The sequence below is a fragment of the Somniosus microcephalus genome, chromosome 3, assembly GCF_052327205.1.
Source record: "Somniosus microcephalus isolate GS21.2 chromosome 3, FLI_Smic_1.0, whole genome shotgun sequence".
NCBI lineage: Eukaryota > Metazoa > Chordata > Chondrichthyes > Squaliformes > Somniosidae > Somniosus > Somniosus microcephalus.
In genome coordinates this window covers 236785841-236930019 of record NC_140989.1, presented here as the reverse complement: position 1 = coordinate 236930019, position 144179 = coordinate 236785841, and the positions used below count along the sequence as shown (strand labels likewise).

The following is a 144179-nucleotide window of genomic DNA, read 5'->3' as shown; positions in this document are numbered from 1 at the left end:
TGGCTAACGAGGGAAATTAGGGATAGCACAAGATCCAAGGAGAGGACATATAAATTGGCCAGAAAAAGCAGCAAACCTGAGGATTGGGAGCAGTTTAGGATTCAGCAAAGGAGGACAAAGGGATTAATTAAGAGGGGGAAAATAGAGTATGAGAGTAAGCTTGCAAGGAACATAAAAACTGACTGTAAAAGCTTCTATATATATGTGAAGAGAAAAAGATTGGTGAAGTCAAGCGTAGGTCCCTTGCAGTCAGAATCAGGGGGATTTATAATGGGGAACAAAGAAATGGCAGACCAATTAAATGCATATTTTGGTTCTGTCTTCACAAAGGAGGACAGCATTGATGACATCATCGGAAGTGACTTTCTGTATGAAAAGGCTCATTGGGCCAGGGGTTTCCACACGCTGGAAATCAAGTGCCCAATTAGGGCAAAATCGTACTTTTGTCTCACTTCACATCAGAGTTGGGATCCTGACACGACGACCACCAACCCGCTCCCAATGGCAAAAATCAAGCCTAAAGTATCTATTCAGTATCCCTGCCATTTGAATATAATCTCCTGTGGGTTTATCTTGCTCACCCCTTAAACAGCCTATCTTAATTCTCCTTTTGTTACTTATATGTCTGTGGAATACATTACTATTTCCTTTTATATTCTTTGATAATTTCATATCATATATCCTCAGCTTTCCCAGTTTTTTTTTCACTTCTTCCCTAAAGTTATCATATTCCCTTTATTCATCCTCTTCTATATTGTTTATATATTTTGCATCTGCCTTTTTTCTTGAGATGCAATTTTATTCTCACCTCTTTAATTTATCCTTGCATCTCATTCCTGGCTAGTTTGTTCTTAATTTTTAGTGGAACGTATTTCTAATGAAATTTATCAAACACCCTGTTAAATACCTCTAGGTCTATATTTTTCTTTAGTCTACTTCCCTTAGCTCCAAACTCATTCCCACATAGTTGTCTTTATTCCAATCTTGGTTTTGTACTATCTATATTTCTCTCATGCAATCATCATCTTAATCCTTATAATATGGTGATCACTATTTCCTAGATGTTCTCCCCTGCTTACTTCTCTTATCTGCACTGAATCATTTCCCATTAATATGTCTAACAGTGCTTCTTCCCTTGTTGGCTTTCTTACATATTACATCAGTTAGGAGTCTTGTACACACTATAAAAACTCCAGCCCCCTCTCCCCTTTTACCCTTTATCCTTGCTGGTCAAAATTCCCTGACTATGATTCCATGTTTTTATTCATTACATAGATTTTCCTACATATTTCTCCCTGCACTTCCTTTCCATTATATGTTGTTTAATAAAGTACACGGACTAATTCTAATATCTCGCCTCTTCGAGTTCCTTGTTTCACTACCTGGATTTATCACATTTGGCGAAGAGGTAAAAGGACACTGAATAAAGAAAAGTCTGCCAGGATTTTTAAAAAACAAACTCACGAGCTAAAGTTAGCTACCAATTGGACGAGAGCATGGCTGCCATGGTAGGAATGGTCTCCGCTTTTGATATTCAAGCACAAACCTGGGAGGAATACTGTGAAGTGTTGGGTTATTTCTTCAAAGCAAATGAAATAAATGATGCCGGAAAAAGGAAAGCCATTCTGCTTAGTTCAGTGGGAAGCCAAACCTACAGTTTGATGAAGAATCTGCTCAGTCCTGAAAAGCCTGGAGACAAATCAATTGTTGAATTAGTGGCCTTGTTAAAAGAACATTTCAACCCTAAGCCTAGTGAGATTGTACAGCGGTTCAAGTTTAATTCAAGGAACAGAAAAGAGGAAGAGAGTGTAATGGACTATGTTGCGGTGTTGCATAAATTAGCACAAGATTGCAATTATGGGAACAACCTGAAGGAAATGCTGAGAGATAGGCTAGTTTGCGGAATAATGGACAACCGAATCCAGCTTAGATTATTATCCGAGACTGGGCTTACTTAAGAAAAAGCATTGGAACTTGCTCAAGCCATAGAGACAGTGAACCGAGATGTAAAAGAAATACAGGGTTCAGACAGGGCTAATACTAAGCAAGTTGCAGGTCAGGTTATTGTGCACAAGTTAAACATGCATCAGAAACCACAACGTGCGCATGTGAAGGCATGTTATAGATGCAAGGGCAATCACCTGGTGAGTGAAAGCCGGTTTCTGGAGGAAAAGTGCCACAAGTGTGGGAAACAAGCAACTCGAAGAGGCGAGATATTAGAATTTGTCCGTGTACTTTATTAAACAACTGCGTAACAAACATACAGGCCTAAGTCAGTCCCTTCCAGATAGTGTGGCCATCCCCTCACCACATATTCTCGAACTCTAGACAGTATTGGATCTTTACCTGTCCATGTTCTTACTTGCTCTGCAGTCACAAGTGCTGTGTCAGGACACATAAAACGAGCATGCAGGGCAAAATCACCTGTGGAGGAATCCAAACCAAAAGCAGGAGGAAAGCAAAACCAAGGAAGAGAAGTGAAAAAACATGGAGCACACCACATCAGTGGGGAAGCTGAGGAAGAAGAGGACATGTTCATAATGTATAGCATGTTAGAGAACATTCCAAAAGTGGCTCCTATCACATTGCAACTGACAGTAAATGACTCTAAGGTGAACATTGAAGTTGATACAGGGTGTGGTGTAACCATAATGAACAGGGCAGAGTACTCAAAATTGTGGAACAATGCGAAAGTTCCAGAGTTAAAGTCTTGCTCTCTTCATCTTAAAACATATACAGGTGAATGAGTAGCGACATTAGGTACAGCTGATGTAACTGTGCAACACAGTGGAACAGCTACCTGTAGTTATAGTATCGGGTACCGGACTAAACCTGTTCGGTTGGGGCTGGATAAAAGGACTTACATTAGACTGGGGAGCAGTAAATAAAATAGATGAGGGCAAACAGTTGAATTTGCAAGAAGTGTTGAGTGAACATGAGAATGTGTTCAAGGAGGAACTTGGCATGTTTAATGGGCCCCCAGCTAAGATTTATGTAGACAAGGAGGCACCACCAAGGTTTTTTAAACAACGACCTGTGCCTTATGCTATGAAACCAAAGGTAGAGGCTGAGCTTGACCATATATTGAGAGAGAACATACTGGAGCCAGTGAAATGTTCAGAATGGGCAGCTCCCATAGTACCTGTTTTAAAACCAGACAATTCGGTAAGACTCTGTGGCGATTATAAATTGACAGTCAATCGGGTGTCCAAACTAGAGCAGTATCCTATTCCCAAAACAGAGGATCTCTTTGCAAACCTGGCTGAAGGAAAGAAATTCACAAACTTGGATATGAGTCATGCATACTTGCAGATTACACTGGATGATGAATCAAAGAAGTATGTTACCATAAATACACACAAGAGCTTGTTTACATATAGCCGCTTACCGTTTGGTGTCTCATCTAGTCCAACTATCTTCCAGAGGACAATCAAAGGTGTGCTGCAAGGGATTCCACATGTTTCCATCTATCTGGATGACATTCTGGTGACGGGAAGAACCGACCAGGAGCATCTGAGCACTCAGAGAGGTACTACAGAGATTGCAGAGGACAGGGTTATGGCTCAAGAGGATTAAGTGCACTTTCCTGGGGAATGAGGCAGTGTTCCTGGGACACAGAGTGGATGCCACCGGGCTCCATCCAATCAAGGAGAAGGTACAAGCACTGCAGGACGCCCCTGCTCCTACCAATGTGGCTGAGTTAAAAGCTTACCTGGGACTGCTGAACTATTATAACAGGCTTTTACCAAACTTGTCAACAGTATTAGCACCTCTTCACAAACTACTGCACAAGGAGACACAGTGGCAGTGGGAAGAGGAGCAGGGGGTTTCATTTGAACAATCCAAGAAACTGATGCTGTCGTCAGATGTGCTGGCTCACTACATTGAAGAGAAAGACATCATTCTCTCTTGTGACGCTTCACCTTACAGGGTGGGGGCAGTTCTTTCACACCGCATGAAAGATGGAACTGAAAGACCAATAGGGTTTATGTCCCGATCTCTAACACCAGCAGAACAAAACTATTCCCAGTTAGACAAAGAGGGGTTCGCAGTAATGTTTGGGTTACAGAGGTTCCACAAGTACATATATGGCAGGAAGTTCACCATATGCACCGATCATAAACCTCTTCTCTCTTTTTTCAATGAAATGAAAGCAGTTCCACAGATGGTGTCACCCCAGATCCAGAGGTGGGCAGTGACATTGAGGGCATATGAGTATGTCATCGTCTACAAGGCAGGCAAGTACCATGGGAATGCAAATGCCTTGAGCCGTCTTCCACTGCCAGGTACACCTATCCGTGCAGCTCCAGAGGACAGAGATTTGATGATGGAGGGCACTGGCATTGCACTTGTGACTGCAGAGCAAGTAAGAACATGGACAGGTAAAGATCCAGTACTGTCTAGAGTTCGAGAATATGTGGTGAGGGGATGGCCACAGCATCTGGAAGGGACTGACTTCACACCCTACAGTGCCACGAAAACAGAGCTGAGTGTGCAGGATGGTTGTGTGTTGTGGGGAGCACGAGCGATTATTCCACAGCCAGCACGACATCTATCCTAGAGCAACTACATGAGTGTCATCCTGGGGTCTCGCATATGAAAGCCTTGGCTAGGAGTTACTTGTGGTGGCCAAAGCTAGATGAGGAGATAGAAAATCTAGTCAAGACATGCAGCACTTGTCAGGTACACAGGAAGGCACCAGCAGCAGCTCCTCTCCACCCCTGGGAGTGGCCGGATAAACCATGGAGAAGATTGCACTTAGATTATGCGGGTCCATTCATGGGGAAGATGTTCCTCATAATCATTGATGCACATTCCAAATGGATGGATGTTTATCCTGTTAATTCTGCTTCCTCCACTACTACTATAGACTGCCTGCATCAGAACTTCAGTAATCAAAGGCTACGGGAGATCATGGTAAGTGACAATGCCACTTGTTTTGTGAGTACAGAGACAAAAGAGTTCATGAGACACAATGGCATAGTGCAGGTGACCTCAGCTCCATATCATCCGTCCACAAATGGACTTGCGGAGAGAGCCATACAAACATTTAAAGGGATGAAAAGAAAAGTGCAGAAGGGAGTTTAGCAGCCAAAGTGTCACGGGTTCTGTTCAGCTACAGAATAACACCTCAATCCACCACAGGACTCTCTCCTGCTGAGATGTTATTAGGTCGTAGACTATGCTCCACTCTTGACATTGTCCACCCAGACCTAAAAAGGAAAATGGAAAACAGACAAAACAAACAAAAAGAGAACCATGACAAAAGAACAAAGAGCCGAAGTTTTGGAGAAGGAGATGCGGTCCTTACCAGAAATTTCAGTTATGGACCAAAGTGGATTCCTGGCTTCATAGACTCAATGACAGGTCCAGTATCATACAAGGCCATGTTGGGTGATGGTCGGGTAGTACGCAGACATGTAGATCAGATACTTACCAGACATGGGGAAATTGAAATTGAGGTTCCAGATGCAATGGCTGAGGACAGGTTGGCCCCCAGTTATCCAAGTGCATCTGTGGTGCCACCACCATGGACAGAGACAATTCCACAGAAACCCATTCATCAAGAGGAAACCATCGTTGCAGAGTCGGATACTCTGAGCACTGCTCAGGAGCAGCTGGTGGCTTCACCACAAACAAGCAGGGACTTTACTGTTAGACGTTCTCAAAGGACTCGCAAGCCACCAGAGAGGTTGTTACTGACCTGTTAGATTCATCAAGTATTGAACATAGTGAATGGCGACTTCTTATGTGACCCTTAGGAATGGTTGTTTGTTAAGAAATTCATACTGAAATCTTAAGGGGGTAGGAATATAGTAATCTGGGATGTTATGATTAAGGTTATCCACCAGGTGCTACTGTAGCTAGTGCTGCTGCTAGTTAAGGTCAGCGGAGGTGGAATGGGAGGATGCAGGCCTGTATGTTTGTTACGCAGTTGTTTAATAAAGTACACGGACTAATTCTAATATCTCGCCTCTTCGAGTTCCTTGTTTCACTACCTGGATTTATCACAGGTAGCCTATAATATACCACAACTAGTGTGACTAATCCCTTCCTATCCTTTATTCAATGCATATGGAGTCTGTTTCTATCTCTTTGTCCTTTCTTAATATTGATTAACACAACTACCCCATCACCCCTTCTTCTTTTTGAAATACATTGGCCTAGAAATTCCATTCCCTACGGGTGTGTACGGGTGTGTACGTGCATGGTTTTACGCATGCACTGCACATGCGCTTGAAACCAGAACTTCCGTTCTTTGAAGGAAGGGCTTCACAGGTCAAACACCTGCACTGGATAGGCAGCGCGTACGGCTGAAACTTCCATTTTTTTCAGCAGTTGTTTCAGTCCAGGTAAGTCTGAAACAGCTGCGCCTGGAAAGGCTGGCGCAAGGCCTGCTTTTACCAGGCTAAGAGGAGAAGAAAGTAAAAAAAAAAAAATTCCACTGATTTATCATTTTAAAATAGTGTAAAGAAAGGTAAGTTTATCTTTAGCCCCGTTAAAAACTTTAATTACTTTTTTCAAAAATTTAATATTTGTTTAAAATAGTTAATTTATGTAATTTATAGTCATTTTAAAAATGTGATTAAAAAAAAATTATTTGAAGTTTTACTTATGTTTTGGGGCTGATCTCTATTCATAGATTTGACAGGTCTTCCCCTGGGATACGCATGCCCTGCACACCGGCAGTTTGAAGAGGCACAGCAACGGAATTCTGCGCCTCCTGGGAGCCCTCCGGTCCAGGCGGAGATTTTTCCAAATCACAGCCCTCCACCCGCGGGAGGGCTGCGAACAGAATTTCTGGGCCATTATAGCCTGCAGTATTTATCTGCCAATCCTGTCCTGTCTGCAGACATGTTTCCAGTATCCCTATTACATCCATTTCCTCATTTCTAATTACTGTCTCCTATTCAACCATATTGTTGTGTAGACAATTTAATATGAGCTTATATTTCATTGCTCCTGCTTTACTTTTAACAGGTATTTTTTTATTACTTGCTATAACATTATCTGTTGCCTGAATATTTAGGTTATCCTCATCTCTTTTTGTACTCTGACGTTTACACTCATCCTTTCTTTCATTTATCTTTAGGTTCTCCCCTTTTATTGGTTTAAAATCCTTTCCACAGTCTTAATTATCCTTTCTTTTAGGACCTTGGTCCCACTCTTTTCTAACAGTACAGTTCCTTCCTGTCCCAGTACTGGTGCCATTGCCCCATGAAATGGAACCCCTCCTTACACAGCAGTCTTTCAGCCATGCAGTCACTTCCCTGATTCGTCTCTCCCTCTGCCAATTAGCATGTGGCCTGTGTAGTATTCCTGAGATTTTCTAATTTAGCTCCTAGTTCCTGATACACCTATAGCAGGCCTTCTCCCTGTTCTTTCATATGATGCTGGTTCTGAAATTGAAAATGACAACTGGTTCTTCCCCCCCGCCCTTCCAAGTTCCTTCCGAGCTGCTTTGAGATATCCCTTACCCCTGGCACAAGATAGGTAACACATCCTATGTCTATCCCCCTAATTATTGAATTCCCCCGCACCTCCCCCCCCACCCCCGTCCAAGACAAAAAATGTTCTATTCTGTTCCCTTCTTGAATTGTCTCCTGCTCCATGGTGCCTTGGTTAGCATTCTGGCCATCCTCCCTGCAGCCGCCTTCCTTATCTCCACAGGTAGTGAGTACATTGTACCTGTTAGACAGGACCAGTTTCTGCAGTTCCTTTATCCCCCCCACCCTGCTGACTGTCAGTCATGCACTCCCCTTCCTATCCCTGTATGTGGTGTGACTGTTCTGGAGTAAACTATCCAAACATTGCTCCCCCTCCCTTAAGTCTCTATCTCGTGCTCCAGCTCAGTGACCCTGAGCTGGAGTGAACAAAGGTAGAGGCATTTCCCAAAGGTGTGGTCATCTGGAACTGTCTCACTGTCCTCAAATTCCCACGTTCTGCAGTCCTGACACACTACATGTGCTGCCATTATCCACTTTATGTGTTTATTTATTATACAGCAGTTATTTATTTATCTATTTCTAGCATGAACTGAATCACTTTAATACTACATTATGATCAGAGATTTAATTTGATTTGTTATACTTCTTTTGCACTGTTTAGTTTATTTAGCCTATTACATCTACAATGGTGGCATCAATTTTTAATGTAATTATTTTACTTACAGCTGATAGAAAAACAATAGGATTAAAAAGTAAAAGGCAAGGGCAAAAAAACATTGTTTTTTCATTACGTAGCCTTTTAATCTACTGCATAGTTAAATATTAAAATGTGAATAAATAATTCAACACTTGGCTCTTATTCTTCACCCTGTGGATCAGCTATGGCATCACTCAAATCCTTCCCTCCATTTGTTTCTACCATACTTTCTAAAGTGGTTGGGAAAAACAATCCAACTGTGGATTTGTAGGAATTATTAGCGGGGTTGGGGTTATTGTCTCTGGCCAGTCAGAAGCCTCTGAGCTGCTCCAGGGACCCCCGTGCAGTTTTGAATCGCTCCCCTATTCCTGGTTCTGACCGCCGGACTTATTCGGTAGCGATGTAGACAGAAAAACGTGACTCGTGGTTGGGTGCAAAACAGACCAGTATTTATTGAAACAAAAAGAAAGAAACATCTTAAAAATAATCGATACAACACACTTATGCCTGGTACAGCACTTTTGCTTAACACAACACTGTTACTTCAACACAGCACTTTTAATACAGCACACTTGGTGTCCTCTACAGCACTTTTCTGCTTAGTGCAACACCGTTACTTAAATACAGCACTTTTAATACAGCACATTTAGTGTCCACTACAGCACTTTCCTGCTTAGTGCAACACTGTTACTTAAATACAGCACTTTTAATACAGCACATTTAGTGTCCGCTACAGCACTTTCCTGCTTAGTGCAACACTGTTACTTAAATACAGCACTTTTAATAAAGCACACTTAGTGTCTACTACAGCACTTTTCTGCTTAGTGCAACGCTGTTACTTAAATAGGGGAGGAGAAAACGGACACAACGAGGGAAAATTGACTAAAATTACAGTTTTAACAAAATTCACCTTAATTCCCACCCCTATACCTATTCTAAGTTGCTTTGTAATGGGCCAGAAAATGTATGCTCACCAATGAACGCCTGCCCCGTGCCCTTGTGGTCTTAGATTCTTCACCACCCCGAAAATGGAAATACCCCAGTGTTTAAAATTAACTGCTGGTATTCCACTCCCTTGGGCAGGCTCCCGAGTTGTAGATGGAGCATGGAGGTGAGGCAGCAGAGAGAGAGCGAGATGGCTTCTTGAGAAGCTATCTTATACCCCATTTGGGGTCGAAATCTTCCCGCCCAAATCCGGATGCATCTGGGCTAAACAGAAGGGATCCGATGTCCCGATTGACTGTGATGGGGTTTGGATGAATTACCCATTTCCCTTGTGGTGGGTTTTTGAATATATGATGGGTTTTTGAATGTAACCCCATTCATTGTGATGGGTTTGAATAGAGCAGTCTAGGTTTGAAAAAAGCATGTCTATTTCCTTAATTGCTGAGTAAACAGCCCTTGGATGTTAGTGTAAACAATCTGATTGTCCTGTGGTCATGCCCAACTGCAATTGATTGGCAGTCTCAAGTGGTTTATCCTTTGTGTCAATATTGTAGACTCTCTATAAACAAACATCGATTGTTCTGCAGGGAAACTCCCCAAACTGCCTTTGATTGACAGTTTAAATACTCCATTGCTTCAGAGCTGGGGGGTTTTCTAAATCCTTTGTCAGCCATCTTTGATTTTCCGTTTTCATATGCACACAGACTGTGTGATGTCTTCTGCCACGAGGTCGGACAGCCATCTTTGATTATCCTTTTTCACAGACACACACAGGCTGCCTTTCAAGTCCTTTTTGTCAGCCCGTGCTTTGAACAGAGACTGTCTTTTGTCTTCTGCCACGAGGTCTGACGGCCATTTTGATCCCTGGATTTTTAAAAGTATATTCTACCCAGGTATTCTTTAATCAAAAATCAATCTTCGGAACAGTAGAAAATTTCAAAATTATTGCGAAATCTTACAATCCCCCATCGGATACTAAAACTTGCTGGTAGTATCCTGTCCAAAGGTGAGCAATAATTTCTGACCCCCCACAAACAACCTTCCCTTAATACTTATCGAAATCTATCTTCGATCCCCCGACACCTCCATCTCCCCTACCCAGAGAGAATTGCAGTACACGGTAGGCATCTATTGACAGAAAAACAAGATTAATTAAATAATCAATACACAGAGGGGGTCCAATGCCCCTGCACCACTTGTATTCACAATAATTCAAGCATCGAGGGGTCCAATGCCCCTGCACCACTTGTGACATAGTTTTTAACATGATACAACATCTTTAATGGGATTATCACCAAGCCAACATATCTGCTAAAATACAAAATGGAAGAAAACGAGCTTCCTTTTTTTTTATAAAATGCAATTGCCTGGCACTTTATTAAATGGCACTATCTATTCTTCAGCCATAAATGTATTTTAAATTTTCACCATGCAAACATAACAATTCATAGGCATATGCAATTTGTTGCCTTAACTCCAAACAATAATTAACAAGCTTTGTAAATTCTTAATCTTAATGTGGTTATCAATAATAGTTTAAATGTTGTGGGCATCTGCTTCCTGCAGACCCCTTCGTTCGTGGACTAGGGGTGCTTCCTCTCTCGAATCACCCGAAACACGATGGGCCTCTGTATCTTCCGGAACTCTGGAAAAGACAAAAAAAAAACATCTAGCCAGATCCCCTGGCTCGGGGGTGTGTGATCAGGTCCCGCGACCTTGATTCACAATACAATTCTGGAATGGTACCATACTTAAAACTTATACACTAATAATAATTGCAATATGAAATCTAAAATTAACACGCACTACCTTAATCCTTTATTGCACATTACTTGCACAAAGCTATATACAAGCACCGCCCGTCTCCGGGTGGCCAGCCTAATGCCTGTTTGGGCTGCCACAGGCTGCTCCCTGTGGTGTGGCTGGGCTGAATCCAACTTCTAATCACTCACAGCTTATGGCTGCTGGTTGGGGACTTCTGCCTTTTGGCTTCTCCCTGACTTGGGAGACCGCCCTACTCCACTGGAAAGTGGGTGACCATACTTTCTTGGGCTGGGGTACCCGAAGAGACCTCCTAGGGAGTGTCGCTGGTGGGGCTACCCCAGTGAGCAGACCCTTAGCTCGGGTCACACTCCCTGCTGGCTGGGGATCTCCTCCTTCGGGTCCCTCCCTCCCCAAAGCTGGGCTGGGGACAGGCTGCCGGTGGCTGAGAGCCTTCCCCTTCAGGTCCAAAACCTGGTTCAAGCTCCTCCACGGAGTCCCACAAGAGAGGGGGAATCGCTCGGGCCAAGTGCTGGGGGACCTCTACACTCATACACGCGACTGCGCCTGCGTGAGCAGTCTATGTGTGTGTACGCACTGCAGGCTGTGGATTTCTAATCTCAGGCACAATCCCAGCTGCCTGTTTCCCTGCCCCCTGCTTAAACAACCTGTATTGTTTGATATAACTGGCTGCCTGCCAGTAATCCTGTTCAAAATCCTTTTCCCTCACCAGGGCGGCTTTAAAGGTGGAGTCTGGACCTGCTTTTGGTCCGGGGCCAAAGCTATCCCCTGTGTGCCCCCCTTATCCCGGATTGTTGCTTCCGGACCTGCTCTACAGGGGTCCCAGAACTCTCCTTTCCTGTTCCCCTGCTTAAACAGCTAGCACTGGTCATGAATGGCTCATCCCCTAACGCAAGCCACAGCGCCTGCCTGTGCAGCCTGTGAGCTTGTACCCGCTGCGGGCTGGGGATTTTTGTCCTCAGGTTCACTCCCAGCTGCCTGTTTCCCTGTGGGTCCCATTAAGCTAGATGGGACCTCATTAGACCGGGGTGAATTGGTCAGGTCTTCCAAGTGGACCACTATGCTGGAGGCTCCAGTGTCCACTGAATATCTCCCCTGCACCATCTTCACCCCCATCTCAGCATAGGGCCTGTTCCCCTCAGCATTTTCACGGGGGCACAGGTCAACAGGCTGCACTGGCTCTAGTCATTGCTGGGAGAGAGGTGGGGCAGATGGGGTCAAAGCACCGGTGGTGGTTGCTACTCTCCCCTGGCCAGTCAGAAGAGACCGTAGGGACTGTAAAAATGACTCGATTGCTGCGGGAGGGAGGTCTGGCCCTACCTTTTGGGCTGGGGCTGTGGGATCCTTTCCCTTGTCCTTCCAAGGATTTTTACAGTCTTTTCTCCTGTGACCGTCTTTCCCACACCCGTAGCAATTTAACCTAGCCTGAGAGGGATGGTTCCCCTCCTGGTGCCACTCTTTCTTACCCTGGCTCCCAGGCTTAACCTCATGGACTTTTCCCTTGGGTTGGGGCGTCTCGATACCCCTCATGTTTCTTGGAGCTGTGGGTGGCGGTCGTGGGACCTCTGATTCCCTGACCAACCTTTCCCTGGGTGTTGCCTGTGGGATGGTTTTAATTCGGTTGCCAGTAAAATCCGACTGATCTGCCTTCGGGCTGATCAGACATATCATCCCCTTTGCCCTCTTTAAATCCATATTCAAGCTTTCTATCTCTGCCCTACAGGGGCCATGATCTGCTACCTCAAACCCTTGCTCACAGGCCAGCTTATATGCTGCCCTTACCTCCCTAACCTTTTCCTCCTGCTCTTTTATTTCTTGTATGAGGCGAGCGTTCTCCTCCCGCACCCTCATCTCATTGCTCTTGGCCTCTGCAACAAGGCACTTCAGGTACTCTGACTCCTGCCTTGTGTGGCTTTTGCCCTCACTAAACTGAACCACCAGGCGCTCTATCTTGGCCTGGTATTCTTCAACCTCCCTTTCCCTATCCCAACTCTCTGCTCTAGATTCCCCAAGCCTGCAGGTGACTTCCCCAAGCCTGTGGGCACCTAAATATAAACAGATCAGTGGGATAAAAAGAAAACCAATAACAGCTGCTCCCTCAAGACCCAAACCACCATCTGCCACATTGCACGCCGTTGCTGATGGTCCTGCCACGGTCGCCATTTTGTAGGAATTATTAGCGGAGTTGGGGTTATTGTCTCTGGCCAGTCAGAAGCCTCTGAGCTGCTCCAGGGGCCCCCGTGCAGTTTCAAATCGCTCCCCTATTCCTGAGTTCTGACCACCGGACTTATTCGGTAGCAATGTAGACAGAAAAATGTGGTTGGGTGCAAAACAGACCAGTATTTATTGAAACAAAAAGAAAGAAACAACTTAAAAATAATCGATACAACACACTTATGCCTGGTACAGCACTTTTGCTTAACACAACACTGTTACTTCAATACAGCACTTTTAATACAGCACACTTGGCGCCCACTACAGCACTTTTCTGCTTAGTGCAACACTGTTACTTAAATACAGCACTTTTAATACAGCACACTTAGTGTCCAAGTGTCCACTACAGCACTTTCCTGCTTAGTGCAACACTGTTACTTAAATACAGCACTTTTAATACAGCAAGATTAGTGTCCACTACAGCACTTTTCTGCTTAGTGCAACACTGTTACTTAAATAGGGGAGGAGAAAACGGACACAACGAGGGAAAACTGACTAAAATTACAGTTTTAACAAAATTCACCTTAATTCCCACCCCTATACCTATTCTAAGTTGCCTTGTAATGGGCCAGAAAATGTATGCTCACGAATGAATGCCTGCGGTCTCAGATTCTTCACCACCCCGAAAATGGAAATACCCCAGTGTTTAAAAGTAACTGCTGGTATTCCACTCCCTTGGGCAGGCTCCTGAGTTGTAGATGGGGCACGGAGGTGAGGCTGCAGAGAGGGAGCGAGATGGCTTCTTGAGAAGCTATCTTATACCCCATTTGGGGCTGAAATCTTCCCGCCCAAATCCGGATGCATCTGGGCTAAACAGAAGGGATCTGATGCCCCCATTGACTGTGACAGGGTTTGGATGAATTACCCATTTCCCTTGTGATGGGTTTTTGAATGTATGATGGGTTTTTGAATGTAACCCCATTCATCGTGATGGGTTTGAATAGAGCTGTCTTGGTTTGAAAAAGCATGTCTATTTCCTTAATTGCTGAGTAAACAGCCCTTGGATGTTAGTGTAAACAATCTGATTGTCCTGTGGTCATGCCCAACCGCAACTGATTGGCAGTCTCAAGTGGTTAATCCTTTGTGTCAACATTGTAGACTCTCTATAAACAAACATCGATTGTCCTGCAGGGAAACTCCCCAAACTGCCTTTGATTGACAGTTTAAATACTCCATTGCTTCAGGGCTGGGGTTTTTTCTAAATCCTTTGTCAGCCATCTTTGATTTTCCATTTTCATATGCACACAGTCTGTGAGGTGTCTTCTGCCACGAGGTCAGACAGCCATCTTTGGTTACCCTTTTTCACAGACACACACAGGCTGCCTTTCAAGTCCTTTTTGTCAGCCCGTGCTTTGAACAGAGTTTGTCTTTTGTCTTCTGCCACGAGGTCTGACAGCCATTTTGATCCCTGGATTTTTAAAGGTATATTCTACCCAGGTATTCTTAAATCAAAAATCAATCTTCAGAACTGTAGAAGATTTCAAAATTACAGTGAAATCTTACAGATTTTTGAAGCTTTACTAGGATAAAGAACAGGACAGGCTTACCAGCTAACTCTTCTAATTTGTGGTGCCCACTGCATGCAAATTCATGGCCTTGGATGCGCCAAATCTCACTGTATGCATATTTGTAAGAAGTCACACAACACCAGGTTATAGTCCAACAACTTTATTTGAAATCACAAGCTTTCGGAGCGCTGCTCCTTCTTCAGGTGAAGTGGAGAAATGCATAAAGACACAGCTTATATAGTCAGAGAATCATGTCAGATGTTTACAGGTAACCTTTCCAACTGCCATTTATCACACCTCGGCAGAGAGATAATCACAGCAGTCAAAGGTGTGAATGGTGTCCAAACAGGTCAGTCAGGGAAACATTACATCAAAGAACAATGAGGTGGGGTCACAAGGGGTCAAATATTGCAGATGCTGGGGTCTGTATGAAAAACAAAAAAACAGACAAAAAACATTTTTTTTGGCTGGAAATCACAGCAGGTCCGGCCGCATCTGTGTAGAGAGAACAAGCCAATGTCGACTCGAGTCTGGATGACCCTGCGTCAGGTGGGGTTACATGTAGCGTGACATGAACCCAAGATCTCGGTTGAGGCCGTCCTCATGGGTGCGGAACTTGGCTATCAGTTTCTGCTCGACGATTTTGCGTTGTCGTGTGTCTCGAAGGCCGCCTTGGAGAATGCTTACCCGAAGATCGGAGGCTGAATGTCCTTGACTGCTGAAGTGTTCCCCGACTGGGAGGGAACACTCCTGCCTGGTGATTGTTGCGCGGTGTCCGTTCATCCGTTGTCGCAGTGTCTGCATGGTCTCGCCGATGTACCATGCTCCGGGGCATCCTTTCCTGCAACGTATGAGGTAGACAACGTTGGCCGAGTCACATGAGTATGTACCATGTGCCTGGTGGGTGGTGTCCTCACGTGTGATGATGGTATCTGTTGATGATCTGGCATGTCTTGCAGAGGTTGCTGTGGCAGGGTTGTGTGGTGTCGTGGTCGCTGTTCTCCTGAAAGCTGGGTAATTTGCTGCGAACGATGGTCTGTTTGAGGTTAGGCTGCTGTGTGAAAGCGAGTAGTGGAGGCGTGGGGATGGCCTTAGCGAGGTGTTCATCGTCATCGATGACATGTTGAAGGCTGCGAAGAACATGGCATAGTTTCTCCGCTCCGGGGAAGTACTGGACGACGAAGGGTACTCTGTTGGTTGTGTCCCGTGTTTGTCTTCTGAGGAGGTCTATGCGATTTTTCGCTGTGGCCCGTCGGAACTGTCGATCGACGAGTCGAGCGTCATATCCCGTTCTTACAAGGGCGTCTTTCGGTGTCTGTAGGTGTCCATCACGCTCCTCCTCATCTGAGCAGATCCTGTGTATTCGCAGGGCTTGTCCATAGGGGATGGCTTCTTTAATGTGGTTAGGGTGGAAGCTGGAGAAGTGAAGCATCGTGAGGTTGTCCGTGGGCTTGCGGTAGAGTGAAGTGCTGAGGTGTCCGTCTTTGATGGAGATTCGTGTGTCCAGGAATGAGACTGATTCTGAGGAGTAGTCCATGGTGAGTTTGATGGTGGGATGGAACTTGTTGATGTTATCATGTAGTCTTTTCAGTGATTCTTCGCCGTGGGTCCATAGGAAGAAAATGTCGTCGATGTATCTGGTGTATAGCGTTGGTTGGAGATCCTGTGCAGCGAAGAAGTCTTGCTCGAACTTGTGCATGAAGATGTTTGCGTATTGGGGTGCGAATTTGGTCCCCATGGCTGTTCCGTGTGTTTGGGTAAAGAACTGGTTGTCGAAGGTGAAGACGTGGTCAAGGATGAAGTGGATGAGTTGTAGGATGGCGTCCGGAGATTGGCTGTTGTTGGTGTTGAGTACTGAGGCTGTCGCAGCGATGCCGTCATCGTGGGGGATACTGGTGTAGAGTGCCGAGACGTCCATCGTGGCGAGGAGTGTTCCTGGTTCAACTGGTCCGTGGGTGCTGAGTTTCTGTAAGAAGTCTGTAGTGTCGCGACAGAAGCTGGGGGTTCCCTGTACGATGGGTTTCAGGATGCCCTCGACATATCCAGAGAGGTTCTCACACAGGGTTCCGTTGCCTGATGCGATAGGACGTCCAGGTGTGTTGGCTTTGTCTATCATCGTTCGCAGCAAATTACCCAGCTTTCAGGAGAACAGCGACCACGACACCACACAACCCTGCCACAGCAACCTCTGCAAGACATGCCAGATCATCAACACAGATACCATCATCACACGTGAGGACACCACCCACCAGGTACATGGTACATACTCATGTGACTCGGCCAACGTTGTCTACCTCATACGTTGCAGGAAAGGGTGCCCCGGAGCATGGTACATCGGCGAGACCATGCAGACACTGCGACAACGGATGAACGGACACCGCGCAACAATCACCAGGCAGGAGTGTTCCCTCCCAGTCGGGGAACACTTCAGCAGTCAAGGACATTCAGCCTCCGATCTTCGGGTAAGCATTCTCCAAGGCGGCCTTCGAGACACACATGACAACGCAAAATCGTCGAGCAGAAACTGATAGCCAAGTTCCGCACCCATGAGGACGGCCTCAACCGAGATCTTGGGTTCATGTCACGCTACATGTAACCCCACCTGACGCAGGGTCATCCAGACTCGAGTCGACATTGGCTTGTTCTCTCTACACAGATGCGGCCGGACCTGCTGTGATTTCCAGCCAAAAAAAATGTTTTTTGTCTTTTTTTGTTTTTCATACAGACCCCAGCATCTGCAATATTTGACCCCTTGTGACCCCACCTCATTGTTCTTTGATGTAATGTTTCCCTGACTGACCTGTTTGGACACCATTCACACCTTTGACTGCTGTGATTATCTCTCTGCCGAGGTGTGATAAATGGCAGTTGGAAAGGTTACCTGTAAACATCTGACATGATTCTCTGACTGTATAAGCTGTGTCTTTATGCATTTCTCCACTTCACCTGAAGAAGGAGCAGCGCTCCGAAAGCTTGTGATTTCAAATAAAGTTGTTGGACTATAACCTGGTGTTGTGTGACTTCTTACATTTGTCCACCCCAGTCCAGCTCCGGCATCTCCACACCATGTATGCATATTAGCAAACTCAAGTACTAGCAAATGAAATTCCAGCATTCATCCATCCCAAATGCATTTATCCTGAAACGTACTCTCAGGAATAAAAAAGGCCACTGACTTACCTGCTAGCACTTCTAACTGGTAGTGACACCATATGCAAATTCATGGCTAATGATCCTGTTTCACTCCCAGAGGTAGAAAAGTCACTTGCTCCTTCAGGTGGTGGGGATTCCCAACAGCTATAAATTACTTCTATGCGGGAATTTTAACAGGCAAGAATGGGTGTGTTGGAGTCGGTGCATAGTTAAGTATGGAAATAAAAGAATCATGACCGCAACCCTGCTCCAACGCACCAAGTTCCAGGTTTCACTGAGATGCGTTTCGCTGCTCACGAGTAACCTGCTCACTGGAGTTGGTGTGATTATTAGCACAGGCGGGTGGGCAATGAAGACATCATTTATGGTGATAGTTGGATGCAACTGAGGGTTTTTTGACACAAACTTTCCTTTGGATTTAAAGCCTCCAATACAGGTTTCCCAGGGCTTGGGAAACTGCAGAGTAAAAGGGAAGCGAGTTTCAGGTGCACTTCATGACCATCTATCAACTTCAGATTGCCAGAACTCAATAAATGCTCAGTTCTTACAACTGCTTTGTCAGTTGCCCCCTCTGGCAAACGTTTAGCAGAGAGTCCTTGTCACCCTACAGTTTTTGGAGCAGTTTGGAGGCTTTCAAGTGGAAGGTGCCTCGAAGGTTTTTGACAGTAAATCAGAAGAGGAAGACCATCACCATCCACGGAAAAACAATGTGCTGTGGTGGGATTAGCAGATGCACAGGAGAGAGGAGAGTAACAGAGGGGCTGAGGTTGCAGGAGAAACTACCCAAGTAGCAGGGTGTACAGACAGAGGCTCAGCTTCCTTGACCTCTTGGAAGAGCAGTGCTTCCATTGGCCAAAGTTGTCATGTCACATGGTCGCAGACACCTGCAGCCTCCTAGAAGAAGACCTGCTACCTGCTCTACATGGCGGCTATGCATTACCAGTGGCTGTGAAAGTCACCACAGTCTTCAATTTTTTTTTTGCTTCTGTTTCCCTCCAGGGCACTACCGGAGACATAGAGGGTCTCGCAGTCCACTGCACATAAATATGTAAGGTAGATGACGAATGGATTGTTTGCCATTGCTGGGAGTTATGTAAACTTCCTCTGTGATGACAATGAATGAGCAGGCACTCTCATTTGCTTCTCTGGCTGGCTTCCCACAGGTACGGGGTGCCATCGATTGCACATACGTGGCAATCTGAGCACCACCACAGCAAAGCGGAGTTATTCCATCAATGTGCAGCTGGTGTGCAACCACAAGAAGAGGTTCATGCAGGTGTGTGCCAGATTTCTTGGGCGCTATCATAATGCTTTCATACTGCGGCAGTGGGTATTCCAGGCTTTTTCATTCCAGGAAGCAGGCTCAAGGGCTGGCTCATAGGAGACAAGGGATACCCTATTCAAAATTGGCTCATGAGACCAGTGAGGAACCCCACCAATGAGGCATAGGAGTGCTACAAGGAGAGCCACATGACCAACAGTTGTGCCTTCGAGCAAGCCATCAGAATGTTAATATCAGGACCTCTGTGTGAGAGAGATACATCATTGCAGTTGCAGTTTTCACTGTTCCTCTTGACATAGAGAATACTACACAACCCATATTACCATGACAATCAGGTAGAAAATGACTGGGGAGCTATAGCTCCTGTTGACAAACTCTGTGTGAGAAAGATGCATCATGGGAGTTGTAGTTATCATCCTGCTGCTGTGGAATGACAATACCCAGACTATGTCTTGACAATCCTGGGCATATGATGAACCTGTTACAAAATTTACAAATAATTGAGAGGTACAAGTGCCAAATAAAATCAAAAGTAAAAAGCGTTTTATATAAAAAAAAATTAAAACATGGAAAAAAAATTGAGTTTAAGAAGAGATTTTTCATCTCATTCAGGAGGGTTCATGTTACTGTTGGTGGACTTGAGCATTTTTCTGGTGTTTTTTGGACCGCGCTCTGTCATTATGACATGAACCTGTGGGCCAGTTAATCCAAGAGAATGGACGCTGACCACTTGTTCAAAGCCCTGGTGAGTAAAGACGTGATGGCGGAATTTAAAAAATCTCTCTGGTGCAGTACTGTTCTCGTGAAAGCTTCAATAAGTACTGCAAATCCACTGTGGAATGGGAGAGAAAAGATACATTTTCAAATTCTGCAAATAACTGAGGTTTTTTTGGGAAGGGAAGAATAAATAAGTTAGAATTTCCATCTTAAACAACTACTGCAAATTGGCTTGGGGAGTAGAGCAAAACATGTGTATGCTTTCTTAATTGTTGCTGTGCGTCAGCATGTCTCAAGCAGGTATCTCCAATCAAGCCATGAACATAGGAACAGGAGTAGGCTATTCAGCCCTCGCTGCTCTGCCATTCAATTAAATCATGTCTGACCTATATCTTAACTCCATCTACCCACCTTTTTTCCATAACCCTTAACACCTTTGCCTAACAAAAATCTATCAATCTCAGTTTCAAAATTTTTAATTGAACCCCAGCCTCAACAGCTTTTTGGGGAAGATAGTTCCAGATTTCCACTACCATTTGTGTGAAGAAGTGCTTCCTGACATCACCCCTGAATGGCCTAGCTCTAAATTTAAGGTTATACCCCCTTGTTCTGGACTTCCCCCACCAGAGGAAATAGTTTCTCTCTATTTACCCTATCAAATCCTTTAATCATCTTAAACACCTCAATTAGATCACCTCTTAATCTTCGATACTCGCCTAGCCTAGTCTATGCAACCTGTCCTCATAATTTAACCCTTTTAGCCCCGGTATCATTCTGGTGACAAGCTTCGGCTGAGAGTGAACGTTGTGCAATCAGCCAATTAGAAGGCCACATTTCTGAAGAGTGTGACTGAATACTGCCGCACTCAAGGCAGCACCAGATATTGAGCAAAGGGTTGATATCAACATTCAATGGACAGTAGGGCATGCCACATTTGACCCAAGAACCTGCAGAGTTCCCAAGAGCACAGAACCTGTTTCTTATTGTAGCGATCCCCTGACCTGCTGTAACCCAGAACAGAGTCAGTGTGAAAGCAAAGTGAAAATTAGGAGACTCCAGGTGAAGTATTTTGCTGCAAAAATGTCAAGCCTTTGGTATAAACCGATGCCCCGGGACTCTCTCTTGTTCCGCACTGAAGCCCTGGGAGGATGCTTTATTGCTGATGTGAGGGGGGAAGGAATCTCGGATCATTTGATTATAGCGTTGGGTAAAACCCATTACTGTCAGCTGGGTTAATGTCAATCCTCGGGCCAGAGATGCAGCGTCAGTCAGCAGCAGGGAGGAACGGTTTGAATGCCGAATACCATTCCACAATTGCACAGCAGGCTGTGGTAAAGAGAATTTGATGTGTCTCCATTACATTGGCAACTACAAAAGGACAACACTGAGAATCAGAAATAAATACCAGTCAAGTAAAAACTACTTTTGAAGGCATCAAAGATAAAGATTATTGTCCCCACTGATCACACAGGACAGTTCTTCCCTCTGGTTATTACTATCTGTCACTCCTGCAAGCCTCACAATGTTTTGCCCGACATTTGTCAACTGCTGGTGTATGTATTTAAATATGGATGTCAGCGAAATGAATGGCTTTTGATGGCTTCAATATTGCAAGCCATCACGCCATAATGATAGAAACCTAGAGCAAAGGCTGAGGATCATCAGGAGAAAGCTCAGTGAGGAAGGAGGAGGAGGAGGAGGAGAAAGAGAGGACAGGTTCAATCCCTAGGCTGTGCTGAGCTTTCTGATCTCATCGGAGGTGCCGTAATTGGCCTCTCTGATCCCCATCACTAATCGACGACCTCTGCTGGCCAGCTGTGGTCGTTTGGCGAGGGCAGGATTGGGCTTGGCTGCGATGCTTCCTACAGTTGAATAATATACTGACAGTCACTGTCTCAGCTGGTCAGGTGAGGGATGGCCTGGGCAGGGGTGACTGGAGGACAGTCAGCTCCATCAAGACGTACATCAGCAGGAGTTCGCAAACTTCAGAAGAGCAGTGAAGATGGTGAAATAAAGAGAACATTGAACAAAGCTCAGAGGCATTCAGTAGAGCAGCGGCAAGATGGACTCATAAATAAATGACAGGAATAAATGTTTTCTCTGCTATTTCCAAGTGTAGTGAGCAAGGGTTGACAAACAAAACTTTTCCTGTGGGTGTGATCATGTGCTCAAATAATGAAGTAACAATGAATGGTTCATCACCCTTGCGAGGATCCCATTACGACACACTGACAGTGAGTAGGCTGATAGATTTCAGCTGCCTGGGCCCTTATTGAATGATGTCTTTGCAAATGTATTTACATAGCCTTTAAAGGGTGATATTCAGAGCCTGCCACACTCATGCTCATGCTTCTTATCAGGGGCTCCACCTGTCTATGTATCATCTCTGATATTACATGACATCCATTCTCCAAGGGAAAGCAATCCGATAGGCTGCTTGGCGATAAGTGGCCTACAAAGCAGCAGACAGACAGCAGTGAACTACCGACAAAACAGCAGACAGACAGCAGTGAACTACCGACAAAACAGCAGACAGACAGTAGACAGATGCCAGTGAATTATCAACAAATAATAGACAGATGGCAGTGAGTTGTACTGTATCTATATAAATGAAATATATTGTATGTTACACATTAAATGTGTAGGCTGGCACAACACAACAACTTACATTTATATAGCTCTACTCGCATAAACAAAGATATCTTGGAGCAGAGGTAGTCAGTGGCCAAAGAGCACATGGAAAGGGGGAAAATGGAGAGTGTAGGTTGAGAACTGAAGCAATATACAATAGGAAGTGATCACTGAGGTAGGGTGGGGCAAGGCGCTGGAGAAATTTGAAAATCAATATGCTTGGCTGTGGGGATTCAGTGTTGATGGGAGTGTGGGATTTAATGTGGGAGAGGATCCAGGCAACAGCGTTTTGGGTGAGTTATAGCTTGTGGCGGGTAAGTACATACAGGAATCTAGAAAGGCATTAGATAAGTCAAGTCTCAAAGAGATAAAGCCATATATTAGCGTTTTTGTGGCAGGAGAGAGTTGGAGCAGAGCTGAGCAAAGTGTGGAGGGTGGGGGTGGGGGGGAAGGAAGCAGTTTTTGGTACCGGAACTAATGTAGGGGAGGAAATCTGGACTGGGGGCCAATGAGGATGTTAAAGTTCTCCACTGCCTGACTCAGAATAATGTGATTCCTATATTTAAAAAGGGAGATAGAACAAGTCCAGGGAACTATAGACCAGTTAGCTTAATGTTGGTGGTAGGAAAGATAATGGAATCCTTACCAGTAAAACACCCAGAAACTGAAAATATAATTTAAAAAGTCAGCACGGATTCCAAAATGGAAGTTCATGCTTGACCAACTTTATTGAATTTTTTGAAGAAGTAACAGAAAGAGTAGACAAGGGGAATGTAGATGATGTAATATATTTTGATTTTCAAAAGGCCTTTGATAAGGTACCGCACAGTAGACTTCTGACTAAGGTCAGAGCATGTGGGGTCAGCACAAGTAGCAGGATGAATAACAAGCTGGCTACAAAACAGAAAATGGGGAGAACATAAGAAATAGGAGCAGGAGTAGGCCATTCGGCCCTTCAAGCCTGCTCTGCCAGTCAGTGAGATCATGGCTGATCTTCTGCCTCAACTCCATTCACCGGCCCTATCACCATGTCGTTTGATGCCCTTACTAGTCAGAAATCTATCGATTCTGTTTTGAATTTACCCAATGACTGAGCCTCCATAGCTCTCTGGGGTAGAGAATTCCAAAGAATCACCACCCTCTGTGTGAAGAAATTTCTTCTCATCTCAGTCCTGAATGGCCTACCCTTTATCCTGAGGCTGTGGCCCCTGGTTCTAGACTCCCCAGCCAATGGAAACATTCTCCCAGCATCCACCCTATCAAGCCCTGTAATCATTTTGTATGTTTCAATGAGATCCCCTCTCATTCTTCTGAATTCAAGAGAATACAGGCCTAGTTTACTCAATCTCTTCTCATATGACAGACACGCCATCCCAGGAATCAATCTCATGAACCTTCAATGTACTCCCTCTATGGCAAGTATATCCTTCCTTCGGTAAGGAGACCAAAATTGTACACAGTACTCCAGGTGTGGTCTCACCAAGGCCCTATATAATTGGAGTAAGATTTCTTTACTCCTGTACTGAAATCCTCTTGTAAAGAAGGTCAGCATACCATTTGCCTTCCTAATGGCTTGCTGCACCTACACATTCACTTTCAGTGACTCATGTACAAGGTCACCCAGGTTCCTTTCAGCATCTGCATTCCCCAATCTTTCACCATTTAGGAAATACTCTGCCTTTCTGTTTTCTCTACCAAAGTGGATAACTTCACATTCATCCACATTATACAGGTACACCGTCTCTTATCCGAAAGCCTTGGAACCAGCTGAGTTTCGGTTTTCGGAATTTTTCGGATTTCAGAAGGTATTATTATAAGACTGGGAAATTTGTATTTAACATAAATTTTAAAAGTTCAGGCTACCTCTTGCGACTGTTCCATGTCTCATTCCCCTTCCTGCTTCTCTGGAAAGCCAGATATTGGCTGACTCCTACTAAGCTGGCCCGCAAATCAGGTTGGGGGTCGGGTGGGGGGGGGAGAAAAGAATATCGGACGGGCCGCGGTTCAGGTCGGGGGGTTCGGGGGTCGGGGGTCGGGGTGGAGAAGAATATCGGACGGGCCGTGGTTCGGGTCGGGGGTCGGTCGGGTGGGGGAGAAAAGAATATCTGACGGGTCGGGGGTCGGGTCGGGTGAAAAGAATATCGGACGGGCCGCGGTTCAGTTCGGGTTGGGTCGGGGGGAGAAAAGAATATCGGACGGGCCGTGGTTCGGGTCGGGTCGGGTGGGGGAGAAAAGAATATCTGACGGGTCGGGGGTCGGGTTAGGTGGGGGGGGGGAGAAAAGAATATCAGATGGGCCGCGATTCGGGTCGGGTCGGAGGGAGAAAAGAATATCGGACGGGCCGCTGTATTGTTGGGTTCACTCTCCCGGTACCTCCTTCACACTGCCCGGCTCGGCCTGCAATCTCCTACCCAGGAGGGAACTCTGTGACCCTCTGCCCTGCTCAGCGTAAGTCGTGCGCCACTCTGGTCATGTCGTGCGCACGACTTGCGCTGAACGAAAAAACTTTCGGTTTTTAGAGGTTTTTGGTTTTCGGAAGTTCAGATAAAGGATAGTCTACCTGTATTCCATCTGCCAGAGAGTAGGGGTTAAAGGTGGTTACTCAGACTGGTAATAGGTGGGAAGTGGTGTTCCACAGGGATCGGTGCCGGGACCACTGTTGTTCACCACTTACAGAAACTATTTCGAGTTGGAAATCGGAAGTACAATTTCAAAATTTGCAGTTGACACCCAATTGGGGATATAGTTAATACAGAGGAAGACTGTGACAAAATAAAAGAAGACATTAATAAAATTGCAGAATGGGTTTTTAAATGCCAAATTAATTTTAATATAGATAAGTGTGAGGTGATGCATTTTGGCCGGTGGAAAAAGGAGGCCACATACTCCTTGGAAAATAAGAGTCTAAATGGGGTAGAGGAAATGGTTCTAGGGGTTCTGATTCACAAATCATTAAAAGTAGCGACACAGGTTAACAAGACCATAAAAATGCAAACAAAGCACTATGGTTCATTTCTAGAGAGATAGAATTGAAAAGCAGAGAAGGCATGTTAAACTTGTATAGAACCTTGGTTAGACCACACTTGGAGTACTGCGCACAGTTCGGGCCTCCATATTACAAAAAGGATATAGAGGCACTGGTGCAGCTGGAAAAATGATTTAGAAGGATGATACAAGAACCGAGAGGTTATAACTATTAGGAAAGACTGAACAGCCTGGGGCTCTTTTCTCTATAAAAGAGAAGGCTGAAGGGTGACTTGATAGAGGTCTTTAAAATTATGAAAGGGTTTGATAGCGTAGACGTAGAGAAGATGTTTCCACCTGTTGGGGGAGTCCAAAACTAGAGGCCATAAATATAAGATAGTCACTAATAAATCCAATAAGGAATTCAGAAGAAACCTCTTTACCCAGGGAGTGCTTAGAATGTGGAATTTGCTAACACCTCATATCGTAGATGAGGTGAATCATGGATACATTTAAGGGGAAGCTAGATAATTACATGAGAGAGAATGGAATAGAAAAATATGCTGATAGGGTGTGATGAAGTGTGAGGATGCTCATGTGGAGTATAAACACCAGCAGTGAGCATTTGGGCTAAATGGCCTGTTACTGTGCTGTAAATTCTGTTAGATCCGCGTGTTAAATGGAGACACGGAATGCAGGAGTTGATTTAACAAGTGTTTACTGAACAAAGTCTGGAGGTGAACTAACAACACAAGACGCTACACAGGCTTATATACCCGAGTGGTCACTACTGGTACTACAGTATACAGGGGCTTCAAAAACATAGTTCCTCTTAAAGGTACATACACTACAATTCCTCCCCTTTTAGATAAATAGTACATAACATTTTAAGTAATCATTAAATAACATTTTTACAAGAACAATAATATACACATTTGCTTAAGTTAATCAATTACAAATTCAGTCTCTCTGGAGGCTTCCTGACTCGGTCCGGATAACGCCTCCGTGGTGTAGTAGGTTCTTTTGACAAGGTCGATTCGGCTTCAATGCTAGTGTCGGGTTTATCTGATTCCAGTATCCCCGGATCAGAGGTAGATACTATGGGTATCTCTGCTTCATCACTAGGCGTATAGAGTTGTGGTGTAGGTTGTCCTTTTTCAGATGACTCTATGATCTGGTCAGCATGGCGCCTTATTATGCTTTCTCCAATGTCCACGGTATACATCAGCGGTCCTAGTCGTGTGCAAATAGTTCCAGGCTGCCATTTCTCGGTACGGTAGTCCTGGGCCAAAACTGGTTGACCTATCTGGAAGGTTCTAGTTGGCCTTTCATTCATGCTTTGAAATTGCCGGTTCTCTACGTCCCTTCTGACGTTTGGCTTGACCAAATCCAGCCGGCATCTTAGTCTTCTATTGAAAAACATCATGGCGGGGGTTTGGTTTGTAACCACATGTGTTGCATTCCTGTATGCAAACAAGAAGTTATCTACCTTATGTTGTAGATTTATGTCTTCATTACCCATGGCCTTTATGGCCTTCTTGAAGGTTTGGACAAACCTTTCAGCCAATCCATTGGTGGCGGGATGGTATGGGGCGGACATGTAGTGCTTAACCCCATTGTTTTTTAAGAACTTCCTGAATTCTTCGGATACAAATTGCGGTCCATTATCAGAACAGATCTGTTCAGGCAGCCCATTCCTGGTGAATATGGTCCTTAATACTGTGGTGGTTTTTTCCATGGTGGTGGAGGACATCTTTATTACCTCCAGCCACTTGGAGTGTGCATCCACCGCGATTAAGAACATTGAGTCCATAAATGGACCAGCAAAGTCGATATGTACCCTTTGCCATGGATATGAGGGCCACTCGCATGGATGTAGAGGGGCTTGTGGTGGGGCGTTTAGGACCTTCTGGCATCCTAGACAGCTCTTGGTCATTTCTTCGATGTCTCCATCGATACCTGGCCACCACACAAACGCTCTGGCTAAGTTCTTCATTTTCACTCCACCCAGATGCCCCTCGTGAAGCTCCTTTAGCACTCTATCCTTGAGTTTGGGTGGAATCACCACTCTGGATCCACACATCAAGGTATCTCGGCACACTGACAGCTGTTCTCTTCTTTGCGAGAATGCTGGCAACAGTGGTTCGCCATGTGCTGACCATCCCTTCACCATTAAATCATAGACTTGTGAGAGAGTCAGGTCATTTCGCGTTTCCTTTTCAATGGTAGAATTTGTCACCGGTAGACATTCCACTATGGTCGAGTGGAATATCTCCACTGGGTCCACTGTAGGCGCCTCTTCCACCGTTGGCAACGGTAGGCGCGATAACCCATCAGCATTCCCATGCTGTTTTGTTCCTTTGTACTCTATGTCATATTGGTGTGCCCCTAGGAAAAGGGACCACCTGTGACGGGGTTGGGGAGCCACGGGGCCGTGTAGACATGGGGCCGTGCTCTCCGGGTAATGTAGGTTCTGGACCCAAGTGCAGAAACGAGGAGAGAGGCAATTATACAGTACTTTGTTTGAACTTTACTAGATTCACACATAACTAGATTCATACAAGGGACACAACAACAAACATAAGAACTCGAGACAAGTTTCGAAATGGCTAGTCAAGATAGGAACTCAGGACAGCTTCCATGAGGCAACCCACTTGTCCAAACAGAGCCTGAGACAAGCCACCACAAGGGCAACAGGCTTGCCGAGACGAGACTCGAGACAAGCTACCACAGGGGTAAAGGCTTATCAATACAGAGCTCAAGACAAGTGCCCACATGGCAACATGCTAGTCCAGCCCAGCACCTTATCAAGACTAAGAACAACAAGAACACAGACTTAGATACATCTTAAATACAGAGCTAGAGAACCATGGCAGCCAGCTAGTCAAAGCCAGCAGCCACAGAGCGAAGGCTAGTCCCCGGTTAGGACTGAGCACAGAGTGAAGAAACCACAGAACTTATATACCAAGAAAACCAGGTGAAACCCATGAGCAGCTAACAGGCCGTTAAGAATTAACACAGGAGGCTAGGAACAATTAACAAAGGGCTAGAAACAATTAACAAACAAGTGAAGGTGCCATCTAGAGGTTACCGAAGGAACTGACTGGCACCCTCACACCACCTCTGTAGCCTTTGCGCTGTCATAATGGGAACGCCCTTTTTAGGGTTGAATATGGAGACGAGGGGTTGATGGTCAGTCAACAAGGTAAACTTTTATCCGTGTAGGTAATGGTTGAATTTCTTCACCCCCCACACCAGGCTGAGTGCCTCCCTGTCGATCTGGGCATAGCTACGCTCAGCTGAGTTCAATGAGCGTGACGCAAAAGCTATCGGCCGCTCCGAGCCATCAGGGAATCTATGCGATAATACCACTCCCACGCTGTAAGGGGATGCATCGCACGCCAGTCTGATTGGCAGTGATGGGTTATAATGAGCCAACACTTCCCTGGACGTGATCAAGCCTTTGCATTTATGGAAGGCACGTTTACAGTCTTCGCTCCATTTCCAAACTATTCCCGTTTGTAGCAGTGTGTTAAGCGGGTGCAGAACCGTCGACAAGTTTGGTAAAAATTTATGATAGTAATTTACTAATCCCAGGAACAACCTTAATTGTGAGACATTTTCAGGCGCTGGGGCTTTTACGACCGCTTCAATTTTTCAGGTGACTTATGCAACCCTTCTTCGTTAATGACATGGCCACAATATGATATTTGTTTCTGGAAAAATTCGCATTTGGGGCAATTTGCTCGTAGGCCCCGTTCTCTCAGCCTCGTGAGCACCTGCTCCAAGTTGGCAAGGTGCTCGTTGTCGTTTTCTCCTGTTACAAGGATGTCATCTAGGTAGTATTGAATCCCCGGAATCCCTTGCAGGACTTGCTCCATAGCTCTTTGCCAGATAGCCAGAGCTGATGCCACTCCAAAAACCAGTCGATTGTACTGGTACAGGCCTTTGTGTGTGTTTATCGTGAGATACTTTTTAGAGGCCTCCTCAACCTCCATCTGTAGATATGCCTGTGCTAAGTCAATTTTGGTGAAACGTTTCCCTCCGGATAGTGAGGCGAAAATATCTTCTATCCTCGGAAGAGGATACTGTACCATGTGAAGAACCGGGTTTACAGTCACCTTGAAGTCCCCACAGATGCAAACTTTTCTCTGTTCTTCAGATTTATCATTATTCAACGTTTTCTTCATGACCGGGACGATGGGTGTTGCCCACTCGCTCCAATCTACCTTGGATAACACGCTTGCTTTTTCCAAATTCTCCAGCTCTGCCTCGACGGCTGGATGAATTGCGTAAGACACCGGCCTTGCCTTAAAAAACTTGGGAATTGCCGCATCTTCCACTTTTATTGAGGCGGTGGCGCCTTTCAGAGTTCCTAGTTCCTGTTGAAACACTTCTTTGGCGTTAGCCAAGATTTCTTTTAATCGTCCAGGTATGATATCATCATCGTTTTTTTTCTTACTGGTCACCGTCAGTGCCTGAATGGAGTGCCAGTCTAAACGTATCTTTCTGATCCATTCACGTCCCAACAACGGTGGACCACCATCTTGCAGAATGTATAAATACAACTTCTGTATTTCCTTGCCGTTGTATACAACAGGCACCCTTATTTTCCCTCTGGGGTATACTTTCTGCCCCGTATATGTCTTCAAGACAATGGATGTGTCTTTCAAAGGTATATGAGGAAATAGCCGCTCGTAATCCCGTTGACTCATGACAGTCAGAGCTCATCCTGTATGTAGCTCCATTTTGACTGGGGACCCCGCTATCGTGAGGGTAACCCAAATGGTCTGGTAATCTTCTTTGGCAATTACATTATGTAATTTGAGACAGCTTAGTCTCTTGTTTCCGGAGTCGCTATCGCTCTTCTGGTTTTCGGAGCTACTGTCCGTCATCATTTGTACCTTTCTGTACTTTTCCTTATTGACCTTTTTACTGTCAGCGGATTTTTTTCCAGATCTGCATACACGTGCAATGTGTCCCATCTTTCCGCATTGCCTGCACGCTTTGTCCTTGAACCAGCAGTCCTTCTGGTCATGGGTGGATCTGCCGCAGCGATAACATCTCTCGAAACCCCGTGTCATTTCATGAGTGCTTTTGCTGTATCTCTGCAGCTCCTCTTGCTGCTGCTTCGTATGATACAGCCACACTGAAAACCTTGTCCAGTGTCAAATCTTTCTCAGAAAGTAGTCTTTTCTGTGTTCCTTCACTTAGGAGACCACAGACGAATTTGTCTCGTAGAGAATCTGCCAGTCCTGCCCCGAATTGGCAGTGCTTTGACAGCTTTCATAATTCGGTGAGGTAATCAGCGTTACTTTCATTCTTGTGCTGATTCCTCCTGAAGAATTTGAATCGTTCCGCTGTCAGCAGCGGTGTTGGGTTTAAGTGCTCCTGTAAGGTATCAACAATCTCCTTAAAATTCTTGTCCATCGGTTTAGCTGGAGTGATCAAGTTTCGTAACAGCCCGTATGTCCTTGCGCCCATCAGGTTTAGAAGTACCGATGCCTTTTTATCATCCGCTACTTCATTCGCCTTGCAATATACCTCCACTCTTTCCACGTATGTGGTTCAATCTTCTATATCACTATCGAAAGCAATAATATTGCCAGTCTTCGGCATCTTGAAAATCTAAAATGGCGCTTCCCGCGCTTTTCTTTCTTCCCCGCCGAGTTAAGATGGCGCCTCCCGCGCTTTCCCGCCGCTGCCGCTGCTACCAACGCTGTTCTCCGCGGTTCCTGTTGCGACCTGCAGCTTTTCGCGGTATTTCTATTTTTTTTTTATATATCGCTTCAATAGTTTCTCCGTTACTTGGAGAACTGTTCCCGTCGTGGAGCGGACCCTCTGGGACTTTCCCCTCCCTCTGCTCAGTCCGAACGCCGACCTGCTTTGCAGCACCGGCCGCGCCCTGAGTGCTCCACCCTCTCTCTCTCTCTTTGATTCTGCTTCCCAACTTGCTGCCCGGCCCAGTTGCAGAGCACCCAATCGAGCTCTATCCCGCCGCAGCCCAGGAAGGATCAGTGCACTACCTGCCACCAGCCCGTTTAGCTGGGGAAACCACAGACTGGAGACCAAGCCTGGCCCTCGTTTTCGAGTTATTTATTTATTTATTTTTTTCCTTGCTTCTGGCTTCGACCTTCGTCTGAGGAATCGATCCCCTTGAGGTGCTGCCGAATTGCAGGTAAGTTCGTTTCTAACTCGTCGCCACTGTTAGATCCATGTGTTAAATGGGGACATGGAATGCAGGAGTTGATTTAACAAGTGTTTACTGAACAAAGTCTGGAGGTGAACTAACAACACAAGACGCTACACAGGCTTATATACCCGAGTGGTCACTACTGGTACTACAGTATACAGGGGCTTCAAAAACATAGTTCCTCTTAAAGGTACATACACTACAAATTCTATGTAAAGATGGCAGTCAAGTGGTTTGTGAATTAAAGCCCAGAGGCCAGAAGGTGTAGACAGGCACCAAAGAAGAATGCTTAGGCCTTGCTGGCATTCAGCTGGAGGAAGTTTTGGCTCTTCCCGTTTTTAAAAAAATCAAACAATTTGAGAGTGCACATAGCAACTCTTAGGTTGGGGGAAGAGGCAGCAAAAATAGAATTGGTTGTAACTGGGATATTTGTGGAAGTGGGCACCGTGCTTCGTATAATGTTGGCCAGAGGTGACATGTAGATAATGAAGAGGAGAAGGTCAGGGATGGACCCCTGAAGAACATCCTCTGCCTCTCCACTATCAAGAACCTGTCAGCTTGTGGCCAACTGAGAGATCACAAATTGCTTACGTGAGTCCAACTAAAAATAGATTAGGAATTAAAATATATTCTTCACCCAAAATAGAATCAGTAAAATGAAAGAAAATCGGACCAAGAGATGCAGGGGCACTGCCGCCCAGAGGGACCTGGGAATGTACGGGGAGAATCAGTAAAAAAAAACAATTTTAATGATGCCAACTTATAATTGTACAAATAATGGAGAAAAGGTTTTGGGGAGAAGGGAACAATAAACAAATAAATAAGCATACCGGCATCCGAAGAGAAAAAGGCAAATCCCCATTGGTGAGGTAGAAAAATATATAATGTAAATAACTGTGAATAAGAGGTTTTGGGGAGGAAATAACAAAGTTATTTGATTCTTAAATAAACCTTGTAAAGCAGTAGGAAAATGGTATTACAAATATTGTATCTCTGTGACAAATATTGTGTTTGTGAAGCATAGATCTTTCCAGGTCAGTAAGGAATGTAATATATTTACCTTGTGTCAGTCATGTGATATATTGCTTCAATAAATTTGCAGTAGCAATAGCTGTAGCCAGACCATAGTAAACGTCAGAAACCACCCTCTAGGCCCTGGACTATCCATAAGAAATGCGACAAGAAAGCGACCGATAATGTTCAATATTAGATACTGTATATTGCACAATGTAGCATACAATACATTGCTTGGTTGAAGTCATATGTGTAAATTTGGTCACCATGCCACAGAAAGTACATACAGGCATTGGGAATGATAGGGAGAAGGGCAACAGAATTGATCCTAACTGTAATGGGGAGCAAGGTAAAAGGGGGACTTCACTGAGGTATAATAAATATTCAATAGCACAGATAAGGTAAATCCAGAATATTACTTCAAAGCAAGTTGAGCTAGATGGACTGGTGACAGGAATTTAAGTTAGCACGTAGTAAATTTAAACAGACAGCAAGAAGAATTTCTTTCCCAAAGGGTAATAAATGTTTGGAATAATCTACCAGGTAGGGTAGCAGACAAACAGCATTGGGATCATGTAAAATGCAGTTAGATGTTGTAAAATACCCTATTCATGTATATCTAGGATTAGGATTAAGTTTAATCTCGAACCATTAAGGTTTTTGTTTTCTTTTGACTTGTGGATTTGCACTGTAACTAGAAATAATGAAATGGTTGCATTGTGCATTCCCAGGATGCTTTAGGATTTGATGCACCAGTGTACACTTTAGCTGGCAGTGCTGTTGCGATGCAGGATGTGTGATTCGTGCCTGTTTGACTAAAACTTTGCCAATACGCTTTGAAACAATGGGCCCGAGATGATAAACAAATTGGCGACCATGGCAGGACCTGATTAGCAACACTCCTGCTTGTCTGATACCAAATATCTAAGGTGATTGGGACTTGTAAAAAATTGAAATCCTCCAGTAGTCTTAGTAACCATGGCAACTGTCAGGGAAGCACTTCAAAAGAAGCTAATTGACTGAGCCGGTAGTGAGGTGCTGTTCACAGTAATGACCAAAACAGATGAGCCACATGTGTCGGCAATGACCCACATAGAAGGGATGGTGAATGAGAAAAAGATGAAACTAAAAGCAGTGAGGCGTTTATTAGGATATACGTGACTCACTTTTGCATGCAGATAAGCGAAAATAGAGTAAGTGAAGCGGTAAAAGAGAAAGTGCCAATTACGGTGACACTTCAACAATGATTGGATGATCTATTGATCTGGCCAGCTCAGTCACAACTGGCAGCTACCACTGCAACAGCCCAAGGGTTAGGGGTCAGCAGACAATCCAGGAATGGGATATTTTACAGAGAACAGGAGATTGATTCAGGAGTTAGCAAAAGTTAAAGGAGCCTTGTGTGCACTTATGACCCAGACAATAAGATCAGTGGATCACACAAAATGTAAATTATAAATTGATGAATTTAAGGGAATTGAGGAGCTCTTGCCTTTGATGGAGGGAGAGGAGCTGTTTAAAACAGCAAGAGACCGTATGGGTGGTCTGGTAGAAAATAGAGAGTTTTTTGTAGAGAAAGGGCAGAAGCTGTAGTGCTAGGCTGCTCACTTCAGTGTGGAGAGAACTGCAAATGATGGGCTAGATTTTCGTGGAGCCGTCAGGCGGGGTTTCAGGTGTGTGGGGAGGGAAAATCACGAATTTGGGGGTCCTGACACCATCCTCCCCAAAACCCCGCCCCACGTAAGTTTCAGGGGCGGCGGGTACCCGCCCCGCATTGGGACCCGCCGAAACCAGGCAGGAAGGGATTAGTGTCAATTAACTGCCTGTTAACAGGTAGTTAACAGGCAGTTTTTAGCCTAATCCCTATTTTGAGGGGTTTCATGTGGGTTTCCCGACAGCTCCAAACCACGCCAGGTTAGAGCAGGCGGGCCGTCGGGTTCAAGGAGTTGGAGGGGTCACGATGTTGGCGCTCAGGTGAGTGATGGGTGCATGAGTGTAAAGGTAAGTGTGTTTGGTGTGTCTAAAGTGTGTAAAGAACTTTTACTTACCTGTACTTACCTTCACAGCCTTTCTTCCTGTAGCCATTGGGAGCGCATCACTCAGCCGGAACTTAAAGCTGAACGGCTACGATCTGTGAAAAGTGACAGCCTTCAGCTTTGAGTGCCAGTAAGAGTTCTAACTGAGTCTGTGCAGAATGACTCATGTCAGAACTCAAACTGTCAGTGTTTGACAGCTTCAAACAGCTGTGAAACACTGATATTTCATCTGTCAAGAACTATTGACAGATGAAATTGCAGTGTGTGACGTCACCTGTTGCCGGGTGGCCCTTAATTGGCCTGTTGAGCCCGCTGGGCGGGCTCAACAAGGTCAATCAAGGGAAAATCGCGCGGATTAGCCAGACGTCGAAGTAGGCGGGTCAAAAACCCGAAAGGGGAGGTCCCGCCTTCTTCCCGACAGGTTCGGGAAAATCTACCCCGATGTGTCTAAGGCATGGGAAAATACTCACTGGAAAATAAGATAGCCTGGAATCAGGTAAAATCTAGTTGGAACGAGGCAGGTCAGATGCAGTCAATAGCTGCTACTGTCTATGACAATTTTAAAACAGAGAATGAGCAGGAACAGTTAGAAATAGAAGCACGGGAAAAGGAAATTCACAAATTTAAAACCAAGAATGTTGACCAAAAGGAAATAATGTAATGGTTAAATTGTTCATTCCCATAATGATTTAGAGTTTGATGTGTGATTCATGTGTGTTTGACTAAAGTTTTGCAAATACATTTTGAAACAATGGGCCTGAGATGATAAGCAAGTTAGCATCTGGTGTTTTGACACAAACTCTTTCATTTCTGGGGATCTTGTTCACAATAACTGTTATCTGGACAGATTCATCCAGGGCAGTATGCATGAATAGAGGCCTATAAAGGTCTTGAGGTTTTTGTAGTGTATGTAACTTTAAGAGAGAACTACTTTTACAGCTCCTGTATACTGTAGGACCGGCAGTGACCACACCTGTATATAAGCCTTGAGCATGCCTCTGTACCCCAGTCTTGAGACTACCCTACTCCAGTAAATACCTGTTGATTGTTAAGTTACAGCATCCGTGTGGTTATTGAAAAACATCATACTCTCAGAATCACGGATCTAACAGTGGCGACGAGTTTCGATTCGAATCTACCTGCAACTCTGCATTTCCCTTCGAGGATTTGCTCCGGGAGGGCGGTGGAAGAAAGTCGATGCCAGAAACACGGGCGTCGACCAGGAGCAACTGCCCAGTCGTCCGGCAGAGCGTGAACATCGCAGGGGAGGCTGTGGAGAGCCGGGCTTAGTTCCCCAGCCACGATGATCAGCAATAGATTGACGACAGGTACAGTGCAGACCTTTCCCGGACAGCGGCGGCTGGAGCCGACCGACGGCGGAGAGAAAGCCGAGCAGCGTCGACGGGGTAAGACAGAGGGTGAAGCGCACAGGATGCAGCCGGGGGTTGAAAACCGAGCGGCGTCGAGGAACAACAAAATGGAGAGAGAGAGGGTAAAGCAACAGCCGGGTTCAGGACGGAGCGGCGGAAACAGGAAAGGCGCACAAAAAAAAAACGCGCAGAGCGCAGCCAGGGCTCAAGGGCTGAACAGTGTCCGCGGGGAGAAGAAGGGAGAGCGCGGGAGATGCCATTGAGCCGCGGAGAAGAAGGAAGAGTGCGGGAGACGCCATTTTTAGAAGCCGCAGCGGAGAAGAAGGGCGAGCGCGGGAAGGAAGGGAAGCACGGGAGACGCCATTTTGTGCCAGCGGAGAAGAAGGGGAAGCGCGGGAGACAACATTTTTGACAGTTAAATCACACCCAGGGATGCAGAAGAGTGGCAGTATCTCTACGTTCGACAATGAAGTCAAAGATTGGGCGACATATGTGGAACGTATTGAGGTGTACTGCAGGGCGAATGAAGTGCCAGATGCTAGGAAAGCACTGGTTTTGTTAAATTCCATGGGTGCAAAAACTTATGGGTTACTGCGAAACCTAATAACCCCAGAGAAGCCTGTGAACAAGAATTTCAAAAGCATAGTAGAAATCCTACAGGACCACTTCAACCCCACACTGCTGCTGATAGCAGAACGATTTAAGTTCCATAAAAGGAACCAACACAAAGACGAAAGCAATGCTGAGTACCTAACGGAACAGCGCAAGCTATCGAAACACTGCCAGTTTGGAGCGGGACTAGCAGATACGTTAAGGGACAAGTTTGTGTGTGGGCTGCAAAGTGAAGGAACCCAGAAACGGCTTCTATCAGAAAAGGATCTTACGCTGGACAAGGCTTTCAGTATGGCAGTATCACACGAAACAGCCGCAAGGGGCGCTGCAGAGATACAACGGAGACCGCAAGAATATGGCACCAATGAAATGTCCTATGGAACAGGGAAGTGCTATCGCTGTGGCAGAACAACACATGACCAGAAGGATTGTTGGTTCAAGGACCAAGTGTGCAGACAGTGTGGAAAAGCAGGACACATAGCAAGAGTCTGCAGGTCTGGGAAGAAAACCAACAGTAAGAAATCTCCACAGGAGAAGTACAAAAAAGTACACCAGGTGATGGACAGTAGTTCAGACGAACAGAAAAGTGACACAGACTCCGGAAGCAACGAGCTGGGTTATCTGAAACTACATAAGGTAACCAAAATGGAGGATCACCAGACTATCTGGGTTACACTCAAGATAGACGGAGTCCAAGTGAAAATGGAATTGGGCACAGGATCAGCCCTAACAATTATAAACCAAAGGGACTACAAGCGGCTATTTTCACACTTACCCTTGAAAGCTACAGAGATTGTCTTGAAGACGTACACGGGGCAAAAAAATCTACCCCAAAGGAAAAATAAGGGTGAAAGTGATATATAAAGGCCAGGAAATACCTAAAATGGATATATATGTATTGCCAGATGGAGGACCACCACTGCTAGGACGTGAATGGATCCGGAAGATACAATTAGATTGGCATTCCATACAGGCACTGAAGGTTGAGGCCAAAAAAGGATGACGACGTCACACCTGGACGACTGTCAAAAATGCTAACTGAGGCAAAAGAAGTGTTCCAGGAGGGACTCGGAACACTAAAAGGCATAAAAGCAACGATTAAAATAGAGGAAAATGCAAGCCCAAAGTTTCTTAAGGCCAGACCAGTGCCTTATGCGATCAGACCAGCTGTCGAAGCAGAGCTGGAAGGGTTGGAACATTTAGGAGTACTGTCCAAAGTAGACTGGAGCGAGTGGGCTACACCCATCGTTCCTGTAATGAAAAGGTCGTTGAGTAATACGCCTGGGGAACCAAAGAAGGTCCGCATCTGTGGGGATTTTAAGGTGACAGTGAACCCAGTCCTTCACACGGTACAATATCCGCTTCCACGAATTGAGGATATTTTCGCCTCGCTATCTGGAGGTAAACGCTTCACCAAAATTGATCTAGCCCAGGCGTACTTGCAAATGGAGGTAGAAGAAGCCTCGAAACAATACCTTACGATTAACACTCATAAAGGTCTTTATCAATACAACCGGCTGGTGTTCGGGGTAGCATCGGCTCCGGCTATTTGGCAAAGGGCGATGGATCAAGTCCTGCAAGGGATTCCAGGGACCCAGTGTTATTTGGACGACATCCTGGTCACGGGCGAAAATGACAGTGATCACCTCGCCAACTTGGAGAAGGTGCTCACCAGATTAAAGGAATATGGGCTACGAGCTAATCGCCACAAGTGCGAGTTTTTCCAGAAGCAGATCTCGTATTGTGGCCACGTCATCGATGAAGAGGGGTTACATAAGTCCCCTGAAAAGATTGAGGCAGTAGTCAAGGCTCCAGCACCGGAAAATGTGTCACAACTGAGGTAGTTCCTCGAGCTGGTAAACTACTACCATAAGTTCTTACCAAATTTGTCCACGGTATTACACCCACTGAACACCCTACTGCAAACAGGGGTACCATGGAAGTGGAATGACGAACATAGCCGAGCTTTCCAGAAGTGTAAAGAATTGATCACATCAAAAGAGGTGTTGGCCCATTTCAACCCAGCACTACCAATTCGTTTGGCATGTGATGCATCACCCTATGGTATTGGAGCGGTGCTGTCGCACAAATTCCCAGACGGGTTGGAGAGGCCAGTAGCCTTTGTGTCTCGGTCACTAACCTCAGCCGAGCGCAACTACACCCAGATTGACAGGGAGGCCCTCAGCCTAGTATGGGGAGTAAAAAAGTTCAACCACTATCTGCATAGGCAGAAGTTCACCTTGCTGACTGACCACCAACCACTTGTCTCCATCTTTAATCCAAAGAAGGGCGTTCCAGTAATGACGGCACAACGGTTACAAAGATGGTCCCTGTTTCTAGGGGCGAATCAATATGAAATAGAATATAAAGGCACGAAACAGCATGGAAACGCTGATGGGCTATCGCGCCTGACACTGCCTACTGTGGAGGAAGCACCAGCAGTGGACCCTATCGAGGTATTTTATTCGTCAATAATTGAACGATTGCCAGTAACTAACGCGGATATAGAGAAGGAGACCCGCAATGATCCGACGCTGTCTCGGGTATATGATTTGACGGTGAGGGGATGGCCAACACATGGCGACTCACTGTTGCCAGCATTCTCATCCAGAAGAGAACAGCTGACAGTATGCCAGGGGACAGTGATGTGTGGATCCAGAGTGGTGATTCCACCCAAGTTAAGGGAGAGAGTGCTAAATGAGCTACATGAAGGTCATCTGGGGGGAGTGAAAATGAAAAGCCTTGCTAGGGCTTATGTGTGGTGGCCGGGAATCGATCAACAAATCGAAGACCTAACCAAGAGCTGCTCAGGATGCCAGAAGGTCCAAAATGCACCACCACATGCCCCTCTAAACCCATGGGAGTGGCCCTCCTCTCCATGGCAATGGGTGCATATTGATTTTGCTGGTCCATTCATGGACTCAATGTTTTTAATAGCAGTGGATGCTCATTCGAAGTGGTCTGAGGTGATAAAAATGTCCTCAACCACTACAGAGAAAACGATTGCAGTCCTACGGACCATATTTGCCAGAAACGGCTTGCCAGAGCAGATTTGCTCTGATAATGGACCACAGTTTGTGCCCGAAGAGTTTTGAAAATTTATGAGAAGGAATGGGTAAGGCATTATACATCTGCCCCATATCATCCAGCCACAAATGGATTGGCTGAGCGGTTCGTACAAACCTTTAAGAAGGCGATAAAGGCCATGTGCGACAATGAAATTCCACTGCAGCATTATGTCGACAATTTCTTATTAGCCTACCGAAACGCGACACATGCAGTTACCAACCAGACCCTGGCCATGATGTTCTTTAACCGAAGGTTGCGATCTCGTCTGGACTTGCTTAGACCAAATGTGCGAAGAAATGTTGAGGAAAAACAATTCCAGCACATCAATGAGAAGCCGACAAGGAGCTTCAATGTAGGACAACCAGTCTTGGCCCGTGACTACCGAACAGAGAAATGGCAACCCGGAACGATATGCACACGGCAGGGGCCATTAATGTACACAGTGGTTGTCAGGGAGAACATTGTGAGACGCCATGTTGATCAGATCTTAGTGTCACAGGAACGAGTCAACCCCATGTCTTGCGTACCTGGGGATGAACCCGACATACCGGTAGCATCTACCTCAGAACCAGTAGCAGTGGAACCCGATGAACTATCCGATGAAAAGGGGCCAGAATCGCCTCCGCACCAAGAACAAGAACCTCAGGAAAGGCGCTATCCCGAAAGGATCAGGAAGCCGCCCCAAAGACTGAATCTATAAATGGACTATTGTTGTTTAATGTACATGTTAAAGTGTTAATTGTTATTTGAATATTATGGGTACTACTAATCTAAAAGGGGAGGAATTGTTGTGTATGTACCTTTAAGAGAGAACTACTTTTACAGCTCCTGTATACTGTAGTACCGGCAGTGACCACACCTGTATATAAGCCTTGAGCATGCCTCTGTACCCCAGTCTTGAGACTACCCTACTCCAGTAAATACCTGTTGATTGTTAAGTTACAGCATCCGTGTGGTTTTTGAAAAACATCATACTCTCAGAATCACGGATCTAACAGTTTTCTTCACAATTTGTGGAGTCAGGGTCGAAAGGATTGACAAAGGTTATGGGCACAATTTTGCCAGGCCCGAGGAGGCGGGATTGGAGGCATGTGAGGTGGTAAAATCGCAAAAGATGGCGGACGGGCCAGATGCCACCTCCATCGCGCCTCCGAGCAATTTTCCCAAATGCGTGTTTTCTGACCCCATTTCCATCCTGCCTCCAAGAGGCGGGATAGGCCCTTAAGGCCCTTAACAACCAGTTAAGTGCCTCTATAATCCCATTTTGAGAGGCCTTTATGATTTTACCACTTTTCCCACGTCCTGCACGTCACCTCTGGAACACGCCAGTAAATCCTGGCGGCCTCACAAGTGGACTGCTTATTAACAGCTGCAGCTCACTCTCTCACACACACACTGACACTCTCTCACACACACTGACACACTCTCTCACCCACACTGACACACTCTCTTTCACACACACACTGACACACTCTCTTTCTCACACACACTGACACACACTCTCTCTCTCACACACACGGACACACTCTCTCACACACTGACACACTCTGTCTCTTACACACTGAGTTTTCAGCAATCATCATTTGCAGGTGGCAGATCTTTGTTGTCTCAGGTCTGAGGGAATTTTTAGCAGGCATACCCATTGTTGTGGAAGTTTGGAGCCTGACACCCATCTCCAGTGTGACCTCCTGGGAAACCCCTCTCGCCACCTTGAATGAGCGCTTCCTCAACTGAGGCATATAGCAGAAGCATGGGAACCATTTATTTCCTTTCCTCCTGGACATCAGATTCAGACGAAGACCAGCCACGGCAGCAGCAGAACCATGAACAACAGCAGCACCAACAGCAGCAGCAACAACAGGAGCGCCAAGCTGCTGCTCACCCACCTGAAGCTGCACAGGCCAGAAGGCACCAGCGCGCGACCACATTGCTGCCCGGGATGCAAGGGACGCACTCATCTTGGCCAGATTTGCTTAGCCTGCACAATCAAACATTTTGCCTTGCACCTTTTTATCAGACCATCAACAATGGCCAAGAACCTGCGGATTCCTATCACTCTGACCACCATACTGACAATTGCAAGTCGCCCTAAGCCCTCAATGTCCCATTAGCAAAATGACACAACTGCAAAAGTTTGCCATCAGAATTTTTTATGACATTAAGCAACTGATGGCTTTTCAAAATTAAACACAACATTACACCTAAGTGACTACCCTTGTGACTACTTGTGCATTATCTTCCTCTTACGCATGCTCCTACGTGGTGCTTCCCCTGTGGCTTCAGCAGATGTGGTGACACCTTGCTCACTTTCTTGCTGCTCCTGTCTCAACACCTTTGGCGGGCGTCCTCTGGGGTTGCGAACCTGTGAGGGCTCGGCAACAGTCTGCTGCTCCTCTGGCTGTGCAGGAGTTGAGACGCCAATTTCAGTTGGGTGGGGACTCTGGTGGGGCTCTGACCGAGGGCTTTGCAGTGGCATGGTTGTGTGAGTGCTTGGAGAGGAGTCCCCACTTCCTTGTTGTATGCCACCAACACCCCTCTCATGGGTCAGCCCCACTTCAGAGCTAGCAAGTGGCTTAACAGCATCTTACTGCACTTCAGGCAGGCCATGAGGACCCGTTTCTGCACTGGAAGTCCTACTCCAGAGGACTTGCATGAAGGTCTGGTTTCTTTGCTCAATAGCTGACCATCGCTCCTCAAGAGATGTCAGTCTATTCTGAACAATTACCATTGAAATGAAATCTGTTTGTCTTGATCCTGTATTCGTTTTGCACTCATGTATATTACCCTCCCCCACTGTGTATAGTTTCACTTCCTCTTTCCCGACTAACCTGGGAGGTTTCAGGTCTTGGCTCTTGGCTCTGCCCCTGACTTCTCTTACATAAAGTCCCAGGATCTGTATGACTCATTCCTGTGAACCAGTCGGTATGTTGAGATGTTAGCTCTGATCTTAGTGATTAAAAGCCAACGGCCTAGAAATTCAGTTGCGTTCGCCAGCCGTTAACGCCATAAGAGGGGTAGATTTCCAGCGCTAGGCACTTAGCGCCCGGGCGCAGAACGAACTGCGCCTACGCCCAACTTCAGTTGTCATTTAGCGCCAGCGCAAAGTGTTTGCGCCCGCTCAGCTGCGCGCGCAGCTTATGACGTCATTTTGTTGTGCAACGCTGTTTGTGCGCCCCAAACCAGAAATTCAGTGGCGCCCGCCCAATGTGGGCGTGGCGCTGTTACGAACTGTGAAGTGGAACACAACAGAGGCCCTGCGGGCCTCGGGGAGTGCTAATTAAAGGGCACTTACACTGACCTATAAAGCCCAGCCATTTTGCTGCAATGACTTTAGTGCTTTGGATTTCTGGACAGAGACCAAGGAACAGAGCTTACTGATTTGGGACAACATAGGAGAGGTATTTTTGGCTTCTGGCCAGAGCTTGGAAATTTGATTCATTGTGATTTCCCTGTTTGCAAGTTTATTATGGGGGCTGTATGGGGTGGCAACCCTCAGTTGCAGCATTATGTGCGAAGGGCTCGCAGACGCTGTGTGAGAGGGCCAGCCATGCCTAGGCGCAGAGGGGCCATCAGGCGTCGGCAACGTAGGCCTTACCCACTCAGGGAATACCAGCAGCAGGTGTCCTATCTCACCATGACTGCCGCGCAGTGTGTTAAGAGGCTGCGCTTCAGAAGGGAGGTGGTTGCAGAGATCTGCCAGCTGCTTCACCGAGATCTGCGTCCGCAGCTGATGTGCAGGACGTCTCTCTCGGTGGAAGTGAAGGTCACGGTGGCTCTGAACTTTTATGCAAGCGGCTCCTTCCAAGCCGCTGCTGGGGACATAGCGAACATCTCCCAGTTCGCCGCGCATCGCTGCATCCGGCAGGTCACCGATGCCCTTTTCGCAAGGAGACACCAATTCATCTCCTTCCCCATGACCCTAGAGAGGCAGGAGCAGCGTGCAGTCGGATTTGGCAGGATCGCGGACTTCCCCATGGTGCAGGGCGCCATTGGCTGCACGCATGTGGCTATGCGGGCACCTATCGACAATGCTGAGGATTACCGCAACCGGAAGGGCTACCATTCCCTCAATGTACAGCTGGTGTGTGACCACAGGCAGCGCATCCTAGCTGTCAATGCCCGCTTTCCAGGAAGCAGCCACGATGCATTTATCCTGCGCCAGACTACTGTGGCTGACATGTTCGAGGCACAGCCTCCACCAAGGGGATGGCTTATTGGGGACAAGGGCTACCCTTTGTGTACATGGCTCATGACCCCGCTCCGCGTGCCCAGGACCCCTGCGGAGGAGGCATACAACGAAAGCCATCAAGCCACAAGGAACATCATAGAGCAAACGATTGGCGTCCTCAAGCAACGGTTCCGCTGCCTGGATCGCTCCGGCAGATCTCTACAGTATTCGCCGGATAGAGTCTCCCAGTTCGTCGTCGTTTGCTGCATGCTGCACAACCTGGCTATCCGCAGGACTCAGGCACTGCCACCTGACGTAGCACCACCACCTCAGGAGGACGAGCAGGAGGACCATGAGGAGGAGGAGGAGGAGGAGGAGGAGGAGTACCAGGCCAGGAGGGAGCCACAAGGTCCAAGGGCCGTCCGCCGGCGGCTTATTGAACGACACTTCTAGGCCCCCTGTCAGGGAATGGCTTGTGGCAATGAACGCACCTGAATGCAGCCGCTCCGCAAGCCCTCAGCCGCTTAACGCAACAACCACTGGAAACATGACACCTGGACAAGCTGAATAAATAAAAAGCTTTATTTAACAAACTCAGGGCCCTTCCCACATGAAACAGAAAAACAGACAACACCCCCCAAAAAACTGAAACGAATATCTCACTCCCACAACCTGGGGAGGAATAACAAAACTTGCCCATCCAATTGGCCTTCATCCTCGACCTTACCAAAAGAAGCCCCCCCACAACAGAACACAAACACCCCCATATAAAAAACCATTGGCCTTCATCCTCGGCCTTACCAAAAGAAGGCCCCCCCACAACACAAACACCCCCATATAAAAAACGCCGTTGCCACCATACTCTACTGGGTGTGCCGAGAGGGCGAGTCCTTGTGCAGCCTTGTGCGGCCCCTGCCCGACCTGTTGCTCCACCTCAACCTGGGCCCTGTGGGTGTTGCAAGGCTGGGGGAAGGCTCCTGAGGGGCAGAATGCGTGACGGCAGATGCCCTTGGGGGTCGGCCTAGACGAGGTCCGGCCCTGGAGGGGCCGGCTGCTGACTGCTGCAGCTGTGGCTGCGCAGCATCAGTCTCTGCAGCAGCTCGTCGCACCTTGGCTGGGGGAGTTGCAGTGGCGGCTGCAGCAATGGGGGCAAGCTGGCTGATGGCACGCGCTCGCTGTTCGCCAGAGACACTGGCACTCGGCCAGGCTGGCAGTGCAGCAAGCGCAGCAATCTGGTGGAGGCCAGACCGCTGTGCTGCAGCAGGGCGGCGGGTGCCCTGGCGATGCTTCCGCGACACAGCGAGTGTGGCAGAAGTGAGTGCCCGAACTGCCCTGGTCTGTGCCCGCATCAGATCAGTGAGTGTCTGCACGGCACACTCATGAACTCGCGACTCGCGTCCCGCGCTGCCGCGAGTTGGTGGACACCCCTGTCCTGCGCTGCCGCGAGTTGGTGGACACCCCTGTCCTGTGCTGCCGCGAGTTGCTCGACAACCCTGTCCTGTGCTGCCGCGAGTTGGTCAACACCCCTGGCGTGTGCTGCCGCAAGTTGCTCAACACCCCTGGCCTGTGATTCCCCGAAAGCGGCCACACTATGAGCCAGGGACTCAATGGCCTGAGGCAACTGTCCCACAACCCCCATGAACTCCTTGTGGCGCCGCTCCGAATCCGCCGACATTTGATCAAGGAGGCGCACCTCCTGGGCGAGGTCCGTCTCCGGACTGGAGGCCGGACTCTCCATCTGGGGAGAAGGCCGCCGAGCTGGCCGACCCTTCCCGCGTGCCTGGACGCCACTGGGCCCAGCAACTGCCCTCCCCTGCAACACTTCCCCCCTCTGGGGAGAAGGCCACCGTTCTGCCCGACCCTTCCCGCGTGCCTGGACGGCACTGGGCCCAGGAGCTACACCCCCCTGCAACACTTCCCCCTGGCTCTCCTCCAGGCAAGACGTGTCCCCTCCATTGCCATCCCCTGGCGCAGATGATGCTTCCCCCGATGTGCCGCCTTCCTGTTGGTCCTCGTCGTGCTCCTCTTCCGAGGGTCTGGCACTCTCTGCTTCAGGGACCTCCTCCTCACCAGCTGAAAGCAGGAAGGCACAAGAGTAGCTTTACAGTGAGGACAGGGCGTCAGCGAGGGAGGCATGAGTGGTGGCATTCAGCGCATTGGTCGGACAGTGGCAAAGGATGCAGATCTGATGCGCTAGGGGAACAAGAGAGGTCCAAACGGTCATGTCCTTACCATTGGGTCGCAGCACAGGGTCGGCATCTCCAATGGCAACAGGGCCAACCACCCGGCCACGCATGAGTCGAGCCACGCTCTCCTCCAGCTCACTGAGCTCCTGGAACTGGGCACAGCCTCCCCCGGTGACATTCTGGCTCTTCAAATTCCGGGCCATCTTGGCCTGCAAGAGAAAGGACGGCCTCTAAGTACATTGTGGTGGCCTGTTGTTGTGTGCACTGCCTCCCATGGTGGAATAGCTTGGCCAGTGTGGTGGCCTGTTGTTGTGTGCACTGCCTCCCATGGTGGAATAGCTTGGCCAGTGTGGTGGCCTGTTGTTGTGTGCACTGCCTCCCATGATCGAATAGCTTGGCCAGTGTGGTGCCCTGTTGTTGTGTGCACTGCCTCCCATGGTCGAATAGCTTGGCCAGTGTGGTGCCCTGTTGTTGTGTGCACTGCCTCCCATGGTCGAATAGCTTGGCCAGTGTGTTAAGTGCAGAAAGTGCTATTGAGGATCATGCCAGTGCCATAGCTGCGGGAGGAGGGCTGGCCATTAGGCCTTTGAGGTCCCTTTGCCCATAATGTGAGGTGCACACGCAAGGATGAGGAGGACACTGGAAAGGGTACTCACCTTGACCATCCGAGTGAGGTCGTTGTACTTCTTGCGGCATTGGTCACCAGTCCTGGGGACATCGCTGTTGACTGACACCCTGTGGGCGATTTTTCTCCAGGCTGTCCTGTACTGCCTCCTGGGAGCCTTCTTGCCACTGTCCGGGCACAAGATCTCTTTGTACCTTTCCAACCCCCTAACCAGCACCCTCAAAGCATGCTGGGAGAAGCGCTGCGCTCGTTCACGGGCCTTCTCCATGGCTTCAGGCGCTATTTGGGTCCACCAGCAGTGTTCAGGCCTAGCTGCAGGGCTCCACTATCCAGGGCGTGGCTGCAGACAAAGTCGACCCTTCCCCCTTTAAGAGCTGGCCGGCGTCAGGGTGTCTGCTGTCAATCAAAACATGACCGCACCTGCGCTGCGCCCGGCCTCGGCGTTATCAGTCCGCACCACCGGCTTAGCGCCTGAAGATAGGAGTGCAACGCCAGTTTCAGCGCTCGCCCAAACTCTTGGCCAGATCTACTGAATTTCGGCGAAGTGACCTGCAGTTTCCGGCGGGCGCTAACTTTAGCGACCGCCCAACTTTACCGCCCCAAAAGTGGCTATACTGAATTTCTAAGCCAACTTGTTTAATCACAGAATCACAGAAACCCCACAGTGCAGATAGAGGCCATTTCGGCCCATCGAGCCTGCACCGACACATATTCCACCCGATCCCCGTAACCCCTACACCAACACATATCCCACCCTATCCCCGTAACCCCACGTATTTAATCCCCCTAACACTAAGGGTCAATTTATCATAGCCAATCAACCTAACCCGCAAATCTTTGGACTGTGGGAGGAAACCGGAGCACCCGGAGGAAACCCACGCAAACACGGGGAGAATGTGCAAACTCCACACAGACAGTCGCCCGAGGCCGGATTCGAACCCGGGTCCCTGGCGCTGTGAGGCAACAGTGCTAACCACTATGCCACCGTGCTGCCCTATAACTTCTAGTTTTGTCGTTATTGAAGGCCCATCAATTTTAATCACTAAAGAATACTAGGATGGATCGACTCCTAAAACCAGAGTGTCTGGACTTGGATCCACATTCTGCTGAAGCATCAAATCAATTTGGACACTGGCTCAAATGCTTCGAACTCTTCGCAGGGGCCTCATCCGCCAGCGAGGTAGATAAACTGAGTCTACTGACTACTCGCGTAAGTCATCGGATTTATTCATTCATCCGGGATGCCACCTCTTACACGGAGGCCATCGCTATCCTGAAGGCCCAATACCAGAGGCCGGTAAACGAACATCTGCTGGCTACACGCAGGCAGCGACCAGAGGAATCAATGGACGATTTCTTACAGGGCCTAAAGGACCTGGTCCGGGACTGTAACTGCAAGGCCGTGACGGCCAACGCGTACTCTGACGAATTGGTCCGCGATTCCTTCATCACGGGCCTCAAATCGAATTATATCCGGCAGAGACTGCTGGAGAAGGAGGTCCTGGACTTAAAAAAGGCAGTGGCCACTGCGCGATCGCTGGACATGGCCCAGAGAAACTCTGACTCTTATTCTTCCGGCCATGCGGCCCTCACCGCCTCGTGCGCACCGAGGGGGCCGCCATCTTGGAATCAGCCATCTTCCCCATCCAGGTCTCAGACCAGCTCTAGGCCGCCGGAGTCCCCACACAAAAGTTCACCCAGGAGTCCTACTACAGCGGCAATGTCTCGAGGCCCGAAATGCTACTTCTGCGGCCAGGCCAAGCACCCCAGACAACGATGCCCAGCGAAGGACGCTACATGCTTCAAATGTAAGAAAAAGTGGCATTTTAGCAAAGTCTGCAGGGGGAATCTGATTTCCAACTCCGTCACCGCCTCGTGCGTGCTGTGCGGGCCGCCATCTTGGGATCCGCCATCTATTCCCGACTCAACGGCTGCCCAGGGCCCAACAGTGGCTTCGATCACGGTGGATCAATCCAGGCCACACCCGTTGACAAAATCCATGATGGACATACAGGTAAACGGGAATTTAACGAAATGTTTAATTGACTGTGGGAGTACCGAGAGTTTTATCCACCCTAGCCTGGTACGGCGGCATTCATTAACGGTAACCCCTACACGGAGCAGAATTGCTATGGCTGCTAAGCCCCACACTTCGGACATTTTGGGCTACTGTGTGGTAACACTGACTGTAAAAGGCACGGACTAGAAGGATTTTAAACTCCTCGTGATGCCAGAACTCTGTGTTAATGTAATCTTGGGCCTGGACTTCCAGTGCCACCACGAAAGTGTCACGCTAGCATATGGCGGGTCCCAGCCGCCACTCACAGTCTGTGGCCTATCAACCTTAAAAATCAGCCCGCCCTCTTTATTCGCTAATCTCGCTCCGAACTGTAGGCCCATAGCGACCAAAAGTAGATGGTACAGTCTGGAAGACAGACACTTTATCAAGGCGGAAGTGAACAGACTCCTGCGGGAAGGCATTATTGAATGCAGTACCAGCCCGTGGCGTGCCCAAGCAGTCATAGTTAAAAATAGCGAAAAGAAACGGATGGTAATTGACTACAGCCAGACTGTTAATATTTATACCCAGCTGGACGCCTACCCTTTACCCCGCATATCAGAAATGGTCAACCAGATTGCGCAATACCGAGTCTTCTCGACTATCGACCTCAAATCCGCGTACCACCAGCTCCCCATTAGAACGGAGGACCGCCCATACACCGCCTTCGAGGCGAACGGGCGCCTCTACCATTTTCTCAGAGTGCCCTTCGGGGTAACAAATGGGGTCTCGGTCTTCCAACGTGAGATGGACCGCATGGTTGACGAGAATAAACTACAAGCTACCTACCCCTACCTGGACAATGTCCACTATCTGCGGGCACAACCAGCAAGACCACGATCTAAATCTTGCGAGATTTTTAAAAACTGCCCTAAAGCTGAATCTAACCTACAACGAAGACAAATGTGTCTTCAACACAACCCGTCTCTGTATCCTCGGCTGTGTAGTGGAAGATGGGGAAATTTGGACCGGACCCTGACCGATTACGCCCCCTAAAGGAACTGCCCCTGCCACACAATCCCAAAGCCTTAAAAAGGTGCCTGGGATTTTTTTCGTATTATGCCCAATGGGTGCCCAATTACTCTGATAAGGCCCGACCCCTCATTAAATCGACGTCCTTCCCACTATCAGCTGAAGCTCGGGAGGCTTTCACCAGTATTAAACAGGACATTGAAAGGGCTGCAGTGTGTGCAGTGGACGAATGCATTCCCTTTCAAGTCGAAAGCGATGCATCAGACTTTGCCTTAGCTGCGACCCTCAATCAGGCTGGGAGACCTGTGGCCTTCTTCTCCCGAACCCTTCAGGGACCTGAAAGCAGGCACTCTTCTGTCGAGAAGGAGGCACAGGCTATAGTGGAGGCAGTGCGGCACTGGAGACACTACCTAGCCGGCAAACGTTTCACCCTGCTCACCGACCAGCGGTCGGTGGCTTTCATGTTCAATAACAAAGGGGGAAAATCAAGAATGACAAAATACTCAGGTGGAGGATCGAACTATCCACGTTCGACTATGATATTATGTACAGACCAGGAGCCCTTAATGAACCCCCAGATGCCCTATCACGGGGAATGTGTGCCAGCATTCATACGGACAAATTAAAGGGTCTCCACAACGACCTCTTGTCACCCAGGGGTCACACGACTATACCATTTTATAAAGTCCCGCAATCTGCCCCACTCCATCGAGGAGGTCAGGGCAATGACCAGAGCCTGCCGCATCTGTGCGGAATGCAAGCCTCGTTTCTACAGGCCTGACCGTGCACACCTTATCAAAGCCACACGGCCATTCGAGCGCCTAAGTCTGGACTTCAAGGGACCCCTTCCCTCTGCCGACCGTAACGTATACTTCCTCAATATCATTGATGAATATTCCCGCTTCCCCTTCGCCATTCCCTGCCCAGACATGACCAGTGCCACGGTCATCAAGTGTCTCTGTAATCTATTCTGCATGTTTGGCATGCCGAACTACATACACAGCGATAGGGGGACGTCATTCATGAGTGACGAGCTGCGCCAGTTCTTGCTCTCGAAGGGGATAGCCACTAGCAGAACCACTAGCTACAACCCCCAGGGTAATGGGCAAGTGGAAAGGGAGAATGCTACTGTTTGGAAGGCTGTCACGTTAGCCTTAAAGTCAAAAGGCCTTCCGACCTCCCGCTGGCAGGAAGTCCTCCCAGACGTGCTCCACTCCATAAGGTCTTTGTTATGTACTGCCACTAACGTTACCCCTCACGAAAAGATGTTTGTTTTCCCCCGGAAATCCACCTCGGGCATATCTCTACCCGCGTGGCTGACGTCTGCGGGGACAGTACTATTGCGGAAGCACGTGAGAGGCCATAAAACAGACCCCCTTGTGGAAAAGGTACAGCTCCTCCATGCAAACCCTCAGTACGCCTATATCGAATACTCTGACGGGCGAGAGGACACTGTTTCCATAAAAGACCTCGCTCCCTCGGGGAGCGGAGAGAACGATGGGAGACTACCCGATGAAGACCTACACTACAAAGAGACAGGACGCCCAGAGGTATCAATACCCAACTTTAACCTGGAGGACACTGCAGATAACCTGGAAGACACCGCGGAGGCCCGGACAGCAGAGGAACCAGAATCCACTCCCCTAGAGGCACCCCAACCAGCTTTGCGCCGATCACTGAGAACTGCAAAACCTCCTGACAGACTCACTTATACCAACTTTTAAGAAACATCACCCCGATGGACTAAATCTATAGAAGGGGTGAATGTAATGAAATCTGTTTGTCTTGATCCTGTATTCATTTTGCACTCATGTATATTACCCTCCCCCACTGTGTATAGTTTCACTTCCTCTTTCCCGACTAATGTGGGAGGTTCCAGGTCTTGGCTCTTGGCTCCGCCCCTGACTTCTCTTACATAAAGATCCCAGGATCTGTATGACTCATTCCTGTGAACCAGTCGGCGTGTTGAGATGTTAGCTCTGATCTTAGTGATTAAAAGCCAACTTGTTTAAGTCTATAACTTCTAGTTTTGTGGTTATTGAAGGCCCATCAACCATGTTTTCCATACCCTGGCGACTGAGATCCTCCATGGATGAAGCCACACTCCTCTATCATAGCCATCCTCTCCTCTGCGGTAGACAGTCTTACCATGGAGTTACCCATCATTTCCAAGGAGGTTGCCATCCTTTCCGTGGTGATGGTTCATGCGCCAGCGCCTCCACAAAGGCTCTGCTCATGTTAGCAATGGACTCCTCCATTCGCGCCACACTCACAGCGACCCTGGAGACAAAACCTGCGAGAGACTCCTGCATCTGTTCCTGGAGTTCGAGCACCACTTACCTTCTGGAGGGACCCGGAGGCACAGGGTCGACATGCAGTGGAGGCAAGCTGGGAGCATCCTCTCCACTGCGATGAGGACTCTCCACTGCTGTCCCTGTCTCCACCATCTGCTGATGCTCACTTGTGAGCTGTGATACACCAGGTGACAACTCTACTCTATGCCCAGAAGGTCCCACTAAGGTGTGAGTGTCTGCGTTGGTGCAGGGTGCACTTAATTCTGCTGACGGAGCGCCATCAGAGGTTGCAGCTTCCTCTAAGGAGTCAGGAAGCTCAGGCTCTCCCTCCTGGACAGTGGGGACGGGGGCTCTCGATGGTCCTTTGGGGGAGTAAAGGAAAGTTAGAGATGTGAGGTAAAGGTTGCATGCACATTGAATTGTGCAGATGATCATAAGTCAATCTGTTAGAGCATCAGAATCATTTTCAGTCACTCATGCAATGTCAATGAGAGAGATGTCAAACTATTCTGTCACCAGCTTGCTGTGATGCGCCCACCTGTCCATCCCCCACTTGGGAATCCTCCTCGATCCTGGCAATTTCCAGGGCTGCCTCCTCCGAGGTGGTGAGCTGGGCTACTGAGGGTGGCCCTCCTTCTATCTTCACTCTTTCCCTCTTATTGTGGGCTCTCTTTTCCTGCAATGAGGGACACAAGTGAAGTTTGAGTGAGAATGAAGGAGTGAGTGTAGAGAATCCATAGCATAGATGCTTAGAAGGAGACAAAGGGCTCTCCCTGTGTGATGTAAGTTGTTGTCATTGCGTCACAGTGATAGCGAGTGTGAGGGCTGCATGGTCGAATAATTAAGTGAATGTGACCATAGAGAGAGAGGGAATGGGTAAGGGTGCAGGAATGTCAGTGACAAGTGGGATGTGGAGGAAGAGGTTGGCAAAGCAGAGTGCTGGTGAGGAGAGGCGATGGGGATGAGATTGAGGGTGATGAGAAAGTCATACTCACTTTTCCTGTGCGGAGAAGGTCATGAAACCTCTTCCTGCACTGCAGCCAGGTTCTGCAGCATATAGAGATGGCATTGACCTCCTGGGGCACTTGCAGCCACACAGCTTTAATCTGCTGGGGTAGCTTTTTTCTCCCTGAGGAAGGGAAGAGCACCTCCTTATTAGATCTTGCTCCCTGCACCAGAGCTTGGAGGGAGGGCTCATCAAAGCGAGGTGCACACTTTTGCTTGCTGGTGGACATGGTCGGTAAATGAATTCCTTCATACAATGTCCAAAGCGTTTCCAGTCTCCAGAAGAAGCAAGGCTGCTTGCAGGCCTTAAATCCAACAGCACTGATGATGTCATCAGAGGCGACTTTCAGGATGGAAAGACTAATTGGGCCAGGGATTCCCACACGCTGGAAATCAAGTGACCAATTAGGGGAAAATCGCACTTTTTTCCCACTTCACATCGGAGTCGGTGTCCTGACACGAAAACCATCTGACACGCCCCAACCCGACCCCAGTGGCAAAATCGAGCCCTATGTCTCTACCCAGAAGGGAAATGGAGACATTTTTTCTCTGTATTACTACTGCCTAGAGACATGGGGCTGGATTTTCATTCAGAAGTTGGGAAGGAAGCGGGACTACAACTTTCGGGCCGTAGTCCCGCCTCCATCGAGATGCAGCCAATCCACGCGATTTTAACTTGATTGACCTTGTTGAGCCTGCCCAGCGGGCTCAGCAGGCCAATTAAGGGCCACCCAGCAACAGGTGATGTCACAGACTGAAATTTCATCTGTCAAGACGTGTTGACAGATGAAATATCAGTGTTTCGCAGCTGTTTGAAGCTGTCAAACACTAACAGTCTTACTTCTAACCTGAGTCCTTCTACGCAGACTCAGTTAGAAATCTCGCCGGCACTGAAAGCTGCAGGCTATCACTTTTGACAGATCGCAGCCATTCTGCTGAATGATGGACTCCCGAAGCCTAGAGGAAGGAAGGCTGTAAAGGTAAGTACAGGTAATTTAAACTTCTTTACACACTTTAGACACACCAAACACACTTACCTTTGCACTCATGCACACATCACTCACCTGAACACTGACATCTTGACCCCACCAAGTCCTTCAACCCGACGGCCCAACTCCTCTAACCTGGCATGGTTTGGAGCCATCGGGAATCCCACACGACACCCTTCAAAATAGGGATTAGGCTAAAAACTGCCTGTTAACTACCTGTTAACAGGCAGTTAATTGGCACTAATCCCTTCCCGCCTCGGGTCGCCGGGTCCCAGTGCGGGGCAGGTACCCGCCTCCTTTGAAACTTACATGGAGGCGGGTTTTGGGCGGGATGGTGTCAGGACCCCCGAATTCGGGATTTTAGCCCCCCGCACGCCTAAAAGCCCGCCTCACAGCACACTGAAAATCAACCCCATGGAGTGTGTCAAAGGCTTGGTTGAACGCAATAAAAGTTTTAAGTTGTAAACCATATTTGGTGTCAGATTCAAATGTTCTTACAATGTGGGCGAGGAGAGTTATGGGAGAGAGGGATGAGCTTCAAAGGAGGAGCGGGAGAGAGAAATGAGCTTCATTGTGCGAGAGGGGATGAGAGGGACGATCTTTGATGGGTGCGTTAGGATACTAGAGGGATGAGTCTTGATGGGAGAGTTAGAGGACTAGAGTACGTTCAGGGTTAAAATAGGTCCTCAAAAAACCCTCCAATTAAGGTTTGTGCATCATTAAATCAATACATTGGTCCCAATAGACAAGCTGGTTATAAGATAGTGCAATGAGGTAAAGTGTCGTTAAAATACAAAGACTTATAATTGCAAAGTAATTAGAATTGTTGCTTCACTAGAAACACTTCCTGATAACTAGTTATCAGTCCACTGAATCTGGCTGACTGACTGCTTGTCACCTTGTTTGACTGGAGACCAATTCTATGAGCCTAGCCCTCTGTCTCTGAACCCTACCATGAGCGACAGTTGTATTTGTGCAGAAATACCTTTTCAATCATCTGTCCCAGTCTGATCTTCACAAAGGGAATAAAAAGGGGAGGGCTGGAGTACTTGAGACAGATGCCTGAGGGGAGAGGGCATGGAGATCTTTTAAATAACGGGCTGCAGCCAGGTGTAGCCTGCTCTGACCATAAGTTGACGGCATCTCCAGTTTTTCTGGCTCCATCGATGTAAAGGCAAACATTTGAGGATGTGGCAGTAAACTGCATCTGACATATATTTGTGTAATGGATGCTAGACCAGGTTCGATATTTGGGGATTAGTGAAGTCGTCCATTTTGTTATTATTTGTATCTGAGGAGGTGCAATTTAAAAGTTTTGTAATCTAGTGAAACCTACTACATAGAATCTACAGCACAGAAACACGTAATTTGTCCCAACTGGTCTATGGGTGTTTATGCACCACACGAGCCTTCTCCCACTTTAATTACCTCATCCCACCCTGCCCTCGTATCGCTCAATTCCATTCTCCATCCTGTATGTATTGATTTTCTGCTAATATTTAATTTTCAGCTGCCCTGTGGTTTATGGCCCAAGTAACATGGTCTGTCAGAACATTGAGAGAACAGACAAGTTAAAGTTTCAGGTGTAACCCTTCTTCAGAATAGGAACAGAGCAAGGGAAGGAATAGATAAAAAAGATTCATGTACAAGCATGAGGGGAACTTTAGGTGAAATGACCTGTCATGTGCTTCCAAGTAAAACAGGAGGTGGCAGAAATGACATTTACAAAAGGACAGTGGGAAAATGCATAATTAAGGAATCAAAAACATAATGGAGACAAAGAAAATGTGAGTGGCTGAAGTGATGCCGATGATGGGGTGGGCTGGGAGGGAGGAGCGGGGCGGAGGGCAAATCAGGCCAGTAATAGAAACAGGAGAAGGTGGCAAAAGAGAGCAGAGTCTAGCAGGCCAAAGTGAAGGAAAGCTGACTGACACCCAGGACGCCGATTCCCACACTGGCACAGTGCTTCAATAGAGGAACTCCACTCCAAGCACCAAACTACCTCCCCTGGTGGACAGGAAGAGTGAACCAAGCTGTTGTGGGCGAGAGAGTGGGGGATAATTGGACCAGATAAAATTCAGTCTCCATTTTAGTCATATTTTACTTTCTTGTGCAATAATTTGAGTTACTGTATTATTATTTCCAGATAAATAGCAAAGGTTATATTAATTCAGGAAGCAAAAAAAGCTGAGTTGGCTAGAATGTAGGAGTGTCTCTACTGTGCAAACTGAGAACTTGGAGACACACAACTGAGGTACTACAGCATCACCACTGGCAGGAGGGTGTAATTAGTGTGACAGGTTTACATAGGCAGTTTCCATTATAAATGTGGACATAGAAATTTATAATGGGAAAGGTGAACACAAAACTGTGACAAAAACATGAAAAAAAGAAGCTTTTATAGACAAGAAGTGCACAGAGATGCAGAATTTTTAATGTATTATTGTTATCGGTTAGATGAGCCAGAATGTTCTGTTATGGGTAATTATAACAGAAAAACTGCATGTTGCTCATGAGATGTGGTTGGCCACTCCACTTCTGTTCTGTATTGTACACTTCACAAATATACTAAGATTTTCTGTACCACTATAGGGCTACATTATACTGCATACTATAGGGATAAACTACACTTCGGGCTTTAAGGATACATTACACCATACCCTACAAGGACATGGCAAGGCACAAAAATAAAGTCAGTTGCATTACTGAGAGTATGGGGGCGATTTTCCCATTGGAGATGGGTTGGAGGCGGGTTTTGGTTTGGGTCAGGTGGGAAAAATTTGCGATTTTCCCCTAATTGGCCAGTTAATTTCAGAGGTGTGGGTTCCCCTGGGCCAATTAGTCTTTTGGGACTGAAACTCGTCTCTGCTTACGTCACTTATCCAGCTTCATTTAAGGGCTGCTCGCTGCCTTGGCTCATTCCACTGGTTTTTGGTCGATGCTGCAACACCTCCAAACTTTTATCTCGTTGAAGAATGGCCAGCTCCAAGGCAAGGGCCTCCCCGAGGTTCTCGGATGAGGCGCTGGGTATGCTGGTTGAGGGGGTGAGAGCTAGCAGGGAGGTGCTCTTCCCCTCATCTGGGAGGAAGAGGCCTCCCAAAGAAACCAAGGCTGTGTGAGTCCAGCTGGCAAGGGATATAACCTCCAGATCTGTGTGCAGATTGGGTGATTGTTACTGTTTATTGATGAAATGCCATCCCTGTGTGAATGTATTAAAATTAGGTGATGGCAAACTGTTGGTGTGATGGCATCTGTTATTTCGGCTTAGGCAGCTCCACATTGCGGGCTCCATGACACTTGCATGATCAGGTTGGTGGTCAGAGTGAAAGGAGGCCAGAGAGTCATGTCCATTGTCTATCATGTGTTAAGAAGGAGCCAAGCGCATGTGCCACAATGGGCAACCTATGCAAATCTGGCCAGGATTAGTGTATCCCTTGCATCACAGCCAGCAATATGCTTGTGTGCTGCCGATGCTGCTGGCAGATACCTCCGCTGGGGAAGCATTCAGTCCAAGCGGGGAGAGGGTTTTCCAAGGAGGTCCCACAGTTGAGAGATAGAAGCTGCAGCACCTCCGACTTCGGTAGGCCTGCTAAAAGTGCTGAAAGACCTGTGCAACAAAAGTTCTGCCACCCGCAACTGATCCCTGATGAAAGCTCCGTTTTAATGGTGGAGCTGCAGTAGTGAGGAGGCCACCCACTTGTCAACCCACCAGGATTAGCTGGTGTGGTTTAGGAGGGCTGTGCAACATGCTGAAAATGTGATAAAATAACAAAGGCCTGGCAAAATAGGATTATAGAAGCCCTTAACCACTATTTAAGGGTCTTAACTACCTCTCCCGACTGATGGAGGCAGGACCATGAAACCCACCTCCGGCAAAATTGTGTGGAGGCGGGTTGGAGGCGGGTTCCGAACCCACCCTCACTCTTTGCGATTTTCCCAACTGTCCCTCCTCCAAACCCGCCTCCTCATGGCTGGGAAAATTGCCCCCTTAATGATAGATTGCTGAATGGTGGAAGGGAAATTGAAGATGAAATTTGGAGGCAACTCAGAGAGTTGTGTATTAACAATAGTGCCATAATGGCAGGACATCTTAATTATCCAAAAATAGATGTGACATAGATAAGTTGTGTGGTGAGAACAGGAAGGTTTTAAGTTCGTAGTGTGTTAAAGACAATTTTCTTAGTTAATCTGTTGCTACTTCGACAAGGAACTGAGCACAACTTTTCCTGGTTCTGGATAACATAGTGGAAAAATGAGAGAATATAATAAAAGAACATTTGTGAAATAACAGCCACAATAATAATTAAACTCAACAGAAACAGGAGGAAGAAAAGGGCATTGGTACATAAGTGGAAAGAGCAGATTATAGCGAGATAAAAAAGGGACTTTTCCCAGACTAAAGAGAAAAGAAAATTGTCAAATAGACCTGTAAATCAGGAAAAAGAATCATGTAAAGAGATTGGAAACAATGGGCTGGATTTTACCAACCTCGACGGGTCCATGGCGGGCAACGTCAGTGGAGGGTCCCGGCCTCGCGGCTAGCTCCAGCCCGCTGTCCAAAGTGATTTTCCCCTGATTGGGGTTGTTAAACCCGCCCAGCGTATTTGCGGGCCAATTGAATGAAGCGGGTCTGATGACGTCATTCAATGACGCGTCATCAGGCGGTTTCCTTAAAGGGACCATGCGCAAATTTATTTTGACATTTGTGCTGTCAGTGTTCTACAGCATTGAGGTGCTGCAAACACTGACAATGACTGTACAGAGGTGCAGGGCTGCACCCAGGCTCTCCCATGACTCCCTCCATATGCTTATGGAGGGAGTCACAGCACACAGGGAGGTTCTCTTCCCTTCCAATGGGCGGAAGAGACCGCCCCAGGAGATCAACGCAGCCTGGTTGCACATTGCACAGGAGGACACAAGCAGGGGTGTTGCCAGGAAGACCAGGCTGCAGTGGTGAAAACCTTTCAATGATCTCAGTAGCTCACGAAACGTTACTACAAAGCCACACCTAACCTCATCCTGCTGTGCCACTCATCACACCCCCATCACTCTGCCTTCCCTACCCTACTCCAGCACATTCTTACTCACACCAACTTACCTTGCACCTCCACCCATCCCTCTCTATCTACATTATCACTTCCCTATCTCACTAGCCACTCCTCACACTCACGCTAGTCCAATCCTACCAACTAACAACATGCAAAGCTAGGCACTTGTGTGTTTTAGCCAATGTTCATGTGAAGTTTCTGTTAATTTACTGTCAAACTTTGAAATCTTTATTTTCAATGCTTTGCATTCTTGGACAGATTTGTGTGAACCTTTGATCATGGCTTAGTGAGTTGCAGTGAATGGTGAGACATAACGGTATCCCCGCAATGGTGATGAGTGTGAAAGGAATGGCTTGGGCATTGTAGGGATGCTTTATGGTGTTGGTGTGGGGTGGTGCCAACCTGGCGCATCATGTGGCAGCCAGGGTGTACAGCATCAAGTGAAGTAAATCTGACCATAGTGAGGCTATCTCTGACCTCCCGGGCAACAATGTGGTCAGGTGCTGATGCCCTGTGTCCTGTGTAGCATCAGTTGATTGTGGAGAAGGTTGATGATGTCGTTGGTGCTGCTGGTGTGCCTGGTGCTGCTGGTGTTGGGGCTGATCGTGGTGGGATTCTGAGGACCAAGGTGTGTCAGTATAAACCGTACCCGTCCTGAAGTAATAGATGGCAGGTGAACTTGAGATGACAGAAGCGATCTGTCAATGGTGAGAGAAGTTGTTCCAATGAGGTGATGCTGGATAAAGAGTTTGCTTCAAACACTGGCAACCTGCATAAAGCTCAATCTGTCTTCCAAATGCAGTAAGCAACAGCTTCTGAGCTTCGAAAGTGAACAGCTGTGAGATGGGAGCTTTTATAGCACATTTACAGCTGTCAAGTAATGAGATAATTTCATGGCCATTCAGCTCCCGTCCTGCTTACCTGACATGATCCCCGAGCAGCGTAGACCCTGTGGATGACCTGGTAAACTCTGAAGGTGAGCTCAAAATAGTTCTTAATCCTCTGTTAACAAGGTCATAATGATCTGAATTGCCTCCCCCTCTGCTGTGCGTCAGGTCTGTTCAGCGCTGACAGACCCGATATTTGGGAAAGGCGCATGGTGGCGGGTTGACAACGGGGTCCTGACCCGTTGTCAAAAAACAACATTTTCCCACCTGACCCACCATTGATCGCGCCCGCTGATCCCCTGCAAAATTCCCCCCAGTAGAAATCAAGTATATTCCAATAAGGGAAAAAAAAGATAGTACATCAAATGCTCGGGGTCCATAGATAACTAGGGAGATTTGATCAAAATTGAAACTAAAAAAGCATTTATTGCTTATAGGGCAGAAAATAAAAAAGAAATTCAAATACAAGGACCAATGGTAGGCTGCTCAAGACTGGTCTCTTCCAAATCTCTCCGCTCTGAACTTTCACACAGCCCAACTATCACAAGGAAAAACAAGGCAATCTGCTAAACAACTTAATCAATTAATTAACCTATTGCCAGCTCAAACCAGACCAGGTAAGACATCAAATAAACAAGTTAACCAATTCCTTGTATCTGAGCAACTGCGATTAAATAAAGTAAAAATACAATGCAATACTTGCCCCAATCACTTCTAAACTCCACACTCTACTTGCCCTTCATACTCTATTGGTCGCTTGGTGGTCAAGCAAATTACTATTCCAAGGGAAATGGTACCAAAAATGTCACTCTAACATAAGGTAGACAAAGTTATGTTTTCATCAGAGGATACTGAAGGAATAAGGAGAATAGGAACAGGAGTAGGCCATTCAGATCCTCAAGCCCGTTCCGCCATTCAATTACATCATGGCCGATCTGTATCAAAACTCCATCTACCCGCCTTGGTTCCATAACCCTTAGTACCCTTGTCGAACAAAAATCTATCAAACTCAGTTTTGAAATTTACAATTGATCCCTAGCCTCAACAGCTTTTTGGGGGAGAGAGTTCCAGATTTCGAGAACACTTAGGGCGCAATCTTGTCAGCCCTGGGGAGGTGGGTATGGAGGCGGGACTGCTGGGAAAATAGCAGAAACATAGAAACATAGAAGATAGGATCAGGAGTAGTCCATTTGGCCCCTTGACACTGTTCCGCCATTTAATGAGATCATGGCTGATCATCCAAATTCAGTACCCTGTCCCTGCTTTCTCCCCATATCCCTTGATCCCCTTAGCCTTAAGAAATATATCTAACGCCTTCTTGAATATATTTAATGAATTGGCCTCAACTGCCTTGTGTGGTAGAGAATTCCACAGGTTCACCACTCTCTGGGTGAAGAAATTCATCCTCATCTCTGCCCTAAATGGCTTACCCCTTATCCTTAGACTGACCCCTGGTCCTGGACTCCCCCGCCATCGGGAACATCCTTCCTGCATCTAGTCTGTCTAGTCCTGTTAGAATTTTATAAGTTTCAATGAGATCCCCTCTCATTCTTCTAAACTCTAGCGAATATAAGCCTAATCGACCCAATCTCTCCTCATACGTCATTCCTGCCATCCCAGGGATCATTCTGGTGAATCTTCGCTGCACTCTCTCCATGGCAAGAACATCCATCCTCAGATAAGGTGACCAAAACTGCACACAATACGCAAGCTGTGGTCTCACCAAGGCCCTGTACAACTGCAGCAAGACATCCTTGCTCCTGTACTCGAATCCTCTCGCTATGAAAGCCAACATACCATTTGCCTTCTTAACCGCCTGCTGCACCGGCATGCTTACCTTCAGCGACTGGTGCACAAGGACACCCAGGTCTCGTTGCACGTCCCCTTTTCCCAATCTGTTGCCGTTCAGATAATAATCTGTCTTCCTGTTTTTGCCACCGAAGTGGATAACCTCGCATTTATCCACATTATACTGCATTTGCCATGCATCTGCCCAATCACCCAACCTGTCCAAATCATACTGGAGTTTCTCTGCATCCTTCTCACAGCACACACGCCCACCCAGCTTTGTGTCATACCTTCATGCCAAGAGGCGGGTAGCTGACCCGCGCTGGGTCCCGTCTCCTTGGAGGCGGGAAGGGGATTAGTGCCACAGGTAGTTAACAGGCAGATAAGAGGATTATCCCCATTTTCCCCACACAAGTGAGGGCTTCCCGAAGGCTCCAAAACTTGCCAGGGTCACTGAGGCGAGCAGTGGGTCTGCGGGGGTCGGAGGGGTTGTGGATGCATTGGTAATAATTTTCCAAAACTCCCTGGACTTAGCAAAGGTCCCGGCAGACTGGAAAACTGCTAATGTAACACCCTTATTTAAAAAGGGCAGTAGACAGAAGGCTGGAAACTATAGACTGGTTAGCCTAACATCTGTGGTAGGTAACATTTTGGAGTCCATTATTAAGGAGACAGTAACAGGACATTTGGATAATCATAATTTAATAGGACAAAGTCAGCATGGTTTTATGAAGGGGAAGTCATGTTTGACAAATTTGCTGGAGTTCTTTGAGGAAGTAACATATAGGGTGGATAAAGGGGAACCAGTGGACGTAGTGTATTTAGACTTCCAAAAGGCATTTGACAAGGTGCCACACAAAAGATTATTGCTTAAGATAAAAAATCACGGGATTGGGGGTGATATTCTGGCATGGATAGAGGATTGGCTATCTAACAGAAGGCAGAGAGTTGGGATAAATGGTTCATTCTCAGACTGGCAATCAGTAACTAGTGGTGTTCCGCAGGGGTCAGTGCTGGGTCCCCAACTCTTTACAATCTATATTAACGATTTGGAGGAGGGGACCGAGTGTAACATATCAAAGTTTGCAGATGATACTAAGATGGGAGGGAAAGTAGTGAGTGAGGAGGACATAAAAAACCTGCAAGGGGACATAGACAGGCTAATAAGTGGGCAGAGATTTGGCAGATGGAATACAATACTGGAAAGTGTGAGGTTATGCACTTTGGCAGGAAAAATCGTAGAGCAAGTTATTATCTTAATGGCAAGAAACTGGAAAGTACTGAAGTACAAAGGGATCTGGGGGTCCTGGTGCACGAAACTCAAAAGGTTAGTATGCAGGTGCAGAAAGTGATTAAGAAGGCCAATGGAATGTTGGCTTTCATTGCTAGGGGGATAGAACATAAAAATAGGGAGGTATTGCTTCAGTTGTACAAGGTATTGGTAAGACTGCACCTAGAATACTGCATACAGTTTTGGTGTCCATACTTAAGAAAAGACATACTTGCTCTCGAGTCAGTACAAAGAAGGTTCACTCGGTTAATCCCGGGGATGAGAGGATGGACATATGAGGAGAAGTTGAGTAGATTGGGACTCTACTCATTGGAGTTCAGAAGAATGAGAGGCGATCTTATTGAAACATATAAGATTGTGAAGGGGTTGGATCGGGTGGATGCGGGGAGGATGTTCCCGATGATGGGTGAAACTAGAACTAGGGGGCATAGTCTTAGAATAAGGGGCTGCTCTTTCAAAACTGAGATGAGGAGGAACTACTTCACTCAGAGGGTGGTAGGTCCATGGAATATGCTGCCCCAAAAAGCTGTAGAAGCTACATCATTACATAAATTTAAAACAGAAATAGACAGTTTCCTAGAAGTAAAGGGAATTAAGGGTTACGGGGAGCGGGCAGGAATTTGGACATGAGTCTAGGTTCGGATCGGACATGGCCCTGTGGGTAGCGGAGCGGGTCCAGGGGCCGTGTAGCCTAATCCTGCTCCTATTTTATGTGTCTAATTCTGTTAGATTCAGGAGATGGTTCTGTGATAGTAGATTGGCGGTTAGGATCAGATCAGCCATGATCTTATTGAATGGCGGAGCAGGCTCGAGGGGCCGATTGGCCTGCTCCTACTCCTATTTCTTATGTTCTTATGTTCTTAAAAGTGTGCTGTGGAGGCAAGTGATGGTTGCAAGTGTGGAGAGGTGAGGATGTGAGGTAAGTGGAAAGTGTGAGTAAAAGTTTACTTACCTTCGTTTCTTCCTGCAGGCTTCAAGTGTTGGGTATGTGGAGAGTCTCGCACCTCCATGGCAGAGATGACAGATAGCCACTGCATTCTCCAATGCAGCAACCATGTAATTTCTGCTAAATAAAGAGGTTTGATCAGTCTTGAATTCAAGAACTCATCAAACTACAGAGAATGTCAGCGTTTGACAGCTTCACAAAGCTGTCAAGCGTTGACAATTCATCTGCCAAAACTTTTTGACAGATGAAACGTCATACGTTGACATTCTCTGTCACCAACTCTCCCTTAATTGGCCTGCTAAGCCCACTGGGCAGGCTTAATAAGGTCAATCAATGGAAAATAGTGTGGGTTGGCCAGAAGTTGATGGAGGTGGGACTGAAACCTGACAAAGCTCCCCATTGGCAAAATCCAGCCCTTAGTGTGAAGAAGTGCTTCCTGACATCACCCCTGAATGGCCTAGCTCTAATTTTAAGGTTATGCTCCCTTGTTCTGGACTCCCCCTGACCAGAGGAAACAGTTTCTTTCTATCTCCCCTATTAATCAACCCCTTAATCTTCTATACTAAATGGAATACAAGCTTAGTCTATGCAAACAGTCCTCATAACTTAACCCTTTTAGCCATTGTATCATTCTGGTGAATCTGTGCTGCACCCCTTCCAAGGTCACTATATCCTACATGAGGGCCAGTGCCCAGAGCTGAACGTAATATTCCAGATACAGTGAAGAAAGCTAGGGTAGAAATAGCAGTGATGCTGAGTATCATTTTTCAAAACTCTATTAAAAAGAAAATTGTGCAGTTAATTGTAGATGACTCTTGAAAAATGGAGATTGGAATAAATCAGGAAGTTATAGGTCAGTTTATCTTACACCAGTTGTTTGTAAATTACTACAGTCTATTATGGGATGAAATTACTAAGTACTTGAAGTTTAATCAGGGCAGATCAGCACACATATCTGAATGGCAAATTACAGTTGATCAATATTATAGAATTCTTTATAGAGAGGATGGATAAAGGAACTATACTGTATGTGGTTTATACTGACTTTCAAAAATCTTCTGGCAAAATTAATGGCATGTAGAATTAAAGGGAACATGGTTGTATGGACAGAGAGGTTTTTGGAGAGCAGAGAGAAAAGATTGGGGGTAAAAGGAGTTTTCTCAATATTATTTACTATATAACTAAATCATTTCAACTTGGGAATTGAGGCAACAATATCAAATTTTGCTGATGACATCAAATTGGGAGGTGTGACAAATTGTCACAAAAAGAATTAAAATGGTTAAAAAAATTCTTTACACGGATGATGATTAAAATTAAAATCTGCCACAGACTATTGTTGATGCTGAGTCCATAAGTTATTTTACAAGGGATATACTTTACTGCACAATATAGATACACTATATTCTGCACTATTAGGATACATTATACTGCACACTACAGAGATACGCTATACTATACACTGTGAAATTATACCATCTAATATTAGGATATACTACACTGCATGCAACAGAGATACAATATACTGCAAACTGCAAATACATTGCTTGAACTAGTTTTGGGAAATGAAGTGGGAAAATAACTGCTATGAAACATGGAAAAGAGTTGGGAAATCATGACGATGACATAGTTAGGTTCAATGTAATAGAAAAGGATAATAAAGAGTGGAAGTTAAGAGTACTGGACTGCAAAACAACAACAACTTGTATTTTTATAACACCTTTAACATAGTAAAACATCCCAAGGCGCTTCACAAGAGCGTTATAAAACAAAATTTGACACCAAGCCACATAAGGAGATATTAGGGCAGATGACCAAAAGCTTGGTCAAAGAGGTAGGTTTTAAGGAATGTCTTAAAGGAGGAAAGAGAGGTAGCGAGGTGGAGAGGTTTAGGGAGAGAATTCCAGAGCTTTGGACCTTGGCAGCTGAAGGAACGCGCACCAACGGCTGAGCGATTGAAACCGGGGATGCTCAAGAGACCAGAATTACAGGAGCGAAGATATCTCGGTGGGGGGTTGTGGGGCTGGACCAGATTACAGAGATAAGGAGGGGCAAGGTCATGGAGGGATTTGAAAACAAGGATGAAAATTTTAAAATCGAGGCTTTGCTTAACCGGGAGCCAATGTAGGTCAGCGAGGACAGGTGTGATGGGTGAACAGGACTTCATAGAATCATAGAATTATAGAATGGTTACAGCACAGAAGGAGGCCATTAGGCCTGTCGAGCCTGTGCCGCCTCGCTGCAAGATCACTTCAGCTAGTCCCACTCCTCCGCCCTTTCCCCATAGCCCTGCAAATTCTTTTCCTTCAGGTACTTATCCAATTCCCTTTTGAAAGCCTTGATTGAATGTGCCTCCACCACCTCTCAGGCAGTGCATTCCAGATCCTAACCACTCGCTGAGTTAAAAGTATTTCCTCATGTTGCCTTTGGTTCTTCTGCTAAATCACCTTAAATCTGTGCCCGCTGGTTCTCGATCCTTCTGCCAATGAATTTCTCTCTATCTACTCTGTCTAGAACCCTCATGATTTTGAGCACCTCTATCAAATCACCTCTCAACCTTCTCTGCTCTAAGGAGAACAACCCAAGCTTCTCCAGTCTATCCACGTAACGGAAGTCCCTCATCCCTGGAACCATTTTTGTAACTCTCTAAGGCCTTCACATCCTTCCTAAAGTACGGTGCGTAGAATTGGACACAATTCTCCGTTTGAGGTCGCACCAATGTTTTATAAAGGTTCATCATAACTTCCTTGCCTTTGTACCCTATGCCTCTATTTATGAAGCCCAGGGTCCCATATGCCTTTTTAACTGCTTTCTCAACCTGCCCTGCCACCTTCAATGATTTGTGCACATATACCCCCAGGTCTCTCTGTTTATGCACCCCCTTTGGAATTGTACCTATTTAATTTATATTGCCTCTCCTCGTTCTTCCTACCAAAAATTATCACTTCGCACTTTTCTGTGTTAAATTTCATCTGCCACGTGTCCGCCCATTCCACCAGCCTATTTATGCCCTTTTGAAGTCTATCACTATCCTCCTCAATGTTCACTATACTTCCAAGTTTTGTGTCATCTGCAGATTTTGAAATTGTGCCCTGTACACCATTAATATATATCAAGAAAAGCAGTGGTCCTTAAACCAACCCCTGGGGAGCACTACTGTATACCTTCCCCCAGTCCAAAAAACAATGGTTCACCACTACTCTCTGTTTCCTGTCACTTAGCCAATTTCACATCCATGCTGCCACTGTCCCTTTTATTCCATGGGCTTCAACTTTGCTGGCAATCCTATTATGTGGCACTATATCAAACGCTTTTTGGAAGTCCATGTACACCACATCAGTGGCATTGCCCTCATCAACCCTCTCCGTTACCTCTTCAAAAAACGCAATCAAGTTAGTTAAACACGATTTGCCTTTAACACATCCGTGTGGCTTTCCTTAATTAATCCACATTTGTTCAAGTGACTGTTAATTTTGTCCTGGATTATCATTTCTAAAAGCTTCTCCACGACTGAGGTTAAACTGACTGCCCTGTAGTTGCTGGGTTTATCCTTACACCCTTTTTTGAACATGTGTTTAACATTTGCAATTCTCCGGTCCTCTGGTACCACCCTTGTATTTAAGAAGGATTTGAAGATTATGGCCAGTACCTCTGCAATTTCCACCTTTACTTCCCTCAGCATCCTAGAATGCATTCCATCCGGTCCTGGTGACTTATCTACTTTAATACAGCTAGCTTTTCTAGTACCTCCCCTTTATCAATTGTTATCCCTTCCAGTATCTCCTCTACCTCTTCCTTCACTATGTCTATGGCAGCATCTTCTTCCTTGGTGAAGACAGATGCAAAGTACTCATTTAGTACCTCAGCCATGCCCTCTGCCTCCATGCATAGGTCTCCTTTTTGGTCCCCAATCAGCCCCATCCCTCCTCTTACTACTCATTTACTATTTATATGGCAATAGAAGACTTTTGGATTCCCTTTTATGTTAGCTGCCAATCTATTCTCATACTCTCTCTTTGCCCCTCTTATTTCCTTTTTTATTTTGTCTCTGAACTTTCTATATTCAGCCTGGTTCTCACTAGTATTCTCAATCTGACATCTGTCATATGCCCCCTTTTTCTGCTTCATCTTACTCTCTATCTCTTTTGTCATCTAGGGAGCTCTGACTTTAGTTGCCCTACCTTTCCCCTCGTGGGAATGTACCTCGACTGTACCTGAACCATCTCCTCTTTAAAGGCAGCCTATTGTTTGATTGCAGTTTTGCCTGCCAGTCTTTGATTCTAATTTACCTGGGCCAGGTCCATTCTCAACCCATTTAAATTGGCCTTCCTCCAATTAAGTATTTTTACTCTAGATTGCGCACTATCCTTTTCCATAGCTAATCTAAACCTTATGATACTGTGATCACTGTTCCCCTAATGTCACTTGCTCCACTTGATCCACCTCATTTCCCAGAACCAGAGCCAGCAATGCCTCCTTCCTCGTTGGGCCGGAAACGTACTGATCAAGAAAGTTCTCCTGTACACACTTCAGAAATTCTTCCCCCTCTCTGCCCTTTACACTATTACTATCCCAGTCTATATTAGGATAGTTGAAATCCCCCATAATCACCACTCTATAGGTCTTGCACCTCTCTGTAATTTCCCTGCAAATTTGCTCCTCTATATCTTTCCCACTAGTTGGTGGCCTATAGAATACACCTAGTAGTGCAATGGAACCTCTATTGTTTCTTAACTCTAACCAAATAGATTCTGTCCTTGACCCCTCCAGAGCATCCTCTCTTTCCAGCACTGTAATATTCTCCTTAATCAATACTGCCACCCCACCTGCTTTCTTTCCTTCCCTATCTTTCCAGAACACCTTATACCTAGGAATATTGAATACCCAATCCTGCCCTTTTTTGAGCCAAGTCTCAGTTATCGCCACGCCATCATATTCCCATGTGGCTATTTGCGCCTACAGCTCACCAACATTATTTGCCACGCTTCGTGCATTTACACACATGCACTGTATACCTAACTTAGACCTTCTTGTATTTGCTCTTAGTCTGACCCCACTTCATACTGTACTATTTCATATTCTAGTCCTATCTGTCTCTCTCAATCCTTTGTGCACCTTGATTTTCCTTTCTAATGCTACATCCTGGTGCCCATTCCCCTGCCAACTTAGTTTAAACTCTCCCCAACAGCATTAGCAACCACCACCCCCTCCCCCCCCACGAGGACATTGGTCCCAGTTCTGTTGAGGTGCAACCCATCTGGCCTGTACAGGTCCCACCTCCCCCAGAACCAGTCCCAATATCCCAGGAATCTAAAGCCCTCCCTCCTGCACCATCTCTCCAGCCACGCATTCATCTGCTCTATCCTCCTATTTCTATACTCATTAGCTCGTGGCACCGGGATTAATGCGGAGATTACTACCTTTGAGGTCCTGCTTTTTAATCTCTTTTGTAGCTGCCTAAAATCTGCTTGCAGGACCTCAACCCTCTTTCTATCTGAGGCATTGATACTGATACGGACCAGAACCTTTGGCTTTTCACTCTCTCCCCTCAGAATATTCTGCAGCCGCTCAGTGACCTCCTTGATCCTGGCACCAGGGAGGCAACATACCATCCTGGAATCATGTCTGCGGCCACAGAAACGCCTGTCTTCCCCTAACTATTGAATCGCCTATCACTATTGCTTTCCCAATCTTCCTCCTCCCCCCGCCCCCCCCCCCGCCGTATAGCTTGGTGCGAGTTAGTACGCGGGCAGCAGAGTTTTGGATGACCTTAAGTTTACAGAGGGTAGAACATGGGAGGCCAGCCAGGAATGCTTTGTAATAGTCAAGTCTAGAGGTAACAAAGGCATGGATGAGGGTTTCAGCAGCAGATGAGCTGAGGCAGGGATGGTGTTAGGCGATGTTCCGGAGGTGGAAATAGACAGTCTTAGTGATGACCTGGATATGTGGTCAGAAACTCATCTCGGGGTCAAGTATGTCACCAAGTTTGCGAAGAGTCTTGTTCGGCCTCAGACAGTTGCCAGGGAGAGGGATGGAGTTGGTGGCTTGGGAACGGAGTTTGTGGTGGGGACCGAAGTTAATGGCTTCCCAATATTTAGTTGGAGGAAATTTCTGCTCATCTAGTACTAAATGTTGGACATGCAGTCTGACAATTTAGATACACTGGCGGGGTCGAGAGAAGTGGTGGTGAGATAGAGCTGGGTGTCATCAGCGTACATATGGAAACTGACAGCATGTTTTCAGATGATTTCGCCGAGGAGCAGCATGTAGATAGAATGATTACAGCATGGAAGAAGGCCATTCAGCCCGTTCCAGTTCTCTGCAAGAGCACTTCAGCTAATCCCACTTCCCCGCCTTTTCCCCGTAGCCCTGCAATTGTTTTTCCTTCAGGTACTTATCCAACTGCCTTTTAAAAGCTGTGATAGAGTCTGCCTCCACCACCAACTGAGTTAAAAGTATTTCCTCATGTCGCCTTTGGTTATTCTGCCAATCACCTTAAATCTGTGTCCTCTGGTTCTTGACCCTTCTGCCAATGGATACGGTTGCTCTCTATCTACTCTGTCCAGACCCCGCATGATTTTGAACACCTCGATCACATCTCCTCTCAACCTTCTCTCCTCGTAGGAGAACAACCCCAGCTTCTCCAGTCTACCCACGTAACTGAAGTCCCTCATCCCTGGGATCATTCTCGTAAATCTTTTCTGCACCCTCGCTAAGGCCTTCACGTCCTTCTTAAAGTGTGGTGCCCAGAATTGGACACAATACTCCAGTTGAGACCAAACCAATGTTTTATAAAGGTTCATCATAATTTCCATGCTTTTGTACTCTATTCCTCTATTCATGAAGCCCAGGATCCCGTAAGCTTTTTTAACTGCTTTCTCATCCTTACCTGCCACCTTCAATGATTTGTGCACTTATACCCCCAGCTCTCTCTGTTCATGCACCCCCTTTAGGATTGTACCCTTTAGTTTATATTTCCTCTCTTCATTCTTTCTTCCAAAATGTATCACTTCACACTTTTCTGCGTTAAATTTTTACCTTAGTTTTACCCTCTCTCTTTACCCACAGATGTCTATTTTTTGATGCATCCCCATTTTGTCTGATAGGAATATATATTTATCTTGTTCATCTCATATTTGAAGATTTCCCATTGCTGATCTGTCAACCCGTTTCCTGATTTTTCTTCCCAGTTAATTTGGACCAGATCCCATCTTATCTCACTGAACTTTGCCTCTTCCAGAGAAATAGGAGGGGGCCAAGGATAGATCCTTGGGGGACACCAGAGGTAACGATGCGGGAGTGAAGAGGCGAAGTTCAGTGAGATAAGACGGGATCTGGCCCAAATTAACTGGGAAGAAAAATCAGGAAACGGGTTGACAGATCAGCAGTGGGAAATCTTCAAATATGAGATGAACAAGATAAATATATATTCCTATCAGACAAAATGGGAATGCATCAAAAAATAGAGCTCTGTGGGTAACGAAAGAGGGTAAAACTAAAGTGAAACTTGAAAGGGAATTGTATGATTAAGTTAGTGCTAACAATACTGCAGAAAATTAGAAATATAAAAAGAAATATAGGCGGTGTAAAAGGAGATTACAAGGGCCAAAAGAAAAAATGACAGAAAAATAGCGGCTAATATAAAAGGAAATCGTAAGGGCTTTTCTAAGCATAAGAGGGTAGCACCACTCCGGGTTAAAGCAGGGAGTCTAATTATGGAGGATGAAGGTATGACAGAGATATCAAAGTAATACTTTGTATGTACATTACAAAGGATAGCTGAAGTGAGAATATAGGATTACTGGGAGGATGATATGGAAAAACTGTTAGCGATAAATGTACAGAAGGAATTGGTTCTGAAAAAAATTAGCAGTGCTCCAGATAAGTGACTGGGCCCTTTTGGCTGTACTCAAAGCAGAGGAAAGATGTCAGAGCAGGGAAAGCAGCAACTCTGGCCACAATTTTTCAATCCTCCTCAAATGTGCAAATTTGTGTAATTGGACAGGAGAGTAGCCTGCCAATGTCAAACCTTTGTTCATCCAGGTAGAGAAGGATCAACCAGATAATGGTAGACTAATAAGCTTCATTTCAGTTGGAGGCAACCGCTTATGGGGGGAATCGTATCCCCCAAAATGGGTGGGTTTGGGTTGCATTCTCCATTGAAATATTATAACGAGGCTGCCTGCCTCACATTTAACCACCATTTTAAATTTAACCCTGGCTGGGCCTCAGGAAACCCGGCAGCTAAAGGGAGGCGCGGACTGCCGAATCCAGGAGGTAAGTGCTTTTCCTGCTGGATCTAGCTTACCTGCTTCACAAAGCCCCTCCCCCCGCAATCCCTACAGATCTCCACCTGACCGTTCCGATCTTCCCTTTAGCCTCCGATCTCCTCTCTGGCCTCTGAACTCCCCCCTGTTCCAGCCTCTGATCTCCCCTGCTGTTAAACTCGGCAGGACCTGAGCAATACCTGTTCTTCTGGATTTCCTGACTTCAAAACTGCACCCACCTCCCACCGCTCCCTCTCCGCCTCTGAGATAAGATTGGGGCCAAATCCATAATTTGAGATAAAATTAGTGAGTATTGAGTAATTTATTTGTCAAGTATAGCCATCATGGATTTGTTAGAGGGAGATTGTGTGTGACAAATTAATACCGTTTTTCAAAGTGACTGATTGGATTTATAATGGGAATGCAGTAGCTTCAGGGAATATACATTTTCAGAAGGCATTTGATAAGATGTCTCACAGAAGACTTGTTAGGAAAATTCAGGCATAAGTAATGTAGCAGCCTGGTTAGAAAGTTGGTTGACAGACAGGAAACAGAGTTGGTGTTAAATGGGTGTTGCTCAGGTTGAAGGATGATTGGAGGTGGTGACCCCAGTGCTGGGTGACTGGGTCCATTGTTGTTCTCGGTATATACGGATGATTTGCACATCTAAAGAAAGACTTGCATTTATATAGTGCCTTTCATGACCTCAGGATGTCCCAAAGCACTTTACAGCCAATGAAGTATTTTTGGTGTAGTCACGTTGTAATGTAGGAAACACAGCAGCCAATTTGCACACATCAAAGTCACACAAACAGCAATGTCATAATAACCAGGTAATGTTTTTTAGTGATGTTGGTTGAGGGATAAATATTAGCCAGGACACTGGGGAGAACTCTCCAGCTCTTCTTCGAATAGTGCCATGGGACCTTTTGCATCTACCTGAGAATGCAGATGGGGCCACAATATCACCCAAAATACAGCACCCCCCAACAGTACAGCGCTCTCTCAGTATCGCACTGAATGAAGTGTCAGCCTAGATTTTGTGCTCAAGTCTCTGGCGTGGGACCTGAACCCACAACCTTCTGACTTAAAGGCAAGAGTGCTACCCACTGAGCCACCACTGGCACCATATGTAATCTCAAAATTGGCAGGTGACATAAAAGTAGTACAGTGAAAAAGACTGTAAAAGACTTCAGGAAGACAGACAGGTTAGTGGAATAAGCACACGGGTGGCAGTTGCAACTTAACGTGGATAAGTGTGAGGTATTACAGTCAATGGAAAGAGGCTGAATGGAGTGGATAAATAGAAAGGCATCAGGTTCCAATACATAATTCCCTGAAAGTGAGAGTGCAGGCAGATAAATCCATAAAAAGTTCCAAAAGCATTTTGGGTTTTAAAATGGGAGTATCGGTTACAAGAGTAAAGAAGTAAATTTGTAAAAAAATATTGGTTAGGCCACAGGCTGAGTGCTGTATGTGGTTTTCGGTATCCCATAACTAACAGGAAAGTAAAACCAAAGAGCACATACAGTATAGATTCACTAGGATGATGCCAGAGATTGGAAAATATAACTTGAGGAGAGACAAGATACTTCAACTGTATCCACTGGAGCAAAGTAGGATAAGAGATTAGAGATGTTTAAAATTATGAAGTGTTATGATGGGCTGAGTGGGGAAAGATTATTTCTTGTGGTTGGGGAGTCAGTGACAAGGAGTTATCAATTTAAAATTGCTACTATAAAAGTGAGGAGCGAGATTAGGAAAAAATTCTCCTGTTAGAGCATGTAATGCTTTGCCACAGGGAACGGTTGAGGCAGAGACCATTGCATCTGTTAAGGCAAAAATGGAAAAAAATTGAAGCAGAGGAGAATACAGGGCTATGGGAAGCGAGAAGGGCAGTGGGATTAGTGCTGCATTGTAAAGAGCCAGCATAGACAGAGTAGGCTGAACGGCCTCCTTCTGTGCTGTTATCTTTTATGGCTCGATAAACACCATATATTGCACATTATAGAGATATACTATACTGTACACTATCAGGATAGAGTATACTGTACAGTATTTGATCTTTGTGTGTGCAGATCTTACTGGCAGTAACCCTTTCTCTGAAAGAGCCATGGATAAGCTGAACAATCGTACCAGGACACAAGGAGACACAGACACACAACACATTCCCCAGGGTTCCAAATGTGGACTTTTCATCCAGATTTAATAACCAAAAAGTAAATGCCCAAACCCTAGATAATACCAGCAATAAAACAAATACAGATGAGTTTCTGTACACTGTCATTAATTTACAATGGAGCCAGAATCTGTCATTAGAAATATACAAAATGGCAGCGCACCGCACCTTTAAACAGCCACCTGACAATGTTTCTACCCTTAAACAAAGATACAAATAATTTTTCACCTTGAGTGAAAGCGGCTTTCCTTTTTAGGAGATTTCCATATTCCAAGTTCCACAAATCCTTGAATTGTCCTTACTTTCAAAGGAACGTTTTGGAGATTTAGGGCCCTGACACCAGAGAGAGTGCACATTGTAAAATGTAGTGACATAGTGTGACAGCATTGTACATCAAAATCATCTAATTAGCACAGAACCTCAGAGCGATAGGCCAGTTGCTACTCATTACCACATGCATAATCCTGATCTCTATCATAATAGAAGCCATTTTATTGAGATTGAAATAAAGTTTAGTTCAGGTTAAAGGCGCACTGTCTATGTGACAAAAGTGTTTGGCAATTTTATTTTGGGGGGAGGGAGCAGGAGGGAGATGGAGTACAGCTTTGAAACTGAACCAGCAGAATGAGTTCTGTCATCATCCATTTGGTTGTGATTCATGTTTGCAAACACTGTATTTTCATTTAGACATTGCCCCTTTACAGCAGCCATTATTGACCAAGCAAACCACCCTTGAACCTTTTCACCCAGTAGGCGCAATGGGCCACCATTAAACCCTGCTGCACTGTCACACAATTTACATCACCTCATGATCCGCCCCATCCCATCAGTCCTTCTCTCCTATTCTGTAACTGTTCTGTGGCTTTAATCTGCTGCTGCTTTTAATTCATTTCCACTTCTGTCATCACCCTCCATTCAAGTTCAGGAGCCTGGTAATGTCCTCGATTTGCAGACGGATTTGACTGTGACTGAAAGCGGGCCGTTCCCAGTGCCACACAACAACAGCAACAACAGAATAAAAACCCCACTTACTCTTTAATCAAGTAGTAAAGTTTGCTCTTTGGATCAGGGAAAACACAGCATAGCAACAACAAAAGATAAAGGATTTGTTCGATTCCTCCTTTTGATTCAGATACATTCTGTCAGGTTGCTCCAGAGTGCCACGACAGCCAGTATCAACTGGGGGCCTGAGTGTGTGCGCGTGTGTCCCATTCCTTTTTTTTTAAACAAAGAAAACTTATCTCCAAGACAGCCCATTTGAACATCAGATCATATCAATGCAGGCGAGTTAACATCCCAGCTTCCTGCATTGCCTCCAATCCCGCCTCTGCCAGAAAAGGAAAAAAAATCATCTAAGGGTCTTTTGCCCCGCTGAAATTTGCCTTCACGAACTGATTGAAGCCTTTACTAGTCTGAGTAAGATAAATGTTAAGATAATTGGCAAAAGAATCATGGGTAGATGAATAGAATCTTTTATTTTAATACAGTGAGTTGTTATGATCTGGAATGCACTGCCTGAAAAGAGAATTGGATATGTACTTATAAAAGGAAAAATTTACAGGGCTATGGGGAAAGAGCAGGGGAGTGGGACTAATTGGATAGCTCTACCAAAGAGCCGGCACAGGCACGATGGGCTGAATGGCCTCTTTGTGTGCCATCATTCTATGGGAGGTTGATGCTGTTAATAAGGTACAGCAATGCACTATATGCATCTCTCCCTGCTTTGAACAGTGGCCATTTGCATTCCATTGACTCCTAAACTCTCTTCACCACCTGCAAGATTCAACTTGTGCAGTTAACCAGTTATCACTTTTTGTTATTTTGCTTCGTATTTATAACCTGAGGCCAGCATTAGCAGTGCAGGGAATAGTTAGTGCACATTGTTTCCCCAAAATGATCTACAATTGCCCAGATGACAAACGGCCTGAGCCAGTCAACAGCTCCACACGCCTCAGGACCCCCACCCTGCCCAAAGTAATGTGTTTGAATCCAGAGCTCTTCGCATCACAATTGGCCTCATCGGGAAAAAGGAAACATGACTGAGCAACCACAGCACACTGGGGGTTTCATATACAGTAAAAACAATGCCATTGAAAAATATTAGTCCCTCAACACCAATTATTAAAATAATTATACAATGATAAAGAAAATGTCACAGCTCACACCATTTTTTTTCTGTGCTGGTGTTTGCTACAGGAACATGGGTCAGTTAGATCAAGTGTTATTTCTAAGCACCCCATTGTTAAAAAAAAAAACGGACACAATGCATTACTCCCAATCCAGGCTACTGTTCAATAACTGTTCATTGTTCCCAACTGGGAGGGAGCATGGTGTAATATTTCCGCTTACGTCACCAGTGTCCTGGAAATAACATAGGACGGCCATGTTGGTTGGATATTCAGGCATACGCTGAGGAAGTTGGTTATGGCCTCTGGCCATTTGTTTGCTCCTGTGTGTTGGTGCTTCCCCAACACTAACATACAGAATAAAGACAGGTGCTTGTCGAAGGGGGAAATCCAGAGTTAAATCAAACAAACTTCACACAAAGCAACACCAAAAATAAAGTCCCCATTATTAACTCTGGTAGGCTCTTGTGTTGTGCTGGGAATGTTGTCTACGGTTAACTGCATAATTTGGTGGTTTCATTTTCAATAGAGTTGATGAGTTTGGCGTTGAAGGCCTGAAGAGACGCTTGAATTCTGACCACCTCACTGGTGGACAGCTTCAGGCGATGGCGGAGCAGGCAGGTGAAAAGGTCCAGGCGCTGGTGACCATAGGGGGAGAGCCGGTTCACGCGGTCCCGTATCTCCAGCAGCTGCAGCAGGGCGGAATCCTGCGACCCCTGGGTGTATGGGTAGTCCAGCTGCAGGATCAGGTCCCGAATGGCGTCCGGGTCAAAGTGCATGCTGTAACCAAATACCTGGGCGTTGCTGATCTTCATGTAGCCCAGGTTCCTAGAGGGGTCGATGAACTCCAGCGGCTCGTAGTACAAGGTATCGTTGCCGTTCAGGCCGTTTGACTTGATTCGGCTCCTCAAGTAGATGTGGACCGTTTCAAAAAATGTCTTCCACTTGTTGCCCAGCATCAGGGTCCAGTTGTAACACTGAAGAGGCACATCCACTTTAGTCCTCTCCCAGTCGGGGTAGCTGTCCTCATTTACCGGCATGAACCAGCTCTCCGAGTGACTGCCTCCAAAAGGATTCACGTAGATAGCCAGCACTGGCTCCAAGGTACTGTTTTTAGTCAAACAGATTTGTATTGTCATGCCTAAGATCATATGAACAAAGTTGGTCTTGTACTTGTTGCTCTTCAGGGTAAGTAGCATGCGCTTCCTCCAGGAGGGATCGAACCAACTATTGAGGCGCATGTCATTGCTGATGAAGATGGCCGGCACGATTATCTTGCTGTCACGTTTCTGCAGCAGGTACCTTATCTCCATGTCCCGCAGGTCCTGCTCGGTCTCGAAGCCAATGTACTGCTCGGTGGGGTCAGCGACCTCTGGCCGGCAGACCCCTTGGCCCAGCATGTAGCCCACGTTGCAGCCCCCGCAGCGCGTGCGGTTGTCAGCCGCGCACATCACGCAGGAAGTCCCCTCGCCGACCAGGCACGGAATGGCCTTCTGGCAGGTCACCTGGTCGTAGGGACAGGTGCAGCTTCGGGTCTCCTCCGAAAATATTCCAGCCAGGCCATTGTCAGTGCAGTACAAGAAAGACTGAATGCGATTGAGCCAGTAGGTCATAGCCCTTCAAGAGAAAAACAAAACCAAATGACCATCTTATTAAGGTGGAAATAAAGACACTGGATTGCTTCTCCCCCAAAGGCTCAAACAGCTTGCATTTATATCGCACCTTTAATGGTGTAAAACATCCCATGTGCTTCCCAGGAGTGTTATCAGACAAAATTTGACACCGAGCCACATAAAGAGATATTGGCCCAGAAATTCCAGAACGGGGCTTGCAGCGCGTGCAAGCCCCGTATTTGCACTTACCCCACGCTCGTGCCGATCAGCTTCTGGGACGCCTGAACTTGCAGAAATAGAAAGCACTTTCCCGGGCAGCGTATGACGTCACGCCGCCCAGGAGTGCAGCCAGCGCGAAGGCAGGAGCGTGCAGTGTAAGTGAGACACGCCCCTTGAGGTCTCAGTTTCACTGGACACGCCCCCAATGTTTCTGTCAAGCTGCTAAGGATTTTTACATGCAAAGCAGCAGTTTAAATAGGTTTTTGGAAGTTTTTTGAAGATTTTGGTAACTTTTATAAACTTTTTAAAATGTTTACATTATTTTGAGTAATCTGAAGTAGTTTTAAAGAGAATTAAAGCAATTTAAAGACTTTTAAAAGCCCTAAAATAATTTTTTAAATTCCATTTATTTATTTAGCAATGTCGTCGTCATACGTGTCTTCACACTGTTCCCTTTGGGGAACTGTATGAAGTGGTGGAAGGATTTATGGCCATGATTAACGCTCATTCCGTGACCGTAACCATATTTGAACCAGCCATTAGGGCGGTTAGTCCTATGGCGGGAGGGTTTTACGGGCTCCCACAAGCTATACAAGGAGGGGGGGCCACCCACACCCACGGACGCAAATATCCCACTGGATGTCAACCCAGAATTTAGAGCCGGAGCTCCGACTCCACTTGCCGGGACTGTCTGGAGCGGGGTTCGAAACCCTACCCTGATCTGGCCCAGCGGCGGGGATCCTACCGCTATGACAAAGGCTCAATCCAATTAGCAACGTGAAATGGCAGCATAGGGCTCCAGTCACGGGGAGGGAAAAGGCGCAGGAAACGTATGGGTGTCACCTTTTGTGCGGAGTGGGCCTTTTGCGTAGCAGTAAGCATCCCCGCCGCTGGGCCAGAAGGAGTAGGGTTTTGAACCCCACTCCAGACAGTCCCGGCAAGTGGAGTCGGAGCTCCAACTTTAAATTCTGGGTGGACATCCAGCGGGATACTTGCGTCCGTGGGTGTTGGTGGCCCCCCCCCCTCAGATGGGTTGTGGGAGCCCGTAAAACCCTCCCGCCATAGGACTAACCACCCTAATGGCTGGTTCAAAGATGGTTACGGTCACGGAATGAGCGTTAATCACGGCCATAAATCCTTCCACCACTTCATACAGTTCCCCAAAGGGAACAGTGTGAGGATACGTACGATGATGACCTCTTGCGCAATGCACCTCCTTGGACCCTCAGTCGCAGATGCGAGGGGGCAAGTCGTGCAATTGTTAAATTTTTTATTTTATTGACATGTAAAATGTTGGCCCAGTAATTCCCTTCCAAATGCGCTAGTACGGTCGGGGTACTTACGCATCTGGCCGGATGAAATGCCGGTTTTCAGCATGCACAGTGCATGTGGGGAAAACCGGCATTTCCTGTCCTCTGAACGAAGGGGTTCAGAGGCAGAACGCGTGCGACTGCACAGGCAGCGCGTGCGCAGTATAATTCGCCACTTTCATTAATGCTTTCAGTGAGGTCCAGTCATTACAACTTACACATGAAAAAAGCATGGGTACAGTTGCTCCAGAGGCTGCGGAGGAAGATATTTCTTATCGTGGAGCTTCTGAAAGTATGTATGTCTGTATATATTCCTTTGCGTGTTATGTATATATTCCTTTACTTATGTGTATGAATGTATTATTTAATTATGACTTTCAGAGAAAGTAACTTATTGGAAAATCATAATTAAAAATATACATTCATACACATTTGTAAAGGAATATAAAACATACATACATATACGTAAAGGAATATATGTGGACATACATACATAACTCATTCTCACATTCCATTCACACAGCCACAATTGCTCCTTCTACCTACCGTTCTGAAAACCCGTTTAAAAAAAAAAAAAAAATTAAAGTTTAAAACTTACTTAAAATTTCTTAAAATAACTTCCCTCCCTTTCCCAAACCTAAATATTGCATTTCATAAGCTCCTCCATAAAATATATCTCCTTCCCCAGCCAATGAACAACTTTACACTTGCTTTTTTCACGTGTAAGTTCTAGGGACTTACCCTCACTGAATCCATCAGTGAAATCTACAAAGTTCACTGCGCAAGCGCTGCCTGTGCAGTCGCACGCGCTGTGAATAGACCTCGGGTCTGGAAATGCCGGCGCTCCCCGCATGCGCTGTTCCTGCTGAACGCCGGCATTTCCAACGGCCAGATGCGTGAGTAACCCGACCGTACTCACGCTTCTGGCCTGGAATTTCTGGCCCATTAGGACAGGTGACCAAAAGCTTGGTCAAAGAGGTAGGTTTTAAGGAATGTCTTAAAGGAGGAGAGGGAGGTGGTGAGGTTTAAGAAGGGAATTCGAGAGCTTAGGGCCTAGGCAGCTGAAGGCACGGCCGCCAATGGTGGAATGATGAAAATCAGGGATGCTCAAGAGGCCTGAATTGGAGGAACGCAGCGATCTTGGAGAGTTGTAGGGCTGGAGGACGAGGCAGAGATCGGGAGGAGTGAGGCCAAGTGAGGCCATGGAAGGATTTGAACACAAGGATGAGAATTTAAAAATTTTATTCAGTAAATAGCAGTGCCGTTGAGATGAGGAAGGCCCCAGACTCAATCCCTGGTCTGAGCGGAGTTCACTGAGATCAGCTGGAGGGAGTGCTAAAGTTGGCCTCAGCACCCCGCCGAGTTCCTGCTCCTGTCCTCTATACAGAAATCCTTTGCTGCAAGTGGATGTGTGCAGATGCTGGGGGAGGATGGGACCGGGCTCAGCTGTGATGCCCCAGCGTTTGAATGGCCTGCTGACATTCAATATCCAGGGCCACACATAAATGATATAAGAACATAAGAACATAAGAAATAGGAGCAGGAGTAGGCCAATCGGCCCCTCGAGCCTGCTCCATCATTCAATAAGATCATGGCTGATCTGATCCTAACCGCCAATCTACTATCACAGAACCATCTCCTGAATCTTACAGAATTAGACACACGAAATAGGAGCAGGATCAGGCTACACGGCCCCTGGGCCCGCTCCGCTACCCACAGGGCCATGTCTGATCCGAACCTAGACTCATGTCCAAATTCCTGCCTGCTCCCCGTAACCCTTAATTCCCTTTACTTCTAGGAAACTGTCTATTTCTGTTTTAAATTTATGTAATGATGTAGCTTCTACAGCTTTTTGGGGCAGCATATTCCATGGACCTACCACCCTCTGAGTGAAGTAGTTCCTCCTCATCTCAGTTTTGAAAGAGCAGCCCCTTATTCTAAGACTATGCCCCCTAGTTCTAGTTTCACCCATCATCGGGAACATCCACCCCGCATCCCCGCAAACAGCTGTTGAGGCTGAGGGTCAATTGAAAATTTCCAAACTGAGATTGATACATTTTTATTAGGCAAGGGTATTAATGGTAATGGAACCAAGGCGGGTAGATGGAGCTAAGATACAAATCAGCCATTGTCTAACTGAATGGCGGAACAGGGTCGATGGGCTGAATGGCCTACTCCTGTTCCTATGTTTCTGTGGCTACTTGACTGTGGTAGCCGAAGCTATCTCTTAACCTTGGAACCAAGCACAGCCAGGAGTCAATGCAGGAGGAGAGGGAAGGAGTGGGAGGTGAAGACAATTAACAGGGAAAAATAACCGGATTACTGTGGCTCAGTTCTTCACTCAACTCCTAGAGTGGCCGAAAGCACAAAATAAACCAGTGGTTAAGATTAATCCACACGCTCTCACCACCCATGGGAGTTGGATGACCGGTAAACATATGCATGGTCACAAACATATGTGCGCTCACACCACGTGCAATAGAATAAGACAACCTGTGTGCGTGTGTGCAAAGATACGCAGCACCAGGACTACTGGGTCTCGCTGTTCAGGGCCTGTTCCCACGGCCTCTCCCAAACTTTCTAAACCACCACCTGATTTTGTACATGGCGGGGCTCCTCCACCTGCTCACCATCCCTGAGCCACACCAACCATGATGTTCTCTGTATTCACTCTTTGCTCATCTCAGCCAGGCTGTCACAGTTAGCCTCAGTGCCCTGGGACAGGGAAAGGAAAACTGGCCAAGGTTTCCCACTCCAGATCACTACACAGGAACCTCTGCATAAAGTGGCCATGCATGTCAGGCAATGGCAGGATCGGGATTGGCTGTGATGCTCCTGTGGTAAAATGGTCGTCGACATGCTGGGAATTTCCTCAGGTGTTCTCCTGATCGGCCACTGTCGCTTCAGCAGAGGTTTGGCAGAATTCCTGGTCCGTTCGGGGGGTTGCGCCCATGTTAAAATGTCTGATTGGGAGAATCCCCAAGGAAATTCCTGGAGCCACTGTTTACGCTTCTGTGGAACTATTGCCCAGGCAGAGTCAGCATCTGAAACCACTCCACCATTGGCAGCCATGCCTTCAGCTGCCAAGGCCCTAAGCTCTGGAATTCCCTCCCTAAACCTCTCCGCCTCTCTCTCCTTTAAGACTCTCCTTAAAACCGACCTCTTTGACCAAGCTTTTGGTCATCTGCCCTAACATTTCCTTATGTGGCTCTGTCAAATTTGTGTTATAAGGTTCCTGTGAAGCACCTTGGGATGGTTTACTACGTTAAAGGCGCTATATAAATACAGGTTGTTGTTGAAAGAGGGGAGAGTGAAATCTAGTATTTTATCCCCCCCCCCGCAACACCCCCCACCCCCTCCCCACCAGCCCCCTGCTCAATATGCAGAATAATCAGCCAGAAATGACTGCATCAGCATGGAAACAGAGATTTCAAACCCAGCTGGCCAAGGAGGTGAACGTTGTGCTGTAGAGGGTTAAAGAGTCCAACAATCTCACTCAAATTCATTCCTCTCTGAAGCTGCTCTAAGTGTTGCAATATGTCTCTAACACACACACACACACACCATGCAGAAGTATTCAATATATCCTGCAGCCACCGCACAAATCGCCCTCATTCTCTTCAATCCCTAAAATGAAACGGGCTCAGAGCTGATCCCAGACCCACAGCTGAATTTCCAAAGTGCGTCACAGCCCATTTTAATCAGTGGTGCCCTGCACTGCGGAAAATAACCAGGTACTTTTTGTGACAATCATTTGAACATGAGGATGGAGTTCAGCACTAATGTGCTCTTAGAACTCACTGATGATGAAATACAATTCTTTGCAAGGACTATTTATCAACACAGTTTGTTTAGTGTCTGAGAAACATGGGGCTGCAGTTGCTGCAGTGCAGAACATCTAAGTTGTCTGTAATTTAACTACTTCTGAAATGTTACAACTGTTAAATAAAACTCTCTGACCTCCTGTAACTGTGCTCAGATATGAAGCAGTGGCCTCAGTGCTTCTTAACAATAGAGTACTGTCAGTTCAGACTGTAGCACAGCCCCAGCACCAGGGTACAGGCAGTTCAGACTGTAGCACAGCCCCAGCACCAGGGTACAGGCAGTTCAGACTGTAGCACAGCCCCAGCACCAGGGTACAGGCAGCTCAGACTGTAGCACTGCCCCAGCACCAGGGTAATATAGTTCTGGTATCATCCTTGCAAATGTTTTTTGCACGTTCTCCAGTGCCTCTATATCCTTTTTGTAATATGGAAATTAGAACTGTACACCGTACTCCAAGTGTAGCCTAACCAATGTTCTTTACAAGTTTAACATAACTTTTATGCTTTTCAATTCTATCCCTCTAAAAATGAACCCCACTCCTTGATTTGCTATTTTTAATGGCCTGGCCTTATTAACCTGCATTGCTATGTTTAGTGATTGGTACATCTGTGCCCTTAGATCACTTTGTTCCTCCCCATTTAAACTCTTATTTTCCAAGGAGTATGTGACCTCCCTATTCTTCCTACCAAAATGCACCACTTCACATTTAGACTCATAGAACACAGAAGGAGGCCATTCGGCCCATCGTGCCTGTGCCAGACTTATCTATACTGAAATTAATTTGCCAATTACACATCCATTCTGCAAGTTTATTAATGTCATTTTGTATTTTGTTGCACATTCGCCAGTATTAACAATAACCCTAATTTGACGTCATCCACAAATTTTGATATTGTACTTCCAATTCCCAAGTCCAAATCGTTTATGTAAATGGTGAACAACAGTAATCCCAGCATCGATCTCTGTGGAAAACCATTTCCTACCTTTTGCTAGAATGAGTAACTACCCTTAACCCCTACGCTCTGTTTTCTGTTTTGTAGCCAGCTTGCCATCCATTCTGCTACTTGTCCTAACTCCACATGTTCTGACATCAGTCACGAGTTTATTATGCGATACCTTATTGAAGGCCTTTTTGAAAATTCAAATATATTACATCTACTGCATTACCCTTGTCTACTCTTTCTGTTACTTCTTCAAAGAATTCAATATGTTTGGTCAAGCATGACCTTCCCTTTTGGAATCCATGCTAACTACTTGTTATATTTTTGGTTTCTAGGGGGGAAAAATTTGGTTGCTTTGGGTTTTGCAACTAGTGCCCAGGCGCGGCGATGTTTGTGCCACTCGCGAAATTGACCAGACATTTTGCAGCGGCACTAAACACTACCACCACGATCTCCACAGATTGTGACGTCAGTCGAGCGTGCAACACCCCGGTAGCGCCCCATCCCAGATATTGAGTGGCACCCCCTGCCCTTAGCAATGACAGGTTGAGGGAAGCGTTTTGCAGTTGGGAAGGGACTGGGGGGGCACTATTTAAAGGTGACCGCTTCCTGCCTTTTTTTGAATCCAAGAGTCAGAGCCACATCCCAACATGATACTGCAGTAGGATCCCGATCCTTACAGCTGTGGGATGGACTGCAATGCAGAGACTGGCACTCAATGGAAATGTAAAAGAAGCGAGAGCGAGACTGGAACAATATTAAGGAAAGGTAAAAGCGTCTTTGACAGCTGCGGAGGCTGTGTTTTAAATAGGCTTGGTGTAACAACCCATTTTGTAGGCCACAGCAGAAATAAAACAGCCCTTGATAGACTGTATAAATGGCATGGAATCAATAATCTTGCTGAGAGAGGTGATGAGGGTGGCTGGTGCTGGGAATGGAAATGTCAGGTTGTTAGAATAAGCTGTGCTCTTCCCTGTTTTGGGGCTATCAGGTGCGTTGTTGGGCTGGTAGAGGCAGATTTACCATGCATCCGCCCCATGCTATACCTGCCTTGGATGTGCTCAATAAGACAGGGTACATGAAGCTTTAGTCTGGATGTAGCAGATGTAAGTCTAACCTCTGCTTGATGCTGACACCCGGTGAAAAGAATCAAAGTTGACCTGGTACCCAGGACTGAAGTCATCAACTTTATGAGCAGAGAGAAACCCTTTCTCCACAAATGACCCCTTCCAACATGCCTCAGTGCTCAGTAAGTAGGAAGTTACCATAAGCTATTCAAGAGAAGGAGAGTCTTTCATAGCAGGTATGATATCCAAGCTCCAGAGGTGAGTGCTAATGGCAATGCACGCTCACCTCCTCCAGCGATTTCCTTGGAAGTGGTGGGCTTCAAAAATTTGGAGGGACCCGTGCTCCTACGTTCAACCTGTACACCACTCATCAATGCAAGGCCAAACAGGCAGACGCTGCATGGAGTTAAAAGTCAGCAACTTGACAGGGGTCATCATGATGCAGCCTGTAAGATGGGATCGCTGGAGGCGAGTACATGCTGCCTTTAGCATTTGACCTTTGTAAGTAGGGTGGGGGAGGGGGTGGAGGAGGAGAGCATAATTGTTGCTAGGGGAGTATATTGGCCAGCGACCAGCATCAGAGATATTTCAGCAGGCAAGCGGCTGTTCTGGCCCTTGTTGATAGCAGAACAATGGATGTGAGCCTAAAACTCCAACACACATGCACAGACACAAACAGATGCAGACACACACATGCACAGACACACACACACTCAGACATACGCGCTCACATACACACATATACACACTCAAACATTCAAACACACATACGCATACACACACTCAGGCATACACGCACAGCACACACAGATACACACACATTTTCCTCTCCAGGTCCCCTGCTGGACACTAGACAGGTGCAGTGTACTGGAGGTGCAATGTGCCTGAGAGTGGCTGGATGCCCCATTTTCTTGGCCTGAGCTGTACGGTTTTGCTCTTGTTGCTTCCTGCTGATCCCAGCACTTCAGCAGAAATGTGTCCTGGGGTGGGGGGGGGACTTGAAAACTATAAGTACTTTTTTATCTTCTATTATCTATGGGAAGCCCCAGGGCCCCCCACAGACCTGTAGGTCTGAAGAGATTCCCAACGCAATCCCCACCTCCAGAGTTCTTCAGCTACCCTTGTATTTATTGCCCAATGAGCAAAATCTTTGGAAAGTGAGGTGGGTCACATTGATAGTGAGGTGGGTCACATTGATAGTGAGGTGGGCCACCATGAATGCCCCAACGTGCAACACCTTTCACATTGTGACACAAGGCCTGGGCATACTAGATGTTTCATCCAGTAACAGGAAGGAGGCAGAGACTTGAGGTAACAGAATGTTCGCCAAGCACAACGAAGAGGAAAATCAAAACTATACTCTCGCTCATACACATACACACTTGCACATGGACCCCCTCAAACACACCCACAATCTCCCCCTCACATGCACCATTCTCTCACTCACCCATACTCTCTCCAATATACGCACCAAAATTCATACCTACATGCGCACAGACTTGCGCTTTCACATATGCACCTACATGCAAATACACAAACGCTCCTGCCCTCTCTGTCTCACACATGCCCTTGCCATCCGCACGCACCAGTACATGCGCACATCCACACACATACAAGTCCATTCCCTCTCACACAAACACACATGCATGACTGCCAGCAAACTATGCAACCATGGGAACAGCAAAACCAATCCTGAGCCTGTTCTTGTCTGACATCCATGCGAAGGCATTTTAAGCAGAGGTTAATGTGTAGTGCTCTGGAGTGGGAACCTTGGCCAGTTTTCCTTTCCCTGGCCCAGGGCACTGAGACTAACTTTGGCAGCCCGGCTGAGATGAGCGAATAGTGAATCCAGGGAATGTGCTGGTCGGTACATTTCAGGGATGGTGAGCCGGTGAAGGAGCCCCGTCCTTTACAGAATCAGGTGGTGATTTGGAAATTTTGGAAGAGGCCATGACAACAGGCCCTGAACAATGAGACCGAATAGTCAGTGAGACAAAGCCGTATCTGGGCACTCTTCCTCTCCCGTGGTAAATTGCTCCTCCTCAATTGGGACTAAAATAAAAGTCGGAATTTTATTCTTGGCATATCAAAGGGCCAGGAATAGAACAATAAGGAAGTGATTGATATAAATAAAGTGACAGGACAGCTGTACAATATTCAGATCGCTGGTTAAATTTTGTTTAGTTGAAATCATGCAGAAGATTATCGTGCTTATAACCAGAATGGTGGTATTGTAGAGTATATAATGCAGAACAGCACTATTTGAAGTAAAGGTGATAAACGGCAACTCATTAAATTTAAAATAGCATGACTTTACAATGAATATAATCCAAGTGTATAGTTATTTACAATCTAGCTGTGAAATAAAACTGTAGTGTATAATTAAAGGGATTACAGAGAGTATAGACTAGCAGAAGGGAGCACTCAGATAGGAGAACAGCCACCATGGGCAGAGTGCGACTGAGCACTGGGTTACAGGCCGTCAAGTGAGCAAGCAGCCAAAAAAAAAAGCAATGAGATATTGAAAAACAATATACCAAAAATTAAATGATCAAAATAAACATTAAGCTTCCCACAGACACACAGCAATCTACACTACAGAAAGAAGCCATTCAAGCTCATGATGAATGTGTCAGCTCTTTGCTAGAGTGATCCAAATTAATCCCACTGCCCTGCTCTCTCCCCCAATGCCCTGTATCTTTCTCTGCTTCAAATATTTACTCAATTTTCCTTTAAAAGATGCAATGGTCTCTGCCTCAACCGTTCCCTGTGGCACAGCATTCCATGCTCCAACAACTCTCTGTGTAAAGAAATTATGCCTCACCTCTCTCCACTCTTTCTCTGTCACAATTTTAAATTGATGACCCCTGGTCATTGACACCTCAACCAGAGGAAATAGTCTTTTCCCATTCACTCCATCAAAACCTTTCATGATCTTAAAAATCTCTAATAGTTCTCCTTTTGCCTTCTGTGCTCCAGTGGATTTAGTCCCAGCAACTCAAGTCTCTTTTCATCCTGCCCTGGGTCAATCTGCATTGCATGCTCGCTGTGACTTTAATGTCCTTCCTATAATGGAGTGCCCAAAACTACACACAGCGGCCTAGCTATTGCCATGTACAAATTTATCCTTACCCTTTTGCTTTTGTACTCTAAGCTCCCATTTATAAATCCAAACTGCTGTTGTTTTTTTTTTTTTTTAATAGTTTTATCCACCTGCACTCACACACTCACTTACTTTCCTGGCAGCTGCCCCTGTGTTTATCGCCATCTCAGAAGCCCTCGCCCAACCTCCCAGGATTCCAAAGGCTGTACCTTCATTATGCGTTAGAGGGCAGTGGTCAGAGATCCTCACCTGTGGCTTTTCTCACCCTGTTATTATGGGCTGCTTTCTCCTTGCAGTGCATTCTGCTGATTCCTCTTACCTGGCCTAGCCTGGTAAGGTCATTAAAATGTTTGCACCACTGAGTCACCATGATACTGCTGCCAATCTCTGTCTTGCCCCCTACTGGTATTGCTGCTGCACTGTGGTCCTCACCCTTGGGCCTGCATCTCTCTGACCCAAACAATGCAGCCTGCACTGCCTTACTTCAGGGAGAAGCATGCCCATTGCTTCTTTGCTGAACGGGGAGGGGGGTCGGGGGGGGGGGGGGAGTGGTGTTGGAGGGGTGGAATGAGCAACGGGGCTCCCTGTCCTGGTGCAGGCCTTACCGGCCCTCTTGAGGCAAGTAAGTGGAGGTAGTAATGGCAAAAATAAAATTGATGGTGCAGCCACTTTACACTGTTACAGGCCTTTAAATCCTGCATAAGGACTCAAATTCGCATCCCCTAAATAGCAAACTTCCAGTCAGAGATGGCACAATATCCGAGAGCTCACCAAGGATGTTAAAATTAGGCTGAACAACAACAACTTGCATTCATATAGCACCTTTAATGCAGTTAAAAAAAGTTCCAAGGTGCTTCCCATGAGCATTATCAGACAAAATTTGACATTGAGCCACATTATTAGGACAGGTGACCAAAAGGTTGGTCAATGGGGTAGTTTTTAAGAAGCGACTTAAATGAGGAGAGGGATAGAGAGGTGGAGTTTACGGAGGGAATTCCAGAGCTTAGAGCCGAGGCAGCTAGAGGCACGGCCACCAATAGTGGAGAGATGAAAATCAGGGATGTGAAAGAGGCCAGAATGAGAGGAGCGCAGAGATCTCAGAGGGATGTAGGGCTGGAGGAAATTAGAGAGTAGGTAGGGGCGAGGCCACGAAGAGATTTGAACATGAGGATGAGAATTTTAAAACTGAGGCATAGCTGGACCATGAGCCAATGTAGGTCAGAGGGCACGGGGGTAATGGGTGAATGGGACTTGGTGCAAGTTAGGATACGGGCAGCAGTGTTTTGGATGAGCTCAAGTTTATGGAGGGTGAAAGGTGGGAGGCTGGCCGGGAGAGGATTGAAATAGTCGAGTCTGGAGGTAACAAAAGCATGAATATGGGTTTCAGCAAATTTGGCAGGGCTAGCACACTTCTCGTTCAGTTGGGGGTGGGGCGTTGGAGGGTGAGGGGAGAATCCTGGTCCGCCCTTTATCCAGGTTTTCACTGCCACAGAAAGTCCTGCCCAGAATCGCCGAAATGGATGGATGAGAGAAATTAAAATGAAGAGAAGAGAAGAAAAACCGTACTGGGCCAGATCTTGCTGTAGCAGAGCATCTAATGGCATCTGCCATTAGTTAGATATGCCCCTGCACTCCTCAGATTACAAAAACTTTTGCACATAAAGTTGCTGAAAGTGCGAGCTGATAATGGCGGAGCAAGGAAAACAGGGTGTCAGGGTCCTGAGTGCACAGAGCAACCAATGGGATATCTCCTTAACCAATCAGATTTAAGGATTGGAAAATAAACAGCACTGAGGAGAGTGAATTAAAGGGAGTGAATTTAATGTCAAATCAGGTAGATTGAGAAATAACGAGGGAAATAAAGATTGTATTAAGAGAGAGAGAAAGAGAGAGAAAAAAACTTTAAATTTGACATTTAAAAAATCTACCCGAAAAATTAAAAACCTGAAGGAATGAGATTCCACATTTGTAAATAGTTAATTTTCACTGCCAGAGAGGTTGATAGGCAGTCATTAGCACTTATCATGTCGTTAAAAAGGTACTTAGGTGACTAATTACTAGCCTTAATTATCTGTGGCAAGTTCAGTTTGTATCTACTGGGCACATACAGCAACTTCACGCCATTCAATGCATTTCACAAGTTGACGCAGACAGCGAGATGCCATTTTCGGCACAAATCGGACAGCAACTTTTGGATAATAGCATTTTACCGCGCCTCATCTCCTTGCCTGAAGTTGCTGTACCATTTACGCATAAGCCATTAGCCTCACCGTTATTTTGACAGCATATGCTGGCCCACTATGTAATGCCTGCAGGGAAAAGTAAAGGAGCATAATAAAATGTTAACACGTTTTTTAAAAATGTATTCGGGGAGGAATGTAGTGAGGAGCGCTTAGCACAGTAATGAACATTTCTCAGTCTCATAGCAAATAAGTGGTTAGGGAGGCTGTCAGATCATTCAAAGATAAAAGCAGTGGAATAATTGAGAATTAAGGCAAATCATTAGAATTACTTAGCTATTACTTTCTGAAAATGTTCACTAGGGAAGAAAATCCAATTATTATAAGACAGGGAGAATCCTGAGAATACTTTGAAATCGGTGAGGACAGCGCACTTGATCAGATGAAGATTAGTACTGCCTGGGCCAGGCACTGAAGGAGACCATGGAGGGCACTAGCGAGAGTAAATGAAAGGTTCATTCAGTAGTGGAGAGGTTCCGCAGGGTTGAAGCAATCAATTGTAGCACCTGCATCTACATAAGAAACATGTGTGACCCAGGCAAGTGCAGGGCCATTGGCTCGACATCAAAAATAGTGAAAAGCCTCCAACAAATGTAGAGTGATAGCTTAGTAACTAACCGTTGACAGGCAGTCAGCAGAGGAAAGTTCTGCTAGACAAATCTCAACACCTTAGAAATGAAGTAGATACTGGAAATCCCTTTAATATAATTCTGCCTGAAAGGCTCTAAATAAAACTAAAATCCGAAGGAATCTTGCATAGAATGTGGGGCTCGGGGCAATCATAAAGTGGGGGAGGTGGGGAATGGGGAATCACTGGGACCAGTCATAAACTGGGGGAGGTGGGGAGTGGGGAATCACTGGGGCCAGTCATAAAGTGGGGGAGGTGGGGAATGGGGAATCACTGGGACCAGTCATAAACTGGGGGAGGTGGGGAGTGGGGAATCACTGGGGCCAGTCATAAAATGGGGGAGGTGGGGAGTGGGGAATCACTGGGATCAGTCATAAACTGGGGGAGGTGGTGAGTGGGGAATCACTGGGATCAGTCATAAACTGGGGAGGTGGTGAGTGGGGAATCACTGGGATCAGTCATAAACTGGGGAGGTGGGGAGTGGGGAATCACTGGGGCCAGTCATAAACTGGGGGAGGTGGGGAGCGGGGAATCACTGGGATCAGTCATAAACTGGGGGAGGTGGGGAGTGGGGAATCACTGGGATCAATCATAAACTGGGGGAGGTGGGGAGTGGGGAATCACTGGGGCCAGTGATAAACTGGGGGAGATGGGGAGTGGGGAATCACTGGGATCAGTGTCTGCTGGTTAACGGGCTACATCTGCTGGGCTTCGTGAGCTGAAGTACCGGATGAGCCTGATGGGGTTTTTTTCCTCATTCTTAAACTTTTTCTTATGCTATTTTTCTATACATAATTAAATCAGGTTATTCACTCACTTCTCAATTCACTTTAATATCATAAGGACAGAATTAGATGCATACACCCTTCATACAATGCCAGGTGGATTCAATCCTATCACCACACGCACAGCCCTCTGGAGCATGGTTACTGGTTCCCTCCCTCACACCTTCCTCACACAAGTTAACAGTTTTATGTGGGTTTTTCCACAATGTCTCACCATCCTTTACAAGTATTTAAAACCTGGTAATTGTCACTTGTTTTCCCCTGCATGAAATCCCTAGCCAGAGAGAACTCAAATAAAACTCAGTTCTACATTTTCAGGAGATGGTATCTATTGAGACAATCGGAAATATCAAGCAGCGGTTAGGGAGCAAAATGTACCATTGGGCGGATAAAAGGCAGCCTCTCCGCTTTCAGCTGGGAGATTTAAAGAGGGCGTGCGGTCGTACATCACAATCAATGGGAAGGGAAGGCTGGCTCCAGGAATTAGTACAAACAGAATTAATTATTCAACAATAAGCAGAGTTTTTACAGAAAACTATGTTTATTTTTTAACCACCACGCAGTAATTAGTCTGACTACAATTATAACTGTACAGCCCAGCAATCAGTCAACAGGGAATAGACTCACTGTACTACCCAATAGTGAATAGGTAGGGAGTGTTTCCATAGAATACTGGCACTTACTGTATTACTGACTGATCTGTGACTACAGACAAGGAATACCAACTGCATTGCTCAATTACTGAGCAATCATTCTCTAGATACGACGTTTCCTTACAGGTACCTACTTGGAGTGACATGGGAGTGGCAGACCTGGGTTCTGTTGCTGGGTTGGAAGGGGATTTCCCATCACGCCAGCTCCGTGTTACTTTCTGTGAGCGGCGCCTTCATCAGTGTCAAAATTGCAAGGTTAAATTTCAATATCCGCAGAGTGTTGAGCAGAGACTCAGATCAAAATTGACCCTGGAGCTGCTGGGAACGTGCTGAGCCGAGGCCAGTTGTGATATCAGGGATGGCCAGCTGGACTGGCCTCACACTGCCTGTATTAAATTCAGTTCACACGCATTTTTTTGCACTGATGCGAGGCCAGAACCACTTTGCTTTGGTGCAAAGCAACACAGTAGGAGGCCTCCCTTAACGGTCCCACTCAATGTGAAGTGGGGTTCAGAGGTGGCGAATGGTGACCTCTTTAATGTTGTAGTGATTGTTCAAGTGAATTCCCCAGCCCAGGGATGTAAATCTGTGGCAAAACAAGTTTTGTGTCTGATCAAGATGGCTCTTTCCGACACAACCTTCATAAAGCACACAGGACCTCAGTGCTATGCATTACTTCGATCTCTGCTTCTAACCTTCAAAATGAGCATTGAGGGCAGGCTGCTGTGGACATTGTCTACTGACAATGGGTGCCAGGACATGATACCTTGCCCATATTACAAAAAGGATATAGAGGCATTGGAGAAAGTGAAAAAATGATTTATAAGAATGACACCAGACCCGAGAAGGTACAACTATCAGGAAAGACTGAACACCCTGGGGCTCTTTTCCCTAGAAAAGAGAAAGCTGAGGGGTGACCCGATAGAGGTTTTTAAATTATCAAAGGCTTTAATAGGGTAGACGTAGGGAACATATTTCTGCTTGTTGGGGAATTCAAAACTAGAGGTCAGAAATATAAGATAGTCACTAATAAATCCAATAAGGAATTCAGGTGAAACTTCTTTACCCAGGGAGTGGTTAGAATATGGAACTCGCTACCACAAGGAGTAGTTGAGGTGAATAGAATAGATGCATTTAAGGGGAAGCTAGATAAATACATGAGGGAGAAAGGAATAGAAGGATATGCTGATAGGGTGAGATGAAGTGCGGTGGGAGGAGGCTCGTGTGGCGCATAAACACAGGCACAGACCATTTGGGCCGAATGGCCAGTTTCTGTGCTGTAAATTCTATGTAATTCTATGAACTCAGCAATGGTGCCAACTCAAGACACTATTTTCCCATGTTCTCGGCTCCTCTCTTGGAGCTGCTGACACTTGACTGGCATATGGTTCTTCAGGAGTTAAACCACCCTCGGCTATCTCACCAAGGTGACAGCTCTTCATGAGTGAGCTGAGGTGGTGATTGACCATGGAAGGCCCCCCACTCGCACTTTCCGGCAGATGCCCTTGGATAGCGATATCGGGTGCGAGAGCCCTGGCTAATTTTTCCACCACCGAACACAGTGAGCACTGAGGCTAATTACAACAACCCCTCCCTCCATTGCCAACCCAAGTGAGGTCAGCAAAACCCAAGTGAGGTCAGCAAAATCCACACATACCATGGGTCAAACCCCATACATTCTTGGCCTGTATGGTTCAGTTCCACTTTAAGCAGTGTAATTACTGAGCTACTGGAGATCAAATTGTGCTTTTGAAAATTTTCATTGACTGAATTGTAACTGCAAATTCCATTGTATTGCCCCAACTGAAAGGAAACGGTTAATTTTTAACTTTTAGCTTTTGACTGTTAAGTAAGGACAGTTTAAATTAAAAAGAATTCCACTCAGAGAGCTTTAGTTGATAACAATACGAATATCGGAAAAGGAGTAGGCCATTCAGCTCATCGAGCCTGTTCCACCAATAACATGTTATTGTGCAGGGACAGTCTTTGCTGATAAGAGATTCAACAAGTCAAGTTATGGGAACTGTTAAAAGTGTAGTCCAGATAATTGGATGAGGAAATACTTTGAAACATGCAGATTCCCATGTAGCCAGAGTGAACGAAAGGTATAAAAAGAGGGCTGTTAGAATAGATACTTCAGAATTTGACAAGCCCAACCCCTCGAGCTCAAAACCTGTGACACGGTGAATTCTCCGGTAATTCATTTTACCGTAAGTGTCTCAATATATTGTAACTATTGTTAATAATAGTTACCAATGTATATGATGTATATCAATGGCCCTGACAGAAACTTGGCTGAGGGGTGATGACACTTTACCCTTAAATGGAGCCTCCCCACCTGGCTATACCTTCCACCACTTGCCCCATTCAGACCGCCGTGGTGGTGGTGGGGCTCTCATCACCAAATCACACCTTGGCCTGTCCCCTTATTCATCCAGCAGTTTCTCCTCCTTTGAGCATCTCACCTTATTCACCCCTCATTTAAATTTCTTGTTCTCTATCCACCCAAGTACCAGAAAAATTTTACTACTGAGATATCTTCACTGCTCTCCTCCCTCAGCCTCTGCACCGAATGACTTCTCATCCTCGGTGATTTCAACCTCCATTTCAATTCATCATGCTCTCTCTCCTCTGAGTTCACTAGCCTCCTATCCTCCCTTAATCTCTCCTGCCATGTAAACTCCCCAACCCCCTCGACCTTGCCATCTCTCGTGGTCTTGCTACTCCCATCATGTCAATCACAGATAAGGCCATCTCTGACCACTCCTCGTATCGCTCTCCACCCACATCCACCTTCCACCACCCCGCCCCCCAACCCTACTTACTTCTGTGTCCGCCCCTGGAAAAACCCTCTCCCAACTCTCTTACAACTGCACCTATGAAATCCCAACTGTCCAGTCTTTGGCCCTCCATTCACCATGACATTTCTGCAGCGAACGATCTGCTAAACCACACCCTCACCACCACCTTTGATGCCCTAGTCCCTACTAAAACAATTACTCTCTCTCACCCTGGCCGTTTCCTCTGGTACAGCTCTCATCCTCGCTCCCTTAAGTCCAAGAGATGCAGACTTGAATGGATATGGCGGACAACTGGTTTAGCCATTCAACGCCAGATCTGGCTGGACCACATAAAGCATTATCGGGTCCTGCTCTCGTCTGCCAAAACTACTCACTATTCCAGAATCATTCTGGAATGCAAAGATAAACCCCAGCTCCCATTCTCTACTGCTAACCGTCTTCTTAAACCCCTCTCCCCGTCTCCTTCACCCTCACCTCCGATAACAAGTGTGAGGAGCTCATGGACTTCTTTAACTCTAAGATTGAGACCATCCGTTCAGCTGCCTCTGCCACCTCCCTTACTTCCCCAGCCCACTGGGCCAAACTTCCTCTAAGGTTCCCCCCTGCACTAGCCCTGAACTCTCATCTTTCTCCAGTTTCTCTCCGATTTCCCCTCATGACCCCTCCGCGCTCATCTTGTCCATGAGACCCACCTCCTGATCCCTCGACCCTATTCCCACCAAACTGCTGACAACCCAACTTCCTTTTCTGGCTCCCATGTTAACTGACATTGTTAACGGTTCTCTCTCCTCAGGTACTGACCCCCTCTCCCTCAAATCTGCCATTATCACCCTTCTCCTCAAAAAAAAACCCTTGATCCCACCATCCTTGCAAACTACCGCCCCATCACCAACCTCTCTTTCCTCTCCAAAATCCTTCAAGATGTTGTCGCCTGCCAAATCCATGCCCATCTTTCCCACAATTCCATGTTTGAATCCCTCCAATCAGGTTTTTGCCCTTGCCACAATACTGAAACGGCTCTCATCAAAGTTACAAATAGCATCCTTTGAGACTGTGAAAGGTAAACGATCCCTTCTCGTCCTTCTTGACTTGTCTGCAGCCTTTGACACGGTAGTTCACTCCATCCTTCTTCAACGCCTCTCTGCCGTCGTTCAGCTGGGTGGGACTGCACTCGCCTGGTTCCATTCTTATCTATCTAATTGTAGCAAGAGAATCACCTGCAACAATTTCTCTTCCTGCTCCCGCATTGTTACCACTGGTGTCCCCCAAGGATCTATCCTTGGTTCCCTACTATTTCTCATCTACATGTTGCCCCTTAGTGGCATCATCCAAAAAAACAGCATCAGTTTCCATGTGTACGCTGACAACACCCAGCTCTACTTCACTACCTCTTCTCTCGACCCCTCCACAGTCTCTAAATTTTCAGACTGCTTGTCCGACATAGAGTTCTGGATAAGCAAAAAGTTTCTCCAATTAAATATTGGGAAGACCGAAGCCATTGTTTTCGGTCCCCACCACAAACTCTGTTCCCTAGCCTCTGACTCCATCCCTCTCCCTAACATCTGTCTGAGGCTGAACCACACTGTTCGCAGCCTTGGTGTCATATTTGACCCTGAAATGAGCTTCTGACCACATATCCGTAGCATAACGAAGACCTCCTATTTCCACCTCCATAACATCGCCCGTCTCTGCCCTTGCCTCAGTTCATCCGCTGCTGAAACCCTCATCCATGCCTTTGTTACCTCCAGACTTAACTATTCCCATGCACTCCTGGCTGGCCTCCCACATTCTACCGTACGTAAACTTGAGGTGATCCAAAACTCTGCTGCCCGTGTCCGAACTCGCACCAAGTCCCGTTCGCCCATCACTCCCATGCTCGCTGACCTACACAGGCTCCCAGTTAAGCAGCACCTTGATTTCAAAATTCTCATCCTTGTTTTCAAATTCGTCCATGGCCTCGCCCCTGCCTATCTCTGTAATCTCCTTCAGCCCCACAACTCCCGCCTGCTGCCCCCCCACCCCCCCCGAGATATCTGCGCTCCTCTAATTCTGCCCTCTTGAGCATCCAAAAAAGTTGACTCAACATTGGCCAACAAGGGAATTAGGGATAACATAAGATCTAAGGAGAGGACCTATAAATTGGCCAGAAAAAGCAGCAAACCTGAGGATTGGGAGCAGTTTAGGATTCAGCAAAGGAGGACAAAGGGATTAATTAAGAGGGGGGAAATAGAGTACGAGAGTAAGCTTGCAGGGAACATAAAAACTGACTGTAAAAGCTTCTATAGATATATGAAGAGAAAAAGATTGGTAAAGTCAAATGTAGGTCCCTTGCAGTCAGAATCAGGGGAATTTATAATGGGGACCAAAGACATGGCAGACCAATTAAATACATACTTTGGTGCTGTCTTCACAAAGAAGGACACAAATAAACTCCCAGAGATGTCAGGGAACATAGGGTCTAATGAGAGGGAGGAACTGAATGAAATCGGTATTTGTAGGGAAATGGTGTTAGGGAAATTGACAGGATTGAAGGCCAATAAATCCCTAGGGCCTGATAATCTACATCCTAGGGTACTTAAGGAAGTGGCCCTAGAAATAGTAGATGCATTGCTGGTCATCTTCCAAAATTCTATAGCCTCTGTAACAGTTCCCATGGACTGGAGGGTAGCTAATGTAACTCCACTATTTAAAAAAGGTGGTAGAGAAAAAATGGGGAATTATAGACCGGTAAGCCTGACATCGGTAGTGCGGAAAATGCTAGAGTCCATTAGAAATGATGTAATAGAAGATCACTTGGAAAACAGTGACAGGATCGGACAAAGTCAACATGGATTTACAAAAGGTAAATCATGCTTGACTAGTCTACAGGAATTTTTTGAGGATGTAACTGGTAGAATAGATAAGGGAGAACCAGTGGATGTGGTGTATTTGGACTTTCATAACGCTTTCGATAAGGTCCCGCATAAGAGACTAGCATGCAAAGTTAAAGCACATGGGATTGGGGGTAAGGTACTGACTTGGATAGAAAACTGGTTGGCAGACAGGAAGCAAAGAGTTGGAATAAATGGGTCTTTTTCCGAGTCGCAGGCAGTGACTAGTGGGGTACCGCAGGGATCGGTGCTAGGACCCCAGTTATTCACAATATATATTAATGATCTAGACAAGGGAACTAGATGTAATATCCCCAAGTTTGCAGACAACACAAAGCTGGGTGGGTGTGTGTGTTGTGAGGAGGATGCAGAGAAACTCCAGTACGATTTGGACAGGTTGGGCGATTGGGCAGATGCATGGCAGATGCAGTATAATGTGGATAAATGCGAGGTTATCCACTTTGGTGGCAAAAACAGGAAGGCAGATTATTATCTGAACGGCAATAGATTGGGAAAAGGGGAAGTGCAACGAGACCTGGGTGTCCTTGTGCACCAGTCGCTGAAGGTAAGCATGCAGGTGCAGCAGGTGGTTAAGGCGGCAAATGGTATGCTGGCCTTCATAGCGAGAGGATTCGAGTACAGGAGCAAGGATGTCTTGCTGCAGTTGTACCACACCTTGAGTATTGTGTGCAGTTTTGCTCACCTTATCTGAGGAAGGATGTTCTTGCCATGGAGGGAGTGCAGTGAAGATTCACCAGACTGATACCTGGGATGGCAGGAATGACGTATGAAGAGAGATTGGGTCGATTAGGCTTATATTCGCTAGAGTTTAGAAGAATGAGAGGGGATCTCAATGAAACTTATAAAATTCTAACAGGACTAGACAGACTAAATGCAGGAAGGCTGTCCCCGATGGCGGGGGAGTCCAGAACCAGGGGTCACAGTCTAAGGATAAGGGATAAGCCATTTAGGACTGAGATGAGGAGGAATTTTTTCACCCAGAGAGCGGTGAACCTGTGGAATTCTCTACCACAGAAGACAGTTGAGGCCAATTCATTAAATATATTCAAGAAGGATTTAGATATATTTCTTAAGGCTAAGGGGATCAAGGGATATGGGGAGAAGGCAGGGACCGGGTACTGAATTTGGATGATCAGCCATGATCGCATTGAATGGTGGAGCAGGCTCAAGGGGCCGAATGGCCTGCTCTTGCTCCTATCTTCTATGTTTCTATCCCTGATTATAATCGCTCAACCATTGGTGGCCGTGCCTTCTGCTGCCTAGGCCCTATGCTCTGGAATTCCCTCCCTAAACCTCTCCACCTCGTTACCTCTCTTTCCTCCTTTAAGACACTCCTTAAACCTCCCTCTTTGATAACTTTGGTCACCTGCTCTAATTTAACCTTATGTGGCTCGGTGTCAAATCTTTTGTCTTATAATACTCCTGTGCAGCGCTTTGGGACGTTTTACTACATTGAAGGCGTTATATAAATAAAAGTTGTTATATATGTGTAATTGTTGGTATTGATCGTTATCATTGTATGCTTAATTCCTATGAAAGCCAATAAAAGCCTTTGAAATATATTATCTTTTAGAATAACATAACCTTATAAGGAAGAACATCCGTTCCCTCATACCTGCCATACATTCCCAAACGGCCTAACCGTGTAGTATAACAACCAGACATCATGCTGAGGTACCGAGCCCAACCCCTCAGATCTCAATAGTGAGTCAAGAGTGGACACAAGAGTATTTTAGTTACTACATTTCGCTGTGTGTGAATATCCTGTACCTTTCTCTGGGGAGGACGAATTTCGGTTGTTTCTGGCATCGCTTACTTAGGCTGAAGAGCTTGCGGACGGTCTTTTGCGCCTTGCTGAAGAGCACCTTCAGGCTGGCCTCCAGCTGCTCATAGCGGTGCTGGAGGCTAAAGTCCATTGTCCACAGCTGCAGGATGGTCGAGGCATTCAGGAAATACTCGGTCGGCAGCTTCTTCAGAAAAATCTTGAACTCATCTGTGCGAAGGAGCAGATAAAACATGGATTACACAAAGAGAAACAGTCCAAGAAGAGGATGCCCACTCTGTGAAAGAACGTGTACTGTGTGAATAAATATACGGGGGGTCAATATTGTTTCCAAAAATTGGGGAACTTTTTTTGCGCTGAAATGAAGAAATCGCTAACCACATGGTGTGACATCACATCTTTGAAAATGAAAATCCTCGCTGCCAATCGTAACACACTTGCAATCGTGATCCTTGGAGTGTTGGCTGGCTCAGTTAAGAGCACTATAGGACTGCGGTCCTGCTAACCGGCAGCATCGAGGCGAGCCGGTTCACATATCAGCATTCGCTGACGAGAAACCTCAGAGACCGTTTCCCGCTCCCCTCCCTGCCGTTCCTCCAAGAATACGAGGACACCTACATCTCTTTGAACACCAACATGTAATAATTTCTCACCAACTCACCCTCCCTCAATCCCCACTACTCTGAAGTTTAAAGAGAAAACTCACATAATCAGAGGGCACAGGGTGGAAGGTGTGGTAGGTGGCACCATTGCTGTATGTGCAAACTAATGTCAATCTGCTTGAGAGGTAAAGTTTGAAAGGATGGGGGCTATAGAAATGAGGGACAAAGCAGAGCGCTATGAATATACTGCAGTCTTCAGATATTCTCTCACATGGCAATGTCTACACATATTGATTGAACCAAAGTGCATAACAGTGCAGTATAACAACCATTTATATAGCATCTTGAATGAAGGCAATTGACAAAAATATAAAAATGGACACCTAGCAGAAGTGGGAAAGCTTGGAGAGGTGACCAAAGCATGATGGAATAGGTATTTTGAGAAGGGGAGGCAGAAGAGTGGAGTGAGGAAGAAGGTTTTCAGGAGTGAATTCCAGTGAATAGGGCTGAGGCCACTGAAAGCTCTGCCATCGATGGAATGAAAAGAGAGGACAACGCACAGGAAGTCAGAGTTACAGAAACTAAGGGTTCAGGACAGGAGTAAGTTGGAAGAGATAGTGTGCAATAAGGCCATGGAAGGATTTGTAGATGAGGGCAATGATTTTGAAATCGATATGTTGTGGGATAGACAGCCAATTAAGCCAGTGAGGATTCCTGTGATGAGACCTAGTGCAAGCCATGGTGTGATAACAGTGCAGTATCCATGGAGATAAAAGTGATTATTTATTCCTAAGGCACTATTTAGTCACAGAGCAAAAACAGCACACTGTCTTCCAGCTAAAACTGAGAAGCACCTCTTACCAGAGTATTAATTATTACTACCTCACTTGAACCAGGCAGATTTATACTCTTCAGAGGACTCCATTAGTGATGATGAGGAGGAATCGCAGGTCGGGAAAACAAGAAATGGGTAAGGGGCAGGTGACAAGGGGCAAGATGTTGCAGGACGGAGGCACTCATGGCAGAATCGTATTGTATAACCTGGTACAAGTGACAGGATGCCACCGTAGATGTGGTAGGTGAGCAAAGGACAGACTGGATAAAGGTGGCAATGCCACAGGAGTGGCAGACACACATTGGATTTGTTCAGTGCCTGGAGTCCCATCTTTCCGACAAAGAATAATGCATGATATGTATATATGTACACACGTGCATGTGTGTACGGGTTGAGAGAGGGAGTTATGGTGGCTTATACAAGGGGATGGTAAAGTCTATATACAATGGAGGGAAGGGCGAAGACCAATGCCAAAATGAAACAAAATAGAAGAGAAGATGCATTTATTCAGATAATTTGGAGAAGTGATGCTACATCTGGTTTTAACAGCCTGTAAATTGTAGCTGCTTTAAGTATACACTGTTGCTGTTGTTTTGGCAAAGTAACAAATTGGCTCAGTGAAAGTCGAAGAAAGAAAGGAGCAATTGTTCTGCCACATCGTAAAATTTTACAGCACTGATATACAGCTCCTGTTTGCCACCGCGACCAATGGAAAGTATAGAGATGCAAAGATTGAGAGGTGCAAAAGTCAGGGAAAACATAAAAAAAACTCAAAGTGGGTAAAAAGTTAAGAAAATTACTAGGGTGAAAGGCTTCAAGCTGGGAATGTCATACTCCCAGGAACAGTGATCGGCATATTATTTAAACCACACATATATTCTCGCCATGATCTGTCTGCTGCAGTAGTGTAGGGGGTTTGTAGATGATATGGGAATTTCATTGAATTTGATGAGCATTTTCTAATACCAACAGATATAAACCTTGGGAAGGATAGACAGGTATGAAGTTACAATATTGTAATAAACGTTATGTTTTTTGTTAACTCTCATGCTGCCTCACATCACCAATATGCACTAGAGGCATTTATTAAACTTCAAAAACATTTCCACAATAGAGGAACTCAATGTCATATTTTGACATAACGTTTAATAATAATAAATGTTTATCGACAAAAGCATCAGCTCTGTAATAAATGGAATCAAATGACACTTTGCATTATCAGTAACTTAAAATTATCAATCCCAACCATCCCACCACATTGAATCAAACTGCTCCTGTAGTATTGCAAAACATATTATACTGAAAGAAAGAATCTGACCATCAGGACCTCTACAAAACCAAATAGCAAGAATGTGATGAACTAAATGCATGTTACTTGAATCTGTTGTTTTGGTGACATCACAGGGAGAGCGGTTTTATAGAGTCATTGCTCTCGACACACTGACAGAACTGAAAGATGAACCTTTACACACACCGGGTGCTGAGATCTCTTTGTCCAAACTGACATTAATTAAGCTCCATTGTATTATCAGACTCAACAAATTCTTTCAAAGCTTGAACAATATCAGCAACCGTCACAGTTAAAACAATAAGGTTTTTTTAAATGGCAGATGGGCATGACTGAATCAAACCAAAGGATGATAAATATAAAAATTTCTGTAAGTGTCCAGATTCCAAGTAGGGTTGCCAACCCTCCAGGATTGTCCTGGAGTCTCCAGGAATTAAAGGTTAATCTTCTTGACTTCAGGGAAAATCAAAGGGGGGTTAAAAAGTGTTTTTCATTCATTTTCTTTGAGCATTTTTGTTTATTAGTTATGAAAATATTGGATATGGGGATAAAAGGTTGTTTGACTGGGCGAGGCGGATGGAGGCCGGAAGTCAAGTGAATAAATCTCCAGGAATACATCCAACCAGAGTTGGCAACCCTATTGATGAGACACCCTGTTTATAAACACAAGCCAAGTTTGAAACGTGTGCTGAAATTCAATGGGCTTTTTTGGCATCACACTTTTGCTGGCGAGAGGCCTGGATTGCTAGGTTTATTTCTGAGTTATCAGATCTGGGAGCTGTAGAGTACCTTTCACATCCCAACATCTGACATGCTCTTCCCACAATCCATTACTTTTTCTTGAAGCCTATTTTGTTTATTAACCATGCAGCCAGAATCATAGCTGCTGACACAGGGGCTCGACATATCTCATCAATACACCTGTGCCTCACTAAACCATTTGCCATGGTTGCCTGCAGTATAGCAAGGCTGCCCCCTTAACTGATACCTTCTGTTATTCCTATCCATTCTGGCCCCGGGTGGGGGTGGAGGGAAGGGGGTAAACTGACCTGACTCAGAGAGCAGCACAAAACCACAAGACTCATCCAATCGGTTTGCAGTCATTGGCACCTATTTTAAAGCTGATCAAAAAACAGCAGGGTTTGTACGCTTTGTGGAGCAGGAGTTCAATCAGAGGCTCTTCTACGTTTGGGGCAGAATTTGTGGCCTTTGAAATTTACCGTAAGTTCGGGATTTCCGCATGCACTAATCCCGAACTTGCAATCTGTCAAGTTCTGAATAGAAAGGTGATCCGCTGCGACTTTCAAATCCTCATTGCTGGTGAGAAGTTGGGCTAATTGCCCACCAACTGCACATCAATCACACAGGAAAATTTTACGGCTGGTGCAAACAAGCGCAGGAGCCTGTTTGCACAGCGTAAGGGGAGGGGAGGCAAGAAAATTGTATAAATACATAAAACACATAAAAGCGCCATGTATCAACCTACCAGGCAGCTGTAAAGGCTCGGTTTGAGGGATGAGGTCATTTTAAATCTTTTTCCTAAATCTTGCAGAGTCTTCCAGTAAATAACTGTACTTACTCCAAAGTATTCCCTGTGCTTTTTAAAGCCAAGTACTGCACTTGTCAAATAAATATTCACACCATTTAATTTGCAAGTTGACTGATGTCAGGCATCAGAGATTCCTGTTTCCTGATTGGCTAGTGAAAGGAGCAGTGCTCCACGTGATCCCAGGAACGCTTACGCACAACAGTGCGCCCCTGGGATCCATGGGCCACAACTCTGCAGCATTTCAAAGCAAGTTTTCGTTTGGGGCCTTGCACCAGGCAAGTACAGATTTCATTCAGCGGTCGGCGGCGCACTCCTTAGCTATGCCAAAGAACCGCAATTTTGGACCATTATGTTATTGTTTCCTTTGTTCTCCCTCCTCCGTTTTGTGATGTTACTCCACTTTCTTTAACCTTACTCAAACCTGCTCGCAATTCCCTGTCAATTGTGTTCTGGAACTGGCTACCAGAAGGTACACAAATGTAGCCCGGGTTCATTCCGCTCGTGTTGTATCCTCCCTCGCTGTGGAGCGGCTTGATGCCTTTTTGCATTGGGAATGTTCCAGGTGTGGGAGACAGCCACACCTCAGCACGGTGTGCCAGCAGGCTGCCAGATACATGCAGCACTTTTAATCTGGATTAGCTCCGTGTTAACTTTCTGCCCAGGATTTCAACCCTAATCGATGCCTGGCTTAAGCGCTATTCTGTAGGAATGCAGCAACACAGGAGTGGGAGCCGTGTTTGTGTAAGTATTCCCAAACCGAGTGCCCTCTCGTTTCAGTCAAGGGAAGTTGCCAAGTGGAAGCTAGGTGTGGCAAGGGATTGAAAATAAATCAAAGTATGACAGCAATCACTACCCAATTGCAACTCTACCCACCTCTGCACATTCTGAAGATGTTGAAGACAGGCCACCACTAAATCTCTGAATTCTGCAGCAACTGTCGTCTCAAAGTGTGGCCTTTGCCCTCTGTGCTGCCCTCTATTTGAGTTAATGCGAACTCCATCAATGAACTGCTAAGACGCCCCAACGTGGGTGCCAAGCCAAAAAAAAGCTGCTGCTCACCTGACACTTCAAACTCGTTGTTGTAGTTGGTCCAGGTGTCTGTTATCCACAGCAGGTTATCCTCCATGGCTTGGATGTCCATGTAAGGGCAGTTGCACTCTGGATATTTGGGCGTACACTGGCACCAGCAGTCATGGTCCTTGCAGATGAAGCTGCCCTCGGAGTTACAGGCAATGTAACTTAGAGCAGCCTCGACAAACCGCTCCCGTAAGTGCTCTGGCAGAATGGTCTGTAGGCCTGGAATCACAAGGACAATGAAAAGTTAGACACACACACACACACATACACACACAAATGGTCATAAAACTATAAACATGTTCTCACCAGAGCTTAGTCGTAAATGTGTGGGACTGAGCCATACACTCCAGGAGGGTGCTGAGTTAATGCAGCTCAGCCAGGGTAGTGGCAGGGATGCTACAAATGGGCTCAGCACCGCTGAGCTAGGGAAAGGGCGGGGGGGGAGGTGAATCAATCAGGGATCCCCCTGATATCACATTGGTGATCTTGCTGAAAATGTATGCATATAGAAGTCAGGGGAGGGCAGGAATGGGCTTGGCTGTAATGCGCTCCAGCATGGAACCTTGGGCCAAGTACCAAAGGGCTGCCAGTGTCTGTGGAACCCTATCACACCATGAGTCACTGAGAGCTGACAGTATCATTGGAACCATGTCCCAGCATAATTCAACGATGACAGCATGTGTCCGTGGCACTCTATCCCAGCACTAGCCACCAATGGCTGCCCTGGCATTAATCGGAGACTACCCATCTTGCCAATCTACATATGATAGCAATGGCCAGCAGGATACAACATCAACCACAGCCAGAAATTCAACTAAAACTACTTATCCTGCCAATCTGCTTCTAATCAGACAACACACAAGTATTCTCGTCAAGATATTGGATTTTAAAATACTTTAGAGTATTTTTGTATTCAGTGCTGTATTAAAGGAGTACTGTACTATCGGAAGTGCCATATTTCGGATATGGTGATTTACCAAGGCCCCGTCTGCTGTCTCAGGTGGATGTAGAAGATCCTATTGCTATGGCACTATTGGATGAAGAGCAGAGGAGTTCTTCCGGTGTCCCAGTCAATATGTCTCCCTGAATCAACATCGCTAAAACAGATTATCTGCTCAATTATCTCATTGTTGTGCTCAAATTGGCTGCTGCATTTCCCTACATTGCAAAATTACTTCACTGGCTGTGAAGCGTTTGGGACATCCTGAAGTGATATACAAATAAAAGCACTTTCTTTTCTTTACTGCGCTAATTTGTCATGCACAAATTCACAAATTAAATTTGGAGGGCAAAACTACTATAAACTGTTTAAAGTCGCCAAGTATTTGGTGAGAATATTTATGTGTTGACTGAGTAGAAACAGATTGGCAGAATAAATAGTTTGAGCTGTGCTGTGGTTGATGTTGCACTCTGCTAACCATGGCTATCGTATGTAGATTGGTGCTCCCTCGACTGGTCAGCCTATTCTCAGGGAGGGAGGAGGGTCTCGACTAGCGCTGGGGGGATTAAAGGCCTGCGTTACTCACAGAACATGGCTTTCTTAAAGAGGAGCTTAACTTGTTTAAGGAAGGGCAGTGGATTGGACTCCATGGGAGGCTTGACTTAAAGAGAATAGGTTCAACCAACCTGAGGAAAAGATGGGGAGAGGGCCTTACTCTGCTTGAAGAGGGGATTTGGTTGATCCAGGAGGAGGAGGAGGACCTGACCTGCGTGGCTGGTGTTGGCGGAGTGGGTGGCGGCGGAGTAGCGCGGTTGGGATTGTTGTAAGTTTTCTCTCCTGGTGGGAGGATGACAGGCTATAAAATATGCAGGGAAAACGAGTTTGGTTTAGCAGTGTATTCATCATCCCAAAACTTCCTTTGACATGATGCTGTATTACCACTTACAGATAATGGGCTGAGTGCAATAATTCCCAGGAGAGTTATATATTGCAATAGCATTTTCATCAATAGACTTCAAGCTAAATCAATGTACATTATTTTCGTGCATTTCTAAACTCACGAAGCTTGTTATCAAGATATACTGAGCAAAGATTCAACATTGACTCGTTGTGCATCTCCTGTGGATAAACCACAGATACTGACATCGCACAGAACTGGTCTCTGCAGGAGCTACACAGCACCGAAGAAAGGCATATCACACTCAAATGCCACACAGCAGCAACCCACTCCTGTTGATATAACACAGGCACTAAAACCAAACAGGAGTTTTGGCTGCCGGCCTCCCAAACTCGAAAACAAGCAATAGCTTCCAACAAGCCAACTCAGGCAAAAGGGGCAACTCAAGAATGGACCCAAATACAAGCCCATGGCATGTGAAAACAGATAATAACACTGAAAGAGCACCACGACACAGGCTTGGGACTTACGCTGCAGGTATACCCAAAATTCCTTCTTTTGAATGGACGAAAAAGACTACTGAAGCACACGAAAAACCAAAAGGGAACACAAGTATTGAGGTCAACAAGTTTATCATCTAGAGCAATTTGGGGCATTCCCCAGCCTTGAGAAAATTTAGAATTTTGATATTTCAATTGGTGCCATTTTCCAGTATTTTGGAATCTACAATAAACATGTTTTTCTATCCAAAAAGGAAAGAATTTTTGCTGAGTTTTATTTGAAAATGACTCTCCATTTACCATTTTTGGGAATGAATTCTTCTGCTTTATGCTTTATAACGTCTTGCTCTCAGTTACTGGGGCAAAACGTTTTAAGGAATTTACTCTTTGTTAAATGGTGGATTCCGGCAAGGGCTATCAGCAGTATATTTAGAATTGTTGCAGAATTGTGCCTTCCCTTCTCCCCACATTCCCATTAACTGGTATTACATTTCTAGGGGGAACTTGGAGCATGTTCCCCTGAAAATTTTAAATCTTTGCATTTAAACATTGCATTATGATTAACTTTAAACACTGTGAAACTTCACAATTCATAGATTATTAATCAGAACAAAAACAAAAAAAGCACTGCATGATATTGGGGTTTTTAGCAGACCAGCCAGACCCAGCTTCCAGCAAAAGCTACTCCAATGGTCACTCTTTCTCCCTGTGCTTTACCTCATTAGTTTGATATCAAAGTCAAACCAATTGAACAATTCAGAACTCTGCTTGGTAAAGTAATTTGAAAAAGATGCTGGAGCGATGGGTTTATGTAGGGAGGGAGTGCAGGTGGGTGTATACCCGAAATACACATGGATATGTGCACTCATCACTGTCGATGGTTCTCTGTAGCCTTATGGTTGTATTCATTGAAACCTTTATCACCCTTTGCCTTTGCAAAAATAAAAAAATACTTTGATAGGGTTGTCAGCTTTTGCCAAGCTTGAAACTGAACAGTGGGTGGAACAGAAAGTTAAAATCCAAGCAGTACATTTACCACTTGTTTCCCGCCCAGTAGCTATTTTAATTGTGCTGTTTCCTTGGGCAGTTGAGGTGCCTGCCTGACTCAGGCTGAAGCCTCATAAATATATGCAATTTGGCATCCTATCATTGGGACAGGACCCCGATGCTATGTTCACAGTCTACAGAGCGACATTCCGCTTAGTAAAATCTAATGGACACCCATGTGGAGGCTCATTCAGGTAACTGTGGGGCCCGGAAGAGTAATCCTCACCTTCCAAGCCCTACAAAGAAAGTCGGGGACGCAGTCACTCCGAGCTGCCCCCCACTTCACACCTGTGAAACGCCCCCACCCCCACATATGATTTACCTGATTGTTGGCCTGGCAGCCTCCAGGCCACCTAATCTTTGAGGGCCCAAAGCTGGCGAGCTGCCTCTGGACACCTCTGTTTTGGATGGCCAGCGGGATGTTAATGAGGCTCAGTTGTTGAAGTGGACCAGACTTCCCACTGCAGCTCCCAGGAGGGCGGCTCATGCCTTCTGCCGGCTTCTCACTGGGGTTTTAAAATTCTCCCTTAAGATCCTACAGGAGGCATTTCCCGGGGCTCTAACCCAGACATTACTCAAGGAGACCGCTCCCATGACATATATTTCCCAGATACTAAGGGGTTGCAATGATGCTGAATGATATAAGTAATGAACTGATTTCTAAGGCATTCCTCTGCTCACTATTTTAACAAAGATGTGTGAGTTCTCCAAAACGGGTTCAAATAATGGAGAGACAAACATCACTTGGACAAGCTCAAATGTTGGTTACTGTTACTGCACAGTGTGATTCCAACCTCGGAGACGACATGGAAACAGCCTTCTCCAATCAAACATCAGTCTGTACCACCCAACTGGAAGGCTGACAAATCTACTTCACACTCTCCAAACAGTTTGCGATGAATATTCTTCTTTAAAAATATCTGAATTAAAATGTAAAATGTCAATAACTAGTCTTGCAGCATCTCAATTGATTTGCCAGTGTATAAATACAGGTGGTTGTGAATTATAGAAAGTCATACCAGGGAACTTCACAACTTATGTATGTGTCGGATATTTAAGGTACATCATGTGCCATTTCATTTGTAACCAGTTAATATCCTCATATGTAATTGATTTCTATTGCTCTTGAACTCTTTCACTGTATTGTATATTACACAATACTCCACCTTCTATTATGTAGCACACTGTTACAGAATATAACACTTCACTTTATATTATATTACGCCATGTTACAGAGTATAACGCGGCACCTTCTATTATGTAACACACTTATAGAATATAGCACTGCCCCTTATGTAACACACTGTCACAAAGTATAACACTGCACTTTGTATTATATAGAGCATTGTACAGGGCATAGCATTGCACTTTATATTATGTAATACACTGTGTAGAACTGGGTATAACACATGTATGTAACAATGCACTCTGCAGTTTAAATTTCCTTTGTGGGCTACTTTTGGTTCTTTTATGTGAAATTCTTGCCTGGGCTATTTTAATCCAACATTAACTTGTTGAGTATGAAAACAGCACAGACAAATATTTAACACAAACCTCTGAATCAATGCACTAAAAATACCGCGCAGAGCAACTGAAAGTGTTCTTTGCTAATGGAGTGCAACTCAATACTTACATGATAATGCATTGTGTATTATTGGCTGTAATGCTCCTACATACTTCATATATAATATGCAGTGGGATTGACAGTCGCACATATAAATTCAGATGCTACTGAAAAAGCATCTACAAATCCAGTGGATAGCTATTAATTCATCTTTCTGACTGATGGACACATGAAAATAATTGGCCAGGATGTCAGCAGAACTCCCTGCTCTTTTTCAAATAGTGTCATGGGACCTGAACAGGCAGATGGGTCTTTGATTTAATATTTCATTTGAAAAATGGCACCTCTGACAATGCAGCACTCCACTGAAGTGTCAGCCTAGATTATGTGCACAAGGCTTGGAGGGGGACTGTGAACCCATAACCTTCTGGATTCAATGGCAAGCATGCTACCACTGGGCTAAGCTGACACATGCAAAGCAAAGCCATTGTCTGCAACTCCCAAATCATTTTCCAATGTTTTACTTTCTTGGTGCATTCTCAGTGATGGGCCACAAAAGCCCCCTTCCCTCCTGAATCTTCTGAAAGGCTTCAGATAGGTAACCAAGGGAACAGCACAGCCCCATCCATTGGATACAATTGTGATCAAGACCTCCATCTGAGGCTAAGAAAGAAAATAAAGGAGTGTGAAATTTATGCCAAGTCAGCCAGCTGGGTTGAAAGTCAGCTTGGCAAGAGAAAGCAGAAGATGGTGATAAAGCAACACTGTTTGTGCGGAAAGCAGTAACTACTCGGACTCAGCAGACCTCTCTGTTCAAGCACATTTGTTGTTTTTCTTCTTAATTCATACTTGTTTTTTTTTTGCATTCATCAATGTTATGAGTGTCAATGACACCAAAGGCACCCTCTGGGCAACCAGTGTGAAAATTCTTCCATTGCAACCCAACAATGTGTAGAAACTCCAACCTGAAGCAGGCCCCACTCCCCTGAAACATTGTCAATTTTACCATTTCCTACACCAGCCATGGTGGGAATTCGGGGATTAAGATGCCCACCACCATCAAACTGCCCATTGGCACTCATTGGTTAGGCTCACACATGAAGAACAGACACTCAGGTGATGCAATGGAAGGTGACCTCTGTATGTGGAACCATATCTGAGTAAGAGTTAACACTATCAGGAGAGGAGGGGAATAAACGGAAGGCTACATTTTTCTTTAATGTATCTGCAGTAGATGGAATCCAGTGGCAAAAGTAGAAAAGGAGAAAGATTTGGGGCTGACTACCAATCAAATCACCAAAAATATATTAAATAGAGAAGGCAGCTTTCAACTAACGTCACCACACCTCAATATGCTGGATTATTATCAAACAAGGGAATTTAGAAGTTGTTGTAAAGCCATTCCAAGTCATTGTGAAGGTAGCCTTCAGAGCATTATCTGGAGTTTTGGGCTTCTTTCTTTCAAAAGTTAGGTGCAAAAACTCATGGTAATAGAAAAGATCACAGAGACAAATCTGTGGGAGACTTTAATACAACTGAACCTTGAGTGGAACTTCCATTAGCTACACTCCTTTTTATCTGACTTCCCAATTACTCTGGAGAATTTGCACAGGGCAAAGCTTCACGCAAGGAACGGTTCCATTGCAGAGTCTGGCAACATCAATCTCCTGACAACCATAAATCAACCTCATGGCCCGAGAAAGATGAGGTAGAGTTGATATTTATTTATAATGTAGGAACATAGGAGTAGGCCATTTATCCCCTTGAGCCTGTTCTGCCATTCAATTAGATCATGGCTGATTTGTATTGTAACTACATCTACCCACCTTGGTTCTGTAACCTTTAATACTCTTACCGAACAAAAATTTATCAATCTCATGTTTGAAATTTTCAACTGACCTAGCCTCAACAGCTTTATGGGGGACAGAGTTCAAGATTTCCACTACCCTTGTCTTTCTTTCCGTGCCTATGTAATTCCTGCACCGCATGTGTAAGACCAAGGTTCAACAGCTCTCAGTTACCACGAATTTTCAATATCCCTGGAGGGATTGGAGGACCAGGAGCTAAGGTAGCACAGCAAAGACAGGAGAGATAAGTAAGTGGGACCTTGTGCAGGATAGCATATGAGTAGCAGCGTTTTGGATGAGCTGAATTTTAAGGAGGGTGCAGGATGGGAGGCCAGCCCGGAGAGCACTGGAATAGTAGAGTCTGGAGATGACAAATGCATGGCTGAGAGTTTCATTGGCAGCTGGGCTGAGGCAGGCGATATGGAAGTAGGCGGTCTCTTGATGGAGCGGATATGGGGTTAGAAACTCAGCTCGGCTCCCCGCTGCGAGCTCTGCATTTTTTTTGGTATCAGCTGAGTGCCGGGCTGACCGATCGCGGCACTCAGCCCGCTTCCGGTGCTCAGAAATTTTTTTTCCCCCAAAATCGGCAATTTTTTTCATGTCGGCCGGCCACCGTGCCTTTAAGTTGCGCCTCGCAAGCGGCCAGCCTCAGTGTTCGCGACCCCTGCAGCAGTCAGTAACATCGCCCGGTCTTGTTCAGCCTGAGACAATGGCCAAGGAGGGGCATGGAATCAGTGGTGAGATTACGTATTGTGTGGTCGAAGATGATGTCTTCAGCCTTCCCAATGATTAATTGGAGGAAATTGCAGCTCATCCAAGACTGGATATCGGACAAGCAGTCTGATAACAGATAGGCAGTGGCGAGGTAGAGCTGGGTGTCATCAGTGTACATGTGGAAGCTGACCCTATGTCTACAGATGAAGTTCCCAACGGGCAGCATGTAGATGAGGAAGAGGAGGGGGCCAAGGATAGATTCTTGGTAGGCTCTGGAGGTAATGGTGTGGAAGGTAGAGAAGCCATTGCTGGAGATACTCGGTTAGGGTTATCTCATTGAGCAGGACAACAGAGGAGAGCCAAGACATTTTGATTTTCAACATTTTTTGTTGAATTTCCCTGCATTTTAAAGTGTAATGTAATTCTTTTCCTTGACTGCTTTTTCGGATCTTTTGAAGTGCTCTCTCTTTTCCATATGCATTTGGATTTTTTTTGTCTTGCTATTGAAATTCAGATCTTTACCATCTTCTTTTGGCTGAGACATGAAACCAAAGACCTGCCTGCTCTCTCAGGTGGATGTAAACCATTCCATGGCACTATTCGAAGAAAAGCAGGGTACTTCTCCCAGTGTCCAGGCTAAGACCAATACTAAACAGTGGTAAAACTACAATTACCAGGTCATTTGTCTCATTGCTGTTTATGGGATCTGGCTGTACACAATTGGCTGACATGTTTCCCTATATTACAACAGTGACCACACTTCGAAAGTGTTTTGTGATGTCCTGAGGTCATGAAAGGTGCGATAGAAATAAAATTATTTTTCTATAGCCCTGTTCTTTCAATCCATGAGTAATGAAATGGGACTTCAAGTAGTTAAATTCAAAAACTCTATCCAATCCAAATGGGTGCATCTGATATAAAACAAGTATGGAAGTAAACTAAAATGCGCTGGGTTGTTTTATGAGAAAATGCTATTTAATAAAATACATTCTATACCATTAGGTAGTTTGACTAAATTTGGAAGCAAATAACTCAGGAGAGTTTATCTAGTGTTACGAACATATTACCGGGTCTAAAGACCACACTCACTCAGCGTTCATCTTTGGATTAAATCTGTCACTTTTGTTTTGCACTCTGGAGCGCTCCAGTTTCAGTCTGTTTCCTTTTACTGTTTGTGCAATTTCATACTTAAATAAACTGAATTCATTTTCTACCACTTGATCTCTGGTCTTTCTGTTATAGCATCCAAACTTTAAATTAAACCGTCTCCCACAAGTGTTCATGAAAGACTGAAGGGTTAATTACAGTCCTAGCCCTTTTGGGCTATCCCAGATCAGGCGTATTCCCCAGACGTTCACTCTCAACTTAAGTTAGAGATAGCCGAATTCCATAAGATGCTTAAATGGGTCTAAAGGTTCAGGCTATCTCTCCCTAAAGGAAAGGAATGACTAAAGATGTTACCGTCCTCCGGATAGTACTTTTAATAAGTTGAACTAGACTGTAACCTTCCGGATATTATAAGGGTCTGGAATAGCCCCCAGAATTCTGCAACTCCTTACAAAAGAGTGGACAGAATTTGTGGGTTCTCGCGTCTATACAGAATTACTCTTTGAGACAATTCTAAAAATATATAGTTTTATTTAAGAGCCGACATTCAGTTAACATCTGTTGAATCAGTCGCAACATTAAAGTCAAGGGAAGATCATGTCTGACCAATTTGATTGAATTTTTCGAGGGGGTGACTAGGTGTGTGGATGAGGGTAGTGCAGTGGATGTGGTTTACATGGATTTCAGTAAGGCTTTTGATAAAGTCCCGCATAGGAGACTGGTCAGGAAGGTAAGAGCCCATGGGATCCAGGGTGCCTTGGCACATTGGATCCGAAACTGGCTTAGTGGCAGAAGGCAGAGGGTGATGGTGGAAGGTTGTTTTTGTGACTGGAAACCTGTGTCCAGTGGGGTACCGCAGGGATCGGTGCTGGGTCCCTTGCTGTTTGTGGTCTACATTAATGATTTGGATGTGAATGTAAAAGGTATGGTCAGTAAGTTCGCAGATGACACGAAAATTGGTGGGGTGGTAAATAGCGAGGCGGGAAGCCTCAGGCTACAGGACGATATAGATGGGTTGGTCAGATGGGCGGAACAGTGGCAAATGGAATTTAACCCTGAAAAGTGTGAGGTGATGCATTTTGGATGGACTAACAAGGCAAGGGAATACACAATGAATGGTAAGACCCTAGGAAAGACAGAGGATCAGAGGGACCTTGGTGTGCATGTACATAGATCCCTGAAGGCAGCACAACAGGTGGATAAGGTGGTTAAAAAGGCATATGGGATACTTGCCTTCATTAGCCGAGGCATAGAATATAAGAGCAGGGAGGTTATGATGGAGCTGTACAAAACGCTGGAGTACTGTGTGCAGTTCTGGTCACCACACTATAGGAAGGATGTGATTGCTTTGGAGAGGGTGTAGAGGAGATTTACCAGGATGTTACCTGGGCTGGAGCGCTTCAGCTATGAAGAAAGACTGGACAGGCTGGGGTTGTTTTCCTTGGAGCAGAGAAGGCTGAGGGGGAACCTGATTGAGGTATACAAAATTATGAGGAGCATAGATAGGGTGGATAGAAAGGAACTTTTCCCCTTAGTAGAGGGGTCAATAACAAGGGGGCATAGATTCAAGGTAAGGGGCAGGAGGTTTAGAGGGGATTTGAGAAAAAACTTTTTCACCCAGAGGGTGGTTGGAATCTGGAACTCACTGCCTGAAAGGGTGGTAGAGGCAGGAACCCTCATAACATTCAAGAAGTATTTGGATGAGCACTTGAAATGCCATAGCATACAAGGCTACGGACCAAATGCTGGAAAATGGGATTAGATTAGATAGGGCTTGATGGCCGGCGTGGATGCGATGGGCCAAAGGGCCTCTTTCTGTGCTGTATAACTCCATGACTCTATGACTCTAATTCAAAATACAATTAGCTTACATTTATTATTTCTCAGAGATCCTTATTCTCAAATCTTTACTTCATTACATTTCTTATTTCTTACTTATTTCTAAATCCAGATTATCCACCAAAAATCAATACCTTGATCTTACCCGAGACTCAAAGTTAAAAACTTACAGAGATGCCTCTGGAAAGTTGAGAAATGCCCTGCCCGTTCAGCGTGTTCTGACGTTCTGTTTGAAAAGCTCTTATTTTTATACTCTTTTGGCATTGGTTTCTTCTTTGATGTTCTCTGCTGATGTCAGCTAATTGTCTTTATTGATACCTCTTTCAAATGCTTTCTATTCTTACTATCAACTATAGCATGCATAATTATTTCTCTACCTTTAGGTGTTCCAAAAACCATCATAAAAACAATGACAGCTATGGTTTTTGTTTGATGTAATTCTTACAAAATGCTTTCCATTCAATTCTTAATATTGGCGTAACTGCTTTTTAGCAGACATTTTGACTCCATTCTGCTTCAAGTTTAATACAAACACAATGCAATTGCTTGGTGTCATCTATTTGATGTCATATCTTCAAAGTCTTGTTGGTATGGTTTTTACTATATCTAAATTAAAGACACTTTGACCAGGGTGGTTCATGCATTTCTAGCTATCTCAATTGGTTGCATATTTAATCTTATGGTTCCTGTTTTCCAAGTTGAACATAAAACTATTTGACCAGCAGATGTTTCTTTACTTGATGTCATGTTTTCAAAGGCACATGCCTCTTTTAATGTTTGTGTTTCTGTTTCAATGTGTTAGCTCTTCACTTAAACTGGGCATTCTCATTGTGTTCATTGCAAACCATAGTCTTTTCGGAAGCACCAATGGTTTGCTTCAATCTTTCATTGTTTTAGCATATTTAACTAATTCCCATTTCAAAGCTTGTTTACAACTTTGTTATCAACTGATCTTCTCTCAGAAGCCTGTATTCTGTTTACAGCCTTGTCTGCTGAGACTTTTGTCTTTTAAATTCAGTATGTCTTTTATTAATAATATTAGAATTCTGTTCATAGTATCGTGTATTTCTCTGAATCATGGCTATTCCTTCACAAGACAAGGATCAGCAATAGGAATGTGGGGAAACTGCGGCAATCACACTGACACAGATAGGAATAATACTGGGAAACTGGAGCAATCAAACTGACACAGAGAGGAATAATAGGAGGAAGCTCCGCAATCACTCGGATGCTGATGGGAATAATCTGAGGAATCTACAGCAATCACAACACTAATCAGAGTAATACAAGAAAACTGGAGCAACCACGCTGACACTGATAGGAATAACACGAGGAAACTCTGACAATCACAGTGACGCAGAGGAATAATATTAGGAATCTCCAGCAATCACAGCGACACTGATAGGAATAATACAAGGAAACTGGGGCAATCACTCCAACACGGAGAGGAATGATATAAGAAAACTCCAGCACACGACCCTGACTACAACGGGAATAATAGGTGTAAGCGGCTATTAAGAATGTATGAGTTTGCTGTAATTGTGCTACAATGATACACGATGGAATTGGGCTGCAGTCATCTTGTACTTTTAGTATTTTAATACATCTTGTAAATTACTGAATTATTCATAGGAACCCCAGCAGTTACTGCTGATGTTGTAGGAACAACAACCAGCTTGGCACATGAATAATAGAACAAGGCTTCAGTCATTGTACCTAGACTTGAGGGAATAAGAAAAGTAAAGCACAATATACATCAGCAGTTATAGGAATGAAAGGAGAAATTTGAGCAATCGCACCTGTACTGACCTTGTAAGTGAATTTTGTTCTCAGGACTTTGTACCAGAACTGAACTGACAGAGTCTAGGTTGTCGTAGTTACTGCATCCAAGAGGCCCTGTTCTGGTTTCAGTTACCTGGACAACCAGAGAAAGAGGAAAGATTGTCAGTGAAGGTCTTATAATATTTCACTCATTTGCCCTCACCACTAGCTTTCAACTGGATGACAGGAATTTAACAGGACTTATCCTGAAAATGTCAAATTCCTGGGTGCAAAGTAGAAATGGAGATTATTTTTTTGATAATATATCTTGCCTTTTATTTCTTGATATTGGTAAACTTTCCAATTTAAGTGCGGCCTTGAACTTCACAAATCTCTCAGTTTGGTTCTTCACTCGGACTAGGCCGAGTTGCACATTATGGGGGAGTGATTTTCTTTATTTGTAATACTAGCGTAGCAGATATACTGTGGCGTTGCTCATGGGGCAATTCAGAGATTGCGTTTTTGCAAGGGGTTGGCTGCAGTGAGGTGCGGAACATGTATCTCCAGTGAAAGGATTTTGTAAAAAAAGTTTACAAGAGATCTCTCCAGAGACACACAACGTGAGTGTTTTTCTTTTAACTGGTTTCTTGAAAATCAATAATTGTATTTTCCTGGTCTGTTGCAGACAGATAATTCAATAAATTTGTTCCCCTCATACCAAAAATATATAAGACTGTATATGATACAGACATGGAATTCTTCATTTTTATTATCAAGCGCTTTTGTTGTGGGTTTCACAGCAAACAGAGGGGGATTTATAAAACTTAAGAGATCAACTAATTTACATCTTTCCATATTTACCAAAATTCTCTGCAAATACTTTGTGTTATCAAAAAATAAATCAGTTAAACATTTAAATTCAGCACATTTATTCAGAACTGTCCTCCAAACTTCAATAGTGATCAAGGCCTTCCAGAACTTTCTACTTTTTATATGAATAATGTTGTTTGTCAGTTCAATATGAACTTAAATACAGTAAAAAGGAATGTCGCTGGTGTGACCATTTAGAATACAGTACAAAAAATAAATCATTCCTTTTGGAGTTTACTTACTGGTTCTCTTCTTGGCTGTAGCTACATAATTGGTTGATCAATTGAACCCAGAAGGTACTGGTGCAGGGATTGCCATCAGTCGGAGCAAATGTTACCAGTGGTGTCCCATAGAGGTCTGTTTTGGGACCACTTTTGTTTAATATCTTTATAAATAAGGAAGTTATGATGAACCTTTATAAAACACTGGTTCGGCCTCAACTGGAGTATTGTGTCCAATTCTGGCACTGCACTTTAGGAAGGATGTGAAGGCCTTAGAGAGGGTGCAGAAAATATTTACGAGAATGATTCCAGGGATGAGGGACTTCAGTTACGTGGATAGACTGGAGAAGCTATGGTTGTTCTCCTTGGAGCAGAGAAGATTGAGAGGAGATTTGATAGAGGTGTTCAAAATCATGAACAGAGTAGATGGAGAGAAACTGTTCCCAGTGGCGGAAGGGTCGAGAGCCAGTGGACACAGATTTAAGGTGATTGGCAGAAGGTCCAAAGCGACATGAGGAAAAAAATTTTTACGTAGTGAGTGGTTATGATCTGGAATGCACTGCCTGAAAGGGTGGTGGCGGCAGATTCAATCGTGACTTTCAAAAGGGAATTGGATAAGTACCTGAAGGAAAAAAAAATTGCAGGGCTACGGGGAAAGGGCGGGGGAGTGGGACTGGCTGAAGTGCTCTTGCAGAGAGCTGGCATGGGCTTGATGGGCCGAATGGTCTCCTTCTGTGCTGTAACCATTCTATGATTCTATGAAATGATCTGGCATTAGGAGTCACAAACGCAGTGGCTAAATTTGCATTTGCTACACAGCTAATGAAGGTGGTAGACTCCAAAGGTGAACAGGATAAGCTAAAGGAGGATTTGAATATACCTGGGAACTGGGCAGACAGGTGGCAGATGAAATTCAATGTAGAGAAAAGCAAAGTGCTTTGCATGGGGACAAAAAGCCAGGAAGAGACTACTACTTAAATAGAAAGAAAATAATGTGCATGGAAAATGAAAGCAAGCTGGGGGTCCCGATTGACAATAATTGACACTGTTGCAACAATGTTTGGTGACCGTGAGTAAAGCAAGTACGATGTTGGGATGTAATAAAAGGTCAATATTGAGCCAAAATAGTGAGGTAGTCCTGCCACTTTATAAATCATTGGTGCGACCACACTTACAATACTGTGTACAGCTCTGGTTACCAAAGTACAAAAAGGATATTGCAGCAATTGAAAGGATACAGAAGAGAGCAACCAGATAAACTGAGGGGACAAAGGGATTGGTTATGAGGAGTGATTATGTAAATTGGGCATGTTCTCAGTGGAAAGGAAAAGGTTGAGAGGTGATATGATTGCTGATTTTTAGGATTCTAATGGGACTAGATAATATAGAGCATGACAAGTTGTTTCACCTTGTCCAGTGGAGTAGAACCAAAGGACACGGCCTGCTCTTGAGGGAGGGCCAGTTCAAAACTAAACTATAGAAACATTATTACAGTGAGCGAGTGGTCAATCTATGGAACAGAATCCCTAGGGAGACAGTGGAAGCAGTTAGTATTGATTAATTCAAATGCAAATGAGATACATTTCTTTCAGAAAATAACATTTTGGAATACAGCAGATCAGTAACTTGAGACATGATGGCCTAGAAATTGAGTTGGCGCCGCGCCAGGGCTTTAGCGCCGGAAATTTAGCGCCGGCGCTAAGTCCCCCTGCGCGCGCCAAAAATTCAGTAGCGCCACGCCCAGACGGCTGCCGGCGCTACTGGAGGGTGTCAGCGCCTCGCAATGGGTGCTGACTGCCGCATTGCGGCGCTAATCCGCCGCTGCGGCACCCGATGCGGTGCGGCAGGCTGGGGAAGTGCAGGCCTCCTCCTTCCGTTAAGGAGGAGCTGCCTGCACCCGACCGCTGGCCGTTGATCTGTGGAGAAAAATGAGCCCGGCACCTCGGAGAAGTGCCGGGTTCGCGGCCCACACGCATCTGTGCCGTGGGGGGGTGTTGGAGGAGTCCGGGGAGGGAGGTGCGGGCAGGCGGCCGCCGGGAAAGCGGCCGGACGCCGCGCGACCTTAATGCGCCGGCGCTAAGACCCGTAGCGAACTTTTGAAAAATCGTTGGTTGCGGCTGCCACGGGCGAGGCGGCCGCAACTCAATTTCGGCGTTCGGGCGCGTTGCCACGGCAACCGGGACGCTGCGCACACCGATGACGTCATCGGTGCCGGCGCAGCGCAACCGGCTAACGCCGATGGCAGCGCCCAAGTGAATTTCTCAATCGGCTGTACTTGCGGCGCTAGGCCCTCTAGCGCCTCAAAATGGGCGCTAACCCCACTCAATTTCTAGGCCGATATGTGGTAAGTGTAGCATGCTTGGTGACCTTGGACCTACTCTGCCCCCACCCATCTCTCCATCTAACAACCTGCCCCCACCCATCTCTTCATCTAACAACCTGCCCCCAACCATCTCTCCATCTAATAGTCTGCCCCCAACCATCTCTCCATCTATCAGCCTGCCCCCACCCATCTCTTCATCTAACAACCTGCCCCCAACCATCTCTCCATCTAATAGTCTGCCCCCAACCATCTCTCCATCTATCAGCCTGCCCCCACCCATCTCTCCATCTAACAACCTGCCCCCAACCATCTCTCCATCTAATAGTCTGCCCCCAACCATCTCTCCATCTATCAGCCTGCCCCCACCCATCTCTCCATCTAACAACCTGCCCTCAACCATCTCTCCATCTAATAGTCTGCCCCCAACCATCTCTCCATGTATCAGCTTGCCCCCACCCATCTCTCCATCTAACAACCTGCCCCCAACCATCTCTCCATCTAACAACCTGCCCCCAACCATCTCTCCATCTAATAGTCTGCTGTAAACATCTCTCCATCTATCAGCCTGTCCCCACCCATCTCTCCATCTATCAGCCTGTCCCCACCCATCTCCCCATCTAATAGTCTGCTGTAAACATCTCTCCATCTATCAGCCTGCCCCCACCCATCTCTCCATCTAATAGTCTGCTGTAAACATCACTCCATCTATCAGCCTGCCCCCACCATCTCTCCATCTAATAGTGTTCTTTTATTAAACTATCATTGTTATATAATGACAATTTATGAGATATATTCCATCATTTGACTCAGTCAGCAACTTTGAAGCAACTGGGACCCAAAAAGTCGCATTATTGCTTTTTACAGAACCAAATACAGTTATTTTTAATGGTGCACATTACTTTATTAACTACAGCTTCTCAAAAATGGCACTTAATCCATCCATGCAAGTCCCTGAAGAAAACAGTTCTTTAAGCAATTCCCCTTGCACTGCTTGTTCAGCTATGTTTTGCTGAGGTTGATAAGGATATCATCAATTTCCATCAGTCACTTTAACTGCATTGTACAGAAGCCAGCAACAAAAGGCACAATTCTATTTATCAAAATTCAGCAGCTAGAATGAACTCCCAATGGTCTAGAAAAATCACACTTCATCACATATCATTTGTCAAACAAATGCAGTTGCTAAGTGAGGAACTACCCTGGTGTTTGTGTTCTTTGAAGCAAGTTTGCAGTGAATAAACATGCAAATAATTTAAGGGAAGATGCATATAAATTACTTCAGGTGTGGAACTCAGTTCGTCAATCACGCCTAACAGATAAGCTGGCACCTTTCCTGAGTTGGCACTTTTCTTTTCTTTTGATTAGCGAATACGGGAAACAAAATAGATGCCAGATTACAAAACCAGCGCGTAGAAAGATCGTCTACCAGAGTGGAAAATGTTCAAGGTCATGTGCACAGTCTCGACCAAACCTTATTGGTCATGGTTAAATATTGTGGCCAGGGGTTTCTGCTCAATTGCCCTGTTTTTTTTTGGTGAATTTTAAGAGCAAATTGCTTCCAGCATAACTCGAGTTTCCGTGATCTTTTGCGCTCGTTTTAAAAACATCACGCTAGAAACAGGCACTGCCCACAAAATTGGCCACGCTCCCCAGGGTGAATTAATCACCACTGGGAGTTTCTACTAATTGCGCTCGTTCGCGGGCCTTCAGGAAGGCTTTAAAAATTAAGCTGGAACATTTGGGCGCGAGGACACTAATAGCTACGCTTTGAAAGTTTTTTTAAATTTACTAACTGTACCCCAATCTAACTAGAAAATAGTTTGGCATATCTTTTAACAGTCATTTTCAGTCATTTAAAAGCGGGTTACTCACAGATAGTGATATTTTTTGTGATGAACCCATTTTCAGCTGTATTAAAGAAAGACTTGCATTTATATAACGCCTTTCACAACGTCCCAAAGCACTTTACAGCTAATGAAGTACTTTTTGAAGTGTAGTCACTGTTGCAATGTAGGAAACATGGCAGCCAATTTGCGCACAGCAAGCTCCCACAACAGCAATGTGATAATGACCGGATAGTGGGGTAAAAATTGGGCAGCGCCCCCTTTGGGGTGTTACCTTCGCCGGAGCGCTAATTTTAGTGTCCCGAAAAAGTTAGCACCCCCGCGGCCGATTTTCCCAGGTAGCACCCCGAGAGGGAGGAGGGGCGCTACTGGAAGAGCCCCGCGTCCCTCTTGGGGCGCTGCAAGACAAAACGCCGGTGCTACATGCCACGGGTTACTGGAGGCCTTCCTCCCCTTATTAAAGAGGAGGGGCCTGGCGCAGCACATCCCGGCGCCCAGCTGGGCCACCAGGGATCGGGAGCGCCGGCAAACGAGCCCGGCACTCAAGAGGAGCGCTGGGCTCACGGAGAGCAGCCGGCACCCCGCAGGGGACTTCACGGGGGCCGGGGACAGCAATGGGGGCAGGTGCTGGCAGGCGGCCAGCAACAAAAATGACCTCCCGCCACCTCCACTTTAACTAGCGCTGTCCCAGCCGCAGGTAGGCCCCCCTGACCCCGTAGGACATAGTATCCGGCGGTAAGTCAGGGGGCGCTACCCAATATTACAGCCGGGGTGCGAACGGGGCGCTGCGCACGGCGATGACATCATTAATGCAGTAAAACATCCCAAGGAGGTTCACAGGAGCATTAACAATCAAAATTTGGCACCGAATCACATAAGGAGATATTAGGGCAGATGGCCAAAGAGGTAGGTTTTAAGAAGCGTCTTAAAGGAGAGAGAGGTAGAGAAGCGGCGAGATTTAGGCAGGGAATTCTAGCGCTTAGGGCCTTGGCAGCCGAAGGCACTGCACCAATGGTGGAGCAATTAAAATCAGGGATGCTCAAGAGGCCAGAATTGGAGAAGCGCAGATATCTCGGGGGGGTTGTGGGACTGAAGGAGATTACAGAGATAGGGAGGGGCGAGGCCATGGAGGGATTTGAAAACAAGGATGAGAATTTTAAAATCGAGGCATTGCTTAACCAGGAGCCAATGTAGGTCAGCAAGCACAGGGGTGATGGGTGAACGGCACTTGGTGCGAGTTAGGACACAGGTGGCAGAGTTTTGGATGACCTCGAGTTTTCAGAGGGTAGAATGTGGGAGGCCAGCCAGGAGTGCGTTGGAATAGTCAAGTCTAGAGGTAACAAAGGCATGGATGAGGGTTTCAGCAGCAGATGAGCTGAGGCAGGGGCAGAGGCAGAGTCGGGCGATGTTACGGAGGTGGAAATAGGCAGTCGTACTGCTGCTGCGGATATATGGTCGAAAGCACATCTCAGGGTCAGATATGACACCAAGGATGTGAACTGTCTGGTTCAGCCTCAGACAGTTGCCAGGGAGAAGGATGGAGTTGGTGGCTAGGGAACAGAGTTTGTGGTGGGGACTGAAGACAATGGACAAGATTTTGCTCACCTCGGCGGGTCTGGTGCAGCCGGTGTCAGTGGCGGGTCGCGACCCTGCTGCTGGCTCCATCCCACTGCCTAAAATGAACTTACCTCAATGGGGCTTGTTAAGCTCGCCCAACTTGTTTCCCGGCCCAATTAGATGGAGCGGGTCTGGTGACGTCATTCATGAAGCGTCTTGATGCAGTTTCCTTAAAGGGACCATGGCCACCTTACTTTTGACGTTTGTGCTGTCAGTGTTCTGCAGCATTGAAGTGCTGCAAACACTGACACTCACTGCACAGACGTGCAGGGCTGCACCCAGGTTCTCCCATGGATGACCTCACAGGGAGGTCCTCTTTCCTTCCAATGAGCGGAAGAGACCTCCCCAGGAGACCAAGACAGCCTGGTTGCACATTGCAGATGAGGTCACAAGCAGGGATGTTGTCAGGAGGACCTGGGTGCAGTGGCGTAAATCTTTCAATGATCTCATTAGATCAGGAAACGTGAGTACAAAGCCACAATCACCTTCATCCTGCTGTGCCTCTCATCACATCCCCATCACTCTGCCTTCCCTACCCTACTCCTGCACATCCTTACTTACACCAAGTTACCTTGTACCTCCACCCATCTCTCTCTCTCTCTATCTACATTAACACACCCCATCTCATGAGTCACCCCTCATATTCACCCTCATCCGACTGCAATCATACCAACTTACAACACACAAGGGTAGCCACTTGGGTGTTTTATCCAATGTTCATGTAAAGTTTCTGTTAATGTTCTGTCAAACATTGAAACCTTTATTTTAACACTTTATATTCTTGGACAGGTTTGTGTGCACCTTTGGAAGTGGCTTAGTGAGTTGCAGTGAATGGTGAGACATAACAATACCCCCCGCAATGGTCATGAGTGTGAAAGGAATGGCTTGGGCATTGTAGGGATGTTTTAAGGTGTTGGTGTGGGGTGGTGCCAACCTGGCACATCATGTGACAGCCAGGGTGTACAGCGTCAAGTGAAGTAAATCTGGCCATGGTGAGGCCATCCCTGACCGTCCGGGTAGCAATGTGGTCGGGTGCTGATGTCCTCTATCCTGTGCAGCATCAGGTGATTGCAGAGAAGGTTGGTGTTGTTATTGGTGATGCTGCAGTGCCTGGTGCTGCTGGTGTTGGGGCTGATCAAGGTCAGATTCTGCGGACCAAGGTGAAACAGTATAAACGGTACCCATGCTGATGGAATAGATGGCTGCTGAAGTAGAGATGACAGAAGCAATCTGTCAATAGTGAGAGAGGTTGGTTCAATGAGGTGACACTGGATGGAGTGTTTGCTCCAAACACTTGCAGCCTGCATATAGCTCAATCTGTGTTCCAAATGGAGTAAGCAACAGCTTCTGCACTTGAAAAGTGAACAGCGGGTAGGTGGGAGCTTTTATATTACATTTGAAGCTGTCAACTAATCAGCTGATTCAATGGCCATTCAACTCCCGCCTCAGGTTAACAGACATGGTCCACGAGCAGTGTGGGCCCTGTGGGCGAGCAGGTAAAGTTAAAAGGCAAGGTTAAAACCATTATTAAGGGCCTGTCAACAAGCCAATAATTGCTGTAATTGGGTCACCCGCCTCTGCGGGTCAGGGCCGATCCGAGATCACAGACATGCCATTGGGAAAGGCGCATTGCTGTGGGATGACAGCAGGTTCCTGACCTGCTGTCAAAAAAATCAAATTTTCCACCCGACCCACCACCAATCCCGTCTGCTGACCCCCTGGAAAATTCCGGCCAATGGCTTCGATCTTCCTAATATTTATTTGGAGGAAATTTCTGCTCATCCAGTACTCGATGTCTGGCAAGCAGTCTGCCAATTTAGAGACAGTGGAGGGGTCGAAAGAGGTGATGCTGAGGTAGAGCTAGGCGTCACCAGCATACATGTGGAAACTGATGCTGTGTTCTTGGATGATGCCGTTGAGGGGCAGGTGATTCTCTGGCTATGACTGAATAGCTAAAAATGGAACCAGGCGAGTGCAGACCCACCCAGCTGGATGACAGTGGTGAGGTGTTGGAGGAGGATGGTGTGGTCAACCATGTCAAAGGCTACAGACAGGTTGAGAAGGACGAGGAGGGATAGTTTACCATGGTCACAGTCACATAGGATGTCATTTGTGACTTTGATAAGAGCCATTTCGGTACTGTGGCAGGGGCAGAAACCTGATTGGAGGGATTCAAACATGGAGTTGCAGGGATTCAAACATGGAGTTGCAGGAAAGATGGGTACGGATTTGGGAGGCGACAACACAGTGAAGGACTTTGGAGAGGAAAGGGAGATTGGAGATGGGGGCGGTAGTTTGCAAGGATGGAGGGGTCAAGGGTTGTTTTTTTGAGGAGGGGGTGATGAAGGAAGATTTGAAGGAGAGGGGGACAGTATCTGAGGAGAGAGAACCGTTAACAATATCAGCTAAAATGGGAGGCAGGAAGGAAAGTTGGGTGATCGACAGTTTAGTGGGAATAGGGTCGAGGGAGCAGGAGGTGGATCTCACGGACATGATGAGCTCGGCGAGGACATGAGGGGAGATCGGAGAGAAACTGGAGAAAGGTGCAAGATCAGGGCGAGGGCAGGGGGAACCTTAGAAGAAGGTTGGCCCACAGAACACAAGTTTGTCAGCACAAAGTAAAAGGATAATTAAGGAAGGGAGTTGCTCTTTTCACACTTTAAAAACAAAGGAAAGGTAACTTTGTAATAAGTGACAAATTGCAATAGCTATTCAACAAAATAATCCAATTAGTGCATGCACATTCATGGAGCACATCCTTTTACAGTTGAAACCATTACAGATAATTCGATCTGATTTTCCTCTGCCAGACTGAATTAAAATTGACCAGTTTAATTTTTTTCTCCTGTGATTTTTATGAATAAAATGAAATTCATTAGGTTTCCATTTTTACTTCAACCTCAAGGAGAGCACACTGAAAGATCTTTCCACTGACATAAATCAATGAATGACAGAAAATGCTATTAGAGGTGTTCATCACTCACTGCAAAGTGTGGCTTAAAACACCAGTGAGTCCCATGGCGGAGGCAGAGCACAGAAAGAGAAACACAGCCACTAATGCTCCAGTTGTGAAAGTTGGTTCTAATGACATTTCCTTATTCTCTGATGACGCCTTCAACTTGCAGGTGCCAGCCATGGATCAGTGGGTAGCACCCTTGCCCTTGAGACAGAAGGTTGTGTGGGTTCAAGCCCCACTCCACGAGACTTGTAGCACATAATCGAGGCTAACATTTCAGTGCAGTAATGGTGGAGTGCTGCACTGTCGGAGGTTGAGACATTAAACCGAGATCTCGTCTGCCCACTCAAGTGGAAGCAAAAGATCCCATGCACCATTTCGAAGAAGAGCAGGGGAGTTCTCTTTAAAGAGTTCTCTGTACGTCATTGGCCGTAAAGTGCTTTGTGAGGTCGGGAAAGGTGATGTCATGCAAGTTGTTTCCTTTTCTTTCTGTTCAGTGCACTTTAAGAGCCAATGAACAACAATGCCAAAACTTGCAATTCACTGAACGAGCCTAAAGATTTTTGGAGCTTTTGTTCTTAATGCTTGTGATTCATGCGAGAAATTAAAAGCTGCAGGCACCTTCTGAAAGTCAAGGGACTAATGAGTTTTGACAAAGCTGTAAATGGAATATACTCCACATCTAATTGGAGTAAATCAGTCTCTCAGATCAGTATCAGTGGTCTCATTCAGCAAGTCACCTTTCCAACATGTGATGGACTGTAAAAACTAGAATCCATAGGTTCTCCTGGCGGCTCAGCTCCTGAAGGCATTCCTCAGGGTGCTGGGGAGTGGCACAGACCCAGAAGTCTTCACATTCAATCCCCAGTCTGTGCTGGATTAGCTGAGTTTAGCTGGGGTGTTGCACTAGGCTTCAGCGTCTCTAGGCTAGAGGGATAAAAAGTCAGCCTTAGTTCCTACTCCTGATCATGATCCAGTCACAACGGCTGCAATGTGTGTGTGCATGCATGCGAACGGAACGTCATCCTTGTCTAAGTTAGTTCAGGAGACTGGTGGAGAAATTTGGTAGAGGGAAAATACACTCCAAAGAGAACTTAACTGAATGAGTGTGGCATTAAACGGTCACGTTGCAGATGTGTACTGGGCCATGTGATCGACCTGTATCAGATTTCCCACACAACAGGCATTATACAACTCAGCCAGATCTACAGAGCAACTATCTTCCCTATTTATCCTCTTTCTTTGTGGGAACCCACAGAACACAACTTCTTCAGCACAAAGAAAGAGGATAAATAGGGAAGGTATATAGGGACAGGGTGGGCCTATGGGATTAGGACTACTGCTCAGGTGAAGGATAAACACCAACATGGATGGTTGGGCTGAATGGCCTGTGTCCGTGTTGTAATTCCTATGTAATTCTATGTATTGTGCTGTGCATCTCCCTTCCCTGCCCAATTGGCACACACCACCAAAAAGTGTGACCATTACCTCTCTTCCCTGCCATGCTACACAGCACCGCCATCTGAAAAGGAAAAAGAAAGAAGAGAAGGGGAAGAGAGCCAGGAAAAAATGGAGAGAAATGAAACAAGAGAGACAAGCAGCAACATGAAAGCAACAGAGAAAAGTGAGGAAGCCTATTAGAATATATTAAAACATTGCATCTGGTGTCACAGTCAGATGTTACACTTTTCTATTTACTCAAAACAATCCTAAAAATAAAGAGAGAAAGCTAGTCATTAAACCTGGTGACAGAAATTTACAAGCGCTTGCTACCAAAAGGTTCCCTGACCAAACAGCAATTAAACTTGGATTGACTAAGCCAATGTTTAGTTAACAATTAGACTTAATGGGGGAAAAATTTGACCCTTAGCACCTCCCGTTAGTGCCAGTAGATGGCGCTAATGGGGTGCTAGACCAGTATCACGGGTGCGGCGAATCCAGCATTGCTCGCCAAATCCGGCCCCCCCAACCCCCTGCAGCGGAGGTATCACCAGGAACATCAACGCCGAGTAAATCGTGATGTCAGTGAATGTGCAATGCTCACTGACTGCCCGATTTGCAAAATTGATTCTCGCCACTTATCCCACCACGTGGAGTAAACACCGACAGAGAGAGCTGGCATGAAGCACCAGGAAGCTGGCTCCAGGGATGTTATTTAAAGGGATTATCAGTAATCACTCGCAGCTGTCAGGTTAGTGCAGTTTCAGTGTTTTTTTGTTAGTTTCACCCACTATAACAGTTTCATTCAGTAATTTCAAGGTTCTTTTGTATCAGGAGTCTTCTGGCAACTAAAAAGTAGTTACATTTATTCTTCAAAGATTCAAACTGCTGCACTTGGTAACATTAATGGGGGCTGTACTGGCATGCCACCTCGCCCTCCAGGATCTATGGTGGAGGGAGCATAGGGCAGTGAGAAATATGGGAACTTGTTCGCAAAGAGATGAGGAGGGACATCAGGGCTCTCACCAAGAGGTCTTACCCTCCGAGGGTGTTGACATGAATCAGTCATTCGTGAAAGAAAGACTTATGAAATAATACTGAGCGGCCTGCAGGTGGCGCTGTCCAGGGAGAGTATAAATACTCGGGCACAGGCCCAGCTTGCGCAGGACATTCTTAACAGGAACTAGTGAAGGACACAACTAGGCCTGCATGTTGTAAAACAGTTGATTAAAGTTTTGTTTAATGCTTAGACCAAGTGTCTAGTAGTTTCCTTACGTCAGGTATTCCGACAGCACCTCTCCTACCTTCAATTAAGCGAAGAGCAGTGTATTAGATGGCTCCGCTTCATCATGGAGGTGGTCATACAACTCTGCCACCTCCTCCAAACAGACTTCCAGCCTCACACCAGAATGACTTAAATCCCAGATCCCAATTGCTTACCACATCCCCATAATTCCATCCCTTTTGCAGGTCATATCACAGCGCAAAGCTGAAATGAGAGACACCACAAAAGAATGGTAAGTGAAGTAATAAATTTATCAAAAAGTGGTGGACACAAATTTACACCAAAAATATTTACTTTTCACCCTTGTGCAATCCCTTAGTGCCTGTCATTACTGTGCCTTTTCCTGCTCTAGTGCTCCTACGAAGTGTTGGCCCAGTGGCTGCAGCATGGCTGGTGGAAGGCTGCTGAGTGTCCATGCGGGAGACTTCAGATGATCTTACAGGATGTCCTCGACCAGCCCTGGAGCTGGAAGATCCGGCTGTAGACTGCATCACCTCAGCATGGGCGGCAGCAGTCTGGGCTGGCTGGATGACAGGCAGCGACAAGAGCAATGGTGGAGTGGCAGTGGTGCTGTCATTCTGAGAGAGGACAGCAGGTTCCTGCTCCACTGACCCATTGCCAATCCCCCGTGACAGCACCTCAGCATCCCTAGCAATCTGTTGGAGCACAGATTGCTGGCCTGCTGCGACACTGTGACAGCCCCGGTCGAGGGTGGCAGACCCAGCCACGATGGCAGCAGTCAGAGCTTGCATGGCATCAAGCTGACACTGCAGGAGAGTAGTCGGAGATTGGATGCCATCAAGCACAGACTGCGTTACAGCACTAAGACACACTCCTTACCATTGCCGGGAGGCTCTCGGGCACCCTTGCCATTACACCTATCAGTTCCGTGTGCATGCCCCCCACCCTTCTTCTAAAGGCCACCCCATCAAGGTCTTCATCTGAGTCCTGTGCAGCAGAACTCGCACGCGAACTCGCCCTCCGGGGAGCTGGCCCCCGAGTTACCCTTTCTCCCTGGCCTTGCTGCAGCCCACTCATGCCCGGTGCCTCAGCCTGTGCAGATCCAGTTACTATACTAGCCTCTAAAGAATGCATAGTGCCAGTATCTGAGCTGGTGTCTGCGGGTGAGAGGTCAGTGACGCGGTGTGTTCTTCCTCCTCCTCTTCTCCCGCTTCGCTCTCTACAGTGCCCTCAGGGACAGGCTGCTCAGGTGCTTGCTGATTATCTGGAAGCATAAAGGCAAAAGAGTCAGGTTAAGGTGAGGGGAGGGGGGCAGGCAGGGAGAAATGCACGCATACAGCATGATTAGCTGGAAAGTGCGAAATGCTTGTGGGGTGAGGGGGAATTGGGATATGAGAAGAAGGAGTAGGGATGAACATACTGTTGTTGTCCCCAAGGGGGTCAACGTCACCGGTGGACACGACGCCCACCACCTGGCACCCAATGATTTGCAGCACTCGATTCTCCAGTGCAGTCAGTGGTTGGGTGTCGACTTGTCCCCCTCCTGTTGTGTGCCACCTTGGCCTGCAAGAGAAATTAAAGTGTGTGAGTGAGTGTGGAGCAATGTGTTTGGGTGATGTGCCTGCCATAGTTGAATAGCTCTCATTGTGTTCAAGATGTGAGATGTGGGTGTGATTGTTGGTAGGTAGAGATTGTTGGTGGGTGAGTGCTGGGGGAGGGGTGCTTTGGGCAGTGTGTGAAGACTGTAGTTCAGATGGTGGTATGTAGCATTTGTTGAAGCATTCACTCACCCTGACCACCTGAGTGAGATTGTTAAATTTGTTCCTGCACTGTGTGTGCATCCTGGGGACCGCAGTGCTGCCCGAGACGTGCTGCACTACTTCCCTCCACATGGTGCGGAAGACTTGTGGCGAAGGCCTCCTGCCACTTCCCGGGTAGAGCACCACCCTCTATCTCTCTGTAGAGAAAACCAATGCCTCCAATGCTTCATCGGAGAATCTGCGGGCTCTCTCCCTGTGGCATGGACCTGCCATAAGTATTCCTGGTTCAGTCCTCTGGCTCCTTCTCCTTGTTCTACTTCTGCTTGCTGAGGCAGCTCCACAGCCAGCAATGCTAAGAATGAGGTGCTGCAGCATCAATGAACCTCCCCTTTTAGTAGTGAAAAAAGCCTGTGGCAATGATGATTTGCGATTAGACTGCACCCGATATTGGTCCACCCTTTAAGTCTAACGTCAATGAGCTTGGGTTTTAAGACTTGATTTAGGACTCCAACCATTTTATTGAGCATTGAGGACAAATTTTGCATGCAGTTTAAAGCATTTGCGCCTGGCACTAATTCTCCAACTTTTCTACTGACATCGCCGATTCCTTGGCTTTAACGAATGATGCGCTATCAATTACTCATAAAAGACTGAGAGTTAAGAGAGTAACTAAAGGCTTTTATTAACAAAAGAATGAAGGTCTGCCTCGAGTGGTCGACCGGTCCAGAATACCAAGGGGCTGTGGAGCAGTCACCTTTATACTAGGACTTGTGGGAGGAGTCAGCCGAGGCATGTCCAGGCATGTACACAGTGGAATACAAACAGTGGTTTACCACATTCACCCCTTGTTTAAAATTGAGTCCGGCGGGGTGAAGTGTATTAAAAGTTAGTGTATTGGAGTCTCTCCGGAGGTCTTGTCTGCCGCTGTGATCGGCGTGGCGACGGCAGGGGTAGTGGAGCTTCCGGCGTCGAGTCCCGCGTAGGCTGTGGCACAGGCGTGTCATCCTCGTAGATGTCGAGCGGCTTTAAGTGTTTGCATCTCCACCTTAGCAACAGAATAACACATTGTGCACTACATGTTCTGACACTCCTCCTTCTTTTGTATGGTGGTAGCAAAAAAACAAATTAAATGGCAATATCTAAGTCAGTTATCCAGGCCAAAGCTTCCAGTGTAACAGCATGAGTATCTTGTAGGCTGCTTGCGAATTTCCTCTGAGGGCAGTGCTCAATGATGTGCTCCAGGGTCTGATTAGGAGCTCTGCAGTCGCATGATGGGAATGCTTTAATCTTCCATCTATGGAGAAGGTGGCAGCATCTACCATGACTGGTTCTGAGGCAATTGATGGTTGTCCAGTTTGTGACGAAGGTTTGATCCTTCAGGTTGTACTGTGGGACCCTCTATAAGGAATCCATTTGGTATGTTGCAGTTCTTCCAAGCATTTCACCATCAGTCATCAAGGCTGAAGGGAGATGGCTGAAGAGCTTTGGCAATGGGCCAAAATGGCCTTCTAGATTTGAGTCAGGTTGGTGGTAGGTTGTTCAAGTCGGCCTGGATCGGCATGTCACTGCTGTAGTGGTTGTATTCTCTAGAGACTGCATATTCATGGCGTAGGTGTGGTGGTACGATGTATGCATGCACAGGCAGTCAAGGTGTTGGTGTCAATAAAAGCGTACGAGTGATAAATCTCATAGTAAGTTCAGCTGGACAGTCACGGATTTGGCATGCAGAGTTGATAGCCATGTGGACTCCGCTGTAGAGTACACCAGGGCGAGTGCTGCCATACAAAGGGTTTGAGTGTCAGCTCCCTATGTGGATCCGACCAGTTTCTGGATCAAGTTGACCCGACTCTTTAGTATCTTCCCAAGCTTCTGGAGATGCTGTCGATCCGACAGGGTGCGATCGTGCATGACTCCTAAGTAGGAGGGATTTTTGGCATGGTTTACCTCTACGCCGCAGATGGAGACGTTCAAAGCTCGGTTTGCTTGAAGGGTGTTGAGGTGGAGTGTCAAAGTGAGGGTCTTTTGCGGGTTTGGCCGAAATTGCCATTGGCGGAAGTAGGCCTCCATCCTCTGTAAATCACTGGTCAGGGTCTCCTCAGTGACGGACAGATTCATGTTTTGCGTGGTTTATGTCATCAATATATATGAACTTGCTTTGTTTCGGGCAGGTCACTGTGTCAATGTTGAATAACATGGGTGCCAGGACAGTGTCCTATATCTGCTCTTCTGGGTGTCAGTGTACACACGGAAGCGTCAGTTGCTAAGCATGGAGTTGAGAAGATGCTTCATTGTTCTGCAGGGTAAAATGGAGTGGATGATGACAGCTTTCTCGTGTTAGATCACGACTAATGTTGTATCAAAGGACACCGAACTTGTCGTTAAATCGACCTCCTGGTAAGAATAGTAAATCAAGCAAATCAGACGGTCCTCTTCAGGACCAAAGAAAACTCCGCTCCTCCTATGACAAAATGGTGCGACATCCAACTTACCTTGACCAACAACACAGGAGATCCACTGCTATAATAAAAATGCTACATCTAGCAGATGCTATACTCCTTAAATTATACCTCACTTATAGGTGCAAAAATCTTAAAATGATAAATGCTCCTGAAATGCAGACTGAAATTGAAAAGCACCTTCCCTGACCAAACAACAATTGAACTCTTCTTGACGCGAGACTTGGATCCTAGCAATCACACCTGAAAAAGCCATTGTAACCCGTGATCTACCCGAGCATTGATTCAAGAACGCAGAGCAATTACACCATGTAAGCGTTAAAGGCATACACGTCTACACTTCAGCAACAGAATAGCACATTGGACAGGATTTTCATCTTCACCACCTAGGTACTAATCTGGCAGAGTGGAATACCTGTGCTTTATAGAACCTGCCTGAGCTTCATTCCACTCTTCAATGGAATGAAAGTCAGGTGGGTTCTGCAACTGGCAGGCGATCTGTTCTGCCAGAGGTGGCCCACCTTGTCTGAGCCATATTGTAGGGAGCCTCCAATGCAAATGAGGCACCTGAATCTTTGGTTCAAAATGCCAATGGTGTTCCTAGTGGTCTCGTGGCTCTTATTGTACCTGTGTTGCTCAGGTGCAGTGGGGTTGCAGATGGGAGTCATCCGCCAAATGTGATGGGGCCATCCCTTGTCCCCTAGCAGCCATCCCCTGACATTCCTGCATGGGTGGAAAAGTGGAGGGATGGATGAGTGTCGCAGAATGAAGACGTCGTGGCAGCTGCCAGCGAATCTGGCACACACTTGCATTATCCTTCTGCAGTGATCACATGCCAGTTGAACATTGATGGAGTAGGATCCCATCCTGTTGACAAAAGCTGCTAGTTCATCTTCTGTTGCCCTGACAGCTACATGAGCGTGGTATTTCTTTATTCATTATTGGGATGTGGGCGTTGCTGGCAAAGCCAGTATTTATTGCCCATCCCTAGTTGTTATGAGAAGGTGATGGTGGGCCTTCTCATAGTGGTTTGATACAATTGACTGGCTTGCTAGGCCACTTCAGAGGGCAGTTAAGAGTCAACCACCACATTGGTGTGGTGCTGGAGTCACATCTAGGCCAGACTGGGTAAGGACGGCAGGTTTCCTTCCCTAAAGGACATTTGTGAACAGTTGGATTCTTACGACAATCCAACAGGTTCATGGTCACCTTTACTGATACCAGCTTTTTATTTCCAGATTTCTTTTAAACTGAATTCAAATTCTCAAGCTCTCACAGTGGGACTTGAATTCACGTTCTCTTGAATGTTATCTCAGGCCTCTGGATTACTGGTCTATGATGCCCTGGACACGAGGAAAGCCAACCACTGCTGCAATTCCCAGAGCTCACTAAATTCTGGCTGTTGGCATCCATTGCAAATGTAATATAGTGGTTTGCTCCGGCAAGGAGAGCATTGGTGACCTGCTTGATGCAGCAGTACATTGCAGATAGGTATATGTGGGCGATGCTCCCTGTAGCAGCCTAGTTTTTGCAGTGGCAAAAAAGTTAAGGGCAGTGGTGACTTTAGCATCCACTGGAAAAGCATGGCTCCCTGGTCCAGCAGGTGGCAGGTCCTACTGCAAGAGGCTGCATCAGTCAGCAACAGCCAGCCTGGGGAAGCGCAGCCTGCTAATTCACGGCTGCTCAGAAATATCCAAGCAAGTGTCGGCCTCTGGACCCTGTGGGCTGGGTATAGCCTCCTACAGGCAGCCTCCCTCACCTGATGTCTTCTAACAAGCCCCGACGCTGCTTGTCCTGATTGTCCATCCAAAGAGTGAGACAAAAGCCACACCCATGATAAGCAGTGAGTGCTTAATGAGGGTAGGCAAGGGAAAAATAAAACAAATGGAAGCTCAGAACCACCTTGGAAATGGTTGTAGGTACTGAGTGTCTGCAGGTAAGTACTCCTTTAAATGCAGCTTCCAGTCATGTCAGTTTGTGAAGCCAATGCCGATAAGTTTTATGGAGTGGGTTTGCCACTGGATGGGACTTCTGATGAGTTCAAATTGCATTAGGGTCCATATAACGGCACCGGATCCCTATTTGAATTTATTCATCACAAAACCGCCTTGTTCTGGCGGACAGCTGCAGAGTACAAAAGATGGTCAGCGAGCTTCCGCCGGCAATGGGGCGGTAAGGCGGTTTTCCCGATTTTAACCTCGTACATGCCCTGTTCCCACCGGCCGGGTTGGTTTACAATTGGGGCCTCTGTTTACTTAATAATAATTGGACTTTGTGGCCTTGAAGCTTCATCTTAGCAGCAGAATATTACCTAGTGTGTTACATGCTATAACATGTTCCAACATGGCTGTCCGTATAAAACAACCTATCATCCAACTTACCATGAGCAAGGCATTAGTAAATCTACTGGCATTTTTCAAATGTTGAGGTTAAAGCCACTTCTCTCAATATAATCAAGCATACATGCTAAATCATGTCAGATTCCAAGAGAATGGAGCCATCTGCCTCTCAGAATGAAAACTGATCGCTACAGAAAATATTCCAGCCCTTTCAGGACTAAAAGATCTTTACTGAATTCAGAATTAACTCTCTGCTCTGAAATATAAGAACGGCAAAACCAGCACCCTTCAACTCACAGGTTGCGACGGGTGGGGGATGGGTGCTGTGAGGAGCTGGGTGTGATGGGTGGAGGATGGGTGCTGTGAGGAGCTGGGTGTGATGGGTGGAGGATGGGTGCTGTGAGGAGCTGGGTGTGATGGGTGGGGGATGGGTGCTGTGAGGAGCTGGGTGTGACGGGTGGGGGATGGGTGCTGTGAGGAGCTGGGTGTGATGGGTGGGGGATGGATGCTGTGAGGAGCTGGGTGTGATGGGTGGAGGATGGGTGCTGTGAGGAGCTGGGTGTGATGGGTGGGGGATGGGTGCTGTGAGGAGCTGGGTGGGATGGGTGGGGGATGGGTGCTGTGAGGAGCTGGGTGTGACGGGTGGGGGATGGGTGCTGTGAGGAGCTGGGTGAGACGGGTGGGGGATGGGTGCTGCGAGGAGCTGGGTGTGATGGGTGGGGGATGGGTGCTGTGAGGAGCTGGCTGTGATGGGTGGGGGATGGGTGCTGTGAGGAGCTGGGTGTGACGGGTGGGGGATGGGTGCTGTGAGGAGCTGGATGGGATGGGTGCTGTGAGGAGCTGGGTGTGATGTGTGGAGGATGGGTGCTGTGAGGAGCTGGGTGGGATGGGTGGGGGATGGGTGCTGTGAGGAGCTGGGTGTGATGGGTGGGGGATGGGTGCTGTGAGGAGCTGGGTGGGATGGGTGGGGGATGGGTGCTGTGAGGAGCTGGGTGGGATGGGTGGGGGATGGGTGCTGTGAGGAGCTGGGTGGGATGGGTGCTGTGAGGAGCTGGGTGTGACGGGTGGGGGATGGGTGCTGTGAGGAGCTGGGTGGGATGGGTGGAGGATGGGTGCTGTGAGGAGCTGGGTGGGATGGGTGGGGGATGGGTGCTGTGAGGAGCTGGGTGTGATGGGTGGGGGATGGGTGCTGTGAGGAGCTGGGTGGGATGGGTGGGGGATGGGTGCTGTGAGGAGCTGGGTGGGATGGGTGGGGGATGGGTGCTGTGAGGAGCTGGGTGTGATGGGTGGGGGATGGGTGCTGTGAGGAGCTGGGTGGGATGGGTGGGGGATGGGTGCTGTGAGGAGCTGGGTGGGATGGGTGGGGGATGGGTGCTGTGAGGAGCTGGGTGTGATGGGTGGGGGATGGGTGCTGTGAGGAGCTGGGTGGGATGGGTGGGGGATGGGTGCTGTGAGGAGCTGGGTGTGATGGGTGGGGGATGGGTGCTGTGAGGAGCTGGGTGGGATGGGTGGGGGATGGGTGCTGTGAGGAGCTGGGTGGGATGGGTGGGGGATGGGTGCTGTGAGGAGCTGGCTGTGATGGGTGAGGGGTGGGTGCTGTGAGGAGCTGGGTGGGGGATGGGTGCTGTGAGGAGCTGGCTGTGACGGGTGGGGGATGGGTGCTGTGAGGAGCACAGTAACTAAGAGAACAGGGCACATTGGACAGAGGAAGGAGCATTGGCAATTGTACAGTGAATGGCAATTTGTGGAGGATCATGGGAGTGAGTGAAAGAGAATACATTAGTATTTGTGTCGAGAATTTTTCCAGTAACACAGGCAGAGTGAGTGGATGATGACTTGTTTACTGGAGGAGTTGTCAATGGTTGTGGGATGGAAGAAGGTGCTGGTTGGAAGTGATAAAGGATGAATGGTATGTCTTGTGGAGAACAGGGAAAGGGTTCTTGGAAGGATAGAACCCCTAATGGAGCTTGCATAATGTGGTCTCTCGGTCTATGAAACAGGAGGCAGCCAGCTGGTTAAGTGTGTCCAAACTGATATCATGTTGTATGAACTGTGGGGAAGGGGTGAGGGTGGTAAAGGGAGAACAGTGCGGAGTTTTAAAAGAGTAGGAATGATTACCTTGATTGCTGAAGATGCAATCTGGATCTCATGGAGCTTGCGTAATGTGGTCTCTCGGTCTATGAAATAGGAGGCAGCCAGCTGGTGAAGTGTGTCCAAACCGATAGCAGAATTGTTGTTGAGCTCAGTGTTCTTATTCAACCTCTGTTTGTCCACAAAAATTGTCAGCGATTCTTCCCCTGCACGGAGAGTAAATGATTAGCAGTCAGAGTATAACATTGCTAGGCTGCTGAGATGCAGACAGTTGGTTGATTTTAAAAGACAGGAGGGTGATAGGTCATTGTTCATTTATCTCTGGAATCTGAATTAAAATTATTCCAAGGCGGAAAGGGATAATGATTAGCTCTCTCAAAGAAATTGGGTGAGGGGGTCACTCTGTATCTCTCGTTCTCTGTCTCCAGTCTCACATGATCACAAGTATTCACTCAAATTGATGGAGCTCCTAAAGCTAGCATTATCTGAGGTTGGTTCTACTGCTTGGAACAGAGGTGTTTACATAGAAACATAGAAAAATAGGAGCAGGAGTAGGCCATTCGGCCCTTCGAGCCTGCTCCGCCATTCAATATGATCATGGCTGATCCTCAATCTCAATTCCATATTCCTGCTCTCTCCCCATACCCCTTGATGCCTTTTGTATCTAGAAATCTATCTATCTCCTTCTTAAATATATTCAGTGACTTGGCCTCCACAGCCTTCTGTGGTAGAGAATTCCACAGGTTCACCACCCTCTGAGTGAAGAAATTTCTCCTCATCTCAGTCCTAAATGTCCTACCCCGTATCCTGAGACTGTGACCCCTCGTTCTAGACACCCCAGCCAGGGGAAACATCCTCCCTGCATCCAGTCTGTCTAGCCCTGTCAGAATTTTATACGTTTCAATGAGATTACATTCACTTTTATGCCTCTGCTCAACAATACCACCAAGATTGACCATTGGAAACCATAACCTAGCCTGGGAGAGAACTCAAAATGAGGACAGTGAAATGCAGATTAAAAGTTACTAAATTCCAGAAGTAGAAACAGAAAATGCTGGAAATACCCTTCCCCCACCTGGTCTAACATCGGTGCTCTAGCCAAGACTGAAATCTTTTCTCTCTCCACACGCCGATGGATCTCCTGCAGATTGCCAGCATTTTCTGATTTGATGCCACCATTCCAGTGTTTGCAATTTTTTTCTTTAGTAGGTTGCAGCTTTGTCAGATAGAATTTCTTCAGACACAGCCTCCTCCCTTTAAGTATTGCAAGCACCGTCCGATCTCTCACCCTTCCGGCACTTACAACTCCCTTCGATGACTTTGAATGGGTTACTGCAAAGTGGTGGAACGATCAATTGGGGTGATCTCAGAAATGTGCTTTGTTTTCTCTCTCCCCATGAGACTGGGTGACTTGCGGTTAGAGTCGTACTTCTCACCCCTTTTCAGAGGCTGCGGGGGGAGGGGGGTTGGTGCGGGGTGTGTGATAAATTCCTTAATTATGACTGCCTCATTTTACTCCAACTGCTATCTGGTGAGATTAGCCCCATCACAAGGTTCAGTATCACTATTTCTGTGCTCACTCTTTGCTGTCTTCAACTCTCTTCACCTGCACATTTCACCCGCTGCTATTGCTGCTCTCGACATTTGTGGCTAAAAGTACAATTATCTTTTTTATTGAAATATTAAAAATAGGTCATGCAAAGAAGTTCCATTCACCCTTCCACCAGAAAACATTTTCCATGGAGATAATTAAGACTACCAGTCTGGGTATCTACCACGACTAAACATATTTGCAATAAAAGGAAAATATTTATTTTATATTTTGGTGAATGCCGGGAGGAGCACAGGGAGAGGGAGAGCACTCTTAGTTCAGGTAAGGTTGAGCAGACAGCTAACTTTATGAGAGTCTGATAATCATAATGATTTGGATAGAAGGAGGATAATGGCCTAGCATCTGAGGGAGTTGGGGGAAGGCCTCTTGGCCCACAGACTTGGACCAAAGAGGAGGGGAATGTCTTTGATTAGGCTGACTTGAATTGGACAGTGGTTCAGATGATATGCTTAGATAACAGCAGTCTATTAAACCAGGTGGTTTAAGAAGCAGCGACACTATAGTGCTTTGTCCAATTTAAAGGGGCAATGTTTTCTTTGGAACAGAATTGCTAACATATTGGGGGAAAAATTCTGTATCGCCCCGTTTGAGGTGCCATTATCGGCCATGCGCAAAGTTTAGTGCCTAGTGCTAATTATCGCCTCTGACGGCAAACTTGGCTTTTATCGCCCCTGGAGGTGATTGGAGCGCTAAATCAGGCACTTCACACCTGTCTTAAGGCGCAAAGGCCGAGGCGCTACCTCAGAGCGCTGGCGAAGCTCATGTGATGTCAGTCAGCAATGGAACACAGACACACTGGCGCCGGCCAGTTCTTAAAGGGGAGTTCTGACGAAAGGTTATCGACCTGACACGTTAACTCTGTTTTTCTCTTCACAGATGCTGCTTGACCTGCTGAGTTTCTCCAGCATTTTCTGTTTTTATCTTAAAGGGGAGGGTTGATTTTGCTCTCCATCCACATCCTGCTCATTGCAGCCTTGAATCTCGGCCTGGAGAGACCTGTACATCAAATCTGCTGGAAAGAACAATGGAGAGACCCAGGGAAAGAGCTCAGAGTGCAGCCCCCACAGTCTCTTCTAAATAGATACAAGGAAGGGCAAATCAAAATGAACCTGCAAAGTGCTGCTCACACAGTGTTGAATCTCTCCAGAAGTCTCTCTCTCAGAATGCGTGGTGCAAAAATGTCACCAACAAAAAAAGGCAGGAAGCGGTCGCCTTTAAATAGCGCTCCCCCAGTCCCTTCCTGACGACAAACACTCCCCTCAACCTGACATTGCTAGCGGCAGGTGGTAAGGCAGGGGTGCCACTCAATATCCGGTCCAGGGCGCTACCGGGACGTTGCGCACTCGACTAACGTCACAATCTGCCGGCGCAGGAGATTGTGGCAGTAGTGCTTAGCGCTGCTGCAAATTGTACAGTTAATTTTGCGAGCGGCGCAAACATCGCCGCGCCCGGGCACTAGTTGCTTTGTGCCCCATTAGCGCCCTCTTAAGGCGCTAACGGGAGGCGCAAATAACTGAATTTTTCCCCCATTGATTCTGCAACAAAATACCAATTAGAAAAAAATTATCCGCTATAAATTAATAACTTTTCCTCATGTGGGTGGGGATAAAGAGTTCATTGAAATATAGGCCCTAAAATTTACTGGGGCAGCATTTCAGAGCGGGGAGAGGAGTTATGGTCAAGAAACACAGAAGTGCAGGTTTTCCTGAATGCCATGGAGCTGTAGCTCCACAGCGTATGTGTGAGATTCTTTTTCCCCCAGGTTCCCCGCCTGAAAGCCAGCCTGATTGACAGGATTAACGGCCTTTCGGACAGGAAGGCTGCGGAAAAGGATGTAGCTGAGGAGATGGTAAGTTTAGTGGTGGGGGTGAGGGAAGAGATCACATGGTGTAGGGGTCGGGGGTGATTGCATGGGGGTGGGGGGGGAAGTTGGGGAAGCTGATAGATTGCCAGGGGGAGATCGCAGGGTGGGGAGGGAGGGGGTGGTTTCCAGGGTAAGTTTTTTGAGCCTGGAGGAAATACTCCTGCTCCTCTGGCCCACAAGCAGTGCCGCAAAAGCACTTACCTGATAGATCTAGCCCTTCTTGCCTCCTTTTACCTGCCGGGTTTCCCAAGGCCAGGGAAACCCAGACGACAGCAATAAAAAATACAATCCTTATTAAAATGGAGGCACGCAGCCTCCTTAAAAAGTTTCAATGACCGACCCGCCTCCTGAGAGCAGATTGATCGCCCACCCCTCGTCCTGCCTCAGTTAAAACCAGAAATGGGTGGGTTCGAGGCGGCTTTGGTTCCTGTTTAAAAATTTTTACATTTTTACTTCCCACCTGACCCAAACCCACCTGTTGTTAGGGGTTAAAATAACCCTCATAAAGTCTAAAGTTTTTTTTTTTAATTGACCTTCTTTGACTGAACACCTGCATTACAATCTGCAATTACAACAAGATGCTATCTATGTTTATATAGAATAAACAGGCTTATGCCATCACTAAAATAATGGACCGAGGAGTGTCACACAAACGCGTTAAATGTTTGTCCACTGATATCGCTGTGGCAAATCGTCTGGATTGCCGGAGCTAAATTTTGAAACTTAGAATATTTCTGTTCTGCTACCTTCAGGTCACAAGGGATTTTATATGTGTTGCCCAAAGTTTCTTGGGGATGCAGAGAAATAGTCACTCCATCCTAGACATTGCAGCAACAGCTCTTTGTACTCGTGGAGGCTACTGCAGCTGTGAGCAATGGGAAGACTCCAGGAGGTCAGTTGATTAAAATCGGCACATCATTGAGAAACATTTTAGGTCATCAAAAAAGAATGTCTCCTTTGTCTTTATATAATACTAGCTGGAGTGCCCGGCGGTGCCAAGGGTTTTTTGAGGGCATGTTGTTATGAAAAGTAGAAATAATTTTTATATATATATAAATGAGTTTGTCTGTCTGTCTGTGTGGGAAGGAGAGAGAGAAAGAGAGAGGGAAAGAGAGAGAGAGAGAGAGAGAGGGAAGAGGAGAGAGAGAGAGGGAAGAGGAGAGAGAGAGAGAGAGAGGGTAGGAGAGAGAGAGAGGGAAGGAGAGAGAGAGGGAAGGAGACAGAGCGAGAGAGGGAAGGAGAGAGAGACAGAGAGGGAAGGGGAGAGAGAGAGAGAGGGAAGGAGAGAGAGAGAGGGAGAGGAGAGAGCGAGAGGGAAGGAGAGAGAGAGAGAGGGAAGGAGGAGAGAGAGAGAGAGGGAAGGAGAGAGAGAGAGAGGGAAGGAGACAGAGAGAGAGAGGGAAGGAGAGAGAGAGAGAGAGAGAGAGAGAGGGAAGGAGAGAGAGGGAAGGAGAGAGAGAGGGAAGGAGAGAGAGAGAGAGGGAAGGAGGGAGAGAGAGAGAGGGAAGGAGAGAGAGAGAGAGGGAGAGGAGAGAGAGAGGGAAGGAGAGAGAGAGCGAGGAAGGAGAGAGAGAGACAGAGAGAGAGAGGGAAAGAGAGAGAGAGAGAGAGAGGGAAGGAGAGAGAGACAGAGAGAGAGAGGGAAGGA

At 46.3% G+C, this 144179-nt stretch overlaps 1 protein-coding gene across 1 annotated transcript; it reads right to left on the bottom strand.

The window, feature by feature from the left end:
* Positions 1-74333: 74333 nt before the first annotated feature.
* On the bottom strand, positions 74334-139277 carry brinp2 (bone morphogenetic protein/retinoic acid inducible neural-specific 2; the record flags this gene model as incomplete). The annotated part of the gene is made up of 5 exons (XM_085978000.1): positions 74334-78082; positions 100312-100534; positions 105658-105894; positions 117941-118046; positions 139083-139277. Coding segments are annotated over 5 exons (1884 nt in total), but the record flags the coding sequence as incomplete, so codon positions are not given.
* Positions 139278-144179: the final 4902 nt, after the last annotated feature.